This window comes from Haliotis asinina, chromosome 7 (genome assembly GCF_037392515.1).
Source record: "Haliotis asinina isolate JCU_RB_2024 chromosome 7, JCU_Hal_asi_v2, whole genome shotgun sequence".
In the NCBI taxonomy this organism is placed as follows: Eukaryota; Metazoa; Mollusca; class Gastropoda; order Lepetellida; family Haliotidae; genus Haliotis; species Haliotis asinina.
In genome coordinates this window covers 25,723,733-25,867,911 of record NC_090286.1, presented here as the reverse complement: position 1 = coordinate 25,867,911, position 144,179 = coordinate 25,723,733, and the positions used below count along the sequence as shown (strand labels likewise).

The 144,179-nt window shown below is 38.4% G+C and overlaps 6 protein-coding genes across 7 annotated transcripts in view; 4 read left to right on the top strand and 2 right to left on the bottom strand.

Annotated features, from left to right (window-relative positions):
• Positions 1–47,465, top strand: part of LOC137290194 (general transcription factor 3C polypeptide 3-like) — an 89,237-nt gene extending 41,772 nt beyond the window's left edge. Inside the window, exons 22-26 of the mRNA XM_067820912.1 lie at positions 92–216; positions 544–631; positions 1,976–2,046; positions 2,425–2,536; positions 45,542–47,465. Of these exons, the coding sequence (XP_067677013.1) occupies positions 92–216; positions 544–631; positions 1,976–2,046; positions 2,425–2,535 (395 nt within the window). The 3' untranslated portion in view covers position 2,536; positions 45,542–47,465. The remainder of the gene's footprint in view (positions 1–91; positions 217–543; positions 632–1,975; positions 2,047–2,424; positions 2,537–45,541) is intronic.
• Positions 47,466–49,065: 1,600 nt separating this feature from the next.
• LOC137290221 (protein DEK-like) lies at positions 49,066–64,981 on the bottom strand. 2 transcript variants are annotated; one of them, XM_067820962.1, is made up of 12 exons: positions 64,898–64,981; positions 64,011–64,245; positions 61,770–61,925; positions 60,552–60,628; positions 58,274–58,368; positions 57,130–57,272; positions 56,507–56,733; positions 55,321–55,462; positions 52,018–52,088; positions 51,721–51,804; positions 51,308–51,376; positions 49,066–50,963 (listed from the first exon to the last, which is right to left on the bottom strand). In XM_067820962.1, the coding sequence occupies exons 1-12, from the start codon at positions 64,937–64,939 to the stop codon at positions 50,952–50,954; spliced, it is 1,353 nt and encodes a 450-aa protein (XP_067677063.1). In that variant the 5' UTR covers positions 64,940–64,981; the 3' UTR covers positions 49,066–50,951. The 2 variants fall into 2 exon arrangements, with proteins under 2 accessions (XP_067677063.1, XP_067677062.1); XM_067820961.1 differs by having other exon boundaries at positions 56,498–56,733; positions 64,898–64,974.
• A 204-nt stretch (positions 64,982–65,185) lies between these two features.
• LOC137290196 (probable E3 ubiquitin-protein ligase RNF144A) lies at positions 65,186–113,986 on the top strand. The gene is made up of 9 exons (XM_067820914.1): positions 65,186–65,334; positions 89,122–89,281; positions 97,783–97,887; positions 102,688–102,748; positions 103,383–103,510; positions 103,908–104,002; positions 104,621–104,765; positions 105,841–105,930; positions 106,658–113,986. Exons 2-9 carry the CDS (start codon positions 89,141–89,143, stop codon positions 106,799–106,801), a joined length of 909 nt encoding a protein of 302 aa, XP_067677015.1. The 5' UTR covers positions 65,186–65,334; positions 89,122–89,140; the 3' UTR covers positions 106,802–113,986.
• Positions 113,987–117,558: 3,572 nt separating this feature from the next.
• On the bottom strand, positions 117,559–121,556 carry LOC137291887 (ribonucleoside-diphosphate reductase small chain-like). The gene is made up of 8 exons (XM_067823435.1): positions 121,260–121,556; positions 120,751–120,813; positions 120,436–120,465; positions 120,006–120,290; positions 119,538–119,671; positions 119,007–119,235; positions 118,354–118,572; positions 117,559–117,967 (listed from the first exon to the last, which is right to left on the bottom strand). Exons 1-8 carry the CDS (start codon positions 121,353–121,355, stop codon positions 117,812–117,814), a joined length of 1,212 nt encoding a protein of 403 aa, XP_067679536.1. The 5' UTR covers positions 121,356–121,556; the 3' UTR covers positions 117,559–117,811.
• Positions 121,557–121,919: 363 nt separating this feature from the next.
• On the top strand, positions 121,920–132,354 carry LOC137291886 (O(6)-methylguanine-induced apoptosis 2-like). The gene is made up of 9 exons (XM_067823433.1): positions 121,920–122,104; positions 122,826–122,947; positions 125,479–125,577; positions 126,136–126,315; positions 127,172–127,286; positions 128,745–128,848; positions 129,368–129,432; positions 129,959–130,155; positions 130,840–132,354. The coding sequence occupies exons 1-9, from the start codon at positions 122,005–122,007 to the stop codon at positions 130,905–130,907; spliced, it is 1,050 nt and encodes a 349-aa protein (XP_067679534.1). The 5' UTR covers positions 121,920–122,004; the 3' UTR covers positions 130,908–132,354.
• A 5,475-nt stretch (positions 132,355–137,829) lies between these two features.
• On the top strand, positions 137,830–140,538 carry LOC137291356 (serine/arginine-rich splicing factor 4-like). Its single transcript, XM_067822669.1, has one exon. It carries the CDS (start codon positions 138,273–138,275, stop codon positions 139,440–139,442), a length of 1,170 nt encoding a protein of 389 aa, XP_067678770.1. The 5' UTR covers positions 137,830–138,272; the 3' UTR covers positions 139,443–140,538.
• Positions 140,539–144,179: the final 3,641 nt, after the last annotated feature.

Genomic DNA, 144,179 nt, shown 5'->3' with positions numbered 1-144,179 from the left:
TATATGACTGATTCTAGTTGTGTCTTCAGGGGATTATATGGCAGTGTTGTCAGGGAAACAGTAATGTGACTACTTCAGGTTCTGTCTTCAGGGGAATATATGGCAGTGTTCCGGCAGACTCCAAGGGATCCCCTCATCAGTCTCTGTATCGGACTCTGCTTCATCCACATGGTGTGTCAGAAGTTCACCACCAAAAAACACTACCTCTTCACACAGGTCAGTGCCCATATGCAGATAAATAGACAACAAATACAATACAATAAACATGACTTTGACTTGACTAACGCTTAGTTGATGAATATATGTAATTTTGATTGTTACAAATAAACCCACTTAAAAAGGAGCCCAAGGGAGTTGGGAGATTTAGGAACCAGAGGAAATCTGTACTTGCTTCATTTAGGGCTTTAGCATTGCATGGAAGGCAAGACGGTAGGGAAAATAATGTGGTTGAAGTGGTCTTTGATGTTATTTGTTATCTTTGACCATGCTGACATATTCAAATGTTAAATGTTTCCAAGAATCGAAAGTTTACTGTACTGACAGGGTCTGGCATTCCTCAACAACTACGTAGAGCTGCGAGGAGAGTGTCAAGAAACACTCTACAACCTTGGCCGTGCCATGCATCAGCTGGGTAGGTACACTTGTCATTTTCAGCAACATTCCACAGTAAAGGGTTTTAGAGTCCTGAAATTTGGCTTCTTCAGTATTTCAATTTAGGAAACCCTAAACAATTAACTTCAGATATCTGGTAGTCACATGGACTGTTGACCTTATGTTTGAACACTGTTTTTGTGTTACTGTGCATTCTGTTGTGCCATCCTCGATATCTCCAGGATACATGTTCCAGTACGTCTCCACTATACCCTGGATGCATCTATGAGTCGGTTTGATGAATTTATTACCTCCCTTGGTTGGCTTTTTAGCCGGTCAGGTGATAGTGATAGTGATAGTGATAGTGATATTGTATAGCGCCGAGGTAGTGTATAGCGTCGAATCTGCAAGGAGGTCTGTCATGCACCACTCCACCCCCAAAACTATGAAAAATAGAAGTTCTGCGATGTGTTTGGAACAGTAGCTACGTCTTTGTTTCAGGTACATATTTTTACTTATTGAGCTGTATTTTCAAATAGCCAGGTGGTGTTACGCTATGCGTACATTATGTTTGAAGCCCATGGCATAAGAAATAAACAATGGACCCATCCTTATGTAATTAACACCATGTAATATGTTATAATTTATTCTCAAAATGATTAGTAATTGCATGATCTACTGGTATGAATTAATACAGTTCCAACTTTATGTGCACTGATGGCAAGCAACTAGCTTGATACAAACCATAATTTTTTGTCATAAATTTTCGACCTTCAGTTATTTTATAAAGTTTGCTCATTCTGAGAGCATATATTGTTGATATGAATGTATCTGAAATTTAGAAATATTGTGTTGTACACTTTTAGCGAAACAGTAGTCTGCTTTTGAGTGGATGTTGAGGCAGGCATGTCAAATTTAGGTTTATGCTTCATCTTGAGATGGTTCCTCATCATTGAGGTTGTGCCACCCTTGAAAACATTCTGTTTTCACAGCTTTTCTTCAGTTAGCTTGAAATAAGACCAATAGTTGGAGCATGATTGCTCTGCCATGTTGGGGCTGACACAACTACATGTGGCGTGAGAGGGGAGATAACTATCTTTGGATAAGTACTGGAGTAGAATGTTACAACTCAAGTAATGCTCCTACCCGCCTCATACTCTAGCATCCTTAATCCAGGGTATAATGGAGACTTATCGGAAGGTATAACCAGGAGATATCAAGGATGACTGATGTGATAGAGGCCTTGTATGGCATACTCATGTGTTATATGACATGATATAAGCAGTGTTTGATGTATTCACACGATATATAGCAGTGTTTGATATAGTCGTGAAGTATACAGTGTCTGATATTCTGTTTGGTGATTCATCTGTTTTGTCCTCAGAACTCAAATATGCAGCTGTATACTACTACAAGAAAGCCCTGGCGTGTCCCCCCATCATTAAACATGACAAGGTAAGCTACAGCTAACAGTCCAGTCACCTACTTTTAATTTAAAAGTGCCATATACTGAAAAATGTGACAAATATGTTTTGTATATATTTGTTCAAGGGAGAGAAAAAAAATACCCCAACCATGCTAAAATTATGACAGCAACACCTTTTACAAAATGGTATTCACATTTATTCAGGCCAGAAAAATGAAAGAAAAATCAAAATTTCATTTTGAACTGGATAAAACAATCTGTAAGAAGGCCTTGAGATATAAACTTGATGAAGATATGAAATGTTTGCTTGGAATTTGATTTGTTTCTTTTATTGATTTGAAAAGTGTAGCTATTCTTTAAAAATAGAGTTGTAAAATTACTTTTTGACTGGATTGTATTATTTTCAGGGAATATTTGACCTGAAAATGGAGATTGCCCACAACTTGGCTCTCATCTACTCCAAGAGTGGTTCCCACGACCTTGCCCGCATGGTGATAGATCAGTACTGTGTCATATGAGGTGAGTGGCTTGTATTCTCGTGACATAATCTGGATGTTGTGTACCACATTCACTGTAGATTATCGTATAACATTGTGTACCATAGTATGCTGTTATGTACTGGGTACAATGGTAATCTTGAAGCATTCGCTGGTCACGCCGAAGACAGAAGTCTGATTCCCCACATGGCCACAACATGCGAAACCCATTTCAGGTGTCTCCCACTGATATTGCTGTGATATTGCTAAAAGCAGCCAAATACTAAACATGAATGTGTGTGTAACTGTCTGTCTGTCAGTCTGTCTGTCTGTAGGTATGTACGTATGTACGTACATATGGATGGATGGGTGGATGGATGGATGGTAATATTGAAACTGTTCTGTGGTAATTAATATCCTGACAGTATGTACCATGGTAACACATCTTCACACAGTGTACCATGGTGACATATCTTCACACAGTGGAGCATTATAACACATATCTTCACATATCATACCATGGTAATATATATCTTCCCATAGTGTACCATGGTAACATGTGTCTTCACACAGTGTACCATGGTAGCACATATCTTCACACAGTGTACCATGGTAGCACATATCTTCACACAGTGTACCATGGTAGCATATGTCTTAACACAATGTACCATGGTAACATATCTCTTCCCATAGTGTACCATGGAAACATATCTCTTCCCATAGTGTACCTACCATGGTGACATATATCTTCCCATAGTGTACCGTGGTAACATATATCCTCACACAATGTACCATGGTAACACATATCTTCCCGCAGTGTACCATGGTAACATATGTCTTCATACAGTGTAGCATGGTAACATATATCCTGACACAGTGTACCATTATAACACATATCTTCCCATGGTGTACCATGTAACATTTCTCTTCACACAGTGTACCATGGTAACATATCTCTTCCCATTTTGTACCATGGTAACAAATATCTTCACACAGTGTACCATGGTAACACATATCTTCCCATTTTGTACCATGGTAACATATCTCTTCCCATAGTGTACCATGGTAACAAATATCTTCACACAGTGTACCATGGTAACACATATCTTCCCATTGTGTACCATGGTAACATATCTCTTCCCATTGTGTACCATGGTAACATACTTCTTCCCATTGTGTACCATGGTAACATATCTCTTCACACAGTGTAACATGGTATCTTCACACAGTGTACCAGTGAGCTGTTAACTAACCTATTGTGTTGTCTGTGTAATGAGAGTAGAAGGAGCCTGTCCTCTTTCAGTGACATGTTTAAAAGTTGATAAATCAGACAAGGACAAGCTTTGTGAATGGACAACTTTTTGGGTCAGATGATACAGATAATGGTATCGTTTTCAAGCAAGTATGAATCTCATAGAAAGACAGGGTTAGGCCAGACCAATTTTAGTGCATGCACACAGATGTATAAATGGGACTTGTTATATAAATATTGTTCAAAATAAGAGCATTGGATAAACTTTAGTGTACTGAATGGAATTTGATGGAGTGTGACTATGACAAGACAAAAATGTGATACTAGTAAGCAGCTTGTTCATTATTCATACAGCAATTTTATTGGTTGACTCTTTACAAGTCATCAAGGCACAGTCTTGTTTCTGAAAGAAAATTGTAATTTAATTCTGTGCCACCATGTTTACATACAAATGCACAATTTTGACCAATCAAATTTAACCAAGATGATAAGCTGCAGCATGCAGTTTCCTTTGTACCTAGGATTCTCCCAACACAAGTGAACCTCGATTTTGTTACTATCACCTAGATTCAAATATGGGACACTGCTTGAAATCAGATTGATGTGATTCATATAAATATGTCTGCACTTTTTGTTGTGTTTTGCATATCCTGTGTTTCCTAATGTATTTCTTATCTTATCTTACATATTTTTTGACCTGTGAAGGTCCAGGGTAGAATAGGCCTTCAGCAACCCATGCTGGCTAGAAAAAGCGACTCTGCTTGTCATAAGAGGCGACTAACAGGCTGACTTGGTTGGCACATGTCATCAGTTCCCAATTGTGCAGATTGATGCTCATGCAGTTGATCACTGGATTGTCTGGTTCAGACTTGACTATTTACAGACCGCTGGCATGTAGCTGGATTATTGCTGAGTGTGGTGTAAAACTAAACTCACTCACTCGTGTATTTTTATCTGTACATACACTGATACGGTCCTTCTCTTCAACCTTATATGATCATGATTATATGATTATAACATAACTTTGCATTGTATGGTGACATAAGCAAACTTTACGCATCTTTCTGTGACTGAATAATCCTTCAGTTCTTACACCAGTTTCAACTAGTCAAATCTGTACCTGTCAAATATAGCTGACAAGAACTGAACTGCTGTCATTTCCAATAAATGCTTGTTCCACCTGGGAATTACAGGTTATTATTCTCCAACAGCATGCTATGGTTTTAAGATGATTGCTTTAGGCAGAGTAATGTGACATTCAGTTCTTAAAGAGAAGTTTTTATTTCAAACAGAGGAACCGAAAGTATTTCACAGATGAAAAACTCTTCCTTCTTTCATTCCTTCTTTCTGTGCCTTCACTCTGTAATCCTTTCTTCCTTCTTTCCCTTCCTTCTTTCTGTGCCTTCACTGTCATCCTTTCTTCCTTCTTTCCTTCCTTCTCTCTGTGCCTTCACTCTGTCATCCTTTCTTCCTTTTTTGTCTCGCTTTGTTTAATCTTTACATTCAGATAGAAAGGATGAGTGTTGACTTCTGAACAGAGGTACCCAAACTAGTTGAGGAATGAAGAAATAACGTTTCCTTTCTCCCAGCCCCTCTCCCCTCCTTCTTCCTCTCCCTGCCCTCTCCCTCCCTCCCTCCCTTTCACTGACTCACTGTGTAGACTTCGGCTAGCTATATAGTGCTAGCCCTGTGAGATACAAGTACCATCCGACAGTTTAAAATGGATCCCTTTAACTGCACGATCTCTTTCAGAGATTTATGTGCACTTGATTAGTATCAGTCTGGCAGTGGTGCCCCAGCAGTGATTGATACAGAAGGAAATTTGGTTAATTATTGTCCATAGGAGGAGTTTCATCAATGGGAACATCCACCAGCTCTGTATTTGTTCAGTGTTGAATATGTAAGGAGCGCTGTTATTCCTTCCTATTACATCTTTAAGCTGAGGTCAGCGGGGTAGCCCAGAGGTTTAAGTGTTCGCTTGTCATACAGAAGACCGGGTTTGATTCCACACATGAGTACAATGTGTGAAGCCCATTTATGGTGTACCCTGCTCAGATATTGCTGGAATATTGCTGAAATGGTGTAAATGCTCGCTGTAAGCTGAGGTCCAAAACAACAGGGGACACTAGGGTTGGATTCAGTCTCATTCACTCACTCACTCACTCACTCACTCACTCACTCACTAACAAGATCATGTAATGTACAAGTTTAATCCGTACTAAGCGAGTGAGTCAATCTTGTCCGTTGCAACAGTTACCAGCATTGCAGCTGTTCTATGTCAATCAGTGAATCAATTCTAGGTGTCAGACTAGTGATTGACAGCATGAACACTGGTACACACATGATGATGATGATCATGATCATGATGAACAAACCTGACCATGTTTAATAGTTGCTCAGATGCCAAGTACCATGGACTCTGGGGGTCCATGTGTATCTAATGAGATTGTACAGATGACATTTCAGATATGCAAACAAACATGATTACAGTCAAGCACACCCACAGAGAGTCTTAACAAAATAGCTCTTTCATGTGGTCAAGGAAATTGTCCTGAGATGGGATACACAGGAGGATTAAGGACAGCAGACATAGAACATACAGAATTTATTGTAATAAGTGGTCTGACAGTAATTTAAGGTCTGATGAATTTCACTTTACTGTTTAACACATCTGGTTTGATACTTTTCTTGCTGTGTAAATTATTGTTTTTGTCAAGTTTGGAGCGACAGAATTTTTGTCCTTTAACTTTAACTTTAACTTTATTTATACTAAGGAGTAATCAGGAAAATCAAATTCTTTCAAAGGCCACACATGTTTACAGGGGACCATGTGTAATTACATTTTATTTGCTTTAGACATTGTGCTTGTCAGTGGCTAGTGTTTAGGAGAGTCTTTTACAGACAGACCAGACACACAATGCCTGCACAAGGGCCACCATACACAACACGTGCTCACTCAGACACACACTGGCTTACACATTCACATGCACTCATTCACTTGCCATGCATATGCAACACGAGACACACCATATGCACAGACACTCTCTCTCACACACACATCACACAATATATACGCAATATTCACACCACCAATAGCGTGATTTCTCTCTCCCTCCCTCTCCCTGTCTCTCTCTCTCTCTCTCTCTCTCACTCTCTCACACACACACGCACACACACGCACACCACCAAATATATGACATACACAAACCACCATAAGCACATATAGCATACACATATATACATGTGCATGCTCACACATACATTTATATAAATATGCATGCTCTCTCTCTCTCTCACACACACACACACACACACACTATAGACTCTCTCACTCACTCAAATAATGATTAGTCCTTTATTAGAGAAAAAGTGGTAGCCATTTGAGTGTCAGTCACAGTGTGCTCATCCCTGGAATAGCTTCCTGGCATAGCTGTGACGGAGAAGAGAGTTAATTACACTGCCCTCTGAAGTATTGTGTGACTGACAGACTGCCATTTCTCCTGCAAAGACCAGGGTCAGGCTGTCTGGGGCTGACGGTGACAGGGGTGAGGGGGCTGGCAGTGTCACACACAGACAGAAGGGGGAGGGAGATATAAGGAGATGGACGAAAACCTGAAGAAATAATCCATTCAACGTATTTGGGGCTCCACATTGTTGCTTTAGCTGACAAAATATCTAGGGGTATGCATGCTTCATTTGATTCATGTAGGTGAATAGTGAAGGCTGTATTGATGCTATGAATACACAATTCCATTTAGAAAGTGGTCAAATGTAACATATGTCATATTTGGGATTTTTTTGAGTAAAGTACAAATTCTTAGTAAAGTACAAATTCTAGTACTGTTTTGGTTGAGTCCCATCCAGGATACAAACCAGCACCCTCAGAGTCAGGCGAGTTGTGGAAGTCGCGGTGGCTGAGCGAGCTAGGCGGCTGACTTTGTGTACTGGCGATTATGTGCCTGATTTTTGGGTGCCTGATTCAGGACTCACCAAAGTACCAGAATTTGTCCTTTACTAAGAAAGTGAAATACCAAATATGACATGTGTTGGTGCTAGTCCTGACAATGAAACAGTTTTGGCTACAATTCTCAGTTTGTTCGGGTTTTTTTTTTTCAGTTATAATAGATTAGCTTAGGTTCGATCTGAATCTGTCTTCTGTACTTCTATTTGTAGTGAAGAAATTGGTCACCTGTTTTTATGTAGACTTGCACAAGTCTCAAAGGAAATAAATAATAGTTATGTGGACTTCCTATCTAAGGATAGAACTGCTACACCCATGGACTCACCAGTCAGTACTACCTTGGTGCAAGGCTTGTTTTTATGGCGATTAGCTGGAAGTGATTGGGTTGTTTAGTGGTTAAATCAGTTGTATGGACTGAATGATAATTTAGAAGTGTTATTAGGTTAACATAGAGTACCGTCTCAGCAAATTGTAAAATTATGGCACCTGCACCTACTACCTAATAAGAACCAAACAAAATGGTAAAACTATTCAAACAAAAATTCAAAACTAAAATAAATAATATTCTGCTCGTGAAGAACAACCAGCTAAATTGTTAAGGCATCAGTATATCTCTAATCACAACTTTTTTCTGGTGATGTTGGAGTCGAGGTTCTAGGTGTTTTTGTGCTTTTCCTGTTTTCCTGAGGCTAACAATAAACAGGCAGTAGAAAAAGAAGCAGCTGTAAGTCCCACGCTCTGTATTTTGTGTTAATGTATTCACAAATCTTCAGAACTATGTCACTATTAAATTCCTTGAACAGGCCTTTTCCATAATAAGATCCAGAATAATGTTGAATAAGTGTCAGGACTTTGTTATTTTGGGTTTCAAAATAGCAAATGACAGACGGATAAGCCGGTACTTCTGACAATCAATCCTGTTGTGTTCACGTGACAAGGCAATGGAGTTCAAAGCTTAACTGCTGTTGACTACAGTTCAAATCATGACAGCTCTTGGTGTTTTTCACCTTTAGGGTTGAAATGAGTAGTTATTGAAAGTACTCGAGTACTTGCATTCAACTACTCACAAGTACTTGAGTAGTTGTCCTCGAGATTGCAAAGCAGATGAGCTGAGAGCACACAGCAATTGAGTCTGCTTCTGTCCCAGAATTAGAAGCTCTAAAACGTGTTTTCCTGTTGTTTGAGCCAGCAATTACATCTTAGGCTACTGAGGTATGTTCGACCTGTCCTTACATAATCAACACCATGTATTATGTTGTGATTAATTCTCAAACTGATTATCAATTGCATGATCTACTGGTATGAATAAGTGGCACAATTTTAAATACAGCTCCATACTGATTGCTCTGCCATTTTGGGGCCTACATGACTACTTCTTGGACATGAAGTTGAATAGTATTTTACTCGTCAAGTGATGCCCCTACCCACCTCATACTGGAGTACCCAGGTAACCGTTTCAGTCCTATTAAGTATCATTCCAATAATCTGCTGCCACTGACAGTGATCAGAAATACATTTCCACTAGAACATCCTACACATTGTAGTTGGGAATAACAGTGCCTAACACTGTTTTGAAGAGCTGTTCGTGAACATCTGGGTTAGAATTGGTCATCAGCACCACAAACTTGACATCAGAGACATCGGGTTGTCAGATTAGCTGTCTTGTCATATTCCAGTGATGTAGATTGAGCTCACTCTTTCAATCGCTAGAGTGTCTGGTCAAGAATCAATAATTTACAGACCACTGCCTTCTAGCTGGAACATTTGTCAATGCTGCACTGAACAACAAACAAACTTTCGAAGAGTTGGCATTATTCACAAGAAACTGTAGCCTAGTGGTTAGAAAGTCTGACCAGAAAGGAAGAGAGTAATTCAGTCATTCCCAAAGATGTTTAAACATATAACCCCTCATTACCTTGTGATGAGAATTAATGTGATTAAACAAAACCTGGCCTGCCTGGCGTCATTATGTTGCATCTGAATCCAGTATTCATAAGGAATTGCAGCATTGTGATTCAGAGGGCTAACACCACTGTAAACCAGCATTAACTCAAACAGCCACACAAACACATGCATGTCGTCTTAAAGTCTAGCATTTGTGACTGTGAAATTATACCCATTCTTCCAACTCACATAAGATTTGAAACAGAATCTTAAAGTCTGGTTTTTATTCCACCAAAAAACAAAATTAGGATATGGCAAAAAACCAACTATTCATACAATGTATCAAGCTGCAAGCTGATGAAACTGACCTAATGAACACTACAAATGTGGTAATTTATTCAAATAATGTTCTACAGCACACCAAAAAAGTCCCTAATATATAAACACAAGATGAGGTGAGGTGAAATAGGATATTTAATGTCGCATTGAAGAATAGTTTGTTGCATGCATGTGTATGTGTGTCTGCTTGTACTAGTTCTAGTTCTAGGTTCAACACTGTTGGGGATCAAACCCTGGACCTTCCCTTCTCTAGACAGACACTCTAACCACTACCCTGCAGAGCGTTCACACACACAAGCATGTGCCCTTCTGGACTATGATGGTTCAGAGCTCTGTAAACCAAAAAATGAAATACCTCCTAAGGTCCAGTTACAAGAAGAATTGTTGTACAACATGTCAGGATCTCACGCAAAACTGTCCAGGAAACATGAACACTATTGGTACATTGCTTTGGAATTTTTCCAACTGAAAACCAAATCTAGATATGCTGGTTGGAAATGGGAACAGCCTTGGAAGTAGCATCTAGTCCAATGTCTTTAATTAGCAATTTATATGCTGTCTCTTTCAGCCTCAGAGAGGGATTTCAAAGATGTTGAGGTCAAAGGATGAGTGTCCCTCAGAGACTCTTTAATTAGGTGTCTGTGAGACAAGCTAAATTCGCCTTCACTGACCCTGTACTGATTTCAGTAGGGCTGTTACGGGTGATCACAGGTTACAGAGACGGAGGACAAGTAGTTGGGTCAGTGACTGACACAAAGACACATATAGCATCCATTTTTTTCTATTGTTATTTCAAGTTTGCCCTGTATTATGAAAACATGAAAGTTATGTATTCATATCCATACAACTTTTAAATGTTTTTCAAAAACTGCCGTAGTATTGTTGAATATTTCTAAGTGGTGTAAAAGCATTTTCTCCCTGTTTCCCCTTTGTTCTTCAGTAATTGTATTCTGTAGTGGATAATCATATTTTTTAATCTTCATGTGTTAAATGATTTAGTAGCAATGTGTGGAGAATGCTTTTCTTTAAAAGATTGAGTAAAATGTCAATATGGGCTGTCTGCTTGTCAGAAAATGTTACTTATTTTGAAAGGCGAAAACTTTTAGTATGAAAATTTAAGATGAAAATTAACCTCTTCTGATGGCTTATGATACAAAGTGGGGAAAGGGCAAGGGAAGTCAGTGTTCTCTTCTTGTGACTTCAACGTTTATCAATCCACAGTGCATTCCATGCTTTTTTATTCAGTGACAGCTGGAATTGTCTGCAAACATTCTTAAATTACTTAAAATAAAAGTTTTGAAACTGATTTTCAATATTATTCTGCCATGGCAGCCATTTCTGTTCAAAATAAAGAGAGGTGTAATGCTGTCAAATTCCATGTATTGATATGCACCATATTTTCTGGAATTTTGTGCTCACCTATATAAATAGATATGGAGATAACATATTTTTTAGTATTATGTTCTCACAAGAAAAATTAATTAAATAACTAATACATCGTGAGACACTACAATTTACCACTTTTTTCTATCTCCTTATCTGGATGCTATTGTAGAAAACAGCCTTAGTGCTAAGGCCGTGTTAAGTCTGCTAAAGTATGAGAGTTACAGTCACCTTAGTGCTAAGGCCATGTTAAGACTATGGTAAAGTATGAGAGTTACAGTCACCTTAGTGCTAAGGCTGTGTTAAGACTATGGTAAAGTATGGGAGTTACAGTCACCTTAGTGCTAGGCTGTGTTAAGACTATGGTAAAGTATGGGAGTTACAGTCACCTTAGTGCTAAGGCTGTGTTAAGTCTATGGTAAAGTATGAGAGTTACAGTCACCTTAGTGCTAAGGCTGTGTTAAGACTATGGTAAAGTATGAGAGTTAAAGTCACCTTAGTGGTAAGGCTGTGTTAAGACTATGGTAAAGTATGAGAGTTAAAGTCACCTTAGTGCTAAGGCTGTGTTAAGTCTGCTAAAGTATGAGAGCTACAGTCACCTTAGTGCTAAGGCTGTGTTAAGACTATGGTAAAGTATGAGAGTTAAAGTCACCTTAGTGGTAAGGCTGTGTTAAGACTATGGTAAAGTATGAGAGTTACAGTCACCTTAGTGGTAAGGCTGTGTTAAGACTATGGTAAAGTATGAGAGTTAAAGTCACCTTAGTGCTAAGGCTGTGTTAAGACTATGGTAAAGTATGAGAGTTAAAGTCACCTTAGTGCTAAGGCTGTGTTAAGACTATGGTAAAGTATGAGAGTTAAAGTCACCTTAGTGCTAAGGCTGTGTTAAGACTATGGTAAAGTATGAGAGTTAAAGTCACCTTAGTGCTAAGGCTGTGTTAAGTCTATGGTAAAGTATGAGAGTTACAGTCACATCAGTGCTAAGGCTGTGTTAAATCTATGGTAAAGTATGAGAGTTACAGTCACATCAGTGCTAAGGCTGTGTTAAATCTATGGTAAAGTATGAGAGTTACAGTCACCTTAGTGCTAAGGCTGTGTTAAGACTATGGTAAAGTATGAGAGTTACAGTCACCTTAGTGGTAAGGCTGTGTTAAGACTATGGTAAAGTATGAGAGTTAAAGTCACCTTAGTGGTAAGGCTGTGTTAAGACTATGGTAAAGTATGAGAGTTAAAGTCACCTTAGTGCTAAGGCTGTGTTAAGTCTATGGTAAAGTATGAGAGTTACAGTCACATCAGTGCTAAGGCTGTGTTAAATCTATGGTAAAGTATGAGAGTTACAGTCACATCAGTGCTAAGGCTGTGTTAAATCTATGGTAAAGTATGAGAGTTACAGTCACCTTAGTGCTAAGGCTGTGTTAAGACTATGGTAAAGTATGAGAGTTAAAGTCACCTTAGTGCTAAGGCTGTGTTAAGTCTGCTAAAGTATGAGAGTTACAGTCACCTTAGTGGTAAGGCTGTGTTAAGACTATGGTAAAGTATGAGAGTTAAAGTCACCTTAGTGGTAAGGCTGTGTTAAGACTATGGTAAAGTATGAGAGTTACAGTCACCTTAGTGGTAAGGCTGTGTTAAGACTATGGTAAAGTATGAGAGTTAAAGTCACCTTAGTGCTAAGGCTGTGTTAAGACTATGGTAAAGTATGAGAGTTAAAGTCACCTTAGTGGTAAGGCTGTGTTAAGTCTATGGTAAAGTATGAGAGTTAAAGTCACCTTAGTGCTAAGGCTGTGTTAAGACTATGGTAAAGTATGAGAGTTAAAGTCACCTTAGTGGTAAGGCTGTGTTAAGACTATGGTAAAGTATGAGAGTTAAAGTCACCTTAGTGGTAAGGCTGTGTTAAGTCTGCTAAAGTATGAGAGTTACAGTCACCTTAGTGGTAAGGCTGTGTTAAGACTATGGTAAAGTATGAGAGTTAAAGTCACCTTAGTGGTAAGGCTGTGTTAAGACTATGGTAAAGTATGAGAGTTAAAGTCACCTTAGTGCTAAGGCTGTGTTAAGTCTATGGTAAAGTATGAGAGTTACAGTCACATCAGTGCTAAGGCTGTGTTAAATCTATGGTAAAGTATGAGAGTTACAGTCACATCAGTGCTAAGGCTGTGTTAAATCTATGGTAAAGTATGAGAGTTACAGTCACCTTAGTGCTAAGGCTGTGTTAAGACTATGGTAAAGTATGAGAGTTACAGTCACCTTAGTGGTAAGGCTGTGTTAAGACTATGGTAAAGTATGAGAGTTAAAGTCACCTTAGTGGTAAGGCTGTGTTAAGACTATGGTAAAGTATGAGAGTTAAAGTCACCTTAGTGCTAAGGCTGTGTTAAGTCTATGGTAAAGTATGAGAGTTACAGTCACCTTAGTGCTAAGGCTGTGTTAAATCTATGGTAAAGTATGAGAGTTACAGTCACATCAGTGCTAAGGCTGTGTTAAATCTATGGTAAAGTATGAGAGTTGCAGTCACCTTAGTGCTAAGGTCGCTTTGTACAACAGCACCCTTTTGTGTTGATGACATGTATTCGTTGGTTTTAAATCAGGTTGAAAAGCAGTATGTCATTATAAAATGCCATGTTTGAACAGCCTTTATAGACACAAATGGCTATCAGTGAGAAAGCTTGCTTTAAACACACACCCTTTACGTGGCCTGATCGTCCTTGCTATCATCCGCCATTTGTTTCAAGATCATTAGTTGAGGGTCAAAATCAGTTTTCAGTCGACTTGTAGACAGAACACTATAGAACTGGTATACTGACATGAGGGCCTGTGCTATAGATAACCAACATTGCCAAATTTCAACTGTTGGTGACCTTGAAACTTCGCACAAGAAGACACTCCACCACCCACAGGACACTGACATGCAAGATAGTGTTTGATAGTATTTGGTAGTGAAATGGATAAGGATGAAGATCAGTTTATTGATATTATGTGAAGTGTTTGTCAAAGTGTGAGAATCTAGAAATAACTTTATCATGGCTTTATGTTGTGAATGCATTTATAAGAGGATGGAAATCTGATGTTATCTCATTTTCTTGTGTGTGGCAGGTTTAGTGAATGACAGGAGGACAGATGATCCAGTGGTGTATCACAGGTGTGTGTTGTGACCGTTTTAGTGAGAGGATGACCATCCAGTGGTGTATCACAGGTGTAGGGTATGGAAGTTACACTAAGAGGAGGACCATCCAGTGGTGTATCACAGGTGTAGGGTATGGAAGTTACACTAAGAGGAGGACCATCCAGTGGTGTATCACAGGTGTAGGGTATGGAAGTTACACTAAGAGGAGGACCATCCAGTGGTGTATCACAGGTGTAGGGTATGGAAGTTACACTAAGAGGAGGACCATCCAATGGTGTATCACAGGTGTAGGGTGTGGCAGTTTTACTGAGAGGAGGACCACCCAATGGTGTATCACAGGTTTTGGGTGTGGCAGTTTTACTGAGAGGAGGACCATCCAATGGTATATCACAGGTGTAGGGTGTGGCAGTTTTACAGAGAGGAGGACCATCCAGTGGTGTATCACAAGTGCAGGATGTGGCAGTTTTACAGAGAGGAGGGCCATCCAGTGGTATGTCACAGGTGTGTTGTGGCAGTTTTACTGAGAGGAGGACCATCCAATGGTGTATCACAAGTGTAGGGTGTGGCAGTTTTACTGAGAGGAGGACCATCCAATGGTATATCACAGGTGTGTGTTGTGGCAGTTTTACTGCGAGGAGGACCATCCAGTGGTGTATCACAAGTGAGGGTATGGCAGTTTTACAGAGAGGAGGGCTATCCAGTGATATATCGCAGATGTGTGCTGTGGCAGTTTTACTGCGAGGAGGGCCAGCCAATGGTGTATCACAAGTGCAGGGTGTGGCAGTTTTACTGAGAGGAGGGCCATCCAGTGGTATATCACGTGTGTTGTGGAGACATTTGTCATCCATAGATCATACATGCATATGGATTTGAATTCTACCTGTCAGGAACAGAAATCGACAATACATTCTTTGTCTTGGCATGTAAATTGAAAACCAACACACCTGTTGTCTCACATTGTGTTATTCAGGTTTTTTAGTCTAGAAACTGAAATTCACACAGAAAATAAAATCGATGTCATACATCAATTTACTATGCTATTGTTATTCACCATATTTTAAGCTGTAACTCTGTTTTTCTCGTCCAAAATTCAGTTTTCGTGTTTTTAAGATAATTTATTATTTTTTTTGCAGTTTTTAGATCGTATTATCCATCAATAAATGCATCTAGAAATGTGTGATAGAATTTCAAAATAATAATGAGCTGGCTTTGTTTTGTCAGAGGACATTATCACATGTTAGAATCCAGAAGGTGTTCATAAATTCAATGACCAATATGGCCACAATTTAGCACCAGAACCAATATTCTTTGGCAGCAAGGATCAAGATTGTTATCAATGCTTTCAAAACTTTAATCCCAGGAATCAGTCCAATATGTTCTCCATGAAAAGGACAATATTAGAAAAGCCGAACCTGAGGCATTGTGTCAGGGAACATCCAAGGTTTCAATTCACAGATTAAACAACCGAAAGACATTTTTTACTCAGGATCATCATCTTGATACTAGTAGTAACCAAGTATAGATACCATCCAACACAGATCCTTCCGTCATTACATTCTTTACAGGCGGGGAGTGATAAATGGTTTGGCCTTTATTGGTGGAAGGATACACATAGGCTGCTGTTAGGTATTCCTCAAACATATTGACCAGTTCCTGAAGCTTTGTTCCCAATTACTCCTGTATTGGATCAGTCTTGTTGCATTATTCCGTGATTAAGTTATAAAAGATCACCCAGCAGGACTCTGTGCAGTGCTTCTCTGTAAGCTGCCTCTAATCCTCTGTGATTAAAGATATGACTATCTGCCTGCAGCCCTTTGAATATTCTATTTGGAGATGGGATGTGAGAGATTGAGTTCTGATGGAGAATGAAAACCTATTTGGTGATCTGAGCTAATTTGGGTGAAAGGATATTTTTTGTGAAACTTTGATGTTTGGGTTAGTGGTGATATTTTTAGATATATTTTCTCTCCTGCGCTGGTATTTCCACATAATAACACAGGATGACATTGATAAATGAGGTGTATAGTTGTATTTTACCTTTTTAGGTACTTGAGATATTTTAGATTTGTTACCTTTGTTGGAGGGTTAGATGTTTTTAGACGTGAGTATTTATGGATAAATAAGAATATTAAACAAATCAATTTCCGGGGTTTTTTTGTTCTTGTTTCTGGTTTTGCTCTTGGTTCTGGTGACCTATGAAGATGTGGCTTAGAACTGGTCCTGAGCAACTCATGCTTGTTGTAAGAGGCAACAACCAGGATTGTGTCGTCACAACTTGATGACTTGATTGACACATGTAACTACATCCCAGTGGCATAGATTCATGCCCATGATGTTGATCAATGTTGTGACTGCATCAGACTCAGTTACAACAACAGCTACTCTCCCAATCCATCATAGGACTCACATATTAATTAATATGATTCAATCAGTGCTTTTGATCCAGCATGTCGTTTTTGCTGTCTCCCATACAATTTACATGTTATTTTTCTCTCTAGAAATCTGCTTATTTTTTAGATATCATATGCTTCAAATAAACTATCATGTTTCACAAAGTGGATCCTTTGTCGTCACACAGGAAGGATGAATCTATCATGCCTGGCCACACTCTTGTGTCACAACACATCAGATCTCTGCATGCAAAATAATCAAAATGCTCCACAAATTGCTTTGATAAAACGCTTTAATTTGTCACACTAACTGACTTTTATCTCTCAAATACAAAATGAAACACAAAATGTAACAAAAATTTTGTTTGATGTTGATTTTATGCTCTAACCCCATCAACATCCATGTTCATAATCAAAGCTCAGACCAGTCACTCCCCTTGTACAGCACCACCTTGGGAATTGTACGTGGAGAACGTTCCAATCAATCCATGTTTCTGACACCTTCTAACAGTGTTAATATTCCCATCACTGACCAATGAGGTATTTGTTTTCCATTCCATATTGCAGCATTGACCTTGGTCAACAAGGTTGCAATTAGGCTGAAGCTGAAGTCTTATGTGATGGAATTAGGGTTAATAAAGCCATGGATTTGTAGATTTGTCAGCAACATGGACAAGCTGATATGTTGCATCAGTGTGGCAGACGTGGCAGATCTGTTTCATATCAGGCTTTTGCCTCACATCACTCGGTGATTTCACTGGAATATTGTTCAAAGCTGTTTTAAGCTATTGGTAACCAGCTTGCTCTTTCACACACCAATGTTCAACATGCTAACAGTCCAGGTTCAGGTTTCCAGTCTGTGGAGAGATTTCTGTCTGTAAGCCCGGTAGTAGTTTTTAGTCATTCTGTACTCAAGAATATAGGCCTATGTCTTTTTTAAAAAGCCTAAGCCTAAGCCTTAGACTGGACCCGGACCCGAACCCGAAACATAAACATAAACATAAACATAACCCAAAACCAAAACCCAAATCTAAAACTTAAAGCAAAACCTACACCTTAACCAAACCAAAACCTTAAACCTAAAGCAAAACCTACACCAAACACAAACACAAACACAAACCGTAAACCTAAACCTAAACCTAAACCTAAACCTAAACCTAAACCTAAACCTAAACCTAAACCTAAAACCTTAAACCTGAAACCTGAAACCTAAACCTAACCTTTAACCCCCGAATAATCCTTAGAAACAGCATGCATTTCAAATGGGTCTTACGGGTGGAACTCTGACCCTGTGTGTGAAGGCCATTTTTGAAGTTTCTTCCATGACAGTGTCGGAATATTGCTAGAAGCAACACATTATCCATCCTCACTCCATACTTAAATTTAATCATCAATCTATGCTGGACAAAATAAGTTAGGGATATTGGTATCTTTGTGACTAATATTTTATCAGTATGTCAATGAATGTATAAATATATCATTATTCATAATGTCAAAATTTACAAATATCCCTTACCAGTTTTGTCCAGTATATGACATTTGCACTAAACATTCTTGCCAACAACCAGTGCTGTACATCATAATCATTTTGTGTTTTGGATGTGCTGTATAAGGGCCATGATATGTAATTCTGTCTTCAACACATGAAGATCTTCTACACAGAATTGGTCTTCAGGAACCCGCGCTAGTCATTGGAGGGGACTAACTGGAACGAGTGGTCAGGTCATAATCTCAGTTCCCCAGATCAATGATTATGATGTCATTCACTGGATTGTCTGGTTCACTGGTTACTTATAGACAACTTCCAAGTAGCTGTCATACAGCTGAAATATTACAGAGTGATCTTCAGCAACCAATAAACAATGTCATATTGGTATAGATAGTCTGGTGCAAACTTAACTATTTATAGACTGCCACCATATAGGTGGAATCTTGTGTTTGGTGTCCAACAACCAACAAACAAGCATACCAGCATTTTCTTCTGCTGGTACTTGTTAATTATATAGGAATCTGACACTGATATCTAACCATGATGTGGCATACCGTATGTTATATTTAGGATTACACTCTCTTTGTAAAGTACTGATTCTAGTACTCTTGTTCACTTGAGTCCCATCTGGACTGAAGCCCACAACCTTAGAATCAGGTACCTACTCACCAGCACACAAAGTCAGCCACCTAACCGGCTCAACTGGGCAGTGGGGTAGCCTAATGGTGAAAGTGTTCATTCTCGTCAAAGATGTGGGTTCAACTCTCTACATGGGTACAGTGTGTGAAGCCCATTTCTGGTGTCTCTCATCATGTTCTTGCTAGAATATTCTTAAATATGGCATAAAACTGAACTCAGTGTTTTCCCTGCAGTTAATGGGTACCTGGGGGGATGACATGTGAGATGTTATATATGACCAGCAAGCAAAGTAAAGAAAATTACTACTCATATACCTGTTAAGCATGGAAGTTATTTTCTCTGTGCTTGGCGTGTAATGTCCAACAGGAAAAAGTGCAGCATAAAATATATTGGATGATTATCATGTATATATACCAGAGCAGCTGTGATCTATATGAATATGCCATTGTTAAAAGTGTTATTGACGCTGAGATATCTGGCCTTGGCTTTATGGAAAGCATGAAGATGAGATCAGCTTATCGCAGCAATATTCACCCACAGACTCCATGTGTCCATGGTTATTACTAAACTCAAAACTTCTAGCAGCTTTGTAACATCACACTCCACAATATTCCAAGTATATGAAAGTAGTCTATAAACTCTGATATCTTGGTGAGATAATCCACTAACTGCCATCATGAGCACCTGGTGCCTTTTGGTATTTCCAGATTTTTGTCTTTTTCATTTTTCATGGTTTGTATGGAAATGATTTGAACTTAGTTTCAAAGGGAGGGGTGACCTTCCTGTCCAGAGCACAACTGAGAAACCATTCGATATCCAATGAAACTTGGTAGATATATCAAACTTTGTCATTTTTTATTTTTTTTGGGGGGGGGGGGTTTCCATGGACTCACAAACTTCTTGATATCTTTCATCAAAACTTGGCAGATATGTGAGGCAGACCCCAAAGTGGTGGCTTTTGCTATTTACAATGTTTGGCATTTTTATTTTTCTATTTTATCATCATCACTACAGATTTAAGCTTCATACTGCACCAATATGGTTGAACTAGAAATCCTCTGAAATTTGAAGAAAATTCATTACAAATCAGATCTACAGATTTTTTTTACTTATCATATTCTGGGTTTCCAAGGAAACGATTTGGACTAACTCTCAAAAGGGATGGATGATCTTCATTTCCAGAACACAACTTGAAAACTTCTTAATATCTCTCATCAGAACTTGACAGATATGTGAGGCAAAGTGGTGCCTTTTGGTATTTGCAGATGTTTAGCTTTTTTTTTTCTGGGTTCCCATGGAAACAATTTGGACATAGTCTCAAAGGCTATGGATTGACTCCGTTTCCTGAGCACAACTCGAAAACCGTTCTATATCTTTCAACAGAACTTGGCAAATATATGAGGCAGGTCTTGAAGAGGTGCCTTTTGCTGTTTACAGATATTTGACATTTATATTTTTCATGGTTTAAATGAAAACAATTCAAACTTAATCTAAAAATACATCAAGTAACTGTCAGATCATATGTTCTTTCAAATATGTGGGGCTGGGGGGATATGTCTTCTGATGATAATTAATGTTTACTGATGGCCTTCACTTTGTCCACTTAGCCATCACACAGTCAGGTTTCTTCAAAGTATAATAAAATTTGCTATTATAAATATGTAGAAAACACATTTTTTGCAGTTTTGCCCCCCAAAATAGGATGCACTTTTCCAAAACTGTTGCTTCCTGCTTGTTTTAAAAATAAGAGCTGTTACGCTATGTCTGTGCCAAATTTCAGCTTTCCTGCCAAAAGTGAACATAAATTTCACCAAGCAACTCTACTACAGAGCATAAACATAGAGACGCCAGGGTAAACTATTTTATCATTCCTGCAGAACTTGGCAGATATGTGTGGCACACCCCAAAGTGGTGCATTTTGCTATTTACAGTGTTTTGACATTTTTAATTTTTCTGTTGTATCATTGTCACTACAGATTTAAGCTTCATACTTTACCGATATGGTTGGACTAGAAATCCTGTGAAATTTGAAGTAAATTCATTACAAATCAGATCTATAAACAAAAACGTATATTTTCCTTGATTCAATACATTTTCTCCGAAAAGAGAAGACAAGATGAAATGTAATGCTGATAATTTTAAAATCTAGTGTTGGAGGTATGTGAAATTATAGCTTCACTCTTGATTAGTGTCATAATTTCGAAATCCATCATGAATTGAAGTATTTAGTGGATTAATAGTTTTATGCCAAACTACTTATTTTGATCCTTGAAACTACTATTCACAACACTTTTGGGCTTACATCACTGATATATGTACTATTCTATGTGACCTGGTTGTTTGACCATGCCCTTAAGTCGTCTTGAAATGTCTTTACAATTTTTCACTTTGTAAAGTTACTAACCTCAAAGTTACCTGACTGTTTGTACTGCATTGGACATGTACAATATGCATTATGACGATAAAGGGATTTGTTCAAATTCCTCATCAGATTATAGAGTAAATGTTCCTAGTCATGCAGGTAAAAAAAACCTCAACAATAAAACTGCTTTTTTTGTTGTTGTTGATTGGCACTTTTTGAACTGTCCACTCCCTTTAAAAGTTAGCTACAGTAATTATGGAACTGTTTTCGACTCCTTATTGTGTTTTTACCTCCAAGATAATTAGTTCTTGAAATTTAATCCAATATCGCTGCAGGCAAATAACAGTTAGAAAATGTTTGGTCAATTTAGCTATCAATAATTATCTTAATGTTACACCAAAACAAATATAACTGTCATAATTTATTAAATTATCATGTAATATTTTTCGAGGCACTCAAATTATCTGTACTTTCCTTTGAAGACATAGGGTATTATATTGAGCTAAAGATATTTTCTTTCAACAAATATTGATTTCATTTCTTTTAGGTCAAAATTTTCAAACTCATTTCAAGAAAGATAACTCAAATTATGACAGATTATTTCAGTCAGTTAGCTTCATACAGGGAATGAAGCTGGTTGTTTCATGAGTGAGCCAGCATTTTAAACTTAAGTAGAGGTTTATCTGAACCTGATTGAGGCTGTTACATGGCTCAAGTCTCAAGTGAAAATCCCAAACTGGAATAAAATATTGCCATGATATGTTTTTATGGCAGTAACTAATGGTGGTTTTGAATAGAGGTGTTCCATTAATCAGAAATAATCAAAAATCGATCGAAAGAAGGATTACAAATAATTATTGACTGTAAAAAACATATTTTCAATCCGTCAGAATTTTGTTATTTTAGCATAACACAAATGAATGAAGTATAAACAAACATTCGCTCAGCAGCATAAAACTATGCGCTTTGTAAAATTTTAACTTCTTTTACTGTTTGATTACAATTCCAGTGTCTTCTTGCATGCATGCATTTCATTGCATGGCAGTACTAGTTATAAAAAACATTAATTAGAAAAAACTGGGGAAAACCATTAAGATTGGTGATTACATTAAAGAAGTATATATTTCAATTACAATCAGTAATTGTTCATCACAAGTCCAGGATTATCGATAATGGACTTAAAAATCATAGGGTTTTTACATGATGCGTTTTTCTTGCATATTTGATGCAACAATTTTGTAAAAGACTCTCAAAATAATATCAAGCTTCATGCAAATTTTATGAGTTATCCGCAGAATTCAGTTCAATAAAATCAGTTTGATAAGAAAACACTGATGTTCCTTTCAATTCATGTTAATGAATGTATGTTCAATGAATATATCATAAGCAAGATCATTTGTTCAGTATACTGGAGTTAATCAGGGCTGAAGTGAACAGTGAAAAAATACACTATTTATTAACTATCATATATCTGGCAATGCAATACAAAACAATAAAGTCTTTGCTAATCAATTGCATTTTGATATATACTTTTTTAATAAATGTTACCCTACTTCACCAAAATAGAGAAGTCAAGACCTGCATCTCTTGAGGTTAGCCTCCCACATCAGCTGCTGTGCTGTGATATAACTGAAATATTATCAACTCTCTCACATAGAGTTTGTGCATTTTAGTGCGGCAAGTAACAGGTTAGTGAAAGTTCTGCCACTTCTGATCATGCTGCTCTCATTCTACAACCCCTAGAGCCAACTCCCACTGGTAAAGAAACATTGGCAGATCTCTATAATCAGACTTGTGGCTGAGACACTTGAGGATGATTTATATGCTTGCTAGCAATGTAATATAAAGCCTTATTGCTTGGCGCCAATGTCCATTTGGTCGGAGACACTGGTGGACAATGGAGCCAGTCTGTGGTAATCACCTCTGTCCCTGTTGGTCCCCATTGATTGAGATGAGTAGAGGCTTGGTGTGTGACTGCGGAGAGCTATGAGTAGGACGACACTATTACAAGGAGTTAGACTTTGAGGACATGATGGATCGTGCAAGTTAGCCTGGCATACAAGGTCAGTTTGATTTGGGTCTGCTTATGGGGGAAATGTTCCATTTTATGGGTGTCAGTGTTGGACATCTTGCTGAGAGTTGAGGATGAAGGATGTGTATGGTGCATGATATTTAAAGTTGTGACTATTATTTCTTGCTGGTTGCGAGAGCTAACTAATCTGGGATCTTAATGTCAACAGATGGGTGAGCTTGTGTTTACTAACTAAACTGGATAATGTACGGTAACAGAAGTGCGATTTGGTAGTAAGTAAATAACTTCGGTCTTGTGCAGAACTAAAATGGGGATCCTTTGCTTAGACAAAACTGGAGATACTGTGGCTGACTGAAAGGGGTCCTTCATAAACCAACTACATTAGGGATCCTTTGCTCTGTAATTAAACTGGAGGTCTTGGAGTAACTCTGTAAATTGGTGATCCTTTTCGAAGCTAACTAGGTTGGGGATCCTGTTGTAACTAACTGATTTGGAGATCTCTTGTAACTATCTACCCTGGAGATCCTCTTGTAACTAACTAACCTGGACATCATCTTGTAACTAACTAACCTAGGGATCTACCTTGGAGATCATCTTGTAACTATCTAACCTATGGATCTCTTGTAACTATCTTCCCTGGAGATCCTCTTGTAACTATCTTCCCTGGAGATCTCTTGTAACTATCTACCCTGGAGATCCTCTTGTAACTAACTAACCTGGACATCATCTTGTAACTATCTAACCTATGGATCTCTTGTAACTATCTTCCCTGGAGATCTCTTGTAACTATCTACCCTGGAGATCCTCTTGTAACTAACTAACCTGGACATCATCTTGTAACTATCTAACCTATGGATCTCTTGTAACTATCTACCCTGGAGATCCTCATGTTGTAACTGCTGTATGTTGTACTACTACCAGTTGTAACTACAACTTTAACTAAACAGAAGATAAGATTGTAACTAAGTAAACAGGAGATCTTGTTTTAAGTAAATAAACTAGAGATCTCCGGTTAGAACTAACTAAACTGTAGATCTGGATGTAGCTAAATATACCTGGGGCCCGTTTCACAAAACTCTCATAAGCCTAAGATCTCGTAACTTTTCTCGTAGCATTTGCTCCTCCTGTGTTACAGTATACCAGGTATGAATGCTAGGATCAAAGATCTTAGGCTTATGAGAGTTTTGTGAAACAGGCCCCAGAGATCTTGTGACAACCTAAACCTAATTAACTTGTAAGAGTTCCTAACTTCTGGTATCTTCCCATTATGAATGCTCCCAATATGACAACTCCCATTTTGACTACATAAGAACATAAACATATAATGGAGCACCCCATACATAATAATGTACTGTACCTGTATAGCTGATTACTTGTAGTAATTATTGCAACCAAAGCTAAGATAATTCCTCTATTCTGATTACAAATTAAAATGTTTTAGCTGTCACCTTTATCAACCAAGCATATGACTGACAATGAATACTCTTGTTATATATACGTAATTAAGCAGCAATTTCATTATTTGGTTGTGGACATGATAATTTAGACGAATATGAGATCACATGTTTAGCTACTTGTAATTGCTGTGGGGCTCTGCCTAATTTGCCATAAGCCATAAAATATGGTGTAGACATCTTAACCTGCTGCCAATTTTAAGAACTGCAAAACTGGCCAGCCATGTTTGGGACGATTGTGCAAATGAACAAAACCTTATCCATGCAAAGTTACACCTCGATGAAGTCAGAACTGTATGTTGAGCTGTCCGTTGCACCAGTCATGATAAACTATACAATGAAGCATCAAATCTTACGAATAAAAGAGACTTTCTCCAAATCTGTGTATGTTCTATAAAATGGAAAACAATCTAGAGCCTCTTTATTTATCATCTCTCTTACCAAATAAAGCATCTGATTCAACCACACATATTACTCTGTTAAAAACTTTGATTCAAAGTCTTATTTTCAGTCATTCCAGCTCAAACATAAAAATGAATGTGGAAATCTTGGAATCAGTGCACAGCTTCATACTTTTAACAGGTAGATTTCCTGCTTTTGTGAAAAACTAAGATGTGAAACATATGACTCCAAAATTTCACATGATACGGAACATAATTACATAATTTTGTCATATACCTTTCAATATACTGCCATAATTTTGATTGATGTACAACATTATTACTGCTATATTGATTACACTTGCCAACAACACTCGGATATCGTATGAACCTGGTACAGCTATAATTGTTTATAAATGTTTCTGGGACAGTCTACCTGATGGAGGGGAGAGAGCTAGTAATTAAAAACCAGAGTGTGTATAGGACCAGTAGTCAGACTGGGAGTAGAGAAAATGGGAATGAACCATTTTGTAATTATCGTAAGTATAGTGTTCCTGTTGTAACAGATATAAACAGGAGATCTGGTTGTAGGTAGATAAACAGGAGATGTTGTAACTACCTAACCTGGGAACCAAGGTGAAGTATTGATGACTGACATTAAAGAGCAACAAACGAAGAAGCAAACTGCTTCAGTTTGGGTTGGCCACAGAGGAACAACTATCTGTTGTAAAGATCAGTTTGCGAGCCTGACCACCTGATCCAGTTAAAGATCACATATACTATAGGGGGGTACAAATTAATAGATCATTTATTGACGTCATTATGAATGAAACACCATCATTAAAACTACTCATTTTGAGATTTAATTGTCTTAAATCAACCTTTTTGACAACAGTGCACAATTCTCCGTGACATAATATGAAGTATACCTATGCAGGTTGCTCTAGTATTCATGTACATTTCCATGGGCAGATTATCTGCCGTGCGTTTAGCTCAAAGGGGAGGATAAAGTATTAGGCTATATCTGTCCATATGTACATACAGATTGGAAAATCTTAAGAACCGTTGACTAGGTTCTTTTCATATTTGGTATCGAGGTTTGTCACAGTAAAAAGAAGGTCTCAGTCAGGGTTGGTGACCTTGACCTTCATCTCAAGGTGACAAGGGGACTTTAGCGTTTTACCTTGTCAGCAAGATATCTCAAGAACCATTCGCTGGATTTTCTTCACACTCAACACCAAACTTTTTCTAGGGAAGATGCAGGGGCCAGTTGATTTTGGTGACCTTCAGTTAAGTGTCAAGGTCACGGCTACTGTGTTTATCGTAATTTTATACACTGGTCAGGGTGTAAGTGACTCTTCTAAATATTTTAGTGTTTGAACAACTACAGTGCAAGATATCAAGAGAGTTTGAGAGTAATATTTTTTGTTGACATTTTACTTCATCTTAAACTAAGACCTTCACTTTCAGTTTGATTTGATACAATGTGGCGGAGGATTATGTCACCTTACCGACAATGCTTGTTCATAGGTTTGTCTCAGCCTGCAATCATGACAATTGTTTTGAAAAATGAAAGTTCTATGTTTTCACAATCTACTGCCATTTAATCTTGTTACCTGCCTTGCTTATTTTCTGAAATACAACTTATATTCATAGGCGATTCTGTCAAAATTGCTAGTTGTCATACTGGTTATAAATCGTTCTTGTAGTTACAAGCAGTATCATGCAAAATCTTTTTGAACATGATTCAGAAACATTTAACTGCGAGTAGGAAGTAGTTTTGATCTTCTAACTTGATGAAAACCAACCATAATCTAACTGATTCTCAGACTAGATTTAGACAGTGATGCCATGATTTAAAAAAATGGCGGTGCCCCGTTGCGAATATCCGCCAGTCTGAGAATAAATGCTATTTAGGGCTGATTTCACCGAGTTACAAAATCTAAACTACAGTCTGCTGGTAGTAAAATATGTATTTGATTGCTGGACAATAGGATTTTGCATGACATTGCTTATAACATCACAATTTCACTCTTGGAAGCTAAGGTGGGTGTCAGTATGATACTGCTTACAATATTATATTCACTTCGACCACAATCTTGCTTCTGAAATCAAGGAAGAAATCATTATGTTACAAGTGTGTCAAGCAAAATCCTTTCAGTCATCAATCATTTTCTATGACTAGTAAGTAGTTTTGATTTTTTTAACTCGATGAAACAAAGCAAAATAGCATCGTCTATCTTGGAAGTAAGGTAGGGGTTGTGCCAAAACACTCGCTTCGCACTCACAAACAACATATACTCTTCAAAAAAAGTAGGGGATGATGAACTTTCAATATGGATAGGAAGTGTGAACTTACCAAATGTTTCAAGGACACGCATCTCATGAATGCACCACCATTTCCCTCTATTACCACCCCTTAACACAACACATGTCATGCACGTGCATTACGCAGTAGCCCCATACACGTGCATGGGGTCCCATTCTTGATTTTGACATTTTTCCAAGAAGGACGAGAAATCACTTAGAATGTTAATTTGGACACTCATCTTGCATCACACATTTGTTAGTGTTTGTTTCTAGTTGTTTGTTTTAAAATGATAATCGCATACTTACAAATTACATGCTATACACCAGTCATCTTTCAAAAGCGACTACATTCCAAATAGCTATGGTTGTAAGGAAGTGCAAATGGTGATGCTCTCTCAAAACATTCAGTAAGATCATATCAACATTGACTGACTCCGATAAATCCTAAATCGTACATAATAAAAACTGATGATCCCCTAATATTTTTTAAGAGTATATTTAGTTCGCACTGCGGGGTCCTGTGGAAATCTGTGTATGCTGACACCATCACATGACACCTGGGAATCATTTGACCCCAACACAACAATTCGGCATGTCTTTGTTGACGTTGGGACTAACTGAAACTCCTTCTTGACGTGATGTCACATACCGTGTCTGCAGTTTTGTTGGTGGGCGAGAGTGAAGCAGACGACTTTTTGTCAACATTTAATCACTCTGTATTAATTAACCACACATTTTTTAAGAATGAATTTGGTGTTCCCCTTAAGACTAACCAAAAGTCTTTGATATGTAATGTTCAAAAGAGTACAAAAAAGAGTGTATTCATTCTTTAAGGACAAACCAACCATTTTCTAGTCTATGAGGGCTCCACAAATATAACAATGCCAGAGGGTAATGAAGACAAATTCAAAACTGTTATCAGTTATTTATTCTTCTTGAAAGCATTTTAAGCCTACAGTTTATAACTGTCTTGCCTAGAATTCCTGGTGGCTGGCCACAGTGTTTTATATATTTAATTTTTTATGCCTGCATCTGCAGTGTGGTCACCTCAACTGTTTGTTTGTTTGTTTGTTTGTTTGTTTGTTTGTTTGTTTGTTTGTTTGTTTGTTTAACAGAGCTCTGACCACCCGATCACTCCAGACGCCTCTTACGACAAGCATGGGTTGCTGAAGATCAATTATAGTCCAGATTTTTTAACAGGTCCACCATATTGTGGAAAATCCACTATATTGTATTGCTTCAAATTGGTCAACATAGTGTTCCTTCATACTATTTGCTGTCACTCTGAAGGTCCATGTTTGATTCCCCAGTTGGGATGTCAAGGGTCAAATTTGTAATGTTCATTTTCGAGATATGAGCAGAATGTTGCAGAATGCTTCTCAAATCAGTAGCCTACTGGTTTGTCTTTTCAGATCTCTAGCCTAGTGGTTAAAGCGTTCTCTTGCCATGTCAAAGGCCCGTTTTTGATTAGGTACGTGGATGCAATGTGCAAACACCATTTCTTGAGTGAGAGAGTGAGTGAGTGTGTTGAGTTTTATGCCGCACTCAGCAGTATTCCAGCTATATGGTGGAGGCCTGTAAATAATCGAGTCTGGACCAGACAAAATAGTGATCAACGACATGAGCATCGATCTGCTCATTTGGGAACCAATGACATGTGTCAACCAAGTCAGTGAGCCTGACCACCCGATCCTGTTAGTCGCCTCTTACAACAGGCATAGTTGCCTTTTATTGCAAGTATGGGTTGCCAAAGACCTATTCTACCCCAGACCTTCATGGGTCAGACCATTCCTTGTGTCCCCATGTGTGATATGGCTTGAATAGTGCTAAAAGTGGCGTAAAACCCAACTCACCTGATTCACTCACTCAAATCTTAGTCACACTCATCACTGGCCTATTTAAGCTGTTGCCTTAATCCAGTTTTCTCCCTGAAATGACTGACTTCAAGGAGCATCTAACCAGCCTTTTGGTCACGTCTTTCTCGTTTGTTCTCCTCTCAACTGAGGCTATAAGACTGCAGCTTATCAAGTTACAGGTTCTTTGTTAAAGCCATAAATACCTAATGTTAATCTCATTGCTGTAACCATCTTCCATAGCTTCTCATATCTCAAGGCACAAATGATCAAACCAATAACCGTGGTGCCCAGGCCTGATGGCGATGAAAGGCCGGAGTTGATAGACATCAGAAAATGTGTCTGATTTTCATCCCAACTTCATCCCACAGAGGTTAAATGGTGCATTAGAAACCTATTAATCCTAGTACTGGACAGGATTATTCCTGGGTGGTGATTAGCTGTTTTACCTCGAAGATTAGCAAACATGACCCCGAGGACAGCTGCGATGAACAGATGCCACATCAAACACGTTAATGCACTCAGGCAAACACTTTATGGATGATGCTAGTGAAAAAGTAAATTTACATCTTTGCCTGTGGGCTTGGAAATTGTCTGTTGTCAGTGGAGCAAAGATGGGAGAAACTATAGAGAGACAATTTGAGGTTTATGGGAAGTGTGTAGGTAGTTAACACTATGTCAGCTGAATATCACCACAGAGTGCTCAATTAGAGAATAGGTGGATGACGTTTTACTCTGCTTCAGCAACATTCCAGTAATATCATGGCTTCACACATTGTACCCATGTGGGGAATCGAATCCAGGTCTTCGGCATGATAAGCGAATCCTTTAACCACTTGGCTACTGAGGTCTGGGGATGAGTTAAGTTTCTTGGAAGAGCCATAGTCTTGTGTCTGGGTTTCAAATGTCAAGTGTAGCCTAATGGTTAAAGCATTCACTTATCACAGTGAAGACACAGGTTCAATTCCCACATGGGTACAATGGTGTCCCCGGCCATGATATTGCTGGAATATTGCTGAAAGCATTTGAATCCCTGGCTTCTGATGTAATATCGCTGATATTACTGGTGGGGCAGTTGGGAAGCCCACAGGCTTATCATGACGTAGACAGGTTTGATTCCCCACATGGTAACAGTGTGAAAAGCCCATGTCTAGTGTGTGAAGATCTGCAATATTCCAGCTATATGAAGACAGACGTATGTAATTGAGTCTGGACCAAACAGTCAATAGCATGAGGATCCATCTGTGGGTTTGGGATACAATGACACGTGTCAACCAAGCCTGACCTCTTGATCCAGTTAGTTGCATGGGTTGCTGAGGAGTTCTCAGGAGTTCCTGGACCTTTACACATTCAGTACTGTGAGACAGACATCAGTGCACCAAGGCATTTCCTAATTTTCATTATGGGCCATTCCCCATAGTAGGATAGTCTGTCTCACAGTCCCTGAACCACATTATTTTGCCTACTGCCAAGCCTTCTCTACAGTGCTATAGCCTTAAATGAAGCAAGATTTCCTCTGGTTCTGAATCTCTGGTCTCCCTGGGTTCCTTTTCAATTAAAATGGGTTTGTTTGTTACTATCAAAATTATATATATTGAAAGACTACTCCTTAGTCTATTAGTAGGACAGTAGGGTAGCCCGGTGGTTGAAGCATTGTCTTGTCACACCAAAGACTTGGGTTTAATTCCTCACATGAACACAATGTGTGAGCCCATTTCTGGTCTCCTCTGTCATGATTTTTGCTGGAATATTGCTGAAAGTGGCAGAAAACCATACTCACTCACTGGCTCCCATTCTTGGTACTGTTTTCATTTTATTGTTCCTTCTCTTTGCAAGGAGCAGTTGGTTAGAGTCTCGGATGTACAAGAAGCCTGGGCCCAGTGTGTCACAAAGCTCTTTAAGATCTCCTTACTTTTCTTATAGCATTATTACCTGCCATACTGTAGCACAGAGAGTATGAATGTTGCGAATGCTGTGAGGAAAGTTATAAGATCTTGGGCTTATTAGGGCTTTGTGAAATGGAGCACTGATCCTTGACCTGTCAGCGCCACACCTGTGCTCATTAGCTTCATCATGACGGCAGACATCTGGCTTCACCAGGCATTTGTTCCACACTGATATACCATGCTGTGATATGACTACAGTACCACTGTGTTGAACCTTTTCACGCTTATTCAGTTACAACACTAATCATTACATCCAGATTCAGGAGTTTTGACTTTTCACTAGTTGACCGTGTCAGAAGTTTAACAGTTCTAGTTTCACTAGACTAAATTAAGTAGTGTTTGAATATCAGCTTGCAAGCTGACTGTTCTGTGATTAATGAATAAAATCTTTTGTTTTTTCTTTGTGAGATTATGAAGTTTCTGTTGTTAGGATTGTTGGTTTTGAATAATACACTGAGAAAAAAAATAAGGGATTACATGAAAGGACAAGTGATCCTTTATTTTTTTCCAAGGTATCTTCACAAGCTGTGTGTCACCTACCTTGTGAAAACACCTAGAAACAAATAAAGGAACACTTGTGCTTTTATGTGATTTTTATTTAAAACTGATTCCCCCCCCCCCCTCATTATGTATTTTAAAAGGTCAACTTCCACTAATGTTTAGAGAGTTTAGTGTTCAGTTAGATGAATGTTTACATTTTGTTCTTCATGAATTTCAGCCATCTTTCATTCAGTGAAACCAAAGGGTTCTGTATTGGGAATTCTTTAGTATAAGTCAGGAATATCAACTTGGAATCTGTGAAAAATCATGTCTCAATCAGGAAAACCAGTGACTTACAACATCCTTTTGAAAAAGATACTGTTAAATATCAAATGTTATATTTCTGAAAGATTTGGATGAATACAATATATGTATTTTATTATGGTCAGATGATTTACTGTTTACACATCAGTGAGGATCAGATAGGGTTATCCCGGAATTCTGAGGGTATACCTAGTGGAAATGGCTGCTACTGAAGAACATGAATACATGAAGGTTTTGGAGGCTATCGGAGGCTATTGGTTTATTGATCACAGCTGACTCGCAGGAGTAGAAGTATTGTAGTTTGTGTTGAGGAGATGCAGGCCTCGGATATCTGATGACTCTGGGTTGATTTAAACAGGTAATTTGTTTTGTATTGATCCAGTCAATGTTAATTTGCCTGATCAAATGTAGGACTTGATGGACAAAGGTCTGTAATGACAAAGAAGGTTCCGGATCAGATCGTACATGTTTTCATGACGTCAGATATTACTTTTGACTGGGCTTGACCATTAATGTTCCAACAGGTGGACTAGAGGAAGGATCCAATGGGCTGGGTGTCCTCTGATGTTTTAGTGATCAGAATTAATATTAATTTGCAGCTCTAAGCATTTAATGTTTTAGCAGTAATGAGGGGCCAAATGCATTTATATCCTCACAATGATTATTCAAAAATTCAACCTGCATGTTAGGAGATCGATATATTTTTGTGTGAAACACCATTTTGTCAAGTAAATGTTTTTTGCTACTGGTTAGTACTGGAAGAGATTTTTTTTTCTCCACATGTGGGGGAGAAAAAAATCATGTCTGTCGACATAGCCACCCTGTATGGGCATATGTCATTGAGTTTAATAAAGAGAATTCCATTGAATTTCAGTGTGGAATTGAATATAAGTGAATTGGAATATCATGACTGAATTGTCAGGTATTGGAGGTAGTGGATCACTGTCTTGGAACTGGCCGTAGGACTTTGACATTTTGGTGTTAGTGTCTTGTGCAGTGATTGTTTATTGAGGTGGAACAATGCTTGAGTTCTTCAGCCTGCAGGGCCAATGATTTATGCGTACTTACAGCATGGCTTGTGCAGGTCTGTAAACTTTGGACTTCTCTGAAACTGTAATGTTAAGGGAAGCCTGACTTTTGAGTGAGGACTGGGTTCATTTAAGTGTATTACAAATTGCTGAGATGGGTGATGATTTTTCTTTTTAATAGATTTTACTGATGATGACCTCAAGAAGATTCAGGTGTTCTTTAGGGATGGGCAGCCTTCTTCACAGTTTTAAGCATAACAGTTTCCTTTGCAGTTACCTCCCTTAGTCATGCCAGAAACATATTGTCTTGGGTTAATCTTGATTGTGTTTCTTGGTTTATAGGTAATTTTACCAAATGGTTAAATGTCTGAAACGTGCATGTCTTTAAGTTTACCTTCCATATGAAGCTGATTAGAAGAAATATGGATGAAATAGAGAAGCATTCCCTCATTCTCTGATTTTGAGAAATTGCCATTGACATAAACCACCTCATGCCACATACCCTATCAACAGTATAAGCCACCTATCGTCCCAGCAGCATAAGCCACCTATCATCTCAGCAGCATAAGCCACCTATCATCTCAGCAGTATAAGCCACCTATCGTCCCAGTAGCATAAGCCACCTATCGTCCCAGTAGCATAAGCCACCTATCGTCCCAGCAGCATAAGCCACCTATCATCTCAGCAGTATAAGCCACCTATCGTCCCAGCAGTATAAGCCACCTATCTCAGCAGCATAAGCCACCTATCATTTCAGCAGTATAAGTCACCTATCATCTCAGCAGTATAAGCCACCTATCATCTCAGCAGCATAAGCCACCTATCATCTCAGCAGTATAAGCCACCTATCATCTCAGCAGCATAAGCCACCTATCGTCCCAGCAGTATAAGCCACCTATCATCTCAGCAGCATAAGCCACCTATCATCTCAGCAGTATAAGTCACCTATCATCTCAGCAGTATAAGCCACCTATCGTCTCAGCAGTATAAGCCACCTATCATCTCAGCAGAATGATCCCATTTATCATTTCACATTTACACACACACACACACACACACACACACACACATACACTACACACACACACACACCACACACACACACACACCACACACACATACACTACACACACACACATACACTACACACACACACACACACACACACACACACACACACACACACACACACACACACACACACACACACACACACAACACACCACACAACACACCCCCGCCCCACCCCCGCACCCCTCCCTATTGCTAGTATGTCAGTCATTGGTTTGTCAGGTCCACCAGATAATTCACATGCCATTGTCTTATATTTACATATAGAGTTTGATGTCAAACATACAAACGTAAAACGTAATATAACTAGTTGATGGAATTCCTTCATACATTGCCTGTATGAACAGTTGCTCATGATATGTACGCCACACTGCAATATTCCAGCTGTATAAGGGAGTCTGGATAATAATTGAGTCTGGATCAGACAATCCAGGGACAAACAGCATGAGCATTGTTCCACACAATTTAGATATGATGACACATATCAACCAAGTCAGCAAGCATGACCACCCGATCCCATTAGTCACTTCTTACAGCGAGCATAGATTATTGAAGATCAATTCTCGCCTGGATCTTAACGGGTCTACAAAGTTAATGATGGGAGTTGGTAGTAAGAAAGTTAGTAACAGTATACTCATTACTTCCTATGTTGCCATGGTTATCCACAGTCTGGATTCATATACATACACATCAACCAGCTTCAGGATTAAATAGAGTTTCTTGGTTAAAGTTATTGTCATGGATTTCTAAAATAGCCTAGAAGTTGCTGTCTTTATCATATATATTGATTGACATAGATGTGTCATTTACCATGGCTTCAAACTAATGAATGTTTTTATGAAAGTATCCACTTTTCTGAAATCAATCTGTCCAACAGAGTCTGACTGGAAGCTAATTCCAGTTATCTTATCTGTATCTCCATCATGTTTGCTAGACAGCTGTTATTGAAAACCACATACAGCCACACTCATCCCTGCTGGGACGAACTAGGGAGCGTTGCAAGATTATGGGGAGATGGAAAGGCCCTACCTGTTGGAAGGTAGAAGAGTGATGAGAGAGAAGCATGCGGCCCTGCCTGCTGGAGGAGTAGAGTGATGAGAGAGAGGCATTAGGCCCTGCCTGCTGGAGGAGTAGAAGAGTGATGAGAGAGAGGTATTAGGCCCTGCCTGCTGGAGGGAAGAGGAATGATGAGAGAGAGGCATTAGCTGCAGGTATGGGTGGGGAGTATGAGAGCCTTTACCTGCTAGGGTGGGTGGGGAGCATTATAACTTGTACCTGCAGGTGTGGGTAGGAGTATGAAAGCCTGTACCTGCAGGTGTGGCTGGGGAGCATGAGAGCCTGTACCTGCACGTGTGGCTGGGAGCATGAGAGGCTATGGCTACAAGTGTGGCTGGGGAGAGTGAGCTGCACCTGCAAGTGTTGGTGGGGAGTATAAGAACCTCTACCGGTAGGCTGGGAGTGAGAGAGAATATATCTGCAGGTGTGGATGGGGAGAGTGAGAGGCTGTATGTGCAGATGCAGACTCAGTATGAGAGTATGTATCTGAAGGTGTGGATGGGGAGTGTGAGAGCCTGTACCTGCAGATGTGAGGAATGATGAGAGAGAGGCATTAGCTGCAGGTATGGGTGGGGAGTATGAGAGCCTTTACCTGCTAGGGTGGGTGGGGAGCATTATAACTTGTACCTGCAGGTGTGGGTAGGAGTATGAAAGCCTGTACCTGCAGGTGTGGCTGGGGAGCATGAGAGCCTGTACCTGCACGTGTGGCTGGGAGCATGAGAGGCTATGGCTACAAGTGTGGCTGGGGAGAGTGAGCTGCACCTGCAAGTGTTGGTGGGGAGTATAAGAACCTCTACCGGTAGGCTGGGAGTGAGAGAGAATATATCTGCAGGTGTGGATGGGGAGAGTGAGAGGCTGTATGTGCAGATGCAGACTCAGTATGAGAGTATGTATCTGAAGGTGTGGATGGGGAGTGTGAGAGCCTGTACCTGCAGATGTGACTGGGGAGTGTGAGAGCCTGTACCTGCAGATGTGGCTGGAGAGCATGAGAGCCTGTACCTGCAGGTGTGGGTAGGAGTGTGTGAGCCTGTACCTGCAGATGTGACTGGGAAGTGTGAGAGCCTGTACCTGCAGATGTGACTAGGAAGTTTGAGAGCCTGTACCTGCAGATGTGACTGGGGAGTGTGAGAGCCTGTACCTGCAGGTGTGGATGGGGAGCATGAGAGCCTGTACCTGCACGTGTGGCCAGGGAGCATGAGAGGCTATAGCTACAGGTGTGGCTGGGGAGAGTGAGCTGCACTTGCAAGTGTTGGAGGGGAGTATAAGAACCTCTACCTGTAGGCTGGGAGTGAGAGAGAATGTATCTGCAGGTGTGGATGGGGAGCGTGAGAGGCTGCATGAGAGTCTATATCTCTACATGCTTGGGAGAGACTATCACTGTTAGTGAGAAGAAACAGAAAGGTTCCAGCTGTTGTAGGTATTTGCTGTGGCTGAACATACCAGCAGGGAGATGGTGTGAGATTGCAGGACAACTGGTGGTTGTGTATGTACTGATGCAGTTTACTGTGGTTGTCAGTTTTGTACAGCTTATTTACAGGCTGTGACAGACTGTCTGGAGTGGACACAGACTGGATTCAGGTAGGATTATATGCTAATGGTCAGCACTGGTTGAGAATTCAGATCAGATGGGAATTAGTTGTGTTAGGTGGGAGTGAATTAGTTGTGTGAGGTGGGACTGAATTAGTTGTGTTAGCTGGGAGTGAATTAGTTGTGTTAGGTGGGAGTGAATTAGTTGTGTTAGGTGGGACTGAATTAGTTGTGTGAGGTGGGACTGAATTAGTTGTGTTAGGTGGGACTGAATTAGTTGTGTTAGGTGGGAGTGAATTAGTTGTGTGAGCTGGGACTGAATTAGTTGTGTGAGGTGGGAGTGAATTAGTTGTGTTAGGTGGGAGTGAATTAGTTGTGTGAGGTGGGAGTGAATTAGTTGTGTTAGGTGGGACTGAATTAGTTGTGTGAGGTGGGACTGAATTAGTTGTGTGAGGTGGGACTGAATTAGTTGTGTGAGGTGGGACTGAATTAGTTGTGTTAGGTGGGAGTGAATTAGTTGTGTTAGGTGGGACTGAATTAGTTGTGTTAGGTGGGACTGAATTAGTTGTGTGAGGTGGGACTGAATTAGTTGTGTTAGGTGGGAGTGAATTAGTTGTGTTAGGTGGGAGTGAATTAGTTGTGTGAGGTGGGACTGAATTAGTTGTGTTAGGTGGGAGTGAATTAGTTGTGTTAGGTGGGACTGAATTAGTTGTGTGAGGTGTTACTGACTTAGATGTGCGAGGTGGGACTGAATTAGTTGTGTGAGGTGGGACTGAATTAGATGTGTGAGCTGGGACTGACTTAGATGTGTGAGGTGTTACTGACTTAGATGTGCGAGGTGGGACTGAATTAGATGTGTGAGCTGGGACTGACTTAGATGTGTGAGGTGTTACTGACTTAGATGTGCGAGGTGGGACTGAATTAGTTGTGTGAGGTGGGACTGAATTAGTTGTGTGAGGTGTTACTGACTTAGTTGTGTGAGGTGTTACTGACTTAGATGTGTGAGGTGTTACTGACTTAGATGTGCAAGGTGGGACTGAATTAGTTGTGCGAGGTGGGTCTGAATTAGTTGTGTGAGGTGGGAGTGAATTAGTTGTGTGAGGTGGGACTGAATTAGTTGTGTGAGGTGGGACTGACTTAGATGTGCGAGGTGGGTCTGAATTAGTTGTGTGAGGTGGGAGTGAATTAGTTGTGTGAGGTGGGACTGAATTAGTTGTGTTAGCTGGGAGTGAATTAGTTGTGTTAGGTGGGAGTGAATTAGTTGTGTTAGGTGGGACTGAATTAGTTGTGTGAGCTGGGACTGAATTAGTTGTGTTAGGTGGGACTGAATTAGTTGTGTTAGGTGGGAGTGAATTAGTTGTGTGAGCTGGGAGTGAATTAGTTGTGTGAGGTGGGAGTGAATTAGTTGTGTTAGGTGGGAGTGAATTAGTTGTGTGAGGTGGGAGTGAATTAGTTGTGTGAGGTGGGACTGAATTAGTTGTGTGAGGTGGGAGTGAATTAGTTGTGTTAGGTGGGACTGAATTAGTTGTGTTAGGTGGGAGTGAATTAGTTGTGTGAGCTGGGACTGAATTAGTTGTGTGAGGTGGGAGTGAATTAGTTGTGTTAGGTGGGAGTGAATTAGTTGTGTTAGGTGGGACTGAATTAGTTGTGTGAGGTGGGACTGAATTAGTTGTGTTAGGTGGGACTGAATTAGTTGTGTGAGGTGGGACTGAATTAGTTGTGTTAGGTGGGAGTGAATTAGTTGTGTTAGGTGGGACTGAATTAGTTGTGTTAGGTGGGACTGAATTAGTTGTGTGAGGTGGGACTGAATTAGTTGTGTTAGGTGGGAGTGAATTAGTTGTGTTAGGTGGGAGTGAATTAGTTGTGTGAGGTGGGACTGAATTAGTTGTGTTAGGTGGGAGTGAATTAGTTGTGTTAGGTGGGAGTGAATTAGTTGTGTGAGGTGGGACTGAATTAGTTGTGTTAGGTGGGAGTGAAATAGTTGTGTTAGGTGGGAGTGAATTAGTTGTGTGAGGTGGGACTGAATTAGTTGTGTGAGGTGTTACTGACTTAGATGTGCGAGGTGGGACTGAATTAGTTGTGTGAGGTGGGACTGAATTAGATGTGTGAGCTGGGACTGACTTAGATGTGTGAGGTGTTACTGACTTAGATGTGCGAGGTGGGACTGAATTAGATGTGTGAGCTGGGACTGACTTAGATGTGTGAGGTGTTACTGACTTAGATGTGCGAGGTGGGACTGAATTAGTTGTGTGAGGTGGGACTGAATTAGTTGTGTGAGGTGTTACTGACTTAGTTGTGTGAGGTGTTACTGACTTAGATGTGTGAGGTGTTACTGACTTAGATGTGCAAGGTGGGACTGAATTAGTTGTGCGAGGTGGGTCTGAATTAGTTGTGTGAGGTGGGAGTGAATTAGTTGTGTGAGGTGGGACTGAATTAGTTGTGTGAGGTGGGACTGACTTAGATGTGCGAGGTGGGTCTGAATTAGTTGTGTGAGGTGGGAGTGAATTAGTTGTGTGAGGTGGGACTTACTTAGATGTGCGAGGTGGGTCTGAATTAGTTGTGTTAGGTGGGAGTGAATTAGTTGTGTGAGGTGGGACTGAATTAGTTGTGTGAGGTGGGACTGAATTAGTTGTGTGAGGTGGGACTGACTTAGATGTGCGAGGTGTGTCTGAATTAGTTGTGTGAGGTGGGAGTGAATTAGTTGTGTGAGGTGGGACTGACTTAGATGTGCGAGGTGGGTCTGAATTAGTTGTGTTAGGTGGGAGTGAATTAGTTGTGTGAGGTGGGACTGAATTAGTTGTGTGAGGTGGGAGTGAATTAGTTGTGTGAGGTGGGACTGAATTAGTTGTGTTAGGTGGGAGTGAATTAGTTGTGTGAGCTGGGACTGAATTAGTTGTGTGAGGTGGGAGTGAATTAGTTGTGTGAGGTGGGAGTGAATTAGTTGTGTTAGGTGGGACTGAATTAGTTGTGTGAGGTGGGACTGAATTAGTTGTGTTAGGTGGGACTGAATTAGTTGTGTGAGGTGGGACTGAATTAGTTGTGTTAGGTGGGAGTGAATTAGTTGTGTTAGGTGGGACTGAATTAGTTGTGTTAGGTGGGACTGAATTAGTTGTGTGAGGTGGGACTGAATTAGTTGTGTTAGGTGGGAGTGAATTAGTTGTGTTAGGTGGGAGTGAATTAGTTGTGTGAGGTGGGACTGAATTAGTTGTGTTAGGTGGGAGTGAATTAGTTGTGTTAGGTGGGAGTGAATTAGTTGTGTGAGGTGGGACTGAATTAGTTGTGTTAGGTGGGAGTGAAATAGTTGTGTTAGGTGGGAGTGAATTAGTTGTGTTAGGTGGGACTGAATTAGTTGTGTGAGGTGTTACTGACTTAGATGTGCGAGGTGGGACTGAATTAGTTGTGTGAGGTGGGACTGAATTAGATGTGTGAGCTGGGACTGACTTAGATGTGTGAGGTGTTACTGACTTAGATGTGCGAGGTGGGACTGAATTAGATGTGTGAGCTGGGACTGACTTAGATGTGTGAGGTGTTACTGACTTAGATGTGCGAGGTGGGACTGAATTAGTTGTGTGAGGTGGGACTGAATTAGTTGTGTGAGGTGTTACTGACTTAGTTGTGTGAGGTGTTACTGACTTAGATGTGTGAGGTGTTACTGACTTAGATGTGCAAGGTGGGACTGAATTAGTCGTGCGAGGTGGGTCTGAATTAGTTGTGTGAGGTGGGAGTGAATTAGTTGTGTGAGGTGGGACTGAATTAGTTGTGTGAGGTGGGACTGACTTAGATGTGCGAGGTGGGTCTGAATTAGTTGTGTGAGGTGGGAGTGAATTAGTTGTGTGAGGTGGGACTGACTTAGATGTGCGAGGTGGGTCTGAATTAGTTGTGTTAGGTGGGAGTGAATTAGTTGTGTGAGGTGGGACTGAATTAGTTGTGTGAGGTGGGACTGAATTAGTTGTGTGAGGTGGGACTGAATTAGTTGTGTGAGGTGGGACTGAATTAGTTGTGTTAGGTGGGACTGAATTAGTTGTGTTAGGTGGGAGTGAATTAGTTGTGTGAGCTGGGACTGAATTAGTTGTGTTAGGTGGGAGTGAATTAGTTGTGTTAGGTGGGACTGAATTAGTTGTGTTAGGTGGGAGTGAATTAGTTGTGTGAGGTGGGACTGAATTAGTTGTGTGAGGTGGGACTGAATTAGTTGTGTGAGGTGTTACTGACTTAGATGTGTGAGGTGTTACTGACTTAGATGTGCGAGGTGGGACTGAATTAGATGTGTGAGCTGGGACTGAATTAGATGTGTGAGGTGTTACTGACTTAGATGTGCGAGGTGGGACTGAATTAGATGTGTGAGGTGGGACTGAATTAGTTGTGTGAGGTGTTACTGACTTAGATGTGCGAGGTGGGACTGAATTAGTTGTGTGAGCTGGGACTGAATTAGATGTGTGAGGTGTTACTGACTTAGATGTGCGAGGTGGGACTGAATTAGATGTGTGAGGTGGGACTGAATTAGTTGTGTGAGGTGTTACTGACTTAGATGTGCGAGGTGGGACTGAATTAGTTGTGTGAGGTGGGACTGAATTAGATGTGTGAGCTGGGACTGACTTAGATGTGTGAGGTGTTACTGACTTAGATGTGCGAGGTGGGACTGAATTAGATGTGTGAGCTGGGACTGACTTAGATGTGTGAGGTGTTACTGACTTAGATGTGCGAGGTGGGACTGAATTAGTTGTGTGAGGTGGGACTGAATTAGTTGTGTGAGGTATTACTGACTTAGTTGTGTGAGGTGTTACTGACTTAGATGTGTGAGGTGTTACTGACTTAGATGTGCAAGGTGGGACTGAATTAGTTGTGCGAGGTGGGTCTGAATTAGTTGTGTGAGGTGGGAGTGAATTAGTTGTGTGAGGTGGGACTGAATTAGTTGTGTGAGGTGGGACTGACTTAGATGTGCGAGGTGTGTCTGAATTAGTTGTGTGAGGTGGGAGTGAATTAATTGTGTGAGGTGGGACTGACTTAGATGTGCGAGGTGGGTCTGAATTAGTTGTGTGAGGTGGGAGTGAATTAGTTGTGTGAGGTGGGACTGAATTAGTTGTGTGAGGTGGGACTGAATTAGTTGTGTGAGGTGGGACTGACTTAGATGTGCGAGGTGTGTCTGAATTAGTTGTGTGAGGTGGGAGTGAATTAGTTGTGTGAGGTGGGACTGACTTAGATGTGCGAGGTGGGACTGACTTAGATGTGCGAGGTGGGTCTGAATTAGTTGTGTTAGGTGGGAGTGAATTAGTTGTGTGAGGTGGGACTGAATTAGTTGTGTGAGGTGGGACTGAATTAGTTGTGTGAGGTGGGACTGAATTAGATGTGCGAGGTGGGTCTGAATTAGTTGTGTGAGGTGGGACTGAATTAGTTGTGTGAGGTGGGACTGAATTAGTTGTGTGAGGTGGGACTGAATTAGTTGTGTGAGGTGGGACTGACTTAGATGTGCGAGGTGGGTCTGAATTAGTTGTGTCAGGTGGCACTGAATTAGTTGTGTCAGGTGGCACTAAATTAGTTGTGTTAAGTGGGACTGAATTGGTCAAGTGGGATTGTTAGGAAGCTTTTGGAGTATTGTTTCCATCGATCTAATGAAAATATAGGTTAGAATTGGTCTGCATTAACCCATGCTTGTTTTAAGAGGCGTCTAATGGGATTTTGTTCTCAGGATCGCTGATTTGGTTGACACACATCATTGTATCCCACTTGCATAGATCGATGCTCATGATGTTGATGACAAGATTAATCTAGTGCAGACATGATTATTTACAGATTGCCGTCATGTGACGAAATATTGCTGAACCAATCAACCAATCAACCTAACGTTATACATGTGTTACACCTGCATTGCTTTGTGCTGTCATACATCATAACAACACAATTTGTTGTGTCAAGTGGAGTTGATCTAAGCCCACTCACTCACCCACCAACTCACCCATCCTTCTACCAGTTCGTTTGTAGGAAACGCATTAGTGTAGAAATGGTACATAGCTGCCTTGTATCTATTATTGATATAGGTGTGTATCTCTTGTGGATTATTTATTAAACACTCAAATTTTGTCAGTTTTGAAGGCACTTAATTATCTAAATGTGGTTGCTTAATCAATGTGTTGCCATGGACACTGAATTCCACTCTCTTGGTTTTCTCCTAGTGTGTCTTAACCTGTGGTATGCACAAATAGTGAACTGGTTAGTTAGAATTTGGCAGTATAAAATATAACCAGTTAGAATTTGGCAGTATAAAATATATAGTGTTTTTCATGTGTTATCCACTTTTCACATAAGTGAACTTACAGCAAGTAACTCAATCTCAAAGTCATACAGCAGAGTCTGAAATTTGGACAGTGATTGTTATAAGCCACAAACACAGGATGCTACTTCTTGACAAGTATTAGATGAGCCATGACCTGACAAATGACCCCAATTTGCATATATGGGAACACCCTCCAGAACATTCCATTTGTCAGGTTGTCGTCTAAATATTAAAACTTCAATTTCCTCGTGCGAATTGTGTTGTGATGGTGTTTTGCTGAACTAAATCACTCCAGTTGATTACTTGCCCTGCCTGCTTGTCACAAAAGCGTCCACAGCACTGGCTCATCTAATACTTGTCAAGCAGTTAAGGGACCAATTTTAACCTGGAAATCCCATGGAATGTATCCATGTTTCTTCTTTTGTGCCATTTCAAAGCAGCACATCTTTGATGGAAGTGGTGAAGCAGTAGCAAGGGACACATACTGCCTTGGTTTATTATCAGAGCCTTGGGGATGGTAAATTTTGAAAGAGTGTGTCAGTAGTCAAACTACTGAAATATTAAATTATGAACTAGAAGATGACCATGCATATTTGATACGTTTGTGGAAACTTAGGCTCTGCGTTGTATTTTGCAATGTTTTCTTTCTGTTTTTGTTTTGTTTGGGTTTTTTTATTTAAGCCCCAGCCATGTATTGCTGGGGGCATAAGTACAGTGTTAAAGAATGGAAGTTAAGGTTGACCTTAGTAAATATGGCTTTGTTGAAAGGAGCCCCAGTTCAGCTGCAGAACCATGGCAAGTTCCGCCCATCAAGGACGATGTATAGAGATGCTATCAGTAGGTTTCTCAGATGATCCCCAGCATGTTCTGCAATACTATGATTGTGTCTCATTTAACTGCATTGTGCATTGACCATTAATTCATGCTAAAAGCTGAAAAAAGACTGGTGATTCCAGATATGTTGATGACATGTTATTGATCCTGATAATACTGATGTTTCTTAGTATTCTTAGCACTTGTATGTTAATATATTAGTATTTTAAACTCATAACACTTAGTGTTCCTGTCAGTTACGTATCAGTTGATGAATTCAGTATAAAGTATAAGAGGACTATACAATACCACTGCCCACAAGCCAGATACAGACCATTCTCGAATCCATGGTTAAACAGTTAATGTGACACTGAACATTGCTCCTTGGTGTCCATACACTAACTCATGTTTAATTTATAAAGTGAGTTGAGCTGCATTTTCTCAATGCAGGTGATTGAGTTTAAACAGCATGATGACAAGATGCAGTCTATTGTCTGTGAAAAATGTGACGAGGGTGTTGCGTTTGAGGCAGAATAAACTCACAGCCACTGGTTTGAAACTTACAATTTTGTATTCTCTAAGGAGGTGCCGAACCAATTAATTTGAGCATGTCTTTCACTAACTTAAATAATAAAGGAGAAACATCCAAGCATCGACTCAGGCAGTCGTGGTTTATGGTCCCTAAGTGGTTTACTGTGTAGCTTTAAGACTTTTAGAAGTTGGACCTGATTGCAGTGAAAAACAGTATTTTTTAAAGAATGGTTACAATGTTGCCAAGATTCTGCTGTCAGGTAAAAGTGAGTGCTTGACTTGCACTAAATGAGAGTCCGTGTCAAGTGTGTCAGAAGTCTAGTCTGTTCCCATCCACTTAGGTAATGAAGATTGTCATGCTGTTTGTCATGCTGCCCCTCATGTCTCGCCCACATGCATCATATCAGATTTAAACTCTATTGATCACACAGATAGCAGCAGCTGACACGGAATGGTCTTGCTGTGGCTTATTGTTGCAGATGTCACACAAATATTTCATTATCTGTCTGATAATGCTCTGTGTTGTATGTAGTAACAAACTATTTTGTTTCCTTGTCTAGCTTACTATAAGTAGAATACTTTTATTTAGGCCTCAGTAGATTATTACCTGTCATTTGATGCAAGATGTGAGGAATTATTTACAGCAAACTTTTCATTCATCTGTTAGCATCAACTGACAATGGATGTGCTTCATTTTCTGAATGAGAAAGAATGATCTTAATGAATAGACAGCTTCTTTAGTGCATTTGATGCAACTTCTATAAAGAAAATGTCTTTGCCTCTATTGCAATGAAGTTAGCTCTCCTCAAAAATTGTTCTTCTTTATACCAGCTTTTAAATGCCACACAACCTGTGAAGATCTGGCTTAGGATTGATTTTCACTAACCATTTCTTGTTGTAAGAGGCGACAAATGGGATCGGGTAATCAGACTTTCCAACTTGGTTGATACATATCATTGACTCCCAGTTTGGCAGATCGATGCTCATGCTGTTGATCAGTGGATTGTCTGGTCAGGACTCAATTATTTAGAGACCATCCCGATATGGCTGGAATATTGCTGTGTGCGGTGTAAACTTAACTCACTCACTATAATGTCACTTAAAAGAAGCTATGCTTTCTGAATCTTTAGCATTCTTTGATTTTTCAATCATTTTGTGTTTCAGCATGATGTTGAGACAGCTCTTGAGTGATGGTCGCCATGTATTAGGAAGACAGTTATAATGGGCCTTGAGTATTACAACGTCAAAGCGCCAAGATCACTTGTGCACTGTCAAGCTGCTGTGCAGGAAAATGGCTTGAGCCAGATGCTGAAAAAGATTACTTCCAAGACTTGGTCTGGTGCATAATGGTGATTGGGTTACTGAACTCTCTGGATCCAAAAAGTAATTCAGACATGGATGACCTTTTCAAAACTATTCAGCTCTCGAAGTTGTGATTTCTTATGGAATGTGTGGCTTGCCATCTTTTATCAGAATGGATGTAGGAATTTATACATTATGAAAGTGCCAAGCCCAGTTCTGATGCTGACTGACCTCTCAAAATCAAGTTTACAAAACCATACGCTCAGACCTGTGCTTCTCAACCAATCAACAATGGCATTAGTAGAAGAGGGGCTGACGTCTGCTCCTTTCAACCAATCAGATGCCATGCTCAAAGGCAAGGGATCCATTGACGCTCTCCTATACATAATAATAGTGCTGAGTTTCTACGCTTTCAGCATAGTGGTGCTAATGATCAAGTATATTCGTCGAGAAAAAGAGGAGGCGCATTTACGAGAATATTACCATGAGTATGTTTCTCGGGACAAGTTTCACTCACCCCGCTTTCAGAACAGGCTGAAGATGAATGAAATGCTCAAGAATAACAATCTGTCTTTGAACCTGAGTCCTCTTAAACGACAAAAGACTGACCTGGACAGATCAGAACATCCTGAGGCTGAGAACCTCCTCAGCAGACGTGAAACCCCAGTTTAATTGTTTCAGCATAATACCTATTTTATATAACAAAGTTTTGTATGTTTGTAAAACTAAATGTTTCCATGGTATTTCCATCAATACTATACTTTTCCTGGGCCACGATTTTTAAGGCTCTCAAAGGGCATGATATTTGTAAGTCAGTGTTAATGAATGACTCTTACGACTATCTTAGCGCTTAGAAGGCCCAAAATACTTAGGCTCTTGTTTATAGTGAACAATGTTTCAGGTGGAACAGATACGTCTGACAGAGTGTCTCGCTGATGTTATCGGTCTGGACCTCGTTCCTCAAAGCAATCATAGCCCTACAACAGTCGTAACTTACATACTTTAACATAGACTTGCGACTACTGTGCTGCAATTGCTTCAGGAATGGGGCCCTGGATTGTAAATGTCCAAGTATTAAGTCCTGACATCTTAGTAGGGTAGATGAGTATTCTTGACTTTTAAGTTCTGGGTTATCTGGGAAGCTTTTCTTGGGTCTCTTCATGATGTTGCTGAAATATGGCACACCATACTCATTCATTTCATTGAATGCTCATGTCATCTTTAACATCTCCAGTATACGTTCAAATATAATTTTTTTTTTTTTAGTTACTTGAACTTCATGGCATCTGGATGTAGTATAATGTGTTAGAAGGGCATTTTAGATGTTGATACATACAATATTGAACAAACTTTATCCGTACCAACAAATTCTTTATTTCGTGTTATTTCAATACAGATTCTTGTACCACTGTCAAGCAGGAATCCTGTATCAAAATGCCCTACTCATGAAATAAAGAAGTTGTTATCTATAACATTGTTCAGAATTGTCCATGTAGCATGCTTCTACATTGCTGAAGTAATGCCCATGTCATGTTTAAATTGCATGTAGATCTGTACGAACAATGCACATGGAGTACTTTCTTCACTTCAGGAAGAAACTTTGGCAGATGAATGAAGCAGGGTTGGTAGTCAGGAGGGCAGGGGAAAATTTTATATTTCATTTTGGTCTTTGATTCATCTGAACTTGAGAAACCACCTGTATCCTGAACATGTTTTCTTGTGTACCGGTTGTTGTCTTGTTGATTTTGTCAGTGCTATTGTTTAAATATACATTATATAATATAATTATGTCTGGCATTTTCTGTTATTGTACACAGGAAGTGACTTGATCAATTTAAAAACTCACTGGTCTTGGATGACATTTAGACATGGATGTGAAATTCTTAATACACTTCACAGTAACATCAGACAAAAGATCAGGAGTTGAGGTATGGGCATAAAACTGGAAAAGTATGGATTAGAAGAAAATAGTTCTATGAGATTTATAGATTTTGAAGTCCATATTTCTTGTGATAGTTCAACTCACTGTGCAAGTTAAGAGTGTACTGACTTTTGACAGTATTCCAGTCATGGTGTTCAAATATGAGTTTTTATTGCCTACAAGGGCAAAAATATTAGGGCTCATATTTATCGAACAATACCTTAGGACAAAATATGGTGACATCACATTTCTTCTATTACGTTGCATTTTACGTGCAGCGATGGTGGGTATCCATCCAATGTTTGTAAGTTGGATACCTTTAGTAATAAAAAGAAGATTTTATTTGTACTGTCACACTATGTTTACGTCACAAGTGCCCAAATGTTGGTATTTCCCAAGCAATGTTTAGGCACTCATGTAATATCCTCTATAAATACTAAATACACTTTAAATGCATAATGCCATTTACAAAGCAGTCGAATGTATCTTTCATAATTAAGTACAGATTCTAGTGTTTTTGTGGGACTGATCTGAGACTCATCCCAACAAAAGTACCAGAATCTGCACCTTCAAAAACACAATTTATGCCATTTTCAGTGACATTCCAGCAACCATGGAAGATGACGAGTCTCTCTTAATCAGACATCCTGTGAAATCATGTCCATGATTTGTTTGTTTCATTGTTAAAGCCGTTCTCAGCAATATAGAGGCAGTCAAGTAATAAACAGGCCTGGACCAGATAATCCAGTGATTGACAGCATAAGTATCAATCTACACAATTGGGATATGATAACAAGAGCCAACTTAGTCAGCTAGTCTGACTACCTAATCCAGTTGACGTTTGTGTCAAGCAGGGGTTGCTAAGACCAATTTTAATCTGTCCTCTTTCGCTGTAAATGAGAAACAAGCTGGAACACAACCATTCAATCCAAGCAAAGATTCCTCAAAGATGCTTTTGTCATCATAGCTCATGTTGGATACTTGAGAGAAAAAAGACCCTCACTGGAAGTACTGCAGTATTTAAAAAAAATGATCCCCAACACCTATTATGTTCATAATGTGGTGTCTCCATTGGAACATATGCTGGTCATAACAGGAAGGGATGAAGAATCAGACAATCCAGAGATCAACAGCATGAGCATCAATCCACACAACTGGGATACAATTTGTTAACCAAGTCACCAAACATGACCACCAGGCAATTATCAGGATCAGGTCATCAGGATCACGGACTTTGTTGATACTTGGCAGTGTATGACAATTGCATAGACTGATGCTCATGCTGTTGATCACTGGATTGTCTGGTCCAGGCTGCTGCTATGTAGTCTAAAATATTGCCGAATGCAGCGCAAAACTAAAATCACTCACTCATTATGAAACAGAGGGTGACTCAATGACTTGATTGCATGCCATGATATCCCAAACGGCATGGAACATTATTGTTCATAATATCAAACACTGGACAGTCTGGACCAGGCTTATTTATTTACAGTTGATTTTCATAAACAGAAACAATATCACAAACATTGAATCTTATGTCTCAAAATTTAAACCATTTTATTTCATAACATCAGAGATTTCAACATTTTTGTTTCTATTTCGTGATCATGTTTGGTCGTTCACTTTTAAAGCATTGACTTCATTTTGTAGAAAATTCCTAGCTATTTTTATATTACTTAACAGAAGATAAAATAAATATTAGACAGATACAAGAACTAGACTACTGGGGAAGCTCTTACACACTGAAGAGAATATTCAGCAAATCTCCTGACAGTCACCAAAATACAGAACCTTGTTTAACGTACCAGTATACTGTTATTAAAGCTTGGCTTCAAAGACAGCAGTAAACCATACAGACACTACACACTACTTTCCAGAAAACTACATTCAATCCCATACACGGTGACCCAGCCTCAGATGATCCCAGTCCAAACCTTTTCTGCTCCATCATTCACATCAATTTAACTCCTAATCCACAAGAAGATGATGACAAAACTCTGATGTTGTGAGTCTAATTCCTGTTGCACTTGCCCCTAAGGTATACAGATTTTAGAGGTAGCCATCAAGGGCACTCAAAGGCTAGAAGACATAAAACAACATGTGACTAATGCCACAATGGAATGCCCTTTTACAGTAAACTATACTACTAAAAGAGGTCAACAAACACAATTCTTTCATATTACTATTACTAAACTCTATGAAAGAATTAGGATTCTTTAACTTCTTTTGAGTAGTATATACAAACCTAACAAAAGGATCTAAGGGATGGGAACTCTAATGTCCTAAATATAGCACACAATGAGCCTCACTTAGGATAAAGCAACACTTGATGGCTACCCAACCAATGCATTAAACATGGTTCACTACCAAACCAAGCATAACAAATTAAAAAGAGAAAAAGTTAATAGATTGAGCAGTACTTGTGCATTCTAATTCTTAACTCATGGAAATACATACTAAGGACTTTATGAATGATTACACAGAGGTTTGAAGTTAGACACTTAAGCAGGTTTAGGCTTGGAACACGCTGAGGCACATGTCTTATTTGTAAACTTTACACCTGGTATTGTTATATTTCTCACAGTGCTTGAAATCAACAACTGTAACAAGGTAAATGGAAAATACAAATTAACAATGTATATGTAAGACGAGATTTTGTTCACCAATCAAATCTTATTGATCAGGACTAAATCCCTCAGTTTTTCCATCATTTGTTTCATGTGAATGACACTAATAAGAAACATGAGATTCTTAAAAAATAGCTTTATGAGTTTCAGACAGGGAGAGCAAATTTCACAGTGTCAATTACAGTGTGTCAATTTCACATGGGGATCATCTATTTCACACCAAGTGTGTCCATTGCAGACAGTGTGTGTCAATTGCAAGCACTGTTTGTTCTCCATGAGATCGGATCAGACGATATTAACAAGATAGACGCCAAGTCTCTCCCGTTGCCTGGAAACATATTAAAACCATGGGTGTGGCTGAAGCACATGACCATCATCATCACATATATTACAATTCCAATAAAACAGATTAAAATCGACAATGGGTGATAAAAGTGGCATCGATGAGAGTAAAAGCTGGAAATTTAAAATGAAGCTAAGATTGTGATGATGAAAAATAAAATCTAGATGACAGATGTTCCACGATAAATGTCTATACAAGGATCTACCGACAGTTCCAGCATTTCACTGGTGGTTCGTCGGCGTGGTTCGTCCCTACTGAGTTATGCGATGATTTCCAACACACTCTTGGAGCGGCTGTCTTCACAGTATAGTCCAGCCCTCGTGCGTATGTACGTTTCATTATGATTGGCTGCCATTTCACCAACATCATTCCTCACTCCTCTCATGATATTAGCTGAAAATGAAATCAGTTTGTGTAGAAAGCTGTTGTGAAAATCAACCAAAACAAAAATATCTATATTTAGGCAATACTCCTGTAATAACAGTGCAGGGGACATCAGAAACGGTCTTCACACATCGAATTCATGTGAGGAATGGGACAGGGGTCCTATGCGTGATGACAGAATGCTTTAACCACTAAGTTACACCACCACCCTTAACATTTTGGAGCAAAACCCAACAATACTGTCAAAAGCAATTGGGATACATGAATATTATGACATTGTTTTACTTGATATATCAGCATATCACTATGGAGATGAATGATGGAAGTCCATCACAAATGAAGTAATTGCATACCTGTTTCACTGTGTTTTTGATGAATTCTTTTTTGTCTGACAAATCAAAATCTGGATACTTTGCATAAACCTGAAAAATATCAAGGAATTAAGGTCTTTGATATAATCTTGTAAACAAAGTCACAAAAGCTTGGATTCATTCATACAAGAATCCCTGTCTGGGATGGACATTTACCAAGTATGTCACCATTGCTATGGTGCATATCTGCTATGCTCTCTAAATTATTTCCCATCGTATCTTCCATACATACCCTGATAGGTCCTTATCTGGAGCCCTGCTATATATTCAGATATTTTGACCTGATAACCGTTCACTATTTGAACTGTAACGAACGAACCAACTGACTGACTGACTGACTAAATAAATAAATCATATATAAATATATAACTAAGTATGATAACTATTTTACTCACCTGTTTTACAACTGTTTTCATTGTCACCTCTTCCAAATTGGCACCATCTAAAATTTTCTTAACAACGTCACGCAATTCATCATTCTGCAAACAGAAACACATCTAGCTGTGTCAAAGTAAGATAACCTTAAAACATTTTCATGAAGATCAGACTTAGATCTCAAATGATCAATTTCACTACATCAGAGACATCAGACAAAAAATTCCATAACACATTCTCTATGTGCAAGAAAATTGTTGTGCCAAGATTCCTAAACCAACCCCTGGACAGTCCTTTCACAACTGAGGAGAACTCACATTTGGTGGTCCTGTTTTCTTTGATGCTAATGTTTCATCTTCTGAATCATCCTCGTCTGATTCCTCTTCAACTGTAAAAAAAAAACAAAGCTACATTAACAATCTGCAGACATTTGGCTACATTTCCTTTGTTTTTGAACACAAGACCGCCAAACTGACCATAAATGTTTGGCAAAAGCTTCAGTTTATGGCTTTTTCTGGGGGATAATGTGTCTGGATAAAACAGTCCATCAAAAAGTGAAGTTGTTGAGGTACAGTTTCTGAACAAAAGGCAACCAATGAAAGTCCAAATACTTCACCAGATGCAAAGTAATGCCATGGCATATAATATTGGGGATTATGCTGACTGTCTACAACAGTAAGAACATGAAGCAAAATGGGGTTTACAGGATTTCACTTATTTCAATTAATCCTCAGTAATTGTTGTTTATCATGACAGACTGATTTCCTTCATGTGTGTCATCGTATTCCAATTGTGTAGATTGATACTCATGCTGTTTATCACTGGACTGTCTGATCCAGACTAGATAAATTTACAGACCGCCGCCACATAGCTGGTATACTGCAGAGTCTGGTGTAAAACAAAAACAAAGCAAGCATACATTCACATGTCTAGCTCCTCGTAGTAATCAGGACAAATGATGCTTTTCGTGCTAAGCAACTGTGATCTTATGTTTACCATGGATGTTCCACTCAGACATATCATTCTAATTCCTGTGTTTATCATGTTAATGATAGAAAAGGTCAGCCCCAGACAAACAAACAGAACATCTTCTAACACTGTATGATGTAAGAACCCAAGCCCTTAATATTCCATCCATATCATGGCAGGAGGTAGAAAGGGGCTTTACATTTTGTACCCATGTGGGGAATCAGTGTCTATTCTAGAACTGAAAATCAAGGGGGGTGGGGGGGTTTTGGAAAATGTAGAGGAGATACCTGTATTACCATCTTTCAAAATCGTGTGGATGTTCGAAAGTTATTGCAATCACCACCAGTGAAACTACTGCTCATTTTATTTTGGCTACAAGTCACATATCATAGCACCAAGCTTATTTTGAGAGAGCCATGGCCATTCTTTCAACCATTTTTTGTGAAAAACACTTGGTTTGGTTTTTCCAGAGTCTGGGTCAGTCTCGATTCACACGTCTCATTAACAGACATATCGGCCTGGGGATACTGTTGCTTTCTCAGTGGTATTTTGTGCAAAAAAGTGAGGTATTTTCATTCTTTTGCACGACATTATTCATGCCAAATTACCACAAACTCTGATTGACTGATTTCGAAAATGAAAATAAAACGAACTGTTCTGATAAAGGTCGACAAAACTGTGTTTCGCAAGCGCTGTACACATGCACTATGTCTAGAGTTCATAGTCTAACGTTATCAATTAATTAATCAAATCATAACTTCATCGAGCAATGTGATCTATTTTCATACTAATGGAATTTGGTTTCCCCTGTGCCGATAGTGGTTTTATCCAAGGGAGGTTACTCTGTTATGTTTACACGTTGTCACTCGAACTTGACTCTGATTTAAAAGTCATTCCTTGTCACTATAAAGCTTTTAAAGGTAGATAGGGAGCTTATTACTATGCACAACAGTTCATGCTGTTGTTTTCATAGGGGCGATTTGATCATTATTAGCGCGAATCGAGCAATCGCCATCCTAGAATAGATACTGGGGAATCAAATCCAGATATTCGGCATGACGACCAAACACTGTAACCACTTGTCTTCCTCGCCACTCTGATGCAGAGGACCGAATCACATCCTCTCTTGTCATATACTGCATCAACTACACAATAAAGTAGTTACATCCTGGTGTTAGGGGTTTTTGACAATGTAAGACAGAAATGTAATTTTTGTCTTTAATATCATTTAAAGTTTTGATTTTGCTAACCTTGAGTGTTAAAGATATATTCATCTATTTCATACAAAAATATCATGTGTTTCCAACAAAAATAGTGTTGACGACATCATATCGGTGAAACTGTAGCCGCTTATGTTGTCTGGGTATTTTGGATGTGTTTTCAATGAGCCATACTTTTCCACATGGCTTCCTGTTTTATACATAACCTGTCACTAGCAGACGACTGATCTTGCTGAACTTTGCTTACTTTTTTGTAATACAGGCAATTGATTTTGCATCTGAAGTAGTATTAACAATCTCGGTAAATAATACTGATGTTTATTTGATATTTACATAACTTAACTTCCGGATTTCAACTGTCAATAAAACAACTCATGACAGGAATTTGGCATCTGCCCTACTGATGAAACTGTTTGGGCATTCTGATCCCACATGTACTTCCATGACACAGAGCAAGCAATTGTTGAAATCACCAGAACACTTTGGGATAAATTAAACAAGTGGTAGACAAAGTTTGTGGTCTGAGTATAACACGCACCTTCTAGACGAATGCTATGACAATGTTTAATTTTTAAAACTAACAACTTCACTGTTTGCATTACAAAGAGGTTTCTTTAGAAAATCTTCCAAACGACATGAGTATGATTTCTGAGGGTAAGAAGTATACAAATGAAAGCTTTCTTTGCATGAAACGGATATTCATGATCAGTAGGTTTGAGAAAGAAGGCAGTTTCAATACAATGCTGAGAGATGAAAATGGCCACAATATAAGCTCACTGATATAAATATTCACTTGCCTGAATAAGTGCAGAATTGCAATCTCTACTAGTAGGATCAGAATTAAGTCTCTGCTGGTAGAGACTATGACTGTATAGGATACTCTGTATAATCAGAGTCTCTACCATAAGGGACTCTGACTGCAGTCTCTACTAGCAGGATCAGAGATTCCATCAGCAGAGACTCCGATTGCAGTCTCTACTGCTAGTCACTCCAATCTCTACCGACATATATTTCTACAGGGCTCCAGATAAGGTCTGTATCTGTGTAAATATGAAAAAGAATAAATAAATAAGCACAAAACAGTAGAAAATATTTGAGGAAATGTACTCGCAACAGCAATGGTGTATGGTCTAAGTATCATTACAGACATATTTATTTGAAAAAGTACTGCTTTATTGTTTACTGACAATAGTAGCAATGTCGAGGACCTTTCACAAAACGAATAGCTGGAAGAACACTAATACACCATTAAACTGCTTTCAATGCTCTAAATGTACACTTGAGACTTTCCACTACTACTGTATTGACAAATTAAGGAGTATGCACTACTGGTATTTATCTGGAGCACTGTTTCTACTGTATGACCAAAACATGATTACTGTGATATGAAGCACACTGATCACTGGTATGGTTTTCAGTTCGTATTCTCACCTTTCTTCTTCTTTGATTCTTTCTTTTCTGCTTTCTTCGCTGCCTTCTCTTTTCTCTCCTTCTTGTCATTTTCTTTCTTCTCCCGTTTCTCTTCTTTAGGCTTTCTGGGTGTTTCCAACTTCGCCTTTTTCTTTTTGGGAACCTGAAAACATCCACAAGTAATCTGAATTAGTACCCACTGCACAGGGTGCTGTAGACAGGGTTGGCAACCTAAAAGATATCTTACAATGGCCTTATATTCACTGGTAGGCTTTCTTGGCCGTCATATTAGGAGAATTGAGTTATTTAGCTACCAGTAAATTTATTTAAAGAAAGATCTAATCAAATCCTATCAACATTAGGAATGTTTTCAGGGATTTATCTAGAATTGTTAATACATTTTGTTGGCAAATTGGGGAAAACATTGTAATATTGTTGAAAATTTTATGGCTTTAATATTATTTCCATAACTTCTGGGAAATAGCACCATACTTCACTCAAGTTTGGTTTGCTGCAGACTTTGGGACGAATGTGAACGCAAAAACCATACTTTGTCAGCATTTCAGACATTTGAGGGGTCTTAATGTTCAAAAATTAGATGAGTTGTCTCCCTTGGACCAGACATTTCAGAAATGAGTTGCAGTGGGTTATGTGTCTGCTTAAACTAGTCCACACAAATGTTTCAGCACACTGAGATGACATTCTACAACATTAAGAATAGGTCAGTAGTCAGTACTTTCAGCTATCTGTGTTTTGATAATGTTTTGTTTCCATTTGTGCATTTTACATATAACAGTTAAGCCAGTTAAAAACATGATTCGTATGATATTCTTGTAATTTTGTCACCAGGATCTTTATATTCAAATCAAGTAAACATACAAGTTAACAGGTCAGTACCATGCTACAGTTAAACATGATATCCTATATATAGAGTGAGTGAGTTTGATTTTATGCCACCTTAACCAATATTTCACCAATATCACAGAGGACACCAGAAATGGGCTTCACACATTGTACCCATAAAGGGAATCCCACCAGAGGCTTCTGCTGGACAGGTGGCTATCATTAGGCTATCCTATCAGTCTATCCCACCTCCCTGGTATAATATTCAGGCACAGTCAACTCATTAGGTATCAACCAGCACTGTAGGTCAACATGTGTTGGTCAAACATCCTGGTAAAAGTATCATGATTTCAACCCTATGTACCTCTTCCTCGCTCTCTTCCTCTTCTTCAACATCACCATCTTCATCTGCATCATCGTCATCATCCTTATCATTTTCCTCTGGCTCTTCATCATCTTCCTCATCGTCTTCATCGTTCTCTGACTCCACGTCTTCCTTTGATGTTTTCTTCTTTTTCTTCTTGCCCTCTTTCTTTTCCGCTCTCTTCCGTTTCACTCCCTTGTCCCTCCTCTCCTTCGAAGCCCGACCCCCTGAAAAAACGATCAACATTTAGAAAAGAAAACATTATCCAAAACCGAAGAAACACAGAATTATCTTCCCATTGTTATCTCTCTTTTTGGCAGTGTCTGACTACGCAGTATAATATTTATGTAGAGAACTGGTTCAACATTTTGCATTGAACTTGGAATAAATCATACCAAAACAACAATCAATGACTGACAGCTCTTCCGACAAGACCATCTGTGCACTATACTGAAGTAAACTGGCAGTGTCTGACAATGCAGTGTAATATTTACTTAATATGCAGAGAACAGCGCCTGCATTTTGCATCAAATGTGGAATAAATCATGTGCAAGCAACAATCAATAACAGACAGCTCTTCAGACAAGACCATCTGTGTGTTAAACTGAAGTAAAGTACTGTACGTTTTTTTGGCTCTGGTACTTTCCTGCCAGAGTCAGATGGGTGCATAAGGAAATCCATGACCCTCTGGACCACATCGTCTTTGACCCCTGACCTCTCAAGGTCAAGCACCTCACAGATTGTCTTTAAAACCGGGAGTGTTAATCTGAAATAAAACCATCACACTTGGAAATAATCAAGGACAGCGGAAAAGCAAAACGCAAATGTTCAGGTCCTGGGGTAGAATAAGCCTTCAGCAAATGTTCTCTTGGATCCTCAAACAGTAGTCCTTAATCTACCCTATCTACAGTCAAACCTATCAAAACAGAATCCTCATTTATCACTGATTCTGTACAAACAAAATATGTTTTTGTATATATCCGAAGTTTTAATTAATTTTCTTAAATTTTGTAGAATTTGTTCTGCAATTGTAATGGGGTAGTCTGAGGCTAAAATTCACAGCGATCATGATGAAATTGTAGAGATCAGTATCTAGCCATGACAGGTACACAACCCAGGACAGTCATGTTCATGCTCTTATGAAGTTTCCACGAGTAAGATTCCCTAGCATGTCAAGAATATTATTCTTGGTCATTTTTCTGGTCATGCAGAGAAGAAAAGAAACTACTGACACTGTCATGTCTTTTGTTACAAAGCAAATTTCCAAACTGAGGGTGAAAAACTGAGGTCTAATAATTAAAGAACACTTGCATCTGCTCAGTATAAAACCCATGTATATTATTTAATTAGTCTCGCCAAGTTCAACAAGATACTACCTCTTGTGATGGATACCTCAAACCGAAACACAGCAAGTTATTGATAAAGGAGTTGAGTAGAATTGGATTTAACGCCACATCAGCATTATTTTAGCTATGTTGTGAAAAGATCAAGTGTATAGTCCAAAAGAGTTTGGCTTAAAACATATACTTTCATTTCACCACCATTTAAAAAAAGAAAAACAGATGTCATAGCATCAAATACAAAAGCAAGCAATTTGTTATTCTCCTATGAAACTACAAGTTGTGATATAGGTCAACTTCCTTCAGGAAATTTATTGATAGAGGAACATCACATCAGATTTTCATGAGCTTGAGACACTAAGAAGTAAATGATCCTCCTGAAAACAGAATACGATGCAATCTCTGCATCAGTGAAAATATTTCTTACTTGCCAATGATTGTAAGTCTCTTGTCATATTCTTTGTCTTCTTTTGAAAATGAAAACCCACAAAACTGTCGCAGATTCTTTTTCACTTCTTGTGACTGAAACAAAAGTGGACATCTCTAACCAAACCATATGCAAAACATATTTTAAGTTTTTCTTAGTTAATATTTTAGAAGTGAGTTTAGTTTTACACTGCTTTTTCAGTATTTCAGAAATATCAAGAAAGGTAAACACAGGAAAAGGGCTTCAAACATTGTACTCATGTGAGGAATTGAACCGCTTTTGTCTACCCCGACGCCCATCATATTTCAGGAAGTAGATAAAATTTTTCAGATATGTGGAAATAAAGGCTAGCAAAAAATTACACAAGCCATATTGATATTAGCATAATAAAGAACCCACATCATCAGGGTGAACAGCCACATGTCATATTCAACTCTCATGAGGACAACAGAGCTCTATCCTCTAAATTACCCCAGGACATTTTAATCTAGTATGCTAATCACTGATTTTGGAGGACATATTCTGTTAACAGGATCTGACCAACATTAATAGGGTTTTACACGACATGATTCCTGCATATTTGAGGCAACAATTTTACAAAAGTCACTCAAAATATTATTATGCAAGTCAAGCTTGATGCAAATTTTACAAGTGACCCTCAGAATTCACTTCAATAAAATCGATATTTGATAAGCAAAAACAATGAAACTTTTCATGAGGTCTTCAATAATTTAGACGTTTCTATCAATTCATGTCAATACCTGTACATTAGAGTGAATGAATCACAAGTGTGATAATTTGTGTAGGATACTGAGGTTTGTCATTTACTAAACTTAATACTGAAACATACACTATTTATTAACTAAAACATAAACGGCAATGCAACACAGAACATCAAATCCTTTGCAAAACTCTTCCTTTTTGATAAACACAAATAAACATTATACTAAAGTTTTCAATTTCATGACTCCCAAATATTTAAAATGACTCCCAAAAATGAATACTATGAGTCACCATCACCAAGTTTTCAAAGTCTGTGTAAAACCCGGAATATATCTCCACACAGCAATATTCCAGGGGTATGATGGCAGATAGTAAATCCTCCAGTCAGATGCACATAATCCAGAGATCCACAATTATACAAAGAAAAAGATCCCTGCCATTGGGATACCTTGGCACAAACCCTTACCATGTCACTGACCTCTGTCCTCAATCCTTTAGGTCTCATGATAAGTATCGAATGACTGTAGACTAGGGATGAAACAGTATGCTACAATATAAGTAGAGCCCCAGCATTTTGTCTTTGGTTGGTAAACCACAATGCCATCCAGAAATTTGCTATTTTTGGTTTTCATACCGTCATTTCTACCTAATCACAAAATGACAGTTTTGCTCATTTGAAGTAACAGATTATGGTTATTTTTCCCCCATGTTATTAAACAATAAAACGCTTTGCTCATAGTGTTTGCAGTGCAGAAAATAATACGTCCTAGGTCCAGCACTTCTTCACTGATAGGCATCCACATTATGTATATGTAGATGGCTATCAGAGAACGAAAACTGAACCAAGGACGCATTTGCAGCAATACAAAACCCTCTGTTGTCAAATTTCTGCATTATGATCATATTTCAAATACAGAACCGAAGACCTTGTACTGCAATATTACCCTACCATACCTTGGTAAGAGCATACATTTGATAATCAGGGCCCTTATTCCTGAAGACCAATTCTAATCTGAATCCTGAAAGTGGTCAGTAGACCACAGGCCCTCGTGCCATTGTGAGGATTAAAGCTTTTTTTTGAAAAAAAAATATTAAATTTTTTTAGATGACCCCCTGACTTGAAATGCTTCTCAGTACACTATATCTAGACAAGGCCAGACACTTTAGTGTGCCCCACCTGCCTGCTTTGGTGATAGCTACGCTTCCATCACATGCAAAAACTTTAGATAAACATAATCATTGGTGACTGGCCTATCGATCACCACTCATAACACATACCAGTTCTTTATTGTTATTTGGACATGTCAATTCTGAACCTCAACCTAACGATCTTGACACAAATGGCGGACGACAGCAAATATCGACAAATGAGAAGGCTTGCTTTGACCACACATCCTTTATGCGTCCATATCGTCCACAATTTGTTTCAAGATCGTTTAGCTGAGGATCAAAATCGGCTTTCAATTGAGTTGTAGACTAGTAAACACAAGGCTAAAATATCAGCCTTCACTGCTGTGGTATTTATTCAATAGTAGTGTTAAGAAATATTACTCACAGTTCCCTTCTTTCCAAACACTATTCGATGTAACGGCTTCAAGTCATCTGCCTTCAAGTGTGCAATTTTGTATTCAACTGAAAACAACGAAGGAAATCTTACAGTAACTTCATCAGACACTGGCATTAGGACACTACCTACCAAATATGGAAACATTTACAGGACAGTTTTGGTTTCAGTATGGTCAATGACTTTTAAAACTAAAAATCAGAAACCCTAACAACCAAAATTGTTTACTTGTAAATCATATTTCATTGATTCCAACTGTTGGTTACTCCTCAAAGCATACAATTACTCATGCTCACACAGAAACAGTGTGCACAAATAGCGTCTGACCCTTTGACAACTCAGACAGGTTCGCCAGTGGTCAGATAGAGGTCACCAACCCGGAGGCCAGTGCCTGACTGAATATTTTACAATGAATTTATCTAAAGTTGTTACTGGAATGTAACACTTGTTTGCTGTTCATAAGTCTTATGTTTAATAATATTTTCAAAGCCAATTATAAGAAATGTTAAATCTGAAATGTGTCTTTAATATTATTCAATGGGTCACATGAACTTTCAGTGGGTCAGACAGACATCTGAAACTTTCAGGACCAAATGTCCTGTTACTTTGAAACACCATTCATGAACACTGCAAATATGGGAGTAAAAATACCCAGTTGTTTGAAAAATTATCTGGAGCTCTCTGTCTACGCTATTACTTGATCATGTTGATGTCAGCTATGAGTAGTACACAACAGTGATGGGAGTTAGTTTTAATCTCAGAATTGATAATTGGTTCATTACAACCGATGAATCATAAAAATTAATTGATAAACGTTTATCAAATTGCCCTAGTATGTTTGCTAATGTACAAAGGTTTTCATTTCATCCCCGCACCCTCGAACTGCACAATATGCAGTTGCAAATTTCACACCTTTAAAGGAGAGTATGTTAGGAACATGAATTTTCTGAAGTCTTGAACTAAAACTAAATTCAATCATGACTTGGAAAAAGCATGTAGCACTTATGAAATGTAAATTTAAAGACATATACTGATAATACAAACAAGTTTTCAAAAATTGTTTGTGGTCAATCATGAGAAATCAAGACAGACAGCTTGGCTGTTTAGTCACTGTGACCAATCTTCGATTATTTTTATTCATCAGACCACCACTAATACAGAGAAATACAAATGCTGTAATTTACATAAGACACTGGCTGTATCACTTACTTCTAGGGCATTCTCCAAGCTTTGCTCCTGTTCCTTCTGGCACGTCGACTTTCTTCCTGTGCTGAGGGGCAAAGGTCATGGTCATCGCCAACCTTTCCACTTTCTTTTTCTCTCTCTTCCCAGATTCGATCACTACTGGCCTCTCCAATAAGCCCACTACAAACAAATAAAAAACAATGCATCTAAAGTACTTCCATTCTGATACATTTAACATCAACGAAAATGGTTCAAGGTGTCATTGATCCCCTGGCCTCCCATATCTAATGCAGAATAGCTAAGACCAAAAACTGAGAGATGGAAACTCACATATAGCCATGTCAGTTTGTCCAGTCTTCAAAACATACTGGAAACTGGTAGAGTTCCATGAATGTCCAGATAATGTCATTACTATTCAAAGTCAAATACTTTTTTTTCAAGTTCATATTTTTTAATTAAGTTGAATGTACAAAATGTTTAGAATGTGTAAATGCCTGCTATCATCTGTATATGAATTCACCAGCAAAGATGGAGTCTGGGTCTTAAAACTACACCGAACATGCCAGGCTTCTCTTAGTCTTATTTATTGTCGAACAGGTAAACTTTTTCATCTTATGGCAAAACAATGTACACAAAGTAGTGAATTAAGATGGTTTCAGTTTAAAATTGTTCATAATATACTGACTACCAATAAGGTGTTATTTTAGATGGGATTCGTTGAATCCCCAGCATGTTCTTTAAGTAATGACTCACTTGAAACCATTGTACATGTATTATATACCTGTCAACATAAAATCAAATGGAGAAAACTTTCAGAATGGCTTGTAAAATATATGAAATGAAATATCGAATTTAATGAAGGGGAAGTATTATTTGGGTTTGAGGGGATGCATAATAATCCTTTGAATGCAATTATTCTTATAACAAAATCTATGCTTTACAGATGTACAATTAGGAAAACGAAACCAAATTTCAAAGTTTTACAACAAGAAATATATACATATTAGCAGGCAACAAAATTTACAGCTTTTATGAACTTTGGGCAAACATTGAAGTGAAATATTGTGGTTAACACAAACAAACAACTCAAAATTTTTCGTGAACGTTAATAACATTGTCACGCCTCGACAAGAACATGCGCACGTTGGAACATCAGTTCATGGCATTGCAATCCCAGTCACATCACAACCTCTTTCCACTTGCGCAAACACTTCTGCCACTAACAATCTCAGTTCCACTAACTTCATGTAATCGGGGTTCATTTCCAATTCTCACTTTTCAAACTGTGTCTTTCAGTACGCTGGTAATAATTCAAACGTTTGAACTTTGCCGCTACTAGAACGCATCACGTGTTGTTCCGCTCCGATTCGTCACCCGATGTTAGCTTGGTTGATTGACAACTGTTTGAGGGTGTTGTATGCTGATTGGCTAATGGTTTGGTAGGCATGTCATTTTATGTAAATGAGTCACCTGAGTCATGTCACGTCATTACCGAATTCTTACACCGAAAATCTATGCGGATTCATACAGTTTGCACATTGGTTCTTAGTTTCATACCTCAATGCAACGAAAGAAATACACAGTCAATCCTTAACACAATCCTGTAAACAACTATGACGTCCTTGGTCGTCTGTCTATATCATATGTCTTTCTCTACATACACTTGTAGTAAGGCTGTGTGTAAAGTCTTTGACATGAACGACAGTCCTGTGTACATCTATGTCCTTGTTCTCTACATATGCTTTTTAGTAACCTGGTGTAATGATTATATCATATTTACATCAATCGTAACCTTCTGTACATATACAATGTCCTTGTATATATCGGCTTCAGTATATCTAAACAAGACACAACATATATATATATATATATATATATATATATATATATAATATTATGTATATGTACTGCTACAAAATGGATGGTAATGTAACCAAAATTGGAAAGGAAAAAAGAAAATACACATATTTTAAATTACCAAAAGGCACCACTGGACTGATCCATGCAGTAATTTTCATGAGAAATATTCCATAGTTTTGGAGGTGCTGCTATCAAAACAGAATACTGACAACTGACAGTGTAGGAAAGATGTAGTAAATCAAGTCTGTCCACAGGTCTGGCTGCTTAAATATTTCATCAGTCCAGCCAAAATCTAGTAGGGATGGGTTATCTTTCCTACACTGCTACTGATCGCTATATCCACATTGTTTTTTTTTCATTTTTTAAGCAGCAAAGGGGAATAGGGATAAAGGTATACTGTCTTACGTGGTAGTTCTTCCTCTTCTTCATCATCTTCTTCCTCTTTTTCCACCTTTTTTCTCTTTTTGGGAGACTTCTTGGGGGACGCCTCCACAGGCTCGGGTTTTGATTCTGGTTCATCTTTCATTTCAACCTCTTCCTCAACCTTTGTGTCTGCTTCTTCTATTTCTTTTGAATCTTCAAGTTCTTTCATTTCTTCATTGTCTTTTGACTTATCAGCCTCTTCTTCAACATCTTCCTCCTGAGAAGAAGCAAACAAAAAGTACACATCAACCACATAAAATGTTCAAAAAGAAAAAAATCTTGTAGCAAGTACAAAAACAACAAAAATTACTTTGTATGAACCTACAAAGGTCCTCATGGCATGTGCTAAAAGGCATCAGCAATTTGTATATTTAAGTACAACAGCTCATAATTTTATAAAAAGAATAATAGATCATGTCATAGATATATTTTCAATTTTTAGAAAATCTTGAGCATTGTTGAAAACCCTGATGCTTAAACTGTTTCTTGATTGTAATGTTATAGCGTAAAAGCATCATTCATATCAACAATACAGATTCATTCATATCGCTTGGTTTAAAATCCGATCGTCGCAGAAAACGAAATAGTAACTGCAACGAAATTCAGATCAACACATAAAAATAACCTCCAGCAATGGTTTCCGGCATCTTGACATTCGAAACTAATTGCTTTAGTACGTAAGACAACATGCGTAGTTCTCAAAAATATTGTGTTGAAAATAAAAACAACGTGTTGACGGCGTGTGGCAATGTGTCGAATTTAACAAACGATATCTCTGAAATCATCATGGCATATTACACCAAATTTGATTTCCGTATACACATATTTGTATAAAACAAAATGCACTTGAAGACAAGCCCATTTAATACCTCCTTTTGAGGGGCAACATCGGTTTTTTCGGTGTCAGACATTATGATTTTCGACTGAAATGGCGGCAAAATGGCGTACAAATTGAAATTAACCAATCAGCACCAAGTTTACAATTTACCCACCCTAAAGGTCAAGGTCATGGCATAATAATTTTTGTTTTATTTAACAATTATTGGTAGGTATGTAATCGAACCCTACATTTCCAGCTTTCATCATCATAAATTAACAGAACAAAGTAGTTGTCTACTTTTTCTATTATGATGTGGCATGTTGTTCCAAATCTCGCCAGAACGAGATTGCCGTAGCCCAAACACTGGAACGAAGGTCTTGAGTCCAATGAAACGAAATGTTAACCAGGCCTAATGATGCGATATTTCAACCAACGTGAGAATACGATGGACTTTTTACTGGAATATATGATTTGAAGTAACTGAAGGTAAGTTGTAATATTATTTCCTTATTCTGTATCAAAAATGTAATGTCAAAATAATGTCATTTTTAGATGTTGATAATGTCAAGAAACACAACACCTATCATTTTTGTTGATGACAGTTAGCTAGCTGATCAAACCTATGACCAGGTTTTGTGTGACTGATTAAAGTAGGTTATGTCCAGTAACTGGATGTGAAGGCCTATGATATGTGTTTGTTGTATCGAATATCCTAATGTGACTGTCATGACTAGCAAACGTCAAAATAACCCCAACATGGCAAACGTGCTGTCAAAAACAAGCAACCGAGAAAAAACTCCCACTAGAACTAACAGAGTCTGCATTGCACAATCTTTACTCATAACCGAGAGTTTAAGTGTGTCGACGGAGAAATTATTAATTTTTTGTGACTTTTAATGTATTATACCATTCTTATATGTTTCATAAAATCTCATTATTGTTGAGGTAAATTAATACCTCTCAGATGATTGCAAAGCATGGTTAACAAACACAGGTCACAGGTAACAGAACATTGTTTTTATTCCATGCATTTACTAAATAAAATATTGGCCTAAATGATCAATTTATTTGTTTTTGTCAGTATGGCAAGTTGGCATGTGTGTCACCCACAGATGAAATGTTCCAAAACAAATCAGATCAGCCATGATTGTTTCTTTGGCACTAAAAGCTTGAACTAAGTTGGGCAATTTTAACCTATAACATGATGTTTGCATGTGTTTCACATCAATTTTGTCATTTGCAATTACAAACATGTTCTCCATCTCTGATTTATTGATCCACCTTTCAGCATTAGTTAACATTGTTTGAGTCACATTGTGTTGTTTGCTTTATGGCTGCATGAAGGCAGGTGCCATGTCAAGCAGGTATCAACCTGTGTGATCAGTATGCAGTCAAAATCCATTACAGTCTCCTGAGTGACACGATTTTATTGACATTAAACAGGTCACCATACATCAACTTTACAGACATCACAAAGTTCATTAGGCAATTTGAAATGTCTCTACTGTTACCATGTTCACAGAATATTGTTAGTTGCAAAAATTTATTGGTGAGACTAATTTAGCATTTAATATCTTTGATTGGTAACTGGTTTTAAAATTTCAGAATTTGTCTGCTTTTGGAAGGTTTGGGTGTTCTAGGTTACCAGTTCACCTGTATTCTTAGCCCCTGGACCCCCTTTCCAGCACCACTTTGCAATTATCAGAATTATGTACCCCTTTTTTGACTTCATAACTTGACAAGGCTCTAGATTCACTACTAACTTGGAGTTAGTTATGATTTTCTGTTGTCTTAGTGATCTTTTTTAACAAATTAATTAATGTAATTTGAGGAAAACCCATGCCGGTGTTATGAAGTTTCAAGTCACTATGTTCAGGCAGTAGGTAATTACTGAGTTCTTATCACTTGGTAGCCATTACTAAACTAGCACTGCATATTTGTAATAGCAACCATGGTTTCAAAGTGAAGTGTTGGCCTATTGTATGAACATCAAACTGACAACGAGTGGTATCTTCCACCCAGTGCTCACTGAAATCCAAATAAGTGTACCCAGTAAAGTGCAGCTCAGTAAACGTTCACATTGTGGACATATTTTGGTGGGGAGGGGTTTAACTGAATGGTGTCTAGGAGTGCCAGTATTATTCTCAAGGGTCAGTATATACAAGATGTCAATAAGACTTTGTTCATTCTCAGTACGATTCAGTTAATCTGACAGATCTTGTCCATGTTGTCAGTTTATTGTCAGTTGCTAGCTAGTAACCAAAAGAGTGTGACTGGTGGTATATAATTATAAACCTACAAGAATGAAATATTAAACCACTCATGTGGAAATATGAATATCATATTACTGATTTGCTCTAACAGGCATGCTAGAATGTTGTATAGGCTGAAACATGCATTTTGGTTCAAAATACTATTGAACCCGATAGTTATGGTAACCATGGAGACTGAAATAAGTACTTGTGATATAGCAGGATGTACTGGTTTATATTTAGAATACATCCAGGTGCCATCATTCATCTCACATGAGCCCTGATTTTAGCTTATTTTCAACAATGACCCAATTTAATTGTTTGAAAAAGATTAATTTATGATTAGTATCTCTGATATTTGTAAGACTTTCATATGTTGTTGTTACTGTTATTGTTGTTACTTGCAGATGGAGATGTTCAGAAAGAGAGATGAAAGAAAAGAGCAGTGTATGAATGTATTTGAAAGGGCATTTGTATCTTCATTTTGCTGTTAAAAGCCTGGTCATAACCATTGAGAACTGTAGAAAGGTCTAAAATGGTTTTGTGTCCCATAAACAGCCAATAAGAGCTCAACTTGCCTGATTCATTGCATGTGAAAATGTAATTGCCTGCCAAACACAAATATAAGCTATAGTTGTTTGTGGAGAACCATCGCATTTAGCTAAAAAGTGATGAGTATTTGTAACAAGTATTAAATATATCTTTAAAAACAATGTGAATCAAATCCCAATGGTACCTGATTTAATGGTGTACGTTAATCATGCTTTAGATCACACTCTCAGTCTCTGCTGAAAAAATGTACTACCACACATCCATGGTGGAAGTAGTATGGCAGGTTGCACTGACTGCTTGAATGCATGGTTTCTGTTTGATTACATCCAAGCAAAGAACAAGTTTATTATTCAAAGATGGAAACCCTGCTGATATACAAAAATTGATTTATCAACTTCAAATGAAAATTGCATGCAGTAAAAGATTTGACAGTGTCATTATTTATTCTTTCTAGTTACGGAGAAATTATCATGATCTGTTTGTTCATGAATCAGAGTCAGCAAGTTCCAAAAGGGGAGATAATTTTACTTCCCAAATCAGCAGATCTGATAGGTCTCTGTAACTTTGACCATGTCATGCTTGATACATGATTGACATCAGGTTTTCACCCTGGCCAGTAAATTACATCTCTGAATCCATTTTAACATCAAAAGTGTGTTGATCATCAGTGGCAACTGTTTTATAAAGAACCATTTGGGACTATAGGCAGAACAAATAGACTTTGTCACTGGATAAGTGATTCATCCCTGTTTACAAATGGGGCAATTACAGTTACACCCCATGTTGACGATGGAAGATGAAAGTGTAGTTGTATTTTTATCATGTTTAACAGCTGTAATTGTTTGCATGTCAAGACATGAACATAACACAGTGTTTACACTGTTATCCCATGTTAACTGTCAGCAGTGCAGTGCTCTGCAATATGCATTGTATGGCACATGATATGAGATCTTCAACTAAGATGTATCATGGCACAAAACAGTCAGCATTAAATGATAGGTTACATGTTAACCTAGTTGCACCTGACAAATTCTGTTTGTGTGCACTGCTGTTATTACAATATGTAATGAAAGAAATGTGCTAATGAATTTACAATCAGACATTTATTTGAGTGTTTACCCACTAAAAATTGACTTGCACCTGATTCAAGTTAAACTAATAACTAGGTCGCACTTTGTAATATTGGGTTGCACCTGTGCAAGTAATAAGGCACTAAATCGAGGTGTGAGCCTGCATGAAATTATGGACACACCATGATATGAAATGTGGTGTGTGTAGCCTATGCGTATCAGTGTTTGAAATTTACATGAGTGAGTGAGTGAGTTTAGTTTCACGCCACTCTCAGCAACATTCCAGCTATATGGCGACGGTCTGTAAATAATAGAGTCTGGACCAGACAATCCAGTGATCAACAACATGAGCATCGATCTGCGCAATTGGGAACCGATGACGTGTCAACCAAGTCAGCGAGCCTGACCACCCGATCCTATTAGTCGCCTCTTACGACAAGCATAGTTGCCTTTTATGGCAAGCATGGGTTGCTGAAGGCCTATTCTGCCGCTCCTTGATTCCCCTGAAACACAGTGGAGAGTCAGTGTGTCAGTAGTTTCTTTTCTTCTCTGCATGACCAGAAAAATGACTAAGAGTAATATTCTTGACATGTTAGGGAATCGTACTTGTGCAAACTTCATAAGAGCATGAACATGACTGTCCTGGGTTGTGTACCTGTCATGGATAGATATTGATATCTACAATTCTGTCATGATCGCAGTGAATTTTAGCCTCAGACTACCCCAATACGACTGCACTACAAATTCTACAAAATTTAAGAAAATTAATTAAAACTTCGGATATATACAAAAACATATTTTGTTTGTACAGAATCAGTGATAAATGAGGAATCTGTTTTGATAGGTTTGATTGTAGATAGGGTAGATTAAGGAATACTGTTTGACAATCCAAGAGAACATTTACTGAAGGCTTATTCTACCCCAGGACCTGAAATTTACATGAAGGAGGTCCAGTCACATTCAGCTTCTGGTCAGTGACCACAATGCTTTGACTTAACACTAAATTTCCAACACTGCTCATCATTGAGGAGGAATATCTGGTTGGAATTTGGCAACAGAGCTATCATAAGGAAAAACTGGAATGTTCCTCATTTGATTGCATTTTTTGTCAGAAAAGAAACTCATTTAATCTTAGCATGTATGTTGCAGTTAAATTTGTTTCAATTGTTCAAACAGGCACATTATTTGTCCTACAAAACTTTCATTAACAGTCATTTAGGTCCATCTTAAAGTTTTATGCATATTTGTAGAATAAACGATTCTGCGATGTAACACAACAAACCTTTCTCCTGTGTAAGAAGTAGTCATTTGTTAAGTTTAAAAGGAAGTTGTTAAACAATATTTTCCACATCTTATGATTCCATGTTAATTGAGTAAAGGTACACATATTGCCGCTTTCTCAATTTTGGAGGGGACTCATCACCCTCATTCATATGAGGATCATATCGGTTCTGGGTGTCAGCAGAATACTAGACTACATGTTTATTGTTGTCTTTCAGTTGTTTAACGCCCCTCTCAGCAATATTAAAGCTATATGACAGTGGTCTCTTAGTAATCTAGTGGAGACAACATAGTGATTGACATCATGCGCTGCTGTCTATGCTCTTAGGTTACCAAGTCATGAGAGTCACCAACTGATCTCATTACTTACCTTTTACAAAAAAGCATGGATTGCTCAAGATTATTCTAACCCAGATCTCCTTTAGCCTAAAATTAAGGGATTGGTATGCAGAACTGTAATAGCTATTTGGGCTCGTTGGGATTAATGATATCTTATTGATAGTGATTATTGTTGGACAGTTGTAAGTAATGCACTGAAATCTCATTAAAAGGAAATCCATTACTTTAAATTTGTCTACATCTGAAAACACTGCCATGACTATTCTTCTTCACAGACCAAAGAAAATAAATTGAATAGGAGTCCCTCTCAAGTCAAGAATGCTTTTGCAAGTCAACCTTATGTCAAGTATGGATTAATCTGGGCTCCATCTAGATTTGTTTAGTAGATAAATGTATAAATATTTTATTTTTAATGAAGATAACTGGGATAAGATATTTCTCAACTAAATTCCATTCTAGGATATTAGAACCAGTTACATGTAAGGTTTTGCTAACAGGTTTGCACAGTTCTGCTTCATATTTTCCGTCTTAACTTTTCAGTTTGAGCAAATGAACACCCGCAGAGAACATACACATTCCATGGAGGGTACTCCTGTTAGGGTGAAGGTGCCACAGCAGATATTCTTATCTGAGGTTTGGGGTTTCTTTTCCAAATTCATGCCAAGGAATTTAGAGGCCTTGACACTGATTGGATGGTTTAAAAAATCTTTTTGACATGAACCAGAATGTTATCTTTAGATCTTCCCTAAGTTATAATGTATAAAAACTCATTTAAATGTGTTTTTAGTGCAGGTGAGGTTGTGGTTTGCACTTAAGACATGTTTTCCAAAGAAACAATGCACTGTATTGTACAGGGCTTCTCCAAGCTGGCAGATGTCAATTTGGCAACTCTTACTTTCTGGAATTCAAGTTTTTTTAGTAGTTCTGGCTTTCTGTACCATGAGTACCTTATGCTGTTACATGTAGATGATAGAACAGAGTGCCCAAGGGAGACGATAAGAAAAGTAGCAAACAAGATTTCAAAAATACAACTGAGGACATTTCTTGTTGACATCACATCTTTGGGGAGATGTTGAAGTTGAAGTGAGTTTGGTCCAACGTGTTGATTGCAGCTTTGAACAATATTACAGTTCTAGCAGAGTGAGTCAGCTTAATAACGTAGAAGGAGAGCCTTCTAGCTGAGTCGGTTAATCCAGGAGAGTTAACACTCAAACTTTGTCCCCTGGGTCAGAAGTGATAGGTGTCAAATTGTTTGTGGTTAATTAGTGACAAATGGTCTGAAAAGGCAATGTGTAATTAATATTGATAATAGGTGGCATGATGCACTGATAAGGCAGTGACACCATCCTTGAACTTTCACTTCAGCTTGAAGGCAAACCAGCACCATCTAAAGGCAATATGTCAAAATGTTTTCAGACACTTGATGTGTATTGACCCTTCAATCATTTATCATCAAACATTTCCATTTTTTTTAAACTGGGATTCATCTTGAAACCTACTTGTTTTAAGACAGCACCATGTATTCAATCATATTCTAGCATATCTGGAATAGCACAAGCTCTGATCGAAATGAAAAGTCAACTCATGCGTATGCTGGCCATTTTCAGCATTTACATTCAGTTTTCAGCCCAAATAATTACCACAGAAATATTGACCAAGCATCCTGATGTGCAGAAGCCTCAGGCATTCTACAGACATCTTCTGTAAGAGCAGTCCTGCATGAGATATTGAATATGAATGACCATTATATAAAGCAGATCACTGTGCTGCTCTGTCTAGATTCAATGCTGATGTGTTTTGTAATTATGGTAATCAGTTGTAGAGTGGGCCTCCTCCTGAAATAACAGCCTAAAAGTATGGTGAGGTCATGGACCGATCTCTCCATGTCTTCCCTAGTGCTTAGATGGTCTCTTCTTCAGAGAGGAACTTCACAGACTTAGCAATAATCATATTTCTTTCTTGGCTGGGAATGTTTAGGTTGACTGTTTTTAACCAAGACTGGTTTTGAATTAATAACCTTGGTCTGTTTGTGGTCTTGTCCTGAGCAATTGTCTGTTGTCTGTACTGTACCTTCAGGATTCAATGGCTTAGGCAGAGGTAGACACTGAGAGTTATTTCACAGATAACATGGCTTTAATTTGTGTAACTCAATGGAAACTATCCATTTTCTGGTGATTTTCATGTCTCTGACTTGTCTGTTGGTGCTTGTTTCTGACAAGTCCAAAACTGTAGGAGATAAACCTGAACATGAGAAGTTAGTTTGTGTCAGAGCATGTTTCTGCATGATCATGCCAGACTGTTTAAATGGAACAATGGATGTCTTTACTAATGGTCCCTTGGCCTGTGACCAGCAGAAATATCAGAGGGCAGTGTTCACGGTAGGTTTTGTACGAGTGCAGGGAGTGAGACAATGGGCCTATTTTCAGTATTATTAGCCATGTGCAAAATGGCCCATGGCCCCTGCTTTTCCAAATCCCAGCGAATGCTATGCAGAAATAAAATTAAAATATGTATTCCAGATCTTATGCACTTGAAATTTTCATTACAATCCTGAATCATTTCAATATTTACTGGTTTTTTTCTATGGCGTTGTTTTAGGTTACTTCTTAAAATTAAGTAGATCAGAATCTACACATCCAAAACACGCACACAAAATATTGTTTGCATTTTTCACGTGAAAGATGTAGGTATCGGTGTTAACACGAACACTGGCAGGCCAGATACTTCCATGGTACTGGTAATTTAGAAAATCTGAAAACAAAATGTTAGCAGTTTCATATAGTTTCAAACTAAAATCCTCCCCAAAGTTTGCATTTTATGAAACAATGTATACATTTTCAGAAGTTAAATGGTTTGGCTAAGAAATATCTTTTGACCTTTCTTGAGGATCTATATTGTTATATGCTTAGGACAAAGTGCACTGTTCTTGAAGCTGTACTTCTTTCAGCTTTCAGTATCATAGTACTACTTCTACATGTAGAATAATTGAAGAACTAATAATATTAAATGGTCATTAAGTGAAGAGACACAAGGAAAGTTTGCAGAGTGTTACAGGGGTATGGACAGCACAATATTCCAGTTATATCACAGCATGAAGTGGAACGAAAGCTTGGCACAATGGCGGTCACGGACATTTACCATTTTTGTGGAGTGAGTGAGTTAGTATGGTTTAACACCGCTTTTAGCATTATTCCAGCAATATCAAAGCAGGGGACACCAGAAAAGGGATTCACACATTGTACCCATGTGGGGAGTCCTCGGCACTAGGCTACCCCACCGCCCCTTCCATTATTGTTGAACCCACAAGAATAGGTATTTTACTGACAAGCCTTGGAATATTGAGGTTTTGGTAGACAATGTAAAAACGGAGGGGGAGGGATTTCCCAACCCGATTGTTTTACATTGTCTACCAAAACCAAGGAGAAGTGTTTTCTCTGAGATTTATGCCGTCAATGATGCATAATTGCAATGTACATCATCATTTAATGAAGCTTAATAACAATAACTGAAGAGTAAGCAAAATATATTTAATGACAGCACCAATAAATAGATAATTCAAACCCATGATTACACGATGCCATTTGGAAAGTGGTCAAATGCTACATATGTCATATTTCGGATTTCGCTTTCTTAGTAAAGTACAAATGCTAGTACTTTTAAGGTTGAGTCCCATCCGGGATTCGAACCTACACCCTCAGAGTCAGGCATCTAATCGCCAGCACACAAATTCAGGTGCCTAGCCCGCACTCTGAGGGTGCGGGTTCGAATCCCGGATGGGACTCAACCTAAAAAGTACTAGAATTTTTACTTTACTAAGAAAGTGAAATCCCAAATATGACATGTGTTGCATTTGACCACTTTCTAAATGGCATCATGTAATCGTAGCTTTCAGCCATGGGAGCCATGCAAATTTACACTCAATAGAGGGGAACACAAAGTACGCAGTCTAGACTACCAGTTGTCCGACTTTCATTTGGAAGTCGCAGTGGCTGAGCGAGCTGGGCGGCTGACTGTGTGCTGGCGATTAGGTGCCTGACTCTGAGGGTGTGGGTTCGAATCCCAGATGGGACTCAACCTAAAAAGTACTAGAATTTGTACTTTACTAAGAAAGTGAAATCCAAAATATGACACATGTTGAATTCAAACCCACTTCTTTCGCCAGCCTGGTGGTTGTCTGGTAGAGCATCTGCCTACAAATCTGTGAGTTACAGTTCCAGTCTTGCTAGGGAAAACATTTGCACTACTCATATATCATTTGAATGCTGATGTTCATGTACAGTTAGGAAAAGATGATTGCAGGAAGTAAAACATGAGAAGAGGTCTTACTAACGAAAAGTAAAACCTGGGAAGAGGTCTTACTAACGAAAAGTAAAACCTCTGAAGAGGTCTTTCTAGCCAAAAGTAAAACCTGTCCCTGCAAAACAAAAGCCTAAAATGCCATCATTCTGAGGCAAGAGAAAACAAGAGATGACCAAATATTTGGTGAGAAGCGCACTTCAGGTTTATATAATGAGGGAATCCACAATCATTGGATTCTGACGTGTCTAAAGGATGCAGCTCAGCACAGCAAACTGCATCAAGTTAGTAAGTCTGACCAGCCGTTTCCCTCAGCATGCAATGAAGATATATAGTACAACATGTATAATGATAACCATGCAAAGGTCAGCAGGAACAACAGCTCCAAACGATATCGTGCCAGCAATGATGTTGCCTAATTGGCCCTGTCTATCATGTATTTCAGTGTGTCAAGAAACACACACTGGGGAGAGAAATGAACAAGTTTGCACTCTCGTCAATAACACAGGCAACCCCCGGTAACATTTAATACAGTTTCAAGCTGTAATTTGTGACTATTTGTCTGTGTAATAAAGGCAGCTAGAACCTTATTGATTGGCCAGTCAATAGCGAGATAGACCATGAAGCAAGCTTTGCTATACATTGGATGGTGTGTACAGCAATACGGCTGCTGCCATTAATTGAGGGAATGTAATCTGTCAAAGTGTGGATTGTGTCGTTTCCTGCTCTATGGTCCTCACGGCTTGTTTTGATTGACATGTCATTTACGAGAGTTTGTAGAATCATGTCAGGGAGAAATGTGGTAATTGTGTGTGTTTTTCACAAACAATATTAATCTCAGTGTGCAATGCTGTTTTCGCTACATCCAAGGTTAGCTTTGTTGTTCTTTTTCTGATCTTCATTGTTGAATCGTTTTTGCTGTATTTACAGAGATTGGAAAAGGTATCAAACATGTTCTTTGATCTTGTGTTTGATTTGGTCGGCAATAGTGTTATGGTGTTTGACATGATAATGGTAAAGCGTTTACAAAATTCATATGGGACTCAGATAGTCAAGTTACAATCTGATATTGAGAGCTATATAGGCTAGAAGGTGGAATTCTTTTTGGGGGTGAAGTTGTAAGAAGGATCAAATTTAAATAGTAGAAGCTTACATTTTTGAAAATGCATCTATGTTGAAATACTTTATTTATGTCATTTGTCGTACTCACAGAATAAGAAAACAAGTGAAATTCTGTTGCCTTTGGGCTCCTTTGAGAACATTGAGCAGCCAGGATTCTGCATACTTTGATAAACCATTGGAGAATGATGGGATCTACGCACATATTGCTCTATCAACTCCTCCAAAGCCATTCATAAGCCCTTACCCAACCTTCCAAAAAGCTATCATAACACATCAGATGAGAAAGACAAGACTTCTATGGAGAATTGGGTTGTTGTTTTTATTGTGAACAACCTTCAGCGTTAAGATTTGCGGCACCTTAAACATTTTGCATCAGGCATGAACTAATTCTTACAGCTCTTCATGTTAGAGAGAAATGGGAACCTCACTGACTGCAAATTGGTGAGCAGTCATTTTGCTCGTAAAGCCAAGATGAAACAATTTAAACTTGAGCTACTGAGTATGAGTATTGAGCATGGGTTTTGTTTGTTTGTTGTTGTGATGGTCAGAGTTACATGCACTAGTCTGAATTGTGATGACATATGGACATCCCTTAAGAGCCTAAACATCCTCAAGATTTCAGTCATGTGGATAGACTTTTAAACTGAACATGTAGAGTTTTATGACACCTTTCAATAGCAATATACCAGCACTGCCATGATGGGAAACACCAAATATTGACTTCACACTTTGCACCCATCTTGGAAATCAAACCTGGTTGTTTAGTCTGATGAGAAAACTCCTTATCTGCTTGACTACCCAGTTACCCTTTGGACAGACAGGTATTGACATATGACTGATATTTGGTGTATAAAACATATTGGATATCAGGTTTACCTGCTAGCACTCATTTCATGTATACTCTTTAAAAAAAGTAGACGAACTTTATTATTATATTTTTTATTTGCGATTAAAAATATTGAGGAGATTTATCGGAATCTATCAATGTGTATTTAGGGATGGTAATGGAGGGAAATGGTGGGGCGTTCATAAGATGTCTGTCCTTGAAATGTTTGTTAATGTTTACACTTCCTGTCCAAACTGAAAGTTCATTATCCCCAACCTTTTTTTGAAGAATATATATAATGGTCATGAAGTATAGTAGTTTTTCACCATTGAATAGCCATCCATTAATCTTCTGTTGGTGTAACCAGTAAACATGATGAAAGCTATGATGTTCAGAGTCTCATGTACATACTTTTGTTTATTTTTTATTGCATCTGTTTGGTCTAAGCTGCGCAGTTATCATGAGTAGTGTATCATAGTAGACAGTCCAGGTGGGCGTGAACATTATGGGGGATGTCAGGCAGACTACAAACCAGATTGTTGAAATGTCATTTGTGATATCTTCTAAACAGTTGTAATGTCAAAGGAAGCATTTTTCTCTAATCACTGAACAGATGAAAAAGCACCTTTGTGTATTGTTTTTGATGCAGATATGCCTACACAAGTTTAATTCTGTTATTATTATAGTCAGTAAACAATCATAGAATGTCTTACGCCTTTGTGCCTTGTTTTTTGTTTAATGGCATACCCAAGTCAGCTTTTGACATAGAGTGATGTCCTTTAGTTTGGGTTGTTCACATCAAATATTCAACTCTAGTTTGAGATGTTGTGTTGATTGTTCACTGACCTCATGTGATTATTTACCTATTTCACAGTTGACTTGAGTACATGCTGGTTACAAGGGTAAGACTTTGGTTCAACTCAGTGTTTATAGTGGCAAGTTCGTGTGTTGGCACATTTTTAACAACCTACCTAGTACTTTTCAGTTGTAGTTATCATTTCATCAACAAAGAAAAACATTTCTGTGCTCTCATTTGTCCTTTCAAAGTAATCGTGCCTTGAGGAGCGACATACATTTACTTGCGCAGAAAAGGTATACAGCTTTACACACACACGAGCTTGTGTTAAAGATCACATGTACTCTAGGGGGGTACAAATACATAAATCATTTCTTGCCATCATTGGAAATGAAACCCTGTCATTAAAACTGCTCATTTCAGCATTTAATTACCTAAAATTGACCTTTTTGACAACAGTGCAGAATTCTCTCCCTTGAGCGAAATTTCAACCAATCAAAGGGTTGTGCCTCCGTGACGTAATATGAGGTATACCTATGTGGATTGCTGTCGTATTCAGCTATATTTCAGGGGGTGGATGATCTTGCTTTTAAGTTTGTCTAAACCTGCAATAATATGAGCTGTTTTGAAAAATGAAGGCTTTATCTTTTCACAATCTACTGCTATTTAATTTTGTCACCTGCTTTGCTTCTTTTCTGAGATACAACTAGTTTTCATAGACAATTCTATCAAAATTGCTTGTTGTTATAATGGATATAAATTGGTGTCCTGCAAAATCTTTTTGGTCATGATGGAAGTAGTTTTGATCTTTTAACTTGGTTAAAACAAACCATATTCTAATTGATACTCAAACTGACTTTAGACCGTGATGCCACGAGTTTTAAAAATGTTGGCGCCCTGTCGCAAATGTGAGAATAAATGCTATTTAGGATTGTTTACAACATCTACTTTCTATTGATAGTAAAATATGTATTTGATTGATAGACATCAGGATTTTACTTGACATTGCTTATAACATCACAATTTCATTCTTGGAAGCGAGGTGGGTCTGTGCATGGTGACACCATCACCTGACACCTGGGAGCATTTGATGGTAACCTTACGATTTGGCATGTCTTTGGTGACTTCGACAAATCAGCTAATTGACAAGATTGTTACACATTTTCTACAACTAACTGAAAATCCTTCCTCATATGACATTGTTGGCAGACGAGAGGGAAGGAGGCGACTTTTTGGCAACTTTTAATTGCTTGGTATTAATTACCACTTTATTTTTTAAGAAAAAAATTGGTGTGCCGCTTAAGACTACCCACAAGTCTTTCATATGTAATGGTTAAATGAGTAAGAAATATGTGAGTTTATTCATTCTGTAAGGCCTATCCATTTGGCTTGTCAGTCACCATGCACTTGACAATATGGATCACTGATTATGCCGTCAACCGTGGCTTGTTTGGCCAAGACTTAATTATTGACAAGCTGAGATGAGAATGATGTAGTATTGCTTTGATGTGTAAAAGTATACACTACCTTTGACGTTTTGTTTGTAAATGATCTAGTCACAGCAGATAAGCCATTGGTTGCTAACAAGATTAGCATCCATCACTAGATGTTTACTAGACTGACACTTAGTTTCTGAAAATACACAACTCCACTAGAAACAAATAGCTCCATTTAAGTTAAAAGGAGTCCCTTTGAGAAGGGACATTCAGAACCTGAGGAAATCTACACTAGCTTCATTTAGAGTGTTTGCATTTAGGCTTCAAAGTGCTTAAGAATGCTAATAATAAGAATTTTCAAGAATTATTTACATTTCATTGTTAACAATAAAAAAATTCTATGTCATATTTAAAACATCTCATTCTTAGTTTTACTCTTTAAGTCACTGACAAGTTTGGAATCTTCACACAACATTCTCAGAGACTTGAGAGCTTTTCTTGACTTAGTAAAATAGCCACCAGTCAGCGCTGACTCAGAATGTTCCCCAAGAAAGGATCTATATATACAAAAGGAAAATAATATGATTCTGGGACTGTGAGACAAATAGACCTTGAAGTCTTTTAACTTGATCCACCAGACGAAAGCCTGAGTGTGGTAGAATGTGTCTAGTAAGCTAGCCAATATCTAGACATTAACTTCAACATCCTATGAAGTGACAAGTTTGTGCTTGAGGATTTAAAATCTTTGGCACACCTGACACTTCAGTTTGTTACTGTGACAAGTATAAGGTGCTGTGAACTCGTGTTCACAAATATGTAGTCTTTTGTAGAAGACCCATTTTGGATTGTACCTATGTTGACGTTTCCATTGCCGTTATGACATGTAGACTCTCTGGTTTGTCTCTCTTCATGGCCATTTCCCAACAATCCTAACAACCTCTAAGATACTTTACCTTTATACGTAATAGGTTTGAGGGATTAGGCACATTATCGGACCGAAAGACCAGTTTAGCCCAGAGTTACATCTTCTAAGTCCTGACATGGCTGTGACCTGGTATGGTCGTATCAACCCTGCCTTGCATCACCGAGTAAGCTGTTAAGCTGATCAATTAACTATGTAGTTGTTCTTGTGTATAGCCGATTAATGTGGTCACAAATACTCCTGAGACGTGTCTTAACCACGTAGCAACACCACTCATATCATGGGTTAAACAGTTGTGAAACATTTTGATACAATGTTCTTGCGATAAGTAGTGATGAGATATTAGGAATGCATTCCTGATCTTTGTTGAAAATGTTTGTTTGGTTAGTGAACATAAAGTCTTAAAAAGCTGAACATTCTGTAAATTGTTCCCAAATTGCAAAGTTAAAACATGAAAATGAAGGGGTTCAATTTTAGGGTATGCCCTAACTTGCTGTCATCTGTTTAATGTGTCCTGATGATGTTTGGTTGTCTCAGTTAAAAGTGTGGCACCAAGGCCTTAAACAGGGTAGAGGGAATGAAGAAACATATAAAGATTTATATTGTTTCAAAACATCATTATCAGAAGAAATTTTACTTTTAAGTAGAGTTTTTCTGATCTAAATTTTTAAAAAGTGCTTGGGGTAATATTTTCAGATATGTGGAAATTACTATAACACCCTTCTTAAAAATTATTTTGAAGGCTTCAGAAACATTTGGGATGCACATTTTCATGAAGTTATTTGTTCAAATTTGAAACACTATGATGTTTACATATTTCCTACATTAATGTGCTGTAGAGGTTGACAGTGTTATGACTAATGAATCAGTCAAGTAATCTAACAATAGGTTCAGCCAGCTGTCAGCGAGAGACAGAAATGTATCCTATGAGAATTGTATGTTCAAATTATTGTGTTTGGAATGAGAATAGTAGATGAACATGAATTATTTTCAGTTATCACTCAAGTCACTGATGACTGCAAGACCTTGATTTGACCCCAAAGCTGCTTGATCACTATGGCTACAAGAAACACATGCATGTGGCCATGATGTAGTAAGAATGGTAATTTGGATTACAGTAAAAGTGGAGTATTTAGCTAAATCTCTGTGGTAAAAACATTTCTGACATGGCTCCAGATAAGGGCCGTATCAACGTATGTACGGATAAAAAATAATCACGATTCGGTAGGGGGGAAAATCAGAAAGTGTAGCAGATACACACCACTGCAATGGTGTACGGTCGTAGAATCATTTACGGACATATTTATCTGTAAAAGTTTTGCTTTATTTTTTATTGACATCTTTAGACAAGAGTAGCAATGTTGTGGCACTTATTTGAAACGAAACACGAGATTACTCACACACCATTAAATTCCTTTCAGTACTCTAACTTTTCCTTGAAAAAATAAGGCCTACTTACTCCTCATGTTGAAAAATTATCTGGAGCCCTGTCTGACTTGGTTAGACAAAAATGATGTAGAAGCTTCACCGTCTGTACGTAATCATTACAAATGAGTCTGGCATGTAAATATTTTAAACTGAAATTCCTTTCCATGAATGATGGAACAATACTGCCATTACTCGTCATCTCCACTCATCAGAATGGAAAGAATTTGTGTCTCAGATTTGTTTTTGTACAAAACAGTGTTCACTAAAGTACTATTATCAGCTGAGCTACGCAGAAGGAAATCAATGTCACTCCACTCCACTGAAGACGACTGGTTTAAGTTACAGACTGTTATTGTTCAGAATGGATGTATGCATGGGGATGAAGTAAACGATTTCTTGAGGTTCACTGGGGATTATCGTCCGTGCACCATTGACAATGTCAGTACATTGTGTAGAGAAGCAGGGAAGGTTGCACCACTGGTCCTTCATCCCGTGGAGATTGTGGCTTAAAACTTGCAGCCTCCAGTGGTCATGAGGTGCGATTTCTTGGATCATGTAAACCTTTAAAGATTCAGAATTTGTCTTTGGCAATCCTTACGTGTCAAAGATTGGTGATCAGGCTCACTGACAGCCGATACAGGTCATCATATCTCAGTTGCTCTGATCAGTGGTCATGATGTCAGTCACTGGATTGTCTGTCCCTGTGGGAATTTCAAGTTACAACTGTCCCCAAACAGCCTATCGTGATGGTGATGGGAGTCTCTTGACTTGATTGAGTGGTCAGGATCAGAGCCTAAAATTGAATCATTCCAGCTTGTTCAGTGTATCTGGACAGTTGTGGTGGTGATAGGGTAGCCTAGTGGTTAAAACGTTGCTTGTCATATACCAAAGACATGGTTTGGACTCATCACATGGGACAAAGTGTGAAGCCCATTTCTGCTGTCCCCTGATGTGATGTTGCTGGAATATTGCTGTGCAAAACTAAACTTACTCATTTGATAGCTTGGATTTAACCTCGTACCATGACTGGATTAACAAACTGCCTTGTTGCCAGAGGAAGCTCAAAATTTATTGTTTTTTGTTTATATCTCCGCAGGACCTGTCTACATTTTTATGTAAGTAATATGCCAGCATTGATTTGATTTTCTCTCAAACCATGACCATAAAAAATTAGATACATGTATGTAATGAGAAGAAAAGCTGATTTATTTTTTATACATACCACATGCACTTTGCTGATTCTGACTGGGTCAAAAGATACTGGGTCATTTGAACACACAGCATAGCTTGACTCCATATTGAAGTGCTTTGCCATTGATTCTAACATAACTACAATAGTTTATCAAGAAGGGCAGTCGAAGACCAACAGTCCTTCAGTCAATACTGCGATAGGGCAATGGTTTAGATATGGTGTTGGAGACTTGCACAACATCATCACAACATCTTGTGTGGGAGGAGAGGATTTAAATGTTATAGATGTTCATCCTTGTGTCCGGGGTAAGGAGGAATTTGTGTGCAGTTTATCAGTGATGATAGGAGAAAAAATTGTGATTCATTGATCAGAAGCAAGATCCATTTTTGATGTGGTAACTGCGTTTTGGTTTGAAAGTGGCTGTGATTGTGTTGTGGATGATGGCATTAAGTAGTGGTTTGTAGCTGATGTTTTTGAGTGATTTGTGATTTTTTAAGTGATAATATATTTGATCCACAGACTCATGTTATAGTTATAGGTAAACACATGATGTAATTTTCATAGACTTACATGTTATTTCAGTATAGCATAGATAATTTTCATGAAGTAAGTTAGGACAGATCTTTGTCAAATTTGACCGGCAAATGTGCACATTATTTCAGTTCTCTATCTTGACGTAGTGTTCTCATATTCTTGACCTTGTCAGTATATGGTAGGCGAGCCGAGTGGTTAATGCTGTCGCTTGTCACACAAAATAATCTGGTTTTGATTCCCCATAAGGGGACAGGGTTCCTTGCCATCATATTCCTTGAATACAGTTAATAGTAGCATAATAAGGTGCTCACTCACTGATTCAGTCAGTAAATAACTGATCTTAGAAACAACATCTTACATCACCATCTGACCAAAACATGACTGAAGTCCAGATCAGGAAGTGAGAGTTTCATTTCTGAAAAAGAAGTAAGTGAGTGTAGTTTTATGCCGCTTTTAGCAATATTTCAGCAATATCATGGCAGGGGACAGCAGTATGTTTATAATTTCATCCACAAAGTGAAATTATGACTTATGTATTTTATTTTGTCTTATTTCCGTAATGTTGATCAGGATAAGAACAAATTGTAAAAGGACTGAAAGGAAATAGGGCATTTTAATAGGGTGGGCTATCAGATTACTTTCAAACTTTATTTCATCATAGTAGTTATTCAAGATACTGATGACATAAGTGTCATACTGATAATTGTTAATAATTCTTCCCCTCAACAAAATGTTTTATCACTGATATTTTTATTTGAGTTCCAAAAAGGAACTGAATATGAAAAGGTCAGTGTGACGACTGTGGTTGGTCCAATGGCAGAACGTGTTGGAGCTGAAATGTTAGTTCCTATTGATTTCTAACTTCAGGGGAGGAAGTGGAACATGGCCAAAACTGATCTCACACTAATAAAAAGCCAGTTTCGTGTTCAAGGATGACTGAAATGACTGAGTGGGATGTAAATTTTATGAGGGACTCACTTCAGATAGACAGTTCTTGGAATCAGAAAATCAATTTTAAAATACAATTCTATCCATGATTTTAAGAAGATGCACAGGAACTACTGGGCAGGACAGGCTGACATCAGCAAAAGTCGTCTAATTGTGACCTTACCATTTTGTTCAATAGAGATTACACACATAAGTTTTTGCATGTAGGCAAATCTGCCTGAACCGTTGTCTGGCTGATATAATGATGACTGGTTATATTTGAAGCTCTATTTACTCTACACCTACGCAGTTTCCAAATTCCAGTATCATTGTCAGCCTATTCTCTCTTTAGTCCAGCCATGTAGACATGCTGGCCTGAATTGGGATTATGTAATAGAATAGAGATTGGAAGTTCAATAAGACAGGAGACACTGACGCAGGCACACCAACTCGGCTGGATGAAGGTACGAGCATGGCTTGGAGTGTTGTGCATTATCTATTTGTCCCTTTTTATTCTTGAGCCCAAAGCAGAGCACTAGATTGTGAATTAGAATTCAGTGCATTAAGTACACAATTCAGTGCTTGGGTTGTATTTCTAACCGAACAGGAAATAGCTCTCGCATGTTGGAAGTTGTTAAACCTTTCTAAAATAGTTCCTGAAAATCTGACCTTTCTGATTTACCAATCATTTTATGATTTTGGTAATATGAGGGTTTTGACCTGCTCTTCAGGAAGAAAACACCACACTTTCTGTGTTTTGTCAACTCTGAGGACTTTCAACAGGCATAAGTTGAAACCGAATATGTGACTTATATGTTCTCTTTGAAGTTTCATGATTTTATACAGAGTTATCCCCCATTACTGTTCAGGAAAGTCAATTTACCTTTTATGCATATCTCAATAGTCATATCTGTAAACAAATATATATTACATACAACGGATATAATTTTTCAGTTAATATAGTGTTTGCCGATACTGACATATGTATGCATAAATGAACATAGATGTATGTTGGTGGACAGTGATGCCTGCAAATCCATGTTAACTAAAGTCTCAAGATTAATGTCCTCGATACATTCATCCATCATTATTGCTTGTTTGCTAGGTGTTAAGGGTTGTCTGTTTTGATGGCTGATGTGGTACAGATTCTCAAAAGGGGTTAAACAGTACATATTTACCACAGAACAGTACATATTGCAGTACAAGGCCTTTGGTTTGGTACATGAAATATGATCATAATGCAGAAAATAGAGCCAAACCTTACAATATACATTGTTTAATAACATTAAAGCAGATAGCTGTAATCTTTGTTATTTTGAATGAACAAATTATAAAATGACAGTGCAGAAACCAGAAATAATGAATTTTTTAATACCAAGCTTTAATACCAAGCTAAAGGCCAAATACCGCAGTTGTACTAATACCGCTTCACCCCTACTTACAATCATGACTGCCATCGAATGGTCGTTCTCTAAAGTCGGCTTGTATCCAGATTGTCATCAGTATATTGATATCTTGCTAATTCTATGGGTGTTTTTTAGGTATGGGATTATCTTTTTTGATGGCTGTATTGACTTGTGGCACAGATTCTACATAGTAAGCTAAGACTGGAGGAAATATTCATGACTTCAAATCTTTCGATGCTTTTCATTCAAAGCTTTTATTCCTTTCTGTGGTCATTCATTGGTTATTGTAGGGCACACCCAGTTTGATATCATCAACAAATCGCAATATATTGTGAAAATAGATCAAAGCCATGGGATGATCCATGCCTCCACAAGAAAACAATATATTTAGACTGTAGAGTAACTAGTAATGCAAACATTATTTGCATTAATAAACTTACAACCTTGCCCATTGTACCACCAAACTAAATATGCTGTGCAAACTGTCAGGTCAGGTGCGTCAAACTGTCATCATTTATGGGATAGGACCCTGGATTTATACTGTTAGGGAGACTGGTTTATGCAGTTCCCCAGGGAACAAGGTTTTAAAGAAGCTTGCACTTGCTCATGCGGACTACCAGCTATACTATCACACTGTAAAGACATCTTGCCAACTGTACCACTGGACAATGTAATCTGCTTTGGGTCGATACCACCAGTCAAGACAATTATCATCATGCTATAGTCAAATCAATATAGAATTCTTTTTTTATGATGTTGAAAATGCAGTGCTTGTGTTTCAAACATTTTCGGTTGTGACATGAAGACACTATACATAGTCAATATGCATTGTCATCGTAAATGCTGCAAGAACTGAAGCACTATTATTACCATTAAATACTTGTTCCACATGGTTTTCCTTTTTTCCCTTCTTTCTCTCTGTGCCTTCTCCCACTCCCTACCTTCCTTCCTTCTTTCTCTAACTTTGTTTTGTCACTTTGATATTTTAGACAGAATAATGTTATATTGAGCTCGTATGGACTTATTTATAGGAGCATAAAACAGCCAGGATGTCTGGTGATCTATGTTTCTTTTTGAGTAACCTTAAGTGCATATGAGATTATTACAGGAACAGGTGAGATAAGGTATGTAGTTAATGTAAGTAATTTCTCTCTCTTTCTCTTTCTGTCTCTCTCTCTTTCTCTCTCTCTCTCTCTCTTTCAGTGAACAAAGAATTCATTTCTATGTAACTAACGTCAGTGGGATTGATACTGCTGTCATAGAGTTTTCAAATTGAATTATGAGATGAAATTGTAACGATGCGCTTGTTCTGGTCTGGGATTTAAGTAACATGTGTTATCATTGACATCCGTCATTATAATAAGTATTGTTTAGGAAAATATTTTTGTATTCACCCCTTGTTAGAAGAGGCAAATGTGGATTGCTTGGTTTTCAAGTCAGCTTTTGACCCTGTTCTACTAAAGAAAGTGCAAAACATCCCATAAAGTTATAACAGTCTTAGTGCAAAGATCATATTATGGTATGTATCCAAAGATGTTTACTGTGAAAGTTATGGCAATTATTTAAAGTACCCCTGAAGGTCCAGGGTAGAGTAGGCCTTCAGCAACCCATGTTTGCCATATAACGGCGACTGCTTGTCACAAGAGGCAACTAACTGGATTAGATGAAAAAGTCCAAACAACTGAAGAAATCTGTCCACCAAACTCAGATTGTCTACTCAGTTTGAGTTTCATACGACCCGTGAAGGTCCTGGGTTAGAATAGGCCTTCAACAACCCATGCTTGCCATAAAAGGCGACTATGCTTGTCGTAAGAGGCGACTAATGGGATCAGGTTGTCAGACTCGCTGACTTGGTTGACACATGTCATCAGTTCCCAGTTGTGCAGATTGATGCTAATGCTGTTGATCACTGGATTGTCTGGTCCATACTCGATCATGTACAGACCACCGCCATGAAGCTGGAATATTGCTGAGTATGTCATAAAACTAAGGTCACTCATTCGCTCCATTATTTGAAGATCAAGCTGAAAGATCAGTTGCTAAAAGGAGACGAGACTTTTCACCAGTTATGGCAATGCTGCAAAAAGGCATACATCTGGTTGTATTACCTGAGGGAGAAGCATAAAACGTATTTATCTTACCTCCATGTACAAAATGTCATTATATTTTGAAGATTGATAAGCTTGCTACCAACTATATAACATGGCGTCTGCCCCTCAACTGGATGTTTAAAATCAGTGAAACATATCCTGACAAGTCCAAAACAGCCTTAAATAGTTAATAATGTTGTACTTTGAATGTCCAAGCTTTTCAGTGAACAAAACAGTGAAAGTCGGTAAACAAAATGTGTTCATAGTGAACTGAAAAACAGTTAATCAAATTGTTTTCATGTACTGCATGCGTCATATGCATCATATGACTGTTAGTGATACACCTCCTTGTTTGAGAATTTTTGGTTACCATGTCAACGAGTAATATCTTTTAACTGTTGATGAATGTTAATCATCGCTTGAAATACCTGGTTGTGAAACCTAGTTTCATTCCCTCTAATTTATCACTTGTGACAAGTCATATTGAACTATGCTAAACATGCATACTTAATCCAAACAAGACACAGAAGTGTAAACTGTAACCAATGGTGACATAGAAATATAGCAGCAACATAGGCCACAATAGACAGTGCTTACAGGTTTTAACATACTTTTGTGTTACTCTGATAGTTAATTATATTGCTTGTGGCACTGGCAGAATTAACATTTTGTGGTTCACTTAAAGGGAAGGTTTCATTTCTGAACTGAGAACCCCAAAATAGTGCTTTTTTTTAGTAATCCAAAGTGTGTGTGTGAGATTTTAAAAGGAACAGGTGAGATGATATATTAATACGATTTGTTATATATACCTGCCTACTTTTCTCTTGGTTTTCTGATTCTGTTTGGATAATGGATTAAACTAGAGAATTAGGAGACGAGAAGATTGAATGTCATAATTTCCCAGTTAATGTTATTTAAGAAATCTGTCTTCAGATGTTCATCACATAAAAATCACTACGGCATTACCTTAGTATTTTTGTCTGATATATAAAAGGTGGAACTTCATGTTGACAAAAATGATTATTTGTTAACATTTCAGATTTCATGGAGAAGGTAAATGTATCCCATTTTAATAGGATGCTGACTAAGTAGTTGAATGTAAGGCCATCATAAAAAGGGATCAGTTATCCCAGATGACATTGAATTATTGTCATGGTGAGGTATGTTGAAATTTTGACATGAATGTTGTTTTAAAAAATCCATTCAATCATCATTCAAACATGGGAATATTGGGTCCAATAAATTTCCTCACCTTATAGGCTTGGACCATGCTGTTCTGATAATCTGAGAAACATTCGGCAGGTAACAGTAAAGGAATATTTGCCCCATAAGTCTCGTAATGACATTTTCAGTGTATTCCATGGCAATCTATCAATGAGCTAGAGCAAATAACAGCCATTCTGAGTGTATATACCATGGTTATCTCAGGCCAACGAGTATTTTACAAATGTTTTATGACCCATGAAATGCTGTATCATGTTGCTAGTCTTGCCATTTGCACTTCCTATTTTCACTGCAGTTTAACTACATGCAATGATAGGCATTTTGAGTGTGCCGAGACTTATTATATCAACTCCAGAGTGTGTTTTACGAAGGTTTTATGACCCATGAAATGCTACATCATGCTGCTACTCTTGCAATTTGCACATCCAGTTTTCAGTGCAGTTTGAACACCTGCAATGACTGTCATTCTGAGTGTGCCCAGACATATTGTATTGACTCCAGCGTGTGTTTCATGAAGATTTTATTATCCATGATCCTGCTTCATGTTGTTTCAATATGCATTTCTTTCTTTTTTTTTTAGAGCAGTTTGACTGCCTGCAATGATGGCGACGTATTCAGCGTCGCGGAGCTCGGTTGACCTGGCAATCGACCCTCTGATCACATGTAAGCTGTGTCTGATGGAGTGTCTCCTGCCAGAGATGTATGAACTGCATGACTGCAAGTGTCTGTACTGTGAGTCGGTAAGTTGAACACACCTTGTACTGGCCTAGTGCCTCTGTGATGATAACTGCAAGAGGTGTACAAAGAGCATGACTGCAAGTGTCTGTACTGTGAGTCGGTAAGTTGAACACACCTTGTACTGGCCTAGTGCCTCTGTGATGATAACTGCAAGAGGTGTACAAAGAGCATGACTGCAAGTGTCTGTACTGTGAGTCGGTAAGTTGAACACACCTTGTACTGGCCTAGTGCCTCTGTGATGATAACTGCAAGAGGTGTACAAAGAGCATGACTGCAAGTGTCTGTACTGTGAGTCGGTAAGTTGAACACACGTTGTACTGGCCTAGTGCCTCTGTGATGATAACTGCAAGAGGTGTACAAAGAGCATGACTGCAAGTGTCTGTACTGTGAGTCGGTAAGTTGAACACACCTTGTACTGGCCTAGTGCCTCTGTGATGATAACTGCAAGAGGTGTACAAAGAGCATGACTGCAAGTGTCTGTACTGTGAGTCGGTAAGTTGAACACACCTTGTACTGGCCTAGTGCCTCTGTGATGATAACTGCAAGAGGTGTACAAAGAGCATGACTGCAAGTGTCTGTACTGTGAGTCGGTAAGTTGAACACACCTTGTACTGGCCTAGTGCCTCTGTGATGATAACTGCAAGAGGTGTACAAAGAGCATGACTGCAAGTGTCTGTACTGTGAGTCGGTAAGTTGAACACACCTTGTACTGGCCTAGTGCCTCTGTGATGATAACTGCAAGAGGTGTACAAAGAGCATGACTGCAAGTGTCTGTACTGTGAGTCGGTAAGTTGAACACACCTTGTACTGGCCTAGTGCCTCTGTGATGATAACTGCAAGAGGTATACAAAGAGCATGACTGCAAGTGTCTGTACTGTGAGTCGGTAAGTTGAACACACCTTGTACTGGCCTAGTGCCTCTGTGATGATAACTGCAAGAGGTATACAAAGAGCATGACTGCAAGTGTCTGTACTGTGAGTCGGTAAGTTGAACACACGTTGTACTGGCCTAGTGCCTCTGTGATGATAACTGCAAGAGGTGTACAAAGAGCATGACTGCAAGTGTCTGTACTGTGAGTCGGTAAGTTGAACACACTTTGTACTGGCCTAGTGCCTCTGTGATGATAACTGCAAGAGGTGTACAAAGAGCATGACTGCAAGTGTCTGTACTGTCGTTAAGTTGAACAAGTTATCAACCAAGTTAGCAAGCCTGACCACCCGCTCACATTAGACGTCCCTTACGTATATCTAAGGCATTGACATAGTTCAACCTCAACACAATAGTGTTTGACTATATTAAATAAATATTTGATGTTGATTAGGTTAGGGACAAAAGAAGTGTCTTTCCCATGATTCTTTAGGGAAATTAGGGTGGCCTGGTGAATCAAGCTTAACAATGTGCTGCAATAGTTGACACCCCAGTATGCTGTATAGAAAATATGTTGTCAGAGGCATGTCTTTCACTGTTTGAAATGATTTAAGCCCCAAACGTCATTAACATTGTCCTACCATATGGAATGAATATACATTTGTGCCTTTATCTGATCCAGGTTGTTGTATCTGAAGTCAATATTGACTGTCACTGTAAGTGTTTACTGGTGAAATATGTTGACAGCATGAATTCTTGATACACAAGAATTTGTGCCAATTGTGACGGTGGGACAGTTTGGATTAGGAAAAGATGTAACATTTTAATCAATCTAAAAGCCTTTGATAGATCTTTTAAGATGATTTTTCCATAACTGAAATTGACTAATGCTGAAATTGACTCTCTGCATGTATATAACAAACAAACCCATTTTAAATGAAAAGGAGCCCAAGGGAACCCAGAGATTCCTGAACCTGGGCTATAGCACTGTAGAGAAGGCTTGGCAGAAGGCAAAATAATGTGGTTCAGGGACTGTGAGACAGACTATAAGTGGACATGATACAGCTTCTAAATGCCAATCATGTTTGGATAGTTACAGTTGTATCCATTGTCATCTCCAGGACCTGTAGCATGTCAAAATACTTATGGAAACAAATAAGGGAACATATGAAAGTACAACTGTTCCTTTATATGTGTCCAGAATTTCACCCACACTGCAATACGTACCTTGTGAGGAAACAAGGAAAAGAATAAAGGAACACTTGTACTTTCAGGTGTTCCTTATTCATTTCTAGGAGTATAGCTTGTCAGCTTTGGGACCTCTAGTATGTTAAAGCTTGTCTGTTGCAAGTTGGTTTTAAGAAATGTGTTTATTTGTTCATACTTTTCCATGTTTATCAATTAATAGGTTATATATTTAATACTGCTCTTGATGAGTATTGGCCTCATCATAGATTTATTCTAGCCCTAATATGAATCAGTCCTATTAAAATTTGTACCTTGTGAAAGCATATACCTCGAAAAGTTCAATAAAAAAGTTGAACATGTAACATTTTCAAAAACAGTAATAGTAATTTTTGTAGTCAAAGAATTCTAGATGTAAGGTAGGTACAGACTTTTTCATAGTCTTTTATAGATGATTTTTGCCAAATGCATACTCCCTGAATCTGTACAATTTTGATGGTGAAAAATAAACCCATAAAGGAGATTGTACACCACTAATAATAGATTATTATTCATTCTTTTATCCATGTGTATTGACAGACCTATGAATCTTTGCAAACGACATCATGAAATGTATCTCCATAAAATGCTTATGCCACAAAACAATCTGTCTTGCCATGTACCCTCAGCCTCATGGCCTCATATACAAATAAATTCTGTCTGTCAACGAACCAATCTAAATTGAAATGGAGTCTGAGGCAATCTAGACTTGCTTCATATAGGACTTTAGCACTGCAAAGAGTGCTAGGCAGTAGGGCAGATAATGTGGTTCAGGGACTGTGAGACAGACAAAGATGATGTCTTCTATATGTTTGTGAGTTCAGCCTGTGGTAGCGTAGTAGTAACTCAAGCACAGAAATGCTTATGTTGGTTCAGCCTTCACTTACATAATTTCAGCTACGGTTACTATTGACAGAACTACTGAACAGTGTTGATTTACAAGATTGACATTGATTCAGAACACATACTGTAAATCATTAAATTTTTGCGAGCATGATATTTTTGTGAAAATTGCGAATGACTTGAGCTCACAAAAATATCATGACGCAATATGTGGGTAGAATGCAATGAATAATCAGCAAACAACCTGTCGTATCTTCGCTTTATTATTCACCAGTTCATATAATTAACAAAAGATCTAGACAATATATATATTAAGCAATGACAACAACGTGAAGAATGACTAATTACTAGCATTACTTGTACTCACGTGTCACAAACAATGGATACCTGAACAAAAGTCACTCAATCAGTACATCCTATAGTCCAGACAGGCGCAAACACACATTTCTTGGAGACTGTTTGAAAGGCCAAGACCATCCAGCGGGCGTGGATAGGTTTCATGACACTTATCTGGAGATCAACAGCTTCGCTGACACTGACTAAACTGGTCCTTCATCAGTGCCAATTTATTACAGTCGTTCCATTTAATTGAATCCCTTTGAACTGTTTTAAGCTTATCTGGCCTATGCAGCAAATGTTTTTAAGAAAACATTACTGATTACATACATGCTGAAGTACTCCACTGAATGGTGTTCAAGATTAGCGGCAAACTTTTATATGTGATTGGATTTACTTAGATAAACTTTCAGATGCAAGTAAGCTTTGAAACTGTCAAACTAGGCTGTGTTTTGAGAATTAGGCAAGTCACAAAAATATCATGACGTAAAACCGCTTGTGGGTCGTCACTCGCAAAAAATATCATTGCGCAAACATTTCGTGATTTACAGTACATGCCTTTAGAATAATATTTGTGTGTTTACTTATAAAAAATAATTATATAGAAAACATTAACATACATACTAAAACAAGCCAACTTCTACTAGTATTTATCAATTTATAGTAATAATTCTTTATAATTTATTCAGTACACAATAATGTTACAACTTTGAAAACACTAGTGCAACACAGGAAGGTACTCTGACTGTTTGACCTTCACTAAAGCCAAGTGCATCCCTAACTTGCCAGGGATTGCCATTTGACAATACTCTCTGACTACATATTCACACTGAAACCTGTTAATACAGTTTTGCTGCCAAAGAAAGCTGAAAGTCCACATTAACACTAAACTTGAGGAGATAATGTGATGCGTTATGCCTAATAGTATCACAAATGTTTGTCACAGACTGTAAACATTGTGTGCTGACGTAGGTTACAAGCCCTAATCGTCACAGAAATTATTAGCACATTGTGGTATTTCCTATCTCACAAACTTCTTACACAATTGCCTGTGTGCACAACCTTGACATGCAAACACAGCACTAATTTCACATAAAGATTGCTCAAGTATTCGCTATATTCAGGGTTTAATTAAATAGTTATGAATATGAAGATAAATGAGTACCAAGTCCAGAACACATTATATTTCATTTGATTCTGCAATGATTAAAAAATCTGATAATTATGATGTATTTAGAATTAAGTGGCAAGGCAGTGTTTGATGGGCTTGTTTGATCCGAATATAGAAGAGACCAATTAAAATTTAAAGCCCCATTCCACCTTTTATTGGCGATCATTGGTATCATTATACTTACATAATTTTATGTTTTATTCTTGATAGTACGGGTGTAGTGATAGTATATGCGATAGATATCCCATTAGATTGGTGTGATAGAGTGTGTATGTCGATGACTACTTCTGTTCCTGCCATATAATGCTGGAGTATTGCTGAGTGGAGTAAAACTAATTTCACTGTTTCATAAGGCCATATTGTCTCCCATTTTGCTAGTGCAACACAATGCTGAATAATTTGTTGTTCACATTTTGGATAACAAAGATGGGGTAATTTTTGGGTGAGAAACATAAGCATAGTTATATATTTAGGAGTCATCATGACTCCCTGGTGTCATGAGAGGGAATCAAGGACATAGGTTGTTTTGGTCATCTTCAGTTTGGAACTTTAGTCAAGACAAAATGGCAAAAAACAAGGTAAAGAAGGTCATGTACTGTAAATCACGATTTTTTCCCGTCATGATATTTTTGCCAGTGGTGACCAACAGACGTTTTTACATCACAATATTTTTGCGACTTGCCTAATTCTCAAAACATAGTTTAGTTTGACAGTTTCAAAGCTTACTTGCATCTGAAAGTCTTATCTGAAGTAAATCCAATCACATATTAAAGTTCAACAGTTCAAAGGGATTCAATTAAATGGAATGACTGCAATAAATTGGCACTGATGAAGGACCAGTTTAGTCAGTGTCGGCGAAGCTGTTGATCTCCAGGTAAGTGTCATGAAACCTATCCATGCCCGCTGGATGGTCTCGGTCTTCCACCCGCAAATTGCGTCATGATATTTTTGCGAGCTCAGGTCATTCGCAGTTTTCACAAAAATATCATGCTCGCAAAAATTTAATGATTTACATTATTTGTTATGATATAGGTCTTGGGTCCAAGTGAGGGTTTCGGTGAAATCCCTTATGTAACTGGCGTGCTGGTCTGCTTGGGGGAATTAACTCAGCAAAGAGTCCGAAGTCACAAGAAGCTAATTACAACTGTATTTACAAGAAATAGAATAACAAGGGTGGCCGCAGAGAGTCTGTACAAGCCTCGGGGCTGAGGGCTAGAGCTGACCTGTGTTGGGAGTCTAAACCCTACTGATGGAAAAATGGAGGTGGAGACTATTTAGCTAAAATTGAAACAATACAAAGATTATGATTTGTTGACTGATACAAAAATGGGTGTAACCTGCAATAGCCAATGAAATGCAGAATAAACAAAATGGGGTGTGTCCTACCAGAACAACTTTAATGACCAGATTTTAGTAGTTTTGGGTTTAGGTGCGGGGTTGATAGTCATCTTAACCAACAGAACCCCCGCATCTAATTTACTGTTGAAACTGAATAACTCACAACTACCCTTTCTTGATGTCCTTGTCACCCGCAATACTGACAACACTATCCAAACCTCTGTCTATCGCAAACCTACCCACACTGACCAATATCTCCACTTTGACTCTAATCACCCTCTCAGAACTAAAACTGGCGTTAGCTCCACCCTCACCTGGCTTGCTATACACACTTATCCTCTCTCCCCCAAAACCTGAACTAAATCATCTCAGGCACGTCTTTACCCAACTCAACAAGTATCCCACTAAACTTGTTGACTGCATCATCAACTATCCACTATCAACACTGCACCTAAGCCCAAAACTACCAAGTCTGACTCAGCTCCTGTTCGCATCTCACTTCCTTACATTGGCAAACCATCTCACCACTCAACTCTACTCAAGCAACAAGCAGGCATTGACACATACTTCACCACAGCCAAACCCATCAAAACTATCATCAGTGCAAATGGTAGGAAACATTCCACAACAAAACAAGAGCCTAAGGGTGTGGTATACAACATCAGCTGCAACTGTGGCAGCAACTGCATTGGGGAAACATCCAGACCACTAAACATTCGCATCAAAGAACACAAGACATCAACAAACAAAGCAGACAAAAAATCAGCCATTTCGGAACACAATCACCAAATTTCCTGACCACAAAATCAATTGGGACTCTATCAAAACACTCTCCAGCAGCAAACATGATTACAAGCATAGAAAAATGGCAGAAGCTATTCACATCCGCAGACACAACCCTTCCATAAACAGGGTAAGGGTATATTTCTACCTAACCAGTTCGATATCAAGAAATATTAATCTCTGGCTTCTGTCACTAATCCTGCATTAATTGGTCCCCTCAATGTTGTAATCCCCCACCCTTGGCTTCACACTAATTACTGGTTATATCACCAACTCTAGTTATATCCTTTGATGTTTTTGTTATCTCATCTCCTCAATTATGTTGCTGTTATCATTAATCTCCTCAGCTATTGCTCATGTACCTGTATATAAACTGTTACACCTTGTCCTCCCATATGCTTGAAAACGGTATAAGAATCCATACCGAAACGTCGCCATTGTGAAAATAAAGAAGTTGATCATCCATAAAATTTGTTCCTTCACCTTTAGCCCAGTAACTTCTAAATGCCTCTAAAACAGTTTATCAACAAAGCACACTGTAAAGATTTTGCTATTTAAAGCCTAAAAGGAAAAGCTATAAAATCTGCTTAAACTGGCTCTTGAACAGTGTTATGTGTTATGTTTGTACTGAATTGTATGTAATGTGATTCATCAGTTGTATATGAATGTACTCAAGGGTTCAGAAATTCCATCGCCTGACACCTGGGACAAGTCAGTTTTCATTTCGAGCAATCAAATAATGGTATCTCACTTTCCGTGGACAACTAGATAATTTCCACTTACGGTTCCAGACCGCAAATAAACTTGGATTTCATTTCATATCTGATCATAATGTAATTTATCACTCTTCGATAAATGGTCAAGTAAACATTAACATCAAACATTGTGTCACATAATCAGGGCAAGTGGAAAAATAGTGAGGACAAGTTACTTTCTTGAAGTCACTTGTCCTGTGGCAGTACTCCTGGTACTGTATTGTGAGCCATGTACTTACACAATACTGTACAGATGCTTTGTTATACAACTGTATCACAGGCATTGAAAGTGTTGAGATGCTACTTGAGCCATCATAAAGCAAACAAGACTGAAAGAAACTTTATTATTCCACTGTATCACTATCATGGCTCACCCCCAGATATGATGCTGTAATAAATATTACCATATTTCAGGCAGTTTGTTGTCTCTAAAATGTAAAGTACCTTTTCGTAGTGGAATTCTATTGTTTTTCTCTCTCCAGCATCTGTTGACCTAGTTACTGTGAATATTGTAGTAAAGCATATCTGTATTTTGTAGCATGTGCTTGTACATAATATTATTTCAGGTGTGTCTGAGAAAGAATTACTTTTCTGTGAATGTTATCAGTAATGCAGGCGTTGAATTGTCTGTTTCAGTCAGGGGTGGTTGTGTTGATCTAATGATTGACCCATCAGAATCATTTAATGTTGTGAATCGTGGTAGTAGACAAGATATCTTTTGCTGTAAGCTGATCGGCGTCAGTCCGTGACCAGACACCTGTCACTGAATGGCTTGACTGATACAGCAATAAGTAACCAATAACTGATTGAATGGACTCGTTAGACTAAGACCCATAGTGAGGTGTGACAGCAATATTGATAATATATATATGGTCCCTATCAACTGTGCTTGTTATTGGATGCATCTACATTGGTTCTATTGGTCAGACTCTGTGACGTGATTACTTGTATTGTAACCCAGCTGTGTGGTTCACTTGTCATATTGTCAATCAGTGTATTGTCTGATCCAGGCTCTGTTATTTACAAGCTGCTGTTAAACAATAAAAAACATTGATGTTTGGTGTGTTTGATTCAAGCATGAAGTATTCATGTGAGGGAGATTGGGAATAAATGGCTTCTTTGTCAAAAAGAATAGTCGTTTTTACAGATGTTGCCATGTTCATGTTTTGTGTGTATTGCATTGCAGTGTGTACGTCAGTACCTAACAGTTATGATCACCGAGGGCAATGTATCTGAGATCACGTGTCCTGATGCTCAGTGCAAGAAGCAAGGCAAGATTGAAGGTCCAGAGGTGAGCTAAGGGAAGGTCAATAAACCAGACACTCTCATTTCTGAACCTGTGAAGATATGGGTTAGAACTGATCTTCAGTAACCAATGTTTGTTGTAAGAGGTGACTAACAGGATCAGTTGTTAATGCTCCCTAACTTGGTTGATTAGTGTCATCTTATCCCATTTGCGTAGGTTGATGCTTATGCTGTTGATCACTGGATTGTCTGGTCCAGACTCAATTATTTAGAGACCACCGCCATTGAACTGGAATATTGCTGAGTGCAGCATTAAACAAACCAACCAACTCTAATTACAGGAGAAGAGAAGAATAATCTCTTTGATTGATGTTTAAGTTGATTAATAATAGAGGCAAGATCTGGATGACAAGATCTGGTCCAGACTCAATTATTTAGAGGCTGCCTTCATATAGCTGGAATAATGCTCAGTGTGGCATAAAACTAAAATTCCTCATAGTGTAACAAAGGTGTGAAGTATCTTGCCTTTATGAGAAGGATTTCTTTGGATGGATGACTGATTCTCTTGCTGAAGTTTACACAACAGTTTCTTGCTGAATAATTACACTCCTAATTACTAGGACTGTAATGATGCATCAGACTGTCGATAGATTGAAATTATTGAGTCTTCGGTAGAAATTAATCGATGGTAGAAATAAAAAACTATCAGTGTGTGACTGTCGATAGTTTAGTAATTGACTTTCGTTGATAAATGCACAGTGTAAAATACAGCAGGTTCTGATCTGTTCACTTTGATTTAGAGTTAACCATCCCTGTTACCTTTTGAACAAACTTGATAAAGGTTTGAAAAGAGACTGAAACTACTTCAGCTAGTTTTCCTTTCATGTATACATTCATTTTGGAAATGGTTCCAAATGAGACAATTCAAGGAGAGAAAAACCAAAAAAACTATTGCAATATTATTGCAATAGATGTTTCTCTTCAAAAGTCACCCATCCTCGATATCTCAAGGGTCCACGTTCCGAAAAGTCTCCACTATACCCTGGATGCATCTACGGCTCAGCCCGATAAATTTATTACCTCCCTTGGCTGGCTTTTTATCCAATCAGGTGCCTACGCTGGGAATTTGAGCGAACCAATCACAACTCACTTTCGCTTTTTAAATTCTCTAACCGATTAAACTTGGCAAACAAACCATGCGTAGGTTCTCTGAAAGTATTAGATGGATTTCTTGCATATGTTTTAAAAAAGGTTTCGGACCTATAAAGTTGCATGTATGACTTCCCCAAATGGTGAGTCGCACGGCGAGCAAACCTTCGCAGTTGCAACTGCTACCTTTGACACTGGCAAATTCGGTTATAACGGCGACCACTCTGATTGGCTACTGTGAGAAAGCGGAGTCAGCAAAGGGAGGTAATAAAATTATCGGGCCAACCTCTAGATGCGTCCAGGGTATAGTGGAGACTTTTCGGAACATATACCCTGGAGATATCGAGGATGAAGTCACCCCTACTGATTACAGCTTTAAATGTGGCTTTAAATTGGTGTCCTCCCATTTGCAAGACTCCCGTTTGTGAGACAGTGGAAAGGGTCATTAAGTAAGAAAACAAACAAAGCTCCCCTGCTTTAAAGTGGATTAACTCATTAGCACAGGAACTGTTCAATTAAAACCCACTCCAGAAGCACTGAGAAGTTTTTACATGAATTATTTATGATTTATTTTAGAATTAAAGGTTTAATTAGGTTGTAGCTGTTGATAATTTACAATTTATGTAAATTTATGTAAACATTTAGATATGTTTAAAGTAATTACAACCTACTCCGGAAACACTTCAACATATTTTACTTGTAATATAACTGATACATATATAAAGCTCTGACTTATGATAGCTGTCATCAGCAAAATGGCTGGACTTCAACGTTGTCAAGATCTGAAGTGATGCGAGTGGGTGATTGTGATGGTTTGTTTCTGGCGTTCTGAGTCGCCCGAACGTAACTAAACTGTATGGAGTATTGACGGGTTCATGGTGTACGTGCTGCACGGGGTCAATGGAGCGTAACTATCTGGGTGACTGTGAGGGTGGACGCTCTTACACGGCAGTGAAAGCTCGGATACCACTGGGTGGTGTCGAATGGCATTTGTGTAGAAATGCGTGAGTATGTTTATTTTGTATTTGAAGTTGAAGAATGTTTTCATGCACTTAATTTCACTTGGTTATTAAATGCTAGGTCTGGAAACACAAGTAGTGACTGTATTGTGTTTGAGGCGGGTATATAAATGGTGTTTGATGTATGCATTGAATGTTTACTGCAGTTGTTGAAAATAATAGCACTTCAAGATGCACTGCGTATCAAAGTGTAAAAATGCATGAAACTAGTGTATTGTTTATCAGTAAACATGTTGTGGGTGACTGAACGGGGTGTCACAAAAGTTACGTATCCAACTGTAAGAATACTGTCGTATTTTAGCGCCCAGGACATGGTGCACGGTGTGAGCACACGTTGGTCTGTGGTCAACCGAGGGGTTGATGTGATCTCTGTGAGTGGGCAGTCGAGGACTGTAAGGGATGTCACTTGGAGACGCAAATATACAGACAAGAGGCAGTGGCCAGTGTGAACTACGAGGGGAGTTGGACACTGAGAGCGACTGTCACCAGTGGACTGAAACACCAGTGAACTGGGCAAACAAAGTTCATGTGTGGAAGTGAACTGGACAGTTTGACGGAGGTCATTCTGGGATGTGTAATGTGACATGTGGTCAACAGAGTTGTAAATTTAACCCCGCAACCGTTCAATTTCCAATGTTTACTAATAATTACCTACTTTTCTAATTACACTTGCATAATGTTGAGCCCGCCCTGTAGAGTGTGTGAGATGTACCGTAGGTTGTATGTAGTTTGTGAGTGAGTGCAATGACTGGGATATGAACACACGTGCAAGGTGTGTTAGACATACAGTGGGTGAACGTAAATAAATTTTGGAAACTGAAATTTGTCTGTTCTGATTTGTGACAAACGTGTTGTTGAATATGTTACCAGTACGAAAGGTAGTATACAGGTTCTTTTCCAGGGATACTTGTACTACAAGAACAAGCAGCAACAAACTTGTACCCGCTGGAGATGTACTGTCAGGACATGCAACAGGAAGTGCACTACAGTTGGAGACCATGTAAGAAGTGTTTCTGAACTTGACCATCCCCCAGAAGATGCCAGTCGCCTTCGTTTTCTCAGCTCCCTCAGGAAGAGAGCTCGTAATGAACCGAGGATCACCATGCCCGCCCTCTGCAACGATGTGATGATGGGACAAGACCCAGCAGCTGCAGCCACACTTCCTTCCTTCCCGTTCGATGAGAGCACTCTCTGCAGACACCGCAGCAACACCATCCCAAGAGTCCCAGAGTCCAGAGCTGAGGTCAACCTTACAGCCCCATGGACAGAGACCTACGATGGCGACAGGTTCCACCTCTTCACTGATGGAGAAGATGACAAGATGCTTGTCTTTTCAACAGATGACCAACTTCGACTGCTCCAGTCAGCTTCGATTGTCTACATGGATGGTACATTCTCTGCATGCCCCGAACTTTGGAATCAACTGTACATTCTACATGGCAGAAAAGGAACCTGTACCGATCCCTTGGTGTATGCGTTGCTTCCTGACTGTCGACAAGCTGCCTACCAGCACCTGTTCTCTGGGCTGAAGATTCATGTTCAGCAGCTCCTCAACCAACCTCTAAACCCTGACCCATTTCAAGTGGACTTTGAGGTAGCTGCCATTAGGGTAGTGGAACGTGAGTTTCCCACTTCCGAAAGTGGCTGTCTGGAGAAAAACCCAAGAACTTGACCTGGCTGCCTTGTATCAAGATGACCATCTGGTCCAACAATCAATACGGAGAGCTGCTGCCCTACCACTTCTGCCTCTGCTTCAAGTTCAAGATGTGTGTCTGGACACGATGAACACCTTCCCTGGTTCAGAGGCCTTCAAAGACAACATAACTGCAACATGGGTGGATCAAGATGCATGTTTCCCGCTGCCTTTGTGGAACCACTTTGACACCTTAGGCCTGAGGACCAATAACAACTTTGAAGGGTTTCACAGTCACCTGAATTCATCTTTGAGTCACCGCCACCCTAACCTCTACAGATTTGTTCTGATTATCAAGAATATCAAGAGCAACTTAAGCTGACCCAACTTGATCTTGGTGTGGCCCCTTGACCACAAAAGCAAGTGTACAGGGAGGTTGACAACCGACTACCGCCTCAATGATCAACTCACTGCTGGAACCAAACGTCGCTACAGTACCTGGATGCAGTGGGCAAACTTATTAAACTATGATGAACAGAGGTTTCCTAACATTGACTTAGACATCATGCAAATAAAGATATATATGAAACAAAGAGTGTTGCTTTGGGGCTTTTTTTGGTTTGGTTTGGGTTGGGTTTGGTTTGGTTTGGTTTGGTTTGGTTTGCTATTTTTTATTTATTTATTTATCAGATATCTTTTTTCAGATATCTTCTTAAGGTCTTTAGTTTGGTGGGCTCTACCAATTTGCATTCAGGGGTCAATGAGTTAATGGTTGATTGCACACACCTGATTACAGGGCGTCTCACAAATGGGAGGTCTTGCAAATGGGAGTAGAACTTTAAATGAAACACCATTAATGACAGAGGTAGTAATTAATCATTTCATCCCTAATAGCTAGTGAAACAATACACCTTAATAGCACAGGTCATAATTCATCAGTATACCCCAAATGAGTAAACGAGCAAGCTTAGTGTCATACCACACTAACCAGTATTCCAGCTATAATTACTCTGATAAGGATTTTACCTGAAAGCTTTTGTTCCAGATCAAAAAGATGGTTGACCACACAACATTTGAGAGATACCAAAGATTACGGTATTTGAGGGGTAAGTAGTTTTTCTTATTTTATCTTCTCATTTTACATTTTGTTATGGGACCAAAATGCCCTTGAAAGAAAGATATTATCTAATGTTTAATTACATTTTGGTTTTAAATGAGTTGTTTGGCATTGGATGAGCTAGTTTGCAAACAGCAGGTTATGTAAGCAAATTACTGAACATATTTTGTCTATGTCAATATTTCAGCGCTCCAGAAATATATCAAGGCAGGAGGTACCATTATGGGTTTTGCACATGTACCCATGTGAGGAACCCAGAAAATACCCATACAACTGAACTACCTGTCACCCCATAAACAAATCAACACCAATTTAGGAATTTAAATAGGAATTTACTCAGCCTTAACCAGCCGAAAGCACTGGTACTGGTAGTCTTTGCCAGAATGGAGGCTTGATTTGGGGATTTATTGTTAATTATCTCAAGTAGGTAGAAGAAATCAGTGCAAATAAACTTCATAGTATATCACAGATGGAACAGTAAGTAATTTAGACATTGATGTAAATCAATAATGACAAATAAATAAGAAAATATGTAAGTAAGCAAGCAAGTAAATATATTGATAGCTCTTAAATCGTTCAGCCAGATATAGAGAAAATGTTTATTTTGCCATTTTGTATTGCAGAGGTTGACATGGACCCCAACCGTACCTTCTGTCCCGAGGCTGGCTGTGAAACAGTCTGCCATGTTTGCTCAAGTCCAACACCTCCACCAGAGGAGAACGTCCATCCTTCACCTGTCCAGTGTCCAACAGTATGGTCATCACATATGCTACACTTAGTAACTGTTTCTCATATTCAAGCATTAGTGGGTTGGTTTCTTTGTTCAGGGTAAGCAATCTTGTCTGGTTCAAAAGGTGGTTTTCACATTGTTCTTTTAGAGTTATCTTTCCCTGCATCTGTTGCCATGGTTAGTACAGTTATTGATTCAATTTTTAGCTTTCTTTGAAGATTTGGAAAAGTGTGTTGTTTGGACAACTGTCTTTTCACTTTGTATAATTTGTTGTATTTTCATGTCAGGATTTCTTTGAAGAAATTTCCGTTATTTTAAAGAAGTCTACTTTCCTAATGGCTTTTGAAATAACCATCATTACAACCTCATCATGGTGCTCTATGAATCAGCAGAAATGACAGATGTTCTCTTTTTGCAGTGTGGTCTCAAGTTTTGTTCAATATGTAAATCCAAATGGCATGCTGCCAAAACTTGTGATGAGGTAATGGCATCTGGCAGACAGGAAGACATTGGGTGAGTTGTTGTTCGCAGGTGGTTTGTGGTTAGTGTCTCGTAAAGTATTGTTTGTTGAAAAAGTGAATGAAAAAGAAAATAATAACTAACTAATAACCTCCCTTGTTACCCTGACCTGTTGAAGGGGTTAGGAAAACTGTCTGAGAAGATTACAAAAACTTGTATCACTCATACTGGTAACAACAGTGTCTAGGAGATTGAGGGAGTGAATATAGTTTTATGCCACTTTTTGCCATATTCAGCAGTATCACTGTGGGGACAGCAGGTATCTGCTTCACAAATTGTGTCCATGTGGGTTGTTGAACTCAGGACTATGGCATGACGACCAAACACCACGAAGCCACCCCACCCATGTTAATCAAAGACTGATGCAAGGGTCAGTGGAGTAGCCTAGTAGTTAAAGCGTCTTTTTGTCATGCTGAAGACCTGGGTTCGATTCCCCACATTGGTACAGTTTGTGGTACATTTCTGGTGCCCCATGCCTTGATATTACTGGAATATTGCTGAAAGCAACATAATACCATATTCACTCACTAATGCAATGGTACTGTGTTATGGATGACTGCACTGTAAACCTAAACTCTCTGACGTGTCTGTTAATGTTGCCCTTGTTTGCAGCATTCCATTCAGCAGTGCAGAAGATGCGAAGATCAAGCGTTGCCCCGTCTGCCATGTGCCTATAGAGAGAAATGATGGCTGTGCCCAGATGATGTGCAAGAGATGCAAACATGTTTTCTGCTGGTACTGCTTGGCGTCTCTAGATGTAAGTGTACACAGTTTTGCCTTTTTATTTGTTTATTGTTGTTTAATGCTGAGTCCAACAATATTCCATGTGTTGGAGGTAACCTGTAGATAATCAGGTTTGGACCAGAAATTTGAGAGTGTTGATTGATATTACAAAGTATTATGCTGTTCAGTGCTCACTGCATATACTCATATACAAAATGACATAAACCACTGGGCATCGGGCATGCAGTCTGGCGATTCATGACAGTTTGAGGGTGAACATGCCTATAGCATGTTGCAATTCGCGGGCCAACTGTGGTGCACTGGTAAACCTATGACGTCAAGATGACGTCACTAAATATCAATCTTCCTTGGGCGTTGTTTTACAGGGCCTACCTGAGCATGGACGATCTCTGACTTGCACACGTGCCCAGAGACATGAAATCATGGTCCTGTGCAGATTGAAATGAGGCACTACTTCCTGAAAGGTTTGACCAGCCTGCAGTCTCCCAATGCCTTTGTGTCGCTGATTATTTAGGCTTGCCTCTTCTACGGCCCATGCTGAATGCTTGAAAAATTTAAACATTTTTGACGTTCTGGTGAATGTCTGAATGTGTGTGCATTTAAGCTTTGACCACTGGATGGTTTTGTTCTGTGTGACTCAGGAAAAATGTGTTTCCCATGAACGTGCATTTTGATTTTACATCATGCATCAATGCCAAGAGATTTGACAGTGTAAACTTTTGAATTTCAGACATGTTGGAGCAGGATTATCATTTCAATGACTTATTTACACCAGGGTGCTAAACCTTTTTGGTTGAGTATACAATCAACAAAATCATTTTACCTAAACAACAGATCCATTGTAATGGATTACATGGAGTTCTTCCATCTTGTGATGTAGTCTTTCCAACCTCAAAACACATTTGAAAAAAGCTGTTCCCATAGAGATTTTTAATGGAACAATTCCTACTTGACAATAAACTAGAGATATTACTGCTGAGGTTTAGAGCTTGTCAAGTTCACTGCTATGACTCTCAATTCATATTTTTACCAAAATTCTCAAGCTACTACTGCTTGATATAAGATCTGGATGATGATTGTTTTCACAGGATGACTTTCTGTTGCGACATTACGACAAGGGGCCATGTAAAAACAAACTGGGACATTCCAGAGCCTCTGTGATATGGCATAGAACACAGGTAGTGTATGACTAACAAGAAATATGTCAGTTTTGTGAAGGGGTGAAACGGTATGCTCTTGTCATGATACGGTACGTATTGCGGTAAAAGGCCTTCAGTTCAGTTCGTTTTCGGTTCAGATGTCATCATTATGCAGAAAATTTACAAGAGCTGAACCTTACATTCTTTATAACTTTGAAAAAATAACAATTATCTTTGTCATTTTGAATAAACAAAACTGTCATTTTATGGCAAGATAGAAATGAGCGTATAAATACCAAATTTAGGGATTGCTTTATGGTATATGGAACGAAATGAAAAATACCATGGTTCTACTAATCAGCAGTATACCGTTTCACCACAAGTTTTGTGATGTGTATATGGACTTGCATGAGAGATCAGATGTGAAGAAAGTTTTTAAATATTATGTCATTTATAACCATCAAACTTATAACAAACTGACAGATTAACTATTTTCTGGTTTTCGGCCATTTATATGTTGTAGTCGAAATAAATGCATAAAATGAACAGTAATAAGTGAATGCGAGAAATAAAAATTGTAACAGTAGATACATGTTTTCAGTATCCCTTCAGGTGTGTTAAAACCACAGTGTACTGTAGTTGACTGTCAGGTAGGCATTTTTACTACACATACTATAACTTTGAGGGAACATACCCCTGACAAGACAAAAGTGTCCCTACATTACTATTGAGGTGTCATATCAATGTGCTGTTCCTTCCTTTTCAGGTGGTAGGTATTTTCGCAGGTTTCGGCGTGCTGCTCTTGGTGGCATCACCCTTCCTCCTGCTTGCTGCACCATGCATCCTGTGCTGCAAGTGCAAGATGTGCAAGTGCTGCGAAGACGAGGAAGGCGACGGACTCGCTACTTGACACGTGATCCCGTTGTATGGTTGAAGTCATTTCGGAGGATGGTCAAGCCAAATTATCATAGAAGCAGAATAATATGTGTGAAAACATGACAGTGAAATATCCTCTTTTTGTACTTATATGGGAGTTCAAGGTGAAATCTGAAATATTTCAAGACAGGTGAGACTGGGAAGAGAGACGTGGCAATATATACTGAGATGTCGCCATGCAGGGAGAAGTCAGTGTGCTGGTTTGTAGTGTCACATTCCCACATGGGTGATCTCAATGGCAACTCATGGTGCAACAGTTAGCTGAGAGAACAAGTAATGCTCTATACCCGTACTGATTGTAGTAGACTTATATTGGATTCAAGAGCCAATTCTCAGCATCATGATTGAAACCTTGAAGTTTACTTATTATTGACTCTGCAGTCAGAATCAAATACGCTTCAATCTATAAAAGTTCAACAGGAGAGTCATTTGAGTGCCACATTTGATTAGCGAAATTATGGGATGGGAACCCTAAGATTTTTTACTGAAATTTTGTTTGAACACTGTTATGACGATAGGAAATTTCAGCAAATATGCTGGTAGGCTGGACAACTAAAAGGTTGTATTGTTTAGGACCAGTAATAATCCTTTCAAGCAGTCCAGACGGATGTAGAAAAATGTTAAGTAAACATTTCTGTTTGATTTTTAACAGAATTAAGAGCATAAATTGAGAGAATATTTCCATTGTAAATGTGTGCATGGTTTGGAGTTGAGCCAGTATTGTGGAACCATTGCGTTTTAAGTTCCTGTGGCTCCCTGACAAACTGTATTTGTAAGATCTCAGCTGTGTTCTTTCTCTCAGACCACTGTTGCATCAAATGCAGTGTAGGTTGTATAATATGTACAAATATATAAATAGTGTGTTGACATTTAGTGTGCAACTGTAAGAACCCTAGCTGGAGCTGTGATGTCATGTCCATTGTCTGTGTGGTCAGGACCTTGTAGAAAGTGAGTGTTACTGATAGTTTGGTATTTATACTACATATACTGCCTACTTTTGTCAGGGAAATCAGCCCAGCCAGCCCAGTGTCAGTTACTACTGGAGTTTGTGTCATATCTAGTCATATGAGAGTTTTACATTGAGTGAGTTTAGTTTTATGTTGCACTTACAAATATTCCAGCTATATGGCAGTCGTCTATAGTAATCAAATCTGGCCCAGACAATCCAGCGATCAAGAGCATGAGTATCAATCTACACAATTGGGAGACAATGACATGTCAAACAAGCTAGCAAGCTTGACCACCCAATTCCGTTGGTCACCTCTTACAACAGGCACAGAAGATCAGTTCTAACCTGGATCTTCACAGGTCTGTTTCATATTGAGTTACGTTTGACCAAGAGTAAGAACTCTTCAAAACTACTTAGAGACCATATGTAAAGATTTACTATAGCATGGCATAAATATGTTCTTTGGAAACAGGCCAAGACTTCTAACTGTAACTCTCATTGGGGTTTGCAAGTTACAGTTCTACCCATTTGAGATAGTATTGTTTGGGGGTAACAAATCTTTAGTCTGTTCAACGCAGTGATCTTCCACTGTTGCTTTAATTGCATGCTGTCTTTAGGTGTTCAGACAGTCCTTCCTCTAGGAATACTTTGTAGACTTCTAAAAGCAATACATGGACACACTGCTTTTGTTGAACCCCACTTATGTGAACCCATGTTACTCAAAAGCCTTGCCTACCCAAGAATACTTATGAAACAAAACAAATACTACATAAATTGTAACTTTTCTTCAGAACTGGAAAGATAATTTCAGTTGCCAACAGTGCTAAATACACTCGTTTGTCCACTTGCTGGTTAGTGACCATGCTGACTGTGATATGGTGTGGTCATTGTGTTGTGATCATGTCTCATGGTCAGACAGGCAGTCATTGTCATTTAACACTAGGGTGCGGTTTGAGATGAACTGTCATATGTGGTGTTGTCAGTATTTGCCGTACAGGCCTCATAGTTAGCTGTTTGTATTATGGGATATTCGTATCTTCACTTGAATAAAGATCAAGTCAGCTTGATCTTAATACGTAATTTTCCAGAATAAATTATATAGTAGCTTCGCTGAGGGCTGATAGTATTAATGAGAGAGATGCAATATTGATTTTAAACAAAGTGTGGTGTGATAGTGTGCCTTAGTACACAGAAACAGTCAACATGGAAAGGCAACCTACCGCCTGAAAATATACAGAAATCAGTCATCTCATGAGTAAATAGTATAAATTTAATTATTTTACTATTTTTTGTTTATATATTCCTTTTACATATTGTTACACATTAAGTCATAGAGTTATTTATGCTGGAGTAAGGGAGATGACTCAGTTAAAAAAAGAATCACTTGGGTGCAAATTGGCCTCTTGGTCCATGTTACCCTAAAACTGTGACACCACCAACAAAGAATTGAGACATCCAGTAAATGTGTCTGGTTAGGCAAGGTTCGACTTTTCAAGGTGTATTCTAGGATGTTTTTATGTCTATTGGTGTTTGCTGGCTGATTCCCCTACAAGACGTATAAGGATGTATGATGAATGATTGTTTGAAACATTTTCTAAATATGTGATGATGTTAGAGAGGTGAAGCACTGGTTGTTTGGAATCTGTCAAGTGTTTTGCTTTTATTAATACAAAGGAAGTGCTTGGTTATGTTGTTGGTTATACCGAAAAGAGTTCTGTGTTCATAGATAATCAATTGTCTCTTATCAACTGTGATGATGCATTCTGACTCCACAATCTGCAGGAAACAGATTAAACATAACTTACTGTTGAGTCCCACAGTCTTATAGCTTGTTGCAAAGGTTGAATGAGCAAAGCAGTTAATGCTTACATGTCACCATTATATTGTTCACCCTTGAATATGCGCTAGGTTATAGTTTTTACATATTTCTTCATCCAAGTGTTAAATCTTTATTGCAACCAGAGTACTACTGTTGAACATAAGTGATAAATCTGTAAGAAGTTTATGTAAATTCAGAATGTCATTACACATTTCAAAGATTAATGGATATCGCAGATTGAATTATGTGACAATAATATTGTGGATATGGTGTGTAAAGATTGTGAATTTCTTGAAATTGAAGATGAGTACCATGTATTCTTTGTTTGCCCTAAATCTGCTCATATTCGGGAGAAGTAATGTACTACCTAGTAAGCAAATTATGTTATTAATTTTGAACTCAACAAATATAAACACCATTGAATCTGTTGCCATGTACTTGAAGTGTTTTCCTCATACATAGTTCCTGTGAATCACGTGACTAAGAGATAAAAAATGTTATTGTACTTGTACAAAAGGCTATTTGCAAGTTGGTTTCAATTTCAACTTGGCAAGTATAGAGGTATATGTTCATCTTAAATGTTCTATATGTTCATTTAAAATACAACAAACTGACAGAAAGAACTTCAAGCTTCAGATTGTGGGACTCAGCATGATGTTGACTAAAGTCATATGTGCTTGGTCATATAGTTCTTAACCTCACTGACACCTATAGCAGTCTGAAAAAACACAACACAGGTGATCATCAAAGTTTGTCGACCAGCATTCTTCATCCTCAGAATATTTAACATATCGTATTTTGTGATACAAACTGAATTGTTTTGTGGCTGTGTTGAACATGAACTTACATAGTGTTCACATTTGTTGTTGAATGCCTGCTGCTTTATTTATTTTGTTTTTTGTTGTGATATACTTGTGGTTTTAGCATTTAGTGCTGTATTTGTCCTATAAATGATATTTTGATTCATTTCCATATGCAGCTTCAGTTGTTTCTGTTCTCTCACCTGTCTCTTATGCAGTAAACGCTGATATGGGCCTATATATCATCTGCAGACTTTTCACATTGTCGACGTTTCTAAACTGATAGATGCATTTATCAGACCCAAGTTTTCAAGGCTTCAAATATGAATAGATTTCCTCTGTATTTTCAACACCAACTTGAGGTTCATTACCATTGCCATTCATCTGCAAAGTTCCTGTCCTCAGACTAAAGTGTACATTATGCATTATGTCTTTAGTTTGATGCACAGATTGTTCTTTTGACCCAAACAAGCACCTTACAAACAGAAATAGCGATAACTCATTGGTCAGTATCAGTACCCTCTGTGTCAAGTTTTTGAAGCACCCATGGTGCTTATTGGTTGTTACAGTATATATGGCAGATACAGGGTTTTTCTGTTTTTTTTAAGTTAATCAGTTTGGTGAGAACCTGTTAGGCCTTGAAAAATGGTCCATTGTAATGTGATGTTTGTGAAAAAGGTTTTCAGGTTATAATAAGCATCATCATCAGATTTCTAAGTTGCAAATCTTTGGAGGTTTGCATATTACCTATGTGAGCTACTACCTAAGTCTTTGCTGGCCGTCCCACTGTATTACATGATGTTAGTGAAAATATTTTTGAAGACAAGACACTAAGGGTGTTCTGATGTAGTTAAGTTGAATGTTACTGAGTGTATAAACACTGTCATAGTCATTGCTAGTTAATTTGAACTGATTAACTTTGTTTTCAGGTTTTAAAAGCTGACTGCTGTGGTCAGGGACTTACAGTTATTCCTTGATGCGTGTATGCAACAATACATAAATTGTCATGACTTACTTCATTTCAGGATTTTCACAGATTAAGTATGGAATTCACACTTTGCATAAACCTGTTTATTCCTGGAGTGTCTTGAAACTGTAATGGTGTCACAAGTGTTATCTTGAATGTGTTATACTGTTACAGAGAAAACTCAGTTTGAATATCAACTTTTTACTCATAGGTCGAAAAGTGCTGAAAAATCAAGTTTTTCATGCTCAGTCAAATACACGATAGGTGTTCAATTGGTATTTAGAAGGAAACATAAGAACATACGGTATGAATTTACGTCTTTGATATTTTTACACAAAGCTGTTTTTGAGCTACTTCTTGCCCCTTCATCAGGTGAAGGGGAAGAGCATATTAGAAGTTGTAAATCTGTAGGTTCTTAGAATACACAATAATATTTTGGCAATTAGAAATCTGTTTCTTTTCTTTTTATTAAAAGCATGCTCCTTGATTTCAAAACTTGCATTTTTTTTTTCTTTCAAAGCACCAATAAATACTGTCACGGTATTTATGCTTATTCTACCCATAAAGCTTTCTGTAATATCACATACCAAGACAAACAGTACTTTAATATAGGTCATGTGTTCAGCAGTGTATGAAAGTCATTTACTCGTTAGTGATTTGTTTTAAACCTGTAGCCTTTGTGTTCAGTGTTATTTTAAACATATATTCAGTGTTCCTGTTTTCCTGTAATGCTTGTTGCTAATGTATGACATTTACATTTTATCTCAATTAAGATGATTCCTGAAGAACTACATCATGCTCAAGTCTTCTGAGATCTTTGGAAGGTACATTTTTCTTTGAGTAACTTTTGGGTTGCACTCTCAGTGAACCACAAAACAAACTCAAAATGAGCAATTTCAGTTATTTATTATATCATTTATTCAATAATTTGTTGTTAGTTTACTTATAATAATATTGATGTGTGTAAAAATTGCTTTTATCTAAAGGAAAATTATTACGAAAAAAAAAACATGGAATGCTGGTAGAAAGTATCATTACGCATCTTTTAAACTGAAGTAATTTTGTCGCTACAATGCTCTATGGGTGTAAGAATTTCATCATAGAATTCTACCATTATCCAGTAAAAGTCTCCTATTTTAGGAATTTTGATGAAACTCTGATATCCAAACAAGACTGTCGCATCTGCATTTTACTGATAACAGCACTGCTAGCATTAACTTTTAAGCCTTTATACATTTGGAAATTTTCCTTTAATTCAAACCAAAGTGGTTTTTGTATAAGAAATCTAGCTCAGCATTTATTCCATATCTGTAGACATTCACTTGTCTGGGATTGTTTTTTAACTTTCAGTATTTCAAACATAACACAAGGGATGAAGTAGCGCATGTATAATGATGCTGTACATCTCTTATGAAGGACTGACTAGATTCATGCATCATGCAATTTTAATATAATGAGTACTTCAGGCCATGAAGATGTATGATGGCAGTGATATTTATTGTGAACATGATATTAGCCAGTTGTGCTTGTTCCACATTAAAAAAAAAATAAAAATACTTTTATCAGATTGGTAAAATATGTGTCATCTGTTGCTTTGTGTTGACTGTAGTGTGTTCACAAGTCAAGATGTTAGTTATTTTTGTTCTTATCATTTTAAAGAGTGCAGCTATTTTCACAGTCTTTATTCATTGATTCAGACTCGGTTCTAATACCTTGCAGGCTATGAGAAACACTTGAAACCTCAAAACTTTGTGAAACTGAAATCTTGAGTAAGTGTTGAATTGCTCAACTGATAGTCCCAAACTTTGTAATTTACACCTCCTTGAAATCTCTGATGTTCCACAGATGGTCCATTCCATGGCAAGCATTATCATGATTCAAACTCTCATGACACTGGCTAACATTGAGTAAAAAATGTTTCTCATGAACAGATTCTACAATTTCAAGACTTTTCTCTTATTCAGAAAGGTGAAAAAAGTTACTGTTCTTGACATGGTAACACAGAAGCAGATAGATGAAGTTTTGGGGCCAAATTCTATTCCAAACAGTCTGCATCTTTAGGCTTAGACCAAAATCAAATAACATTCTGCTTGATCAATAATAACAGACACAACCACAGAAAGTTGTGGTTAAGAACAAGATTATACCTTTGTTTTATCAACTGAAGAAATAATGAGAAACACTTTTTACCTATTCATGGCCTGAGAAGTAATGTGTAGATATGAAATGTCTGTATTTTGCAGAAGGGGTAAAGTACATTGACACTACATAGCAGTAAGCTGTGATATTTTTCTGAATGTTTCCTTCATTCTAGTCTGATTAGATGATTGTTTTCATCTCATTTTAGCTGACAAACACATCAGCATTCCACACATGCATAAGTTCATTGTATAAAATTTTTTTTTCAGTTTTTTGGATAACATGTATTTAAATGAGGCCAAGCTTTTGTTGGTATGCAATTAATTGATCTGAGAAAGAGTATTTAATCCTTGATATTCATATCAGTTTGTCTTGTCTACTAATGGTTTCAATTTGTGCTGGTTGACTCATGTAATGTCATTGCAGTTGAACATTGTATACATATACCATGTGACTCTTGTATGAATAAATGATTGATTTTTCAATTTAAATCTCTTGTTTTATGTGACAAAGCAGTAAGGGTGTTCAGATTTACTGATGGTTTAATATTTGATTCTACAGAAACACTTGTGGAAAGCATTTTGTCAGCGACATTGCTCTAAAGTACATGAAATCAAACTAAGTATACAGCAAAGGAAACGGAAATGCCTTTTGGTAATCTTCTTTGAGAGGCATTTAGAAGTTGGAGTAGTAAGGAAGGATGACAAGGAATGGATGAACAACTTCTTTATTGATATGAGAGCGATGTTAAGGTGTAGGTTCTAGGGTAGAATAGGTCTTCAGCAACCCATGCTTGCCATAAAAGGTGCATGTGCTTGTCGTAAGAGGTGACTAACAGGATCGGTTGGTCAGGCTTGCTGACTTGGTAGACACATGTCATCGGTTCCCAAATGCGCAGATCAATGCTCATGTTGTTCATCACTGGATTTTCTGGTCCGGACTCAATTATTTACAGACAGCCGCCATATAACTGGAATATGGATGAGTGCGGTGTAGAACTAAACTCACTCACTCGGTGTAGGTTCTATCACAGTTATCAAGCAAGTGATGAACAGTATGAGGAAGGGTAGCATATATACAAGTTAGAGGTTATGTTTTACAGTTTGATTGGGGTAGGAAGCCAGACACAATAACAGCAAATGGGTTTTCATAGGAGTGTGACAAACGAGGCCTGCAAAACACTAAAAGATAAAGAAGTGTTAATCCATATGTTGTCATCCTTCCATCTTTTGGTCAAGTTTTTATACAGAAGACAAGTTAAATTGTTTCATTTTTTATCCCCCCGGCCTGTAATGCGGGGGGATATAGTCGATGCCTCGTCTCTCTGTCCATCCGTAATCATTTTGTTTCCAGAGCATAACTCAGAAACCGTTCAATATTTTTTTACCAAACTTGATAGATATAGCAATCTCAGCCTATGGTTGTGCCTTTTGGTATTTACAGATTTTTGGCATTTATATTTTTTGTTGTTGTTCCATGGAACACTTATGTGCTAGTCTTATGGTGGGGTGGGCTTTGTTTCCGAAGCAGTACTCAAAAAGCGTTCAATATTTTTCTGCAAAACTTTGTCGATATATGAATCTGAACCTAAGGTAGTGCCTTTTGCTATGTACAAGTTTTTGTGATTTATCATTTTCTCGGTTTCCATGGAAACATTTCAGACATAGTCTCAAAAGTGAGAGGTGAGTTTCGTTTCCAGAGCAGAACTCAAAAGCCGTTCAATATTTGTCTGCAAAACTTGGTAGATATATGAATCAGAGCCTAAAGTGGTGCCTTTTGCTATGTACAGGTTATTGTGATTTATTATTTTCTCAGTTTCCATGGAAACGTTTCCGACTTAGTCTCAAAATGGTGGGATGGGCTTCGTTTCCGGAGCAAAACTCAAAAACCATTCAATGTTTTTTTGCAAAACTTGGTAGATATATCAATCAGAACTTGTAGTGGTGCCTTTTGCTATGTACAGGATCTTGTGATATATTATTTTCTTGGTTTCCATGGAAACGTTTTGGACCAAGTCTGAAAAGTAAGAGGTGTGTTTCATTTCCAGAGCAAAACTCAAAAACTTCTAAATATCTGTTAGTAAAACTTTCTAGATAAATGTATGTGTGGCAGACCCCAAAGTAGTGCCTTTTGGTTTTTAAAGGTTTTTGTGATGTATTAGTTTCTTGGTTTCCATGGAAACGTTTCGGACATAGTCTCAAAATGGAGGGGTGGGCTTCGTTCCCAGAGCATGACTCAAAAACCATTTAACTTTAGAAATGTATGTTGATATTAAGTAGCAGTGTAAATATTGACATAACCCTCAATTTCTAGCAACAATTAACAATTTTGAGGTCAACAGTAGATGTCACGATATGAAAAAAGTATCGATATGTTTACCGTTCAATAAAGTATCATGATTTTCGATACTACAGTATATCACAGCTCGACATCTCGCCCATTCCAAATGGGGATAAGTGCTATTTCCATTTTATGATACGCTTATTAATGTATTATCTCAACTCTTTTTCACTAATCTCGGCAAGAACTGGTCAGAGGTAGCAATCAGGGCCTTACTCAACAATCCAAGCTGTGTAAGGATTGTATGCCCATGTTTAAGTATGTGAGATAATGATTAACACTAAAATGTCTTTGTGGAAAGGTGCCCTGATGGATTAGGATTTCAGATTACTCTCCACAGCTACACTGTGTAACGTGCCATCTTCACTGTGGAGCGTGGATGGCCATATAGATAAATGTAGACTTATTTCTCGGCAAGATGTGTAACAGCAAGTGTAATTCCTCGTTAAAGGATATTTTCTCTGTAAATCTACTGTAGTCACCTTTCAAAATAGAGCACATGTCTTACATGGTAATTATTAGTATATAGTACACACTTCAGTCTGTTGTACAGACCCTGAAGCAAATATATCCAAGAAAGCCCACGCAGGTCCAGAAAATGTGGGAAGTCTAGAGCTCCTTTTCATTATATTATTTGTTTTTACTATGTACATTTTTTTCAGTAAAACATGTTTATTTCAGAGACTAGTTGTTAGTCTGTACAAAAATACCACCTCTTCAATTATCTTAGTAACTATCTTGTTTTGGGAAGGTTTCCATGGAAGTCATCATGGTGAAGAATAATTATTAATTGTGTAAATGAATCTGAAGCTAAACAATGGCTTTAACAAGTTAGTGTATGACAATACGAGTAGGCATCACCTGACCCACAATTTCTTTGGTGTACAAAGATTGTATTATTTAATGTATTTTTACCCACAATTGAAAGATATATTAGTTTTGAGTACAAATCGGCTCAAGGGGAAAATTCTCAAATATTGATTGCCTTATAATTCTACACTGAACAGTAAACGACAACAAATAATTTCTTTTCATAACTCAGATGTCTTTGACGTGGATGTTTATGTACAAGTAACATTACTGGCTGTTTTCTGGGGGTGAACTACTAACAAATAATGAAATGTCATGGAGATGAACGGTCACCTTCTGTAGATACCTATATTCCTTGTCTCCCTCTCTAAACTGCATTCTAGACCTTTCATCTTTCTTGGTACACATGATAGTCACATATATATTATATGAATGCGTTGTACATCAGTTGCTGCAAATATTTCATTAACATGTATATAATGAATTCCAGACTACAATTTGGAGGAAATAAAGAGATTAATTCATTCTAGGCTACCCCGCTGCCCCTTTATGCATAAAATTCATTGTTAGTCAACAGCTGATTAAGAATCTTGATACTGTTAATGGTACAAGCCCACAGAAACCCAGCTCAGTAAACTGGCTTCAAGATCAAAAATCCTTGTTTTAGCGTAATGCCAAATACTGAAACATTGCTATGACATGGTTGGGGTGTGGAGTAATTAGACTGACCTACTTCAGAAATCATGCAGGTGGTGTTCACAACCATTTAGATTCTTTAATGGTTGATTTAGATGAAGGATGAAATCTAATTTGAGAAATATGTCTTTGGAACAGTGCTTATTTCTCAACTCCAGACTTTACATGCACTATCTTTTGTAAAGATATAAAAAAAATTACAATACAAATATTTATAAATATTTATTAACAAATATAGATAAAAAACGGACTAAACACAAGAAAACAACTAAAACATACATGCATTTTAAAAAACATAAGTTATTTTTTACATTTTCGATGAATTAAAAAACACATTAAAAATGTTTCTTAGCAATGAATAAAAATATTAAAGGAGTTTTGCTGAATTCAGTCTGTCTTTGACTTTGTGAAGATGTTGAGATTATGAACGTCTTGATTCATGCACAGATCTGAGCTTCCAGTACTCAGAAATCTGCATCCAATGTGAACTCATGGTTAGTGGTTCCTCCAGACATAACACCCATTCTTTGATACTCTCCAACTCGCTTTTCAAAAAAGTTTGTTTTTCCTTCCAGGGAAATGTGTTCCATGAAGTCAAATGGATTTTCTGAGTTGTATACCTGCAAAACAGAAAATATTTTTGGTAAGAATGGTTTTACATCGCTTCCAAGAATATCATGGCAGGGGACATCAGAATTGAGAGAAATCAGTACCAATGGGTAAATGTTTTGAGACCATGGTATCAATTTACTATCACATGACATGGCAACAACAGTTTATTTTTTTTCCTTTAAAAACTTGGGGTACTAAAGCTTTCTATGCATACTAATAGACGTTCCATGTAATTTGGTAAATCTGTCATGCCACATTTACCATCCTACTATGAAATAATCTGATGTTCAACTGTTTCAGAATACATGTACACAATATGATCGAGGCACTATAGAGGTGATATTGACAATGACACGGTGAGGAGCATTAGTTTCATGACTTCATAATTCCTTACCTTTTCACACTGAAGTTCAACAAGAAGTCTGTCAGCTACGAATTCAATGTATTGCTTCATGAGATCACAGTTCATGCCGATGAGGTTAACAGGCAAAGCCTGTGTGAGGAATTCTTGCTCAATTGATACTGCATCCTTGACTATTTCATAGATTCTTTCTTGAGAAGGCTTTTGGTTTAAGTGACGGAACATCAGGCAGGCAAAATCACAGTGGAGGCCCTTAAATAATAAAACCCCTAGGCATCAGTTATGCAGTAGAGAAATATATTTCTGCAAGAATTGTAAAATCTTTTCCTATTTATTTTACAACAAATGGACACATCATTGAGCTACGGTATTTTGATGCCGCTTTTAGCAATATTCCAGCATCATCACAGCAGGTGTCACCAGAAATGGACTTTACATTTCTGTACATAAAAAAAGGGAATCAGAACCTGTGTCTACAGTGTAACGAGCCAACGCTTTAACTCCATCCCTGCTCATCAATTAAATTTCAAACCCAAGTATTTTCTGAAAATGGTTAATGCAAAATGATGAAAATGGCACAACACTACTGCAAGGGTTACTGGCCATTCTGTTTTTTAAAAAATTACCAAAATTGCCTCAATCCTACTGTTTTGCAACAAATGTTGCCATTATGGAATGCAGCTTACCTCATCACGGCTGATGAGCTCATTGCTGAATGTGAGACCAGGCATGACACCACGCTTCTTCAACCAGAAGATGGCTGCAAAAGATCCAGAGAAGAAAATTCCTTCTACTGAAGCAAACGCCACAACTCTTTCCCCATACGTAGCCACGTCGTCATTCATGAATTGCAAAGCCCAGTCAGCCTTCTTCTTGACACAGGGCATGGTCTCAATGGCATTGAACAGGAAATCTCTGCAAGAATACAATTACATTATACTAATAAATCAGACTCTCCCAAAACTGGACTTTTGAAAATACATATGTCAACCCCTATATTATTCAAACAGGTAGTCTGTAATATAGAGCAGTAGAAAATAGAAAAGTCACCTTGTGTGCTATCTTAATAGGCCAAAAGTCTTATATTTGTTAGTCTTTTTTCGAACTCCATTTTGGATTTGTTGAAAACGACAGTACCACTAGAATGCCAAAAGACTGACCAAATGCTTAAGTGATGTTTGCAATGTGTTTATTTCAAAGTATGCTGGTGACCTCACCTTTCAGCTGCATCTTTGATGTAAGTGTCGATGAGAAGACTGTACATTTCACTGTGGATGTTCTCCATGGCGATCTGGAAACCATAGAAACACCTGGCTTCTGTCACCTGGACTTCCTGCGTGAAGCGTTCCACCTTGAGTATAAAAAAAAACTACAGTTATATAAAACTTATAACATGCAAGTTTGTCAACACTTAGTCACATTTAGACGCATTCACACTGCAATATTGTAATCGGTAGCAAACATGTGAAGCCCAAAAATAATACAACATAATCTTCACACTGCTGTATTAAACCAGTAAGCTGTGTGGTTTAAGGTTCTATAACAATTGCTTTTTAAACCAATGAATTCTTATGGAATAACTTGAAATACATTAATGACCAAATCAACTAATTGAGAAATAAGTAATTTGGCTTTGCACAATTTGAACGGCCTCTGTGAACTCAGTGGCACGTTAACTGACTTACCAAGTTCTCATTAACAATGCCATCACTTGCAGCAAAGAAAGCTAGGACATGAGAGATGAAATGTCTCTCCTCATCTTTGAGTGTCTCCCAGTGGACAAGGTCTTTAGACAAGTCAACCTCTTCAGCTGTCCAGAAAGAAGCCTCTGCCTTCTTGTACATCTGCCAAATGTCGTGGTACTTGATGGGGAATATCACAAAGCGGTTGGGATTATCACGGAGGAGGGGTTCATCTTCCTTTTTGAACAAGTTCAACTTTTTCTTGTGTGTTGGTGCTTTTTTGATTGGCTGTGAAAAAAGAATTTATTCATGAGCAAAATGCAACTATTTAGACATCTAACAAACATTAACAGAAACTTTTGAAAATGGTCATATCTATATTTTTAACTTTAATTGTTCCATTCAAATTTTATGTTGCATTATCATTTCTTACCTCTGTGGTTTCATTTGTTTGCATAATATTCTGAAAAACAAAACAAAATTATGAAAGTTTCAATCAAATTATGGATTCAGTTTCACTGACTTGTCTCAAACTGATGTATAAAAGGGAAAGATATATCCCCATTAAATTTCATTCTAGTCAATACATATCATCTGAATATATATTTCTCATTGGAAAAGGATAAGTTCAAATTGATTCTTTCATTGCATCTGAACATACTGAAGATATGACAAATGTAGAGTCACAACAAACATTTTTCAGTTGCATAATCTGAGTCTTTTGATAATGAAAAACGAAAACACAAACCTGTTTCTGACTCAGTCCCAAGACTTTAGGTTTCTTTAATGATACAGATTCTTTTGTAGGAACCTAAAAAGCATAAAATTATTAGGTTATGTATGGGTCACCGTACACAAAAGACAGCCGACACTCACTCGCGCCAAAAAAAGTTTTTGTTCATATTGTCTTAAACCTTGTGAAATTGTGAAAATATGTTTGTTCTCAAAGAAAACGTATATTTTCGTCAGAAAGACGTGATTACTCGGGTATGAGAGGTTATCAAACATGGTCCTCAATTTTTTTTTCTTGCATCAGAAGCAGACGTCTTTTCAAAATCAAACACGAAATAAAATTGGGAAACAATTTTCGCGGAAAGAACAAGATATTTCATGTGGATCAGTCCAACTGAACGCATATACAACTTGCTTCCAGGTCATAACTTGGAAATGTTTCAATTTGCACAAAAGCTCAGAGTGACGCCCATCTTCGCGCCAAATGTCAAATCAACTTCTACGAAGTTCTAGTGGTAAACATACCTCATTTTCGTCGTGAATCTTCGTTCTGCCGAGCTGTGATGAAATATCAGCGTCCTTAATGACGATGTTGGTTTTCGGAAGATTTGCAGACAACATTCTAAAAGTTCCAAGTAAAACGTTACAAAACCAAACTAAAATACTTTCTCACTAAATATGCACACACACTCCCTATTGAGGATATCTCGAGTCAATGACAAGAAATCCGGGAAAATGTGTTCATAAACTCGCGCGCCAGTGTAATATAGCCAATAGGATTTGATTTTACAACATACTGGCCATCTGCCTGTTTTCGAGTTCAATGATTGGACGTGTGTGGTATGATCCATAGGGGTGTCAGAACCTACACTTCACGTGAATCGTAAATTCCCCAAAGTTTCCCTTTTATTCGGTACTATATTGTACAACCTATGTGTAGAAACATTTAGATACATTTGTAGAGGCTGAAACCGTTCGAGTTTGTGCTACTGATATTATTTCTCAAAATAGCCCATCCCCATCAAACGGAAGAGTGTATTTTGGTCCACAGCAACGAAGTAGTACCCTGTTTCAATTAATACGCGAGATCAAAGGTTGCATAAAACCTAAAGTATCTGATACGTATACCATTTGTAAATATTTCATGATAATTTTATATGTCATATCTTGAACAATATGTTTCAGCTTTCAAAAAGGGGAATGGAAACGAACACGCTAAAAGGAACATAGAACTATTTACCCAGGAGCAACTTCCGGGAGGAAGTGTTTCATGGCAGAATGTTTAGATATGGCTGACAGCATCAAAGTGATAGACGAAGATTATGTTAGGAGGATTCATAGTAGAAATCCTTCAGGGCATATCCACAAAGGTATATGACTTTTCTTGGTGTTACTGTCATTGATTTAGAAGCATTTCATTAAATTTACCCCTTATTTCCGGAAATAACTTGTTTGGTATCAGTCAGATCCTATGTTTCTCAGCACTGGCTCACATGACATGCTGCAATTACAGATAACATCCTTATCAGTATAATTGAGAATCAGCTTACACTATACCAGCCAGATGACCCCCAGGGATGAATATCTCATATTTATTCCAAATGTGTAATTAGACCCGATCTTCAGTGTTCTAACAAACTCTTTAACTGCTAAACTAGGTTACTGCTTCTATGTTTCTGATATTTTTATGAAGTCAGTTTTTATGCACATGAAGCAAAATGTTAACAGAATACTTATGTATATTTGCCATATCTTGTTAATGCTCCTTCAAACAAGGCAAATGTGACAGACAGAAGTTTTATGAGCATCTGCATGTCTGATATGATTAGGGCTTTCAAATGAGATACCCTGCATTTAGTGTGATACTCATAGTTAGGAATCAATGTATTCATATATTCCAGGATGAACAGTTAATGAGTTCATTTTATGTGTGTGAAAAGACAGAATTGCTTTGCTTTGTTAAAAATGCATTTTTATAATAATGACATAATTGAAATAATATTTGCATGCCATTACACATGAATGTTTATTTTCTTATTAAAAAACAAGTTCTTGTTTGTTATACGATTATGAATAATATTTTTTTCCTAGGTCATGGCATCGTTGCAGCAAATGCCTCAATCCCAACAAAATTCCAGACAATTGTCACAGACAACTCAGACAAAAAGGGGTTTCTCAGCAGGGCCAAGAGATTCCAGTCTGATTCCAATATTGTGAGTTCAGTTAGCAAGATATTTAATTGTTACAACTGTTGGCATTATTTTGTTATCTAAGTTTATGGATGCGTGTGTGTGTTTTCAAGAAAAGAATTCATGGAGTCAGTGCTCTGTAATATTTGAACTGGTGTAAGATTATTACGTTTACTGCTTATCTGGAAGCAGCTGTCCATAACGCATGCGCAGTGAATAGGTTCGCAGAGCTTGAAACAGTATGCATGCCCAGCGTCTAAGGTCATGAGCAGTAGTCTACTCTTTGTTGTGTACACAAACAAGTAAATAATCTACTCGTTACGTAAAACAACTTGTTGATTGTGGTAAGCAGTCTCTGTCACAGAGAAAGCTCAGTGTCTGGTTTATTCACACCTATATGTCTGTCTGCCTGTCTGCTAAAGACAACATGCAGTACACAGCTTCAATCATTGACCACGTGCAATTTGAACTTAACACATATCAGACTATACGACATAAAGAAAATAAGTTGATTTATGACTCGTGCACCCGAGTCCCGTGTCTGCCACATTATGTAATTAGGCACGTGTGATACACATGACATGTTTTTATGTCTGTTGGTTGCAAACAAACTACATTCATTTTTTTCGGATGACTGGATCTGACGGAAACTGGTGCAAACTCTTGTCAGTTTCAAGTCCTGCTTTGTACTTGGACGAATGACAGATTCCAGCCATGCAGTAGTTTACCATCTCTACTGACATGATTTTTTATTGGATCGAGCGCAAATTCAGAGAACATCTATTTTCCAAACCCAACATCTCTATATACATTCTTCATGGATAACGACTTCTTTTCATGTATATGATTTTGTTTGACAGCAGTATATGGATCCATACTGAAACGACGCATCAAGTACACAAAAAGAAGTTGTTATCCATAAAGAATCTTACTTTCTTGTGACTGGCTATACTTCTAAAATGCCCATCAAACAGATCATCTTTCTGTACACAAAATGAACCCTCAGCATATCAGCAAATGAAACAACCAATCGGAAGCCGTCGTTACACTTGAGTGCATATCCACCCGCTATGACTGGGTTCCCGAGGGCTTCATTTCGGGGGAAGTAAGGACAAGAACAAAATATTGCACTTTTGAATCGCGATTGTACGCTTATAATTGTACGCTTATAGCACAGCTGTTGGAACCAGTTTTCCCCCTAGCGCTGGGGGGAATTTAGTGAAACGTTTGAACTCCGATTTTTGGCTTTTTTTTCATCGCTTTTTTTTCAACTTTATAGGTTGAATTGGCATTTTTTATGATTTGTTTCGGTAAGTGCAGACCGAAAGGTACCAGAATCTGCAAAGTTGTGTTTTACGTTGCATGTGACCTTTAACCAAATTAAGTACTAACCATTACCAATGAAAAAAAAATGTAACCTTTTTTCATGATAAAACAAATTATGGTTATCATAATGATAAAATAAGCACAAATTTTAGCAAACTTTGTTGGATATCAGGGACTAACTTCAAGTACTCACTACTCAAGTGATGATTAATGTGTCAGTGAAATATGTAGGTTGGTTTTGGTTGGTTTGTTGTTTAACACAGCACTCAGTACTATTCTAGCTGTGGTCTGTAAATAATCGAGTCCGGACCAGACAATCCAATATCATGAGCATCATTCTATGCAATTGCGATACAATGACATGTAAACCAAATCAGCAAGTCTGACCCCCGGATTGTGTTATTCACCTCTTACGACAAGTATTGGTTACTGAAGACCAATTCTAACCTGGATTTTCATGGGTCGAAAACATGTAGTATGTAACTCAGATATCTGTTAATTTAAATAACAAACGTGAAATGTATTTACTTCAAGTGGAAACATTTAAATGATATTTTCTATAAAACCAAACAAAAGCAATACATCACTAGCAGGCTTTTGGTCTATGTCTCTTATGCTACTGGAAGACTTGGCCACATTCCACATTGTGTATCTCACTTAAAAGAACAGCAACTAGTTCCAAGTGAAAACACTCTTAAACATATTCACAAATATTCGACTCTAGCAAATAGAGCCCTTCATAAATTTATTTCATTGCTAAATTCTTGAATGGATACAGTTGGTTTTCCAGAATACACAAGTGAATCATAAATAGTGCCAGAAACATATAGCCATGGGTTTCACTATTGTCCTACTTACCTTCCCAGGTTGTCAACCTTCATTGGAGTAACACGTGTGATTTGCATCACTTCAGGCTCTCCTGCTATATCAAGCTGACTCTTCATATATTAGTTATTACTGAACAATATTAATAATGAAAGTATCCTTGAACCGTATTCAAGTAAGTTGTGGTATATCTCTTCTCATGTATTCAGGGATCGGGAAAGGCAGGGGCCATGGACCAGTTTGCATGTTCAAATAAAAAAATGGCCCATTTAGATTTTGAAGGTTACTATTGATACAAGGGATGTGGCCCATCCTAACTTCGGAAAAAATGACTAATAATCCTGAAAATGGCCCACTGTCAAAGTTCTCTATCCCAATCCTTGTGTATTTTGTATTTATTCCAGACTGAAGCCCCTGGTCCAGGAAGTTATGTACGACACAATAAAGTTGATAATTTGAGTACATCCTTCTCAAGGAAAGGAACAGGAGGATTTGCTTCAAAGGTAGGCAGTTGTGTAATGTCATATTGCAGAAATAATGACAAATTATTTGGTCTCTTTCAGTATAAGAATGAAGATTTTATGGATATCAACTTCTTTATATGAGAACACAACAGCATTAACTCCGAAACGTTGTGTTCTCATATAAAGAAGTTGATATCCATAAAATCTTCATTCTGATGAAGGATTTAGTGATTGGGTGAGGAAAGCATTCTGAAAATGTGATTTTTGTGATTGGGTGAGGAAAGCATTCTGAAAATGTGATTTTGTGACTGGGTGAGGAAAGCATTCTGAAAATGTGATTTTTGTGATTGGGTGAGGAAAGCATTCTGAAAATGTGATTTTGTGACTGGGTGAGGAAAGCATTCTGAAAATGTGATTTTTGTGATTGGATGAGGAAAGCATTCTGAACACTGATTTAGTGATTGGGCAAGGAATTAATATCTAATGTATTAATATCTATAAGAATGATAGTTAATTATTATCATTATGGTGTTATTTTTGTTTATTGTCATGGAACAATTGAAAAGTGTATTCATGTTTCAATGTGAATGTTTTCAGACTAAGCGAGGCTTGAAGTACCACCTATCCAGTGCACCTGGTCCGGGGCTATATGCTTTACAGAGTACACTAGTCACCAAGAAAGACTTCAATAAAGCTCCTACATCAAGTGTTTTTCATAAACCCATAGCTCAGAAGCTCAGCAAGCTGAATGGCATTCCTGCTCCAAACTCGTATAATGTATGTATGCAGGATTGTGTGGTTCATTTGAAGTAGGAATGATGATATTTGCTTTATAATCTGAAGCCTGTTTCAGGGGCATATTTCTGATGCTAGGTGCTTCTTGTTTTTATGCCTATTTCATGTGACTATATCATATGGTTGGTAATCTTTTGATTTATCAGTTGGCATGCTATGCTAGAGACCTGGATTAGATTTCCCACACTGATACACTGCTTAAGCCTATTTGTGATGTTGACCTACGATTTAGTTTGTTGGTAGCGGTGTTGCAGTTAATTGAAATGATGGAAGATTGGTCGCACTGACCAAACGGCCAAGTGATCGATCATATTTTCTCCTAATCAAACACAAATGATTTTGGAACTACTCTTTTAAGTCATTGAAAAACTTCACAAAGAAACATTGTTTAATTCTTAGAAAACATGCTTCACTAACTGAACACTTTTTGAAGACTTCAGACAGTTCATGTTCATAATATATGAGTCATTATTTTGAAAGATGCATCCTGTTATACCTACCTGCAATTACAAACTGAAAGAGAAAATCTGAAAAATTACTCTAGCCAATATTATTTGATGATTGCTCATTGGAAATGAAGCAATCATCAATTGTGAGATTTCAACCAATTCCCAAGACTAGTTGTTGAAAATGATATAAAGCCATGGCCAGTGAGTTATGTTTATTCCTTGTATCATGTGAAAGTGTGTGTATTGTATAGTCATAAAATTTCATTAATAAACCTGCAGTGATGGTGACATTCAGCAGATACAGTATAAGTGTAATTCGTGATTCCCCCATGCATACAAACACATGATCTGTACTGATTTCTAGTTGTGCCTCTATACTGTCGATGCAGGTGCTGAAATACAATCCTGGCAAGGTGAACAATGTTAGTGCAGACTCAGCATTCAAGTCTCAGTCAAAGAGAGATCTCTTGAACACCAAGGAAGCAGCTACACTGCCTGCCCCATGTGAGTTATCTAACATTGATTTGACTTAGTCCAGAGTCTCTCGTTTGGTTACTTTATACGAAGGTAGCTGTGAAGTCTTATTCATGAAAGATGAATAATAAGAACGGTCTTAGAAGTAATTTCTGAAAATGCCACCACTTTGGAAGCCTTTTTGTGTTTGAGAAGGAAGGTAAGGGATAAAAGTTAGATGGCAGTTCCTCTACCTGGGTCAGGACGGACATGAGTAGGACTTTGCTCTAGGGGGGGTCTTGAGTAGCACCTGGGTCAGGAGGGTCCTGAGTAGGATTTAGGTCTGGAAGGTCATGAGTAATACTTGGGTCAGGAGGGTCATGAGTAAGACTTGGGTCCGGAAGGTCATGTGTAAGACTTGGGTCTGGAGGGTCATAAGTAGGACTTTGGTCTGGAGGGTCATGAGAAGGGTTTGAGTCTGGAGGGTCATAAGTAGGACTTGGGTCTGGAGGGTCATGAGAAGGGTTTGAGTCTGGAGGGTCATAAGTAGGACATGGGTCTGGAGGGTCATGAGAAGGGTTTGAGTCTGGAGGGTCATAAGTAGGACTTGGGTCTGGAGGGTCATGAGCAGAACTTAGGTCGGGAGGGTCATGATTAGGACCTTGGTCAGGAGGGTCATGAGCAATGACAGCGGACATAATCAAGTCAGAATCAGGCAATCCAGGCCCAGTTTGATAATAATGACTACAAAACCCGATGAATGCTCTACTTTGCTACTTTGTTAAACATGGACCATGCAGCTCTGTCTTAGCTACTGGCTGGTTAAGGATTTAACACTCGGTCATGACACCCCAGTCTTGGACCAGCTTTGTATGTACCATATTTCCTTAGAAAGCGTCCACAGACCGCCAGACCTGTTACTTATTAGAGGCCCAGCGCTTACTAACATACCAGTCCATGCCATGTGGATGACAGGAAATTATGATTTAGGGGACAGTTCCTTAATATATTTATTGTAAACCACGGGAGAATACATTTGCGAAAAAATGCAAAGGTCTATACCAAGAACTTAATAGAGACCCGGCGCTTATTTCTTAAAGCACTGCTTTATCCACGGCACTTATTAGAGTCCCAGTGCTTAACAGAGGAAATACGGTATCTGAAAGGTCTTTGAGTGTGGAGACTCAAAGAGGTTAAAGGACATAACACAAACCTGAAGGTAAGATAGAAATGTGATCACACAAGGAGCATCAGTAATGCTGAATGTACATATTCAGGGATACAGGGTTTGGGAACTCAGGGGCCATGTACCATTTGGCACATTAGAATAATAAATAGCCCATTAACATTTTGAGTTTTACTTTTGATACATGGGCAGTGGCCCATGCTAATTTCAGAAAATGGCCAATAATCCTGAAAATAGCCCACTGTCAAAGTTCTCTTTCCCAATCCTGGGGATATGTATATTCTGACTGACATTTGGTCTGAACCTGTTGATCTTCCTCCCAGGGCAGTACCAAGTGAAGGATGACCTGCTCCATGGATCTCCGAAGGCTCCGGTCTCCAGTTTCCGGTCCAAGACAATGAGACAAATGCAAGCAGATCCTCCTGCTGTAAGCTGATGATTGTTGAAGCCAGATCATTTAGTTGTTTTGCTAATATTTCTGAAAAATGATGGGGAGCAAATGTATTCAAATCGTATTGTTAAGGTTTAGAAAATGTAATCTTCGTTTCAGTGTTTTAAATAATGCTGGAAAAATGAGCATCATCAATAGTAACATTTGTGAGATACTAAAAGCAGCATGGTTATTGTACCATTAACAGTATCTGTACATTGGCTTTGGAGTGTTTCAAACTATATGGTACATTTTGTATATATGCTAAAGACTTATTGTCTTATGATGTATTTTTAGGTTTATTGTCATTTCCTTTGAATGTTCAAGCACTATACATTAACTAGAGGCAGCTCCAGCATTCAAATCATTACATGTTTGCTATGTGTTAGTAGACAGGCATCTGTTTTGAATACAGTCCTAAGTCTGTTTTCTTAATTGTCGGCTGTTCATTCATTATACCCTTGCAAAATGTTACATACCATAGGAAATGTTATGAGGTGAATTTTCCGTTGACAGGTTCCTGGGCCAGGTGCATATTTTTCATCAGGAGACCGAGAACAGATCAACAAACAACTTTTCCCGTAAGTTCTGTGCGAGGATACACATGAAGTGGAAAATATTTGGTTATCTCCCCTTGTCCACATGCGACATGATATGGTTACCAAAGACCTGGTATTTGTGTACCAGTCATTAGTACCTCGATGGTATTTCAAATATATTTTGTGAGACTTTGGTTAATTAAACAGGGATTTACAGGATCTAAATTCCTCAAATATATTAGCACATTTAGAGAAAGTCTAAATACCTTTTGCAAAAATTCCATTTAAGTAGCAATAAGTTATCACTTAGTTTGCTACAAGCTGGGTTATGGGATTAGTTGCAATTTTATTCCAGTAATAATTTATGTGATGATCATTATACACAATACAAAAAACGTATAAATAACAGTATTTAAGTGTCTGGGCCCCCCATTTTGTTGTCCAGGACCCCTGAAGGACAGAGCTCAAGGTAAAGCAGTGTTTAATCAAACTTTGACAAATTTCATTTCATACTTGAGAAATATCCACTTATGTGAAATTAGTCATAATTCTGATGTGATATTTGCAGGAAGAAGCATTATTTGTGTATCTCAGCCCCAGCAATGCCCCTCCCCCCTGCCCCACCCTCACCTGGACCAGGTAGCTATGACATGGTGGACTACGAGGGGCCCCCTAAACACTATATGTCCTCTGCAGCATTTGTATCCGCATCCAATCGGTGGGCAGGAGATGCCAACATGTTAACAGTGGACTTGCCAGGACCAGGTAATGTAGTCTCACTGTTCTGCCTTTTGTGTTTTACTGTTATACTCTGGCGGTAGCCTAGTAGTTAAAGTATTTGCTCATCAACCCGAAGCCCAGGTTTGATTACCCACACTGGTACAATGTCTGAAACCCATTTTGGTGTCCCCCATTGTAATATTACTGGAATATTGCTAAAAGTGGTGTAAGACCATATTCACCCAATCACTGTGGAAGTTTTCAATTTTGTACATAGAGAAAATGTTTTTTCAGTGGCGTTAGATTTCTAGTTACGGATACTTGTGGTGTTTCAAGCATACTGGCAATGTCAGAGTTGTTGAAACTTTATGAATTTATGTCACCCATAGGTTAATCTGGCCTAATTATGTTTCATGAGACAATGAAAATGTTGCTGATTTACAATTTTGTATGTTCCATTGTTGTGTTGGTAAAATTAATTTGACACTAGTAAAGTGAAGAGGCTCTTGGTTTTGAAACTCAAAATAAGTTTACTGAGACAGACAGTCCATTTCGTGAAGAGCTTGAAAGTCATTAGCCAAATATTTCTAGTCATGTGATTGGATGGGTTTTTTTCAAACAAGTTCATATGCAAATGGTTTCAATTCTAAGGGAGACAACTCTTCAATAATTCAGCTTCCAGTCGTAATTGCCTCTTCTCTTATTGAGTATTTTCTTTTGTTGTTGCAGCTCACTATCGGCCCCTCACAGTCGGAAAACAGTCATTTATTTACAATTCAGCTGGGAAATGGATATAGAATATTTGCATTTAGTAGATGGAAACTTACTTGTCCTCAAGTCTGTCCATCCTCACATCCGTCCAGTGTTAAAATCATTGTGTTTAAGATGAATTAAGAGGTTTTACCAGAGGAATGCCAGTGTAATTGAAACTTTATTGATTTTATGAGGAACAAATGTCTTGAACTAATTTCCTCAAATTCAGTAATGGTCACAGGCAAATATGGCAATTTTTCGTAATTTTGAAATTAATATTATTTTTGGTCGATGATTTTTGTTATCATGTATTTTTAATAATTCCCAATGGCATTTTGTTTCCGATATTAAGTTTAATGTTATTTTGAGAGTAACACTCGCTTCTTTTCCTAAAGTTTCTTGAATACTCTCAATTACCAGTGTTATTTTCATTGTTTTCAAAAATTTGTCAAACAAAACAGATATGTGGCATTCTGATGAGACAAAGCTTTCATATATGCTCTCCTTCCAAGATTACTTCCATAGATGTTTGGGTCTGTGTTAGACTGATGATGAAACCAGCATTGTTTTGAGTCGATTTTATTGACAGAGTATTCATGTATTTTTGTAGCAATAAACATTTTTATGTGGATGTACATAATGGTGAATGTATTACAGAATTGTGATATACACATGTTTATATATTCATCATTTTCTAACCATTTTTTTCTATCTGTGATACTGTTATAGTTGTTGTGGTCTGTGTATTTCTCATTAAATTTCATCCATAGAATCTCAGTCCCTTTGCCTTACTGTTAATGAAACACTGAAACATGTTAAGTGAGGAGCCATGTAATATAGCTGTAATATTCTGGGCTCTTTCAATGTACATTCTACAATGTTTTGTTTTTTGTAATTTATTTTCCAATTGAAGCATTCAAAACCATAACCTGAACTCATGGTGTTCGATATCATGAATATGATATCATGAATATTTTGGGAGAAATTTTATGAAATGATCAGTCTGTTTTTACAAAAAAATACCTGAAAATATTCATGGTCACTAAAATCTTTTTCAGTGTGTATGTTAAAAGTATAATTGACTTACTACCTATTATTACCTGAATCTAATATCATTGAATTTGTTCTCTGGAAAATTCATCAGACTATCCTGAAATTCAATAAATTCAAACCCTTGAAAATCACAATTCTGGAACCTGCAGACTTGAACCATTTATTTTGTATGCATATTCAGCTGTTTGATACCCCTCACAATTTCTTGACTTGAACATGATATTTAAATCTGCGTTAAATGGAGCATGGACTTCACTCTATTGATATAAACTCAGAGAATTCAGATAGTGTCGAACTGAAATTAGGCCTAAGCTTTCACAATATTGTTGGGAGAATGTCAGTTGTTGAATTATAATGCCATCTGATATGTTTTTCCATATTGGAACTGTGAGAATTTTGTGTTGTTGAAAACAATAAATTCTGATTAATATGATTTTCTGAATGTGTTTTTCTTTCAATAAAGAAATATATTACTGTATATAAATGTAGATACTTTGGCATGATATAAAACTTGAAAGTAGACGCCATAACTAGAAGGCTGTGTGTTGTAATAGCCAGAGAGATTTGAAGAAAGTGTGTGGCTCAACCTGCTGAGAGTAGTATATTGAACCCTTACCTTTAAAACGTCTAGTCAGTAACAATTTATTGTAAAAAAATGGAGTGCAAATAATGTGCTTAGATTGCTACATTTTCACAGATGAATGGCAAAATCTTCACCTATTACCTTCGCCATTACAAACCTTTATTGGAGTATGTTGATCAGGAATAGACGTGGGATGGATACAGCGATTTTAGAATGGGGGTTGCACAGTTCGTTTTCGCTGTTTTTCATGAGATTTTTAGTGGTCATATATTAAACCTTCAGGACAAGGAGGGGTTGCACCCTGAAAAACAAAAAAACAAACAACATTGATGTAGTCAGCTGGGAAATGTACATAAAAAGTGCAAGTGCAAGACCTCGTGAGCCCGTGTTTTATTGATTTGTGAAGAGAACATTGAATAATTTTGTTTGCGTACCAGACACACATTTTATGGCATATGGTCCTGGCATCTGAAGTTCCCTGAACAGCGAAAAAAACACGCAGTTTTCGAACACATGACATCTCATAAACGTAAGCGTTCATGTCTATCATTTTCTATTTAAAAAACTTGACAAAAAGCCAGAGTTGTGATTCTATTGGTGTTCAGTATACAGCAGAGCTCAGCAGTTGGCAAACTGGGATTGGCACCCTGTCAGGGAATTGCTGGATGTGTGGTCTGCCTATTCGGCACAATTAGCTCTTCATACAGTTACCTGTTGATGTGCCTTGGGATTTATACTTGCCCTCTGCAGGTTTAATAGTCTTTGTTGGGCAATTTAGCCTCTTGGAAAAAGACATTTAGGCATTAACCCAGCGATGGGTAACAACGACAGTCAGCTCCACAGGCTGTACACATTATGGGATCGAGCCTGGTTTTCGCTTGTGATTTGTGAATTCCTTTACCACCAGGCCATCAGACACCATGGAAATTATTTATTAGGATGGCAAGCGTATGTGAATTTCTGGTTTACGTACAGAAGGAAATAACATAGCACAGTACAATACTTAGTAAATGGTTTATATGATCAGCAGGACACAGCTGACCATGCAGTCTGAGATGGCGCGACAACATGCTGTGTACAGATGCGTCCCTTTGTTTGTGTCAGGATCTGCAGAGGGTTTGCTGGCGAACTCCCTTTTAACCACTACGAATACTTCAGAGAAACTAATATACTCAGCACTTTTCCTTGAGATTATATTAATGATAGCACCATATATATGGTATCGCAGTAATCATGAATGATGTTTTTTTATTATTATTATTACTATTCTTTGTGCAGCATTTCAGTCTTCACCAAGAGGTGTAGAGGGGAGAACCATATGACGCCCGGATTAGCAGACGCATTTGTCTTTTCAATAGTAACGCACGAGTGCGTTCTTGACAAATCAAGGGCCATAACTGGGCGAATTTGCATGTGATTCAAACCCAGACGAGTAGACCCTGCACATTACTGAACGCAGGGTCACAGTGGGTCACCTTTAATTCGTTTTTCTTCTTCTAGGTGGCCAACAGTGTAAGCCAATCCACACATACATACATTGTGCCTTTGTCTTCCCACATAATAAGTACTTAACGACCAGAACGTCTTTCAAATCGAAATATATTAATAATTTGAGACGAATCTACCTCAACAAAAATGTTTGACATGTGTTTGAAGTCTTCATAGGGGGAAAGGCGAGACAATAATTCTCGTGTTTTCCCCTTACATTTTGAAGACGATGACAATTTGAATATACAGTTCAGTGATTGTAAATGGCGCCAGTGCACCACCTTTTCACCCAACCGCAACTCCGCAACAAGCAAACTCATTCCAGATCAGCATAAAGCTTCGGTACTACGACTTTGTCGGTCGAACGCTTTTGTAGAAATACAACCGCCTCATCGAAACAAGCCTTGAATTTTGAACAGTTTTTTTTTGTGACAGTGGTGTAAACAAAAGAGACAGATTCGGCAAGCTTGTCGTATCATTTCTTCGCGCCTCCGCGTGGGGCCGAACACCCACAATAAAGAGTCGTCTGATGTTCTTGGAATATGGAACAAAACCCGCGCATGCGTAAAGCGATCTTTCATTTTCACCTAACGCCTGTTAGTCACGAAATAATATGATACATCGATCATAATCCCGTCGATTGATTCAAACCTATCGGTGGTAGTAATTGTAACTTTCTTAATCCGAACGCCATTTTTACGTAGCACAATAACTGTTTGGATTTCTTTTGTACCGTGTGGGTTTCGTAGCCTAATCACGAAAAGTCTACGTAACGCCGCCAGCGTATATTAGATGTGCCCATTGTCTGATTAACTGTATACTTGGTCAAATGTACGCATTGCTTAATTCCAGAGCACATCGTATCGGAGGAGGTAACGTATTCATGAGGCTTCGCTATTAATTCACATCACACGCCCTTTGTTGGGTATCTTAAGAAGGCCTAAAAAGACGTAAAGAATCTACGGACAAAAGAAAGTTTGTTCCACTTTGGATTGTTGCTGATTGTGTTAGCAATAATGTACCGATAGTAGTCAATAGTACAGGCGCTTGTATGATAGGGTACGGTTAGTCGTTTCGTCTAAGACGCTGTATTTCGTTGTGTAGAGTTGCCGCCCTTGTTGTGCCAGAATCTGATGATGATTGTTTTGAATACGCAGGTTATGACCCTAGGTTTACTTACAGGTTGATGCTGATGCAGTTGTAAAGTGACAGGACCATTTTTAACGCTATATTGAGGAATATCGTATCAAACGATGCTACTAGCATATGCGGAGTCGATTGAAAAATGAAGGGCTTACACTACAGATAACAAACGAAACAGTTTGTGTGGAAGGTGGTACTTCGTAACATATTGACAGACGAAAGTATCCAGCTTTCTATATCACGTTAGGGGCCAGAGGGATAGGGTGAGTGAGTTTAGTTTTACGCCGCTCTCAGCAATATTCCAGCCATATGGCGGCTCTTCAGCGATCAACAACCTGATCATCGATCTGCGCAGCTGGGAACCGATGGCATGTGTCAACCAAGTCAGCGAACCTGACCACCCGATCCCGTTAGTCGAATCTTACGACAAGCATAGTCGCCTTTTGTGGCAAGCATGGGTTGCTGAAGGCCATTCTACCCCGGGATCTTCACGGGTCGCCAGAGGGATAGGATTCTCAGGGGTGCACACATAACACTTTTGTCCTGAAATTTTGTTTAATGATCATTGAAACTAGATTGAAAATGAAGTGTTCACCACCCTATCACCCCTTTTCTAAACAGTGTGCGCGCACAGAAACGCACGCACGCACGCACGCACGCACTCACGCACTCACGCACACACACATCCTTTTCTCAAATACTCAAAAACCTGTATCCACCCCTGCACTAGAAATAGGCTTCAGATGTTACATATATAGGTACAGGAAATCTAATCTGGACTCTTCACAGTACCTGTTGGACTACCTTATCTTCCCCAGAGAACCGAATGGGCGACGTCGTGGCTTAGAAATAAGACGTATCTGGTGGGGAATACCGAAGTTAGAATAGGACACAAACGCAAAAAGGAAGACTAGTTAAGTAATACGCTTGGGTCAAGTTTTTACTTCGACGTAACCGTAGGTTCGACACATCACAGCACGACAGAACGGTGTTTGAATGTGTAACGAAAATTATGAAAATTATTCACTACTCATGCATGCAGGCAGGTGACGTTATTCTTAAGTGCATTGTTGAGCATATATGGCCTAGTGTTTGTGACACGAAAGAGGCTTTGGTTTCAGTGACGTCAACATGACTGTATACATTAGCACAGTCGTCTTAGTGGGATTGTATTTTTATCCTAAAGTTTATGTTAATACCTTGATATTACCTCCGCCATTTTAGCTACAATGTAACTGTCAGCGTTAGTGGGTAAATCGGTTTAACTCCGCTTTTAGGAATATTCTTGCAATAACACGGCGGGCGACACAGCTTCAAACATTGTACACATGTTGGGATCGAACCCATGTCTTCGGCGTAACGAGTGAACGGTTTAATCACAAGGCTACCCCACCGCTCCGTCATTTGTAAAGACAGCAGTGGTCACCTGTAGTCACGCTTAGTCATAGAATATATAAAATTTTGAGAGTAACATTAAAACGGAAAAGGAGCCCCAGTGAGTCATTTGTAAAGACATCAGTGGTCACCTGCAGTGACGCTTAGTGATTGAATATATATAATTTTGATAGTAACATTAAAACGGAAAAGGAGCCCCAGTGAGATGGGAACTTCAGAACCTGAACCTGAAGATATCTTGACCTGCGGGTTTTAACACTGCAGGGAGGGTTATGCAGGAGGGGAGATAATGTTGTTCGGGGACTGTGAGGCAGATAGGATATTCTATTAATTTGGTAAGACAAGGGAAAAGTAATACGGCGTGATTTAACTTCATGTTCAAGATTATTTATCCTCGCTTCGAACATAATGTCTGAAAGAGAATCTCACAACCGTCACATATCGTTCAACAACATTATTCGATTGACATCACGGCGTAGTGGTTATTTTGTTGCCGGAAATTCAGAAAAGGTATATGTCATAGATATTTACCACTGTCTTGAAAACCAAGAGCAAGGACATTACGCTAACAAACCTAGAAATCTAATCAAGGTGGACTAGGGTGAACCAGGGATTCTGAAAGGACGTGTCTCTGCCCACGACCTGTGTGTGAGTCAGTTTAGTTTTACGCCGCACTCGGCAATCTTCAAGTTACATTGCGGCGGTCTGTAAATCGTTGAGTCTAGACCAGACAATCCAGTGATTAACAGCATTAACATAGATCTGTGCAACTGGGAACCGATGGCATGTGTCAACCAAGTCAGCAAGCCTGACCACCCGATCGCCTCTTACGACAAGCATGGATTACTGGAGGCCAATATTCTAATCCGAACCTTCCGTAACGAAGAGTGTAATGGATAGAAAGAATACATGTTTCACATGAAGGTTTTATGTTACACAATGTGTATCTTCACAGAGTAGCATAGAACTGGCAAACTTTAGGTTTTGTCTCTCTGCTGAAAATGTCCTTCCTTTTTGTCACTGTCAGTTCTAGCCCATTTTGGTCCTCTCCAGTGACTAGAAAACCCAACAAATTCGCTCAATGTCACTTCAACAGTTATATCGTTTGTTATCATATAAATGTAAATGTCATGCACAGCCGTCATTTCTCGGACATAGAACGCGTTGCTGTTATCATAGTACTTTGGCTCTTTGTACTCGTCTCCCAACCCCAGTTGTAACCGAACAGCGCACCTATGTTAAAGTCCCGTACCACGTGACAATAGACGGGCCATGTATTGACTATCGCAGAAAGCAGTATATGAATCCCATGTTAGCCTCGAGAGTAGTGTGTAAATTACCACTCTCTCAAGCAACACTGGTTAACAGAGGAGCAGACGACAGTTCAGTGAAAACGCAGATGACACTACAGGGATATGTTTCCAACATAGCGTCATGCTTAAGGAAAAGGTGATTTCTGAAAGTGACATATTAACTCTAGTGAATTAAGCCCTGCCGGACGCTTATACCGTGGGACGAACTTGGTGCAAAGGTTAATCCTTTGATCGTTGAAACAACCAGATTGGATTTGTATGAAAGGAATGGCACAAAAGGTACAACGATTATCAGGTAATCTAATGTGATAGACTAGCATTGCTGACTCGGGCATGTGCGTCGCCTGTACCACCAACGAAGAGTGTTTCCCGAGGCGTTGTGTGTAAGAACTGTGCTTGATTAATTCAGACTTTGCTGTGCGTTTGCTACCATAATGAAGTTTTCGTACGAAGAAAGTCACTCCCCATTTTCAAGCAAATCGGGGTCTGTCATGGATGGTAGGAGACCCAAGATCCTTGTTAACAACTTCCTGACAGACAATTTCCCCGGCAGACAAAGAACAAAGTCAGTCTTATTCAGTGCGGATGAACAGAATGACAATGTTCAAGACACGTCTGAGGATAACAGATCGGTCTCTCAGTGTCCAGTGGACAACGTCAACAGACACCGTTCTAAAGGAACCGTTTCTAATGGACCCCGGTCAAATGACAGAAAAAGTTTTGATTCAGTATCCTTTGAGAAGAACTTCAGGTCCTCAACCCCCAAGTCCATGTCCTCAAGTCGAAATAGTGTGTCCTCCCTACGACGTATCTCAGTGAAGTCAGAGGACACGAAAAGCTCTTCACGTGCTTTGGGACAAAGGACAGAAAGCATGTCGTCGGATTCCACAGAGGGGAGCAACTCCCTCCAGCTTTCAACAAACTCTAACAGTGTTCTGTCTGCCTGGGACGCGTTCGGGGATCACGTGAAAAACGTGCACGAACCCTCGGAGTACGTGTGCCGGAAGTCGCGTGTTTCCTTTCAAGCAAGTGACACTTTTCAAAAGACAATGACGGATCTTTTTGGAATGCCAGAATACGGGATGGAACCAGAGGTTCCAAAATCCAAATCGAAGGTAGGCAACTTGGGTAGAGTAGCATCCAGGCTCATTGCCACTTCCCGGAGAAGGCGGAAGGCCACTAGCGAGGAAGAGAAACGTCTCGCTTTGGAAGCTGCCAAACCCAGCAAGACTGTCGTGGAAAACGCCAGGAGAGGCTGGAGGGTTTTGCGACGACACGTCAATGAATCTATTGCCGAGAAGAAGGGAAGCAGTGCTGCTTTCAATTGGTCAATGTTGACACAGACTGTACGAGGGCTCACAGACATGCAGCGAGCCCGCATTGATCTGTACAAAAGGTACGGTATCATCCCAACCGTGCAACCTGATGGAACAGCCGTCCATGTAAACACAATGCTCAGTGAAAGAGCTCGTGCTGCGTCTGCTATTAGTGTTACCCCAAGTACAACTCCACCAGCCCGTCCAAAGCCCAAGTCTTTAGTTTCGAAGCAGGCGACACATTCAAGAAGGATTGAAAATCACTTCCAGAAGCCCAGGGTTTCTTGAGGTTATCCTATAGTAAATATTTAGAACACTGATGTTATTTTCGTCTTATGGACGGGGTTTTAAATGGTGGGGGAATGAGATCGGACTTTGGTGTATTCAGTTCAGCACTGGTCACCTCCTTTGTTCATTGCGTTCCAAGACGAATATGTCTTACTGGAAACCATGCCGAAACCTTGAAGGTAGGGATGACTGGAAGAATATTTCTCGGTAAATGCAACTAATTATATGTGCTCATGAACGTGACAATGAATCTCTTGTGCCTTACTCAAGATACCCTTTTTATGCTTCCGAGACACAAGTATTGTGTGAGACACCTGTGTATTACAACCGCTGTACATGGTAACTGTCCAAGAATATGTGTTCAGAGGAGGTTCACGAGTTTGGCAGAAGTAGGTTCACTTTAGCCAATTCGAAATGAACAAAGACATGCTAAGTTGATCCCGACTGCACTGAATTGATTGGCCCTACAATAGTCCGTCCTCCAACACATTTTCTTATTTTGATTGCTTGTTCCTCTTTAACAAGAAATGCTGTGAAGAGCTATGGGGCTGGTATGTTGTTTGAAACGCACGACTTGTTCACCGTCAGGGGTAAACTACACCGACTTCCCGACTGTCCATTTTCCCTCCTATCCAACGCGGAGGGCTGTGACATGATGGGGGTCAAGGAACTTCGTCGACTCCGGTTATAACGAGCTCGATGGCATCTTCACAATCAGTTCGTTATATCCGCAGTTTGTTATCGTTCAGTAATGTAATACAATGCGGGTTGATTATTTCATAGGCTGTCACGACGTTTCGGTATTTCGTCGGATTTCGTTACATCAAGAGTTGGCTGTCGACATCCAAGAAACCTCGGTATAACTGGACTTATCTGAGACACTCTGATCGTGTCCTTTGACCACAAACGTGTTTCTCAATAATAAAACACGGGAGTATCAGAACAAAACTTACTCTTGTTGATCCTCAAGTATAATGTGTTTTGCAACCTAATTACTATGACATGTGTTGATATTACCACGTATCATCCACTAAATGCTCAACTTGTATATAAACGTGAGTTTACATCATCTTTTATAGCATTAAATATGATGTCTCAAATATTTCTGCGAGTATTTTTTCCCTAACAGTGGAATATGTTTTGAATGGTAATCGAGACTAGGTGTTCTCTGGCGTTGATGCTACATTTTTAACCAATTGTTAAGCACACGAACATGCATGTTCCATAATTATACTTTACGTTATATCGGAGTGAGTTTAGTTTTTTGGCACACTCAGTAATATTCCAGCTATATGACCGCGGTTTGTAAACAACCCAGACCAGAGAATCCAGTGATCAACAGTATGAGTGAGTGAGTTTAGTTTTACGCCGCACTCATCAATATTCAAGCTATATGGCGGCTCTCTGTAAATACTCGAATCTAGACCAGACAATCCAGTGATCAACAACATGAGCATCGATCTGCGCAATTGGGAACCGATGACATGTGTCAACCAAGTCAGCGAGCCTGACCAGTCGATCCCGTTAGTCGCCTGTTACGACCAGCGTAGTCGCCTTTTGTGGCAAGCATGGGTTGCTGAAGGCCTATTCTACTCCGGTACCTTCACTGGTCTCAACAGTGTAAACATTCATCTACGCAATATTGGGAGTACGATGACGTGTCAAACAAGTCGGTGAGTCTGAACACCCGATGCCGTCATTGACGAAAGGGATTGCTGAAGATGCACCATGTCTTACAAGGATCAGTAGTGTAAGTAACAGGCATAAGTAAGTATGTGTTCGTTGTATCGAACGATTTTCAGTTAATATGATTGTTGAGACAAAACGATTAAATTCAATACATATTTTGGTGCCAGTATATACTGAATTGTGTGGGCTTTTCAACAATTTATTAGCAAAGTTTTACAAAATGATGAATTAACAATTAATGTGCAATCAGTTATTGACTGCGTTCCAGTACCACGGTGCGCCAAAATGTCAACAAACAGTGCTTAATATCACAAAGCTGAGGAAACCATTTGGCATACTATGCATGCCACACATTGACATCCGGAAATATTTGGAATGTCTATCAAATAATTTATGTCTATATTTTTCGGAAAAACAAACATTTACAGTACATTTAAGTTATTCTTGTGGAAATTGCTTAGTTAATGAACAGCAAAAGCTTTCATTATAAAATGTAAAAATTCCGTTAATATGTGTATACCATTACAAAACATACTTAAATATGCAGCAAACATCTACATCCAGATTTGTTCACTGCCTAAATATACAATCTGTGATAGCGTTCGTAACGTTACTCCCTATCGTAACTCTATACTTTACCACTGACTTAAGAATAACGTAGTGTTACGAACACGTGGGGTAGGTCCCAGACGTTAACACAGGTCAGTGAGTGAGTTTACTCCGCAATATAAGGCGGGTGTGTGTAAAAACAGGAGGCTGGGCCAAACAATCCAGTGATCAACAGCATGAGCATTGATCTACGTAATTGGGAACCGGTGACATGTGTCAACCAAGTCAGCGAATCTGACCACCCAATCTTGTTTGTCGGCTCTTACGACAAGCTTGGGTTATTGAGTCTTCATTAGCACAAGCACGGCCTGTTTGTTTAGTGCGTTTGTTGTTTTATGATGACTATATGTAAATATTCAAGTCTGAAGCCATCCTGGGGTCGACGTCATGAGCATCGGTCTACGCAATTAGGAACCGATGACATGCTTCAACCATGTCAACCATCCTGACCGCCCGATACCGTTAGTCACCTCTTACGACAAGCAGGAAGACCAATTCTAACTCCGGTCTTCACGGGAGAAACGTTTATGTTATCTCAATAAAATATATGGAGACTTAAACAATCGCATTGTCAGTTTCAATAGTGAGTTGACGTTACCTAATCGGTGGCGGTTTTTGTACTTAAGTAAGACTATGCCATTGTAAATAATGCGGTAAGAAATACAACATGGGTGCATAAATATTTGATATGAGAATCACGTTTTCGGTGGATAATTAAGTATTAAACTGTAATGGCGTTCTTAATCCAGTCGCGCAGTAAGAATGTGGCTAGTTTTCATAACCGCCACACATGCCTGAATAGACCAGCGAATATGACATGGAATAGAGTATTGACCACTGACCTCCAGCTTGACCATACGAGTAGCACCAGATCTCATTAGGGCTTGTAGTCAGTGATGCACGTTAAATAAGCAAAAACGGCTTATGTACTGTAACAATAGTTAAGTCATTCGCAGGAGCTGTTATACAAAGAGACGCATGGTGTCTAGCGTAATACAGGGCTTGTGTCGTGAAGTGAGGCTGTGGCTTAAATCTGGCAATGGAAATGTATGAAAGACCTTGACCTAGGTCTTGACATTAATATATCTGTCATGAGATGTACAGACTTTTGTTATCAAATTATTTCCCAAATAAAAACGATACAAGAAATTCCGATGAATCACCAACCACTGCAGATACTTTGACATTTCCTCTTCCACGGACAAGCACATGGTCGTGCAAAACGTGTTTTTTCCGTGTCAACAGTCTCCGCGCGCTCGGATCCGTTCGCTCCACGCGCTAAGTGCCTATCAAGCAATGTTCGTGACACACCCATTTTGAACTTTAGTCACACCTTTCCTTATTACAAGATCAAGCTGGGTAGCGAATGTGTAAACATAATCAAACGTAGTATATATTCATGTAAATTCCACAATTAGGTGACATCAGATGTAATCATGAGTGCCCTGTTGAAATATTTATAGGATATTGAAGCTCTGTTGAATCCAATGTGCGTCTAGGTATGGGCGGGTCCCTAGTGAGACTGTCACTTTGCCCTACTCTATGTTTAAAACCCAATGAACATATTCGCAGACACGTTCCTACGGTCTTCTTAATCCACGTATGAATACGACTTGTGTCATTGTTCAGCGTTGACTAGATGTTCTCGTTGCGCCCTGAGAGTATAACCTGTTAATCGGAAACTCGTGTATTCTGGACAAGAACTGATGAGAACATTGCAAATGACGACATAATTAAGTTATGATTATTTATTATAAATAAGTATTTGGTTAATTTGCATGAAGACGACTACTGTAAACCAGCGATAAATTAAGGCGAAAAATGCGATGTTTATTGTGTCGCATTAATAAATCGTCGCATTTGTTTGAAGCTGCATTCTCACGTCGACGGTCAATAGTTTTGCTAATTCAAACAACAAACAGGATGCATGTTTCTCGTACACATGCTTCATCAACGGGTCCATATCATCAAGTTGTCAAAGAGTATTTGAATAATTACTTTCCATGTGCAATACACTTATACAATTACTCTGTTTGATTAAAAACTGCAATTACACTACCAACGTCAGCTGGGTGAGCGAATATGGTTTTACACCACTTTTCACACACTGTACCCATGAGGGAATCGAACACGGGTCTTAGGCGTCACGAGCGAACGCTTTAACCACAAGGCCAGCCCATTGCCCTACAGAGGTCATCAAAGATGTGCCACAAATTGACCTGAGCCCTTCGTGTTTGGTATATAGTTCAATGTTGGCTTGTCTGAACTTTGCAGCTTCACCCTGAGTTCACTAAGGTCACCATTTGAATTCACAGCAAATAGTTCATTGTACGTCCCTTAATCAATACAGGTCGATATTCTTCGGTTATTACCAGACAGCCGAGAATAAATGACGATTAAGGAGTTCCATATTGGTATAAAATGGAACCTTGAGACAAA

Coding starts and splice junctions, on each gene's coding strand:
- LOC137291887 (XM_067823435.1), bottom strand. CDS start 121,355: ATGTTGTCTGCAAATCTTCCGAAAACCAACATCGTCATTAAGGACGCT. Junction 119,672..120,005: donor GCATTGTTAATGAGAACTTG/GTAAGTCAGTTA, acceptor TTTATACTCAAG/GTGGAACGCTTCACGCAGGA. Junction 118,573..119,006: donor AGCTCATCAGCCGTGATGAG/GTAAGCTGCATT, acceptor TTATTATTTAAG/GGCCTCCACTGTGATTTTGC.
- LOC137291356 (XM_067822669.1), top strand. CDS start 138,273: ATGAAGTTTTCGTACGAAGAAAGTCACTCCCCATTTTCAAGCAAATCG.
- LOC137290221 (XM_067820961.1), bottom strand. CDS start 64,939: ATGTCTGACACCGAAAAAACCGATGTTGCCCCTCAAAAGGAG. Junction 60,629..61,769: donor GCTTGGAGAATGCCCTAGAA/GTAAGTGATACA, acceptor CGTTGTTTTCAG/TTGAATACAAAATTGCACAC. Junction 55,463..56,497: donor GCGAGGAAGAGGTACATAGG/GTTGAAATCATG, acceptor GGATGTTTTCAG/GTTCCCAAAAAGAAAAAGGC.
- LOC137290196 (XM_067820914.1), top strand. CDS start 89,141: ATGATGGCGACGTATTCAGCGTCGCGGAGCTCGGTTGACCTGGCAATC. Junction 89,282..97,782: donor AGTGTCTGTACTGTGAGTCG/GTAAGTTGAACA, acceptor ATTGCATTGCAG/TGTGTACGTCAGTACCTAAC. Junction 97,888..102,687: donor GCAAGATTGAAGGTCCAGAG/GTGAGCTAAGGG, acceptor CTTTTGTTCCAG/ATCAAAAAGATGGTTGACCA.
- LOC137291886 (XM_067823433.1), top strand. CDS start 122,005: ATGGCAGAATGTTTAGATATGGCTGACAGCATCAAAGTGATAGACGAA. Junction 125,578..126,135: donor CAGGAGGATTTGCTTCAAAG/GTAGGCAGTTGT, acceptor GAATGTTTTCAG/ACTAAGCGAGGCTTGAAGTA. Junction 127,287..128,744: donor AGCTACACTGCCTGCCCCAT/GTGAGTTATCTA, acceptor TCTTCCTCCCAG/GGCAGTACCAAGTGAAGGAT.